General features: G+C 36.9%; 1 long non-coding RNA gene across 1 annotated transcript; it reads left to right on the top strand.

Annotated features, from left to right (window-relative positions):
* The first annotated feature begins 38,155 nt into the window (after nt 1-38,155).
* Nucleotides 38,156-90,911, top strand: LOC133245312 (uncharacterized). The gene is made up of 2 exons (XR_009735633.1): nt 38,156-38,323; nt 90,654-90,911. It is a non-coding gene; the product is annotated as an uncharacterized LOC133245312 (long non-coding RNA).
* Nucleotides 90,912-144,179: the final 53,268 nt, after the last annotated feature.

The raw sequence follows: 144,179 nt of genomic DNA, 5'->3' as shown, positions 1-144,179 counted from the left end.
TGTACCACAGGCAAATCTTAAGAATGCATTAGACTGCATGATAGAAGACCTTCATTCAACCATCAGTTCTGCTGGTTCTGCTACCAATTTGGGCAATGACTAATAGCAAGCAAGTATAAAAGGCATTTGTTTATAATGCAAGTCAAATCCCATCTCATACATACAAGGTGTTTTGCAGTCATCTGTCATTTCAACCAGAATTTATTGCAGTCTTTTCTTTCTCTACCTCAAGCATATAGTTTTTTTTTCCCCCTGATTTATATGGTCCTCATTAAACCCCTCTAAATCTTCCCTGAGTGTATTATATCACCACCATCTTTTCTTTTTTCAACCTGTCTTTCTTCTTTTAAGGAGACATAAAAATGTATTACAAAAGTAAGCTGGAATTAGCTTCATTTCCTGAAATTGCAACTTGACTCTCATGAAGGCCACTGAGAGTAACTCAATGTTTCTCTGTAGTTTGTGAAGAAAAATAGTGAAAGATAGGGAAAATTTTTTTTTCTCCTTACCTGAATACTTTAGAAGAAAATACTAAGGGATTATATGTAGACAGAAAAACAACGCTGTTTGAATATCACATTGTGAAAGTCGCTTAGTCCTGTCTGACTCTTTGTGACCCCATGGACTATACAGTCCATGGAATTCTCAAGGCCAGGATACTGGAATGGGTAGCCATTCCCTTCTCCAAGGGATCTTCCCAACCCAGGGACCGAACCCAGTCTCCCGCATTGCAGGCGGCTTATTTACCATCTGAGTCACCATTCTATTTGGGGAAATATGAGTTAAAGAGGGCAAACAATTAAAAACCATGAAACCTCACACATAGTTGACGAGTCAACAAGTATTTATAGAGTGGCTAATAAGTAGCTAACCAACCGCTCAACTGTGTGGTCCAGAGGAGGATTGTAGGAGTTAAGAGCGAAGAGTACCTACACGATCCACTACACTTCCAAAATGTTTGTTTTCAATATTATGAGCTCCTATGAAGAGTGTTTGGTATGTTGGCCAGGAACCAAACCAGTTAGCTGCTTTGAAGACAGCTAGTTTTTCTAAATTAATTCTGTAATAAAGGCAGAGAACCCAGGATGGAGCAAAAACAGAGATAATGAGTCCAGTAAATGAGACCACACTCATTGTCTGAATGAGTACTTGCACTTGCATCTGAAGAAGTTTCCAAAGGATGCAAGCTTGCTTAATTTGGAAAAGCCTCAGAGAAAGAGTAGCATTTGGGCCCAAATTCAATAATCTCATGCTCTTCTGAGCTACAAATTACTACATTAATTTAATAGGTTTGTCACATTCTTTTTATACTTTCCCAAATGTTTTTAAGTCATATTCTCTTAACATGAATTCAAATAAATTTTGTTATGATTCCTTTTTGGATGCTGACAGCTCTAAATTTTTCTATGAAACGTAAGGAGTTGATCAAGGCATTGCTTTTTGCTCAGCTCTTGGCACTTTGTGAGCACTAAAAAAACTAAGCTAGGGTTGGGTGATATAGAATGACATTAAACTTGGTGTGTTTTAGAATCTATGTTAGCAATAGTTGATTTGCTGAGTTTTGTTGAGTAATCACTGATGTTCATTTTCAGTAATTGAGTTGAGAACTGCTCCTATAGTTCCTCTCTCGTATTCTTCAAGGTGAAACATGCTATGTGAAAAGTAGAAGTAGCCACATATTAATAGTCCAAGAAATTCTTTAGGCACTATTTGGCTCAGTCCCCTCTGCCCTCTTCCTACCTGATTTTCTTGTTTCTATCCTGTGTCCTTATACATAATTTTTTCTCTTTCTTTGCCCTGAAATTGATAAACAACTTGAATATGTTACTCAGATGTTAGTTTTGATTTTGGTTTTGCTTGTGAATATTGCCCCTTGAATCACCCATTTCAGCAAAACCCAAGCAAAATCATCAGCATCTCCTCAGTTCCATTCCACCCATAACTCAGGGAAAAACAGCTCGGGTGTCCAGATTGCCTGGAATTAAAGAAACTGTTCCAGGATTGTAATCCCCCTGAGAGTGCCCCATAGTGCCTGCAGGGACAAAAAAAAATTGCTTTCTCCTTTTCCTAAGATCTAACAGTTACATGATAGTCCTTAAAATATTCCTAAATCAGCATGTCCTGATGAGGTTTTATACATGTAACAATAATTTCTATAAAAGACTTGTAAATGGTTCTTCCCTTGATATCTATTAATTTAACAAATTCATTCAGAATAGTTAAAATACATTTTCTGGGATCTTGAGAACTAATACTGATTAACCATGGTTTTGTTTTAATCTCTGTGTTATCTCACAAGAAAATATTGGTTGGTAGGTTGTTGGCTGTGTTGTTTATGAATGACAGCTTTGCTTATCTCTTGGTTTCTGACAATACAACTGAGTAAAGCAGAAAAATCTATTAAAAACTACTCCTGATTTATTTTCTGTAATAAAAATAATATAGATAGCATTAATCTGAATTTTTATGTTAGAAATTTTGTTCTAGTTCTAAAATTAATCAAGTAAATGTTTTTCATTCTTTTCATGATAAAAATTTCTTAAATTTTAAGAAATTTAAAAATTAGTAATGATTTTATTTATTGACTGCTTTCTCAAACTCATATTCTTGTATGTTGAAAACATTTGTCTTCTTTTTTTGATATCCTTTTATTACACTTTTATAGTAGTATTGGGGAAAGAAGAAAAGATCTAATCAATATTATTGATCTGTTAGAAAAGATACATGGACTGACAGTTGAAAATCACTGGCCTGTATCCTCTTTCCTGAGTTTCACAAAATATATTTCCAATATTTAATTGAAAGGTCAAACTTCATCTCACACTTAATTTATCCTTCACCAACAAGTATCCTCTTCCTCAGGTTAGTCCTCATCCCATAATCCTTATTCTTGTTAAATAGTATATGCTGTCAATTAGAAGTAGTGAATCATCTTCAACTCCCATCACATATCACGTTTTTTTTTTAATTCTCCAACATCACATCAATTACTAAAAACTGTAATTAAATCTCAAAATTGTTTCTTAAATCTGGTTTTCCTTATCATTCTGTATTAGTGCCACCTAACTCAAAACATAATCATGCTTTTCTCAGTCATGTTTTAGTCACCAGAAGCTTTCTTCTTTCTACGTGGCTACTAGATTTATCTTCTTATATAAAGCCAATCTCCAGTCAATCATTCAGTCATTTGGTCATCTTTTATTCTCTCATTCAAGAAATACTCAAGCAATACCATTTCTGAGCCCAAATTTGGTTTTGCTTTCCTTTTTAGGTTCCCCATTATAAAGTTTGAATCATCTTTATAGCTCACTCACCACAGATGTGTAAGTTCATTAGCAAATACATTGGCACACCAGCTTCATTGCTTACTCCATTTAATGTAATTCTCTCTTATTTACATTTTCTATTTCATCATTGTCTTGAGTTATGTGTCACTTCAAAATCAATTAAGTTGTGTCACAAATGAAGCATATATATAGTCAACCATGCACATTTTCCAAGTCTAATTTTACTGACTACAAAAACTATTCTTGAGTCCTTAATACTCATTAAGTAAAGTACAAAAATGGAGAAGGCAATGGCACCCCACTCCAGTACTCTTGCCTGGAAAATCCCATGGATGGAGGGGCCTGGTAGGCTGCAGTCCATGGGGTCACTAAGAGTTGGACACGTCTGAGCGACTTCATTTTCACTTTTCACTTTCATGCATTGGAGAAGGAAACGGCAACCCACTCCAGTGTTCTTGCTTGGAGAATCCCAGGGACGGGGGAACCTGGTGGGCTGCCGTCTATGGGGTTGCACAGAGTCGGACACGACTGAAACAACTTAGCAGCAGCAGCAGCAAAGTACAAAAAAACCTTATCATGGCTGCATTGTCTGATTGCTACAATTTTTCAGCATCACATTCCGGAGTCAAGTGTTCAAGACCACAGATCTTCTAAGGAGTCACTAAATAAATCCTAGCTTTTCAACTTTCCACATCTTTGTATTTTGATGATATCTTCAAAGATACTCTGAGAAGCAAAATTATTTCACATATAACTCATATGAAAGTTATAGTATCAAGTAAGTTTGGAAAGTGGCATATACCACACTCTTCTTATGAAGACCTGACTGCACATTTGCTTAAATTGGAAGTATTAATAGTATTTTTCAAATCTAAAGGTTATGAGAATCACCTGAGAGATCTTTTTTTTTTTTTTTTAAAGTCTGGATTCTTGTGCATGTGTGCTAAGTCGCTTCATGTCCGACTCTTTGCGACCCTATTCCCATAGCTCTCCAGGCTATTCTGTCCATAGAATTCTCCAGGCAAGAATACTGAAACAGTTGCTATGCCCTCCTCCAAGGGATCTTTCCAACCCAGGGATAGAACCAGCGTCTGTTACATCTCCTTCATTAGGCAGGTGGGTTCTTAACCACTAGTGCCAGCCTATTTAAAGCAAGATTCTGAATCACATATCTGAGGTGAGCACTGTGGTCTGAATGTCTGTTGCTCCCCCAACCCCTAATTCACATGCTGAAATCTTAATGCCTAGTGTGATGGTGGCTTCTCTGTTGGCTTAGTCCGTAAAGAGTCTGCCTGCAATGTGGGAGACCTCAGTTGGATCCCTGGGTCAGGAAAATCCTCTGGAGTAGGTAATGGCAACCCACTCCAGTATTCTCACCTGGAAAACTCCGTGGACAGACGAGGCTGGTGGGCTACAGTACATGGGGTCACAAAGAGTCAGACATGAGTGAGTGACCACCTTTCTTTTTCTTTTTGGAGTGTGATGATATTAGGAAGTGTGGCCTTTGGAAGGGTCTTGGGTCAGGTGGGGGGCGGTTCTTTGGAAGGAATGATGCTAAAGCTTAAACTCCAGTACTTTGGCCGCCTCAGAGTTGACTTGTTGGAAAAGACTCTGATGTTGGGAAGGATTGGGGGCAGGAGGAAAAGGGGACGACAGAAGATAAGATGGCTGGATGGCATCACTGACTCAATGGACATGAGTCTGAGTGAACTCCGGGAGTTGGTGATGGACAGGGAGGCCTGGCATGCTGCAATTCATGGGGTCACAAAGAGTCGGACATGACTGAGCGATTGAACTGAACTGAACTGAACTGGGTCATGAAGGCAAAACTTTCATGAATGAAATTAATATTTTTATAAAAGAGGATTGAGATCCTAAGCCCCCTCCACCGTGAAGACAGGATGAAAAATCTGCAACCCGAAAGATCGCTTTCACGAGAATTCAGCTATGGTGTTCCCCTGATCTCATACTTGCAACCACCAGAACTGTAGGGAATAGATTTCTGTATATAAACTACCTAGCCTGTGGTATTTGTTACAACAGCCTGAATGGACTAAAACAGTGAATTTGTAAAATCTGTATTTTTATTAAGTGACCAAAGGTATATTTATAATCCAAAATTTTAAGAAACACTTGCTAAAGTTTCTCAGAATGCTGCAATAAAGACACCTTTATTACCTTTGTTTGCCCAGTATTTGCCAAGCATATTTAGGTATGGGCATCCCTTTTTTAAATATGACATCTAATTCTCAGAAATGCTGGCTTATGTTATTCTCACTACATAAAATTTTCATACTAGCCAGGAAAATTCTTGGACATCCTTCAAAATGCAGTTCAAAGCAACTTTTTCCGCTAAGACTTTCCTGAGCTCCGCTATGCAGCCCTACTCAGCATTGTAATATGTATCTCATCACTTTATATTATTTTAACAGTATAATTTATTTCCTTCCTCTATTTCCTTTATCTAGTTTCTGAGTAACTTGAGGGAACTGAACACACACATATTTTATGTGTTGAATGCATGTGAATCAAAAGGTTCATAAATGAATCCATGGATGAATGGTAAGATAGCATCAAGTCTTCTAGAGTAATTATGGATCAATCAGCACAAAACAATCAGAATTAATGGTGTAATCAAATTCCAATTTTATTCTTTCTGAAAATTTAACTCATTACTAGAGCATATGTTAATGTAAGGTAATCTTCACACGTAATATTAGAAAAATCTATTCCCAAGTTTATGACTATCACCATTCACTAGGTTCACATTTCTCTTCTAGACTTTTCTTCTTTGATCAAATCTTTTCTGGACTTTAAGACAGCAGAAGAATCAATGCTTTCTCACATGGCCATCTTATGCATTTACCACATTCTTCCTGAGCTAATTACTTAAGTATATTTTTAGAATTTATAAGAGAAGAAGAACAATTCTCTGAAGTATTTGTGTGGGCAGATGTTTTATATAAGATACAGAAAAGCTGACTTCAATATAAATTTACTGTAATACTTTCTTAAGGATCTCATTGTGGACTAAAAATACGAGCCCAGTATTTTTTCAATTTAAAATTTTTGTTTGATTGTTTTCATTTTCTTATATAAATATTTACAGAATGCTTCAGTACAAATGAAGAGAAAATCTAAAAATGTACATTAACTGAAAGTTTGTGAAGATTCTTAGCAAAAGAAATACCTACAACATGCATTGAAATGTTTATTCTTGTGGGGTCTATTTTGGCATTATTATTTCCACATAGTTACCCAAAACAATATGCAATATGTTTTTCTTTTTCTATTCTGCAGACATGCACTTTAATATCCTATTGTTAATGTCTCAGTTTGAAAAATATTTTTAGAATAGAATGCATTCAATTAGTGGCTGTAGCCAACTGTGCTAGTGTTCATAAAACTAATTCTGTTCAAGTTTAGACTTAAAAAAATAAAATCCAGAATTTGTTTTGAGAAATTAATGATTAACTCTATTGCATGTGTTCTTAAAAATGTGACTTTATCCTTTAAGTCAATATGTGCCTATGTTGTTACCAATAATACATAGATTAATGACTTCATAAAGCATACTACCATTTCTTTGAATTACGTATCATCTGTCTTTGAGTGAAAAAAAAAAAGTTTATCTGTTTTAAAGCTGAAGAATTCCCACAATAAGGCTTTGTATATAAAAGGCAATAAACATCTATTAAATTTTTTATCTGTGATCTTCATTTGAGTACTCACTGAGTCAACTCTAAAATACATACAGAAATCAACAGAAGAATGATCCTGATCTGTGATGAAGAAAATAAATAGTAAAAAAAAAAGGTTTCAAAGGTTAAAAAAAAAAAGTAAAAGGGTTTTTACCTTCTAAATGTAGAAAGGCCTGCATAAATAGCAGAGGCCTCTGGATTATTTTTAAATAGCCAAAAAGATTCTTTTGACTGGAAATTTATTACATTGGTTCAGACAAAAATGTGACTTATTTGTATATTATTAACGGTTTTGCATTTCCCATAAGCCACTTATGAGCAGTGGTAGCCAACACATACACAAAGAAGCCACAGACAAGGAGAGAGAAAAGCCACATTCCATTACACAAATGCATGTCCCCTGGGCTTGCTTCCTAGAGAAATGTGGGTGCCCACAGACAGAGGCTTGCCAGCCCTAATTTTCACTGGTACAGGAAACCACCTGCAGATGGTTGCAAGGTTATGGGAAGTCACTGGTGGTATTTCCATCAGCATGCTTTAGGTAGTTCAATCTCTGTTTTCAGCTCCCATTCCTCCATTAACCAAGACAGGTGTGGCCAGTTTCCTTTAGTCTTGATTCATTGGTTCTTGTTCATGGAAAACTCCCTGGTATTTACTCCAAGAAATAATAGCAATTCATATCAAATTAGCCATTTAATTTGTTATTAAATTCACTGGCATGCTGTATGACAGAGAATTATATTAATGGATTACTGAACTTCCTATTTCTGTTTTTAATTCAGATTATTTTACTTTTACCTTGCACTCTGTAGAATACAATAATTATGGCTTCTACAGTAATGCCTGTACCTACTCACACAAATACAGTTTATATGCTCCATTAGGCACTTTGTAAATTGGCTCCTTAGAAGTCCTAAGAAAAGCTTGTTGATATTTACCATTTCAGAATATGTCTCATAAATTAAATGTTACTTTGAGTTTAAACTTACTTTTATCATAAATGGATGTTGAATTTTGTCAAAGGCTTTCTCTGCATCTATGAAAGCAGGAATAGAAGGAACATACCTCAACATAATAAAAAAGCTATATATGACAAACCCACAGCAAACATTATCCTCAATGGTGAAATTTTGAAAGCATTTTCCCTAAAGTCAGGAACAAGACAAGGGTGCCCACTTTCACCACTACTATTCAACACAGTTTTGGAAGTTTTGGCCACAGCAATCAGAGCAGAAAAAGAAATAAAAGGAATCCAAATTGGAAAAGAAGAAGTAAAACGCTCACTGTTTGCAGATGACATGATCCTCTACATAGAAAACCCTAAAGACTCCACCAGAAAATTACTAGAGCTAATCAATGAATATAGTAAAGTTGCAGGATATAAGATCAACACAGAGAAATCCCTTGCATTCCTATACACTAATAATGAGAAAATAGAAAGAGAAATTAAGGAAACAATTCCATTCACCATTGCAATGAAAAGAATAAAATAGGAATATATCTACCTAGAAAACTAAAGACCTATGTATAGAAAACTATAAAACACTGGTGAAAGAAATCAAAGAGGACACTTAATGGATGGAGAAATATACCATGTTCATGGATTGGAAGAATCAATATAATGAAAATGAGTATACTACCCAAAGCAATCTATAGATTCAGTGCAATCCCTATCAAGCTACCAATGGTATTCTTCATAGAGCTAGAACAAATAATTTCACAATTTGTATGGAAATACAAAAAACCTCAAATAGCCAAAGCAATCTTGAGAAAGAAGAATGGAACTGGAAGAATCAACCTGCCTGATTTTAGGCTCTACTACAAAGCCACAGTCATCAAGACAGTATGGTACTGGCACAAAGACAGAAATATAGATCAACAGAACAAGATAGAAAGCCCAGAGATAAATCCACGCACCTATGGACACCTTATCTTTGACAAGGGAGGCAAGAATATACAATGGATTAAAGACAATCTCTTTAACAAGTGGTGCTGGGAAAACTGGTTAACCACTTGTAAAAGAATGAAACTAGAACACTTTCTAACACCATACACAAAAATAAACTCAAAATGGATTAAAGATCTAAACATAAGACCAGAAACTATAAAACTCCTACAGAAGAATATAGGCAAAACACTCTCTGACATACATCACAGCAGGATCCTCTATGACCCACCTCCCAGAATATTGGAAATAAAAGCAAAAATAAGTGAATGGGATACAATTAAAATTAAAAGCTTCTGCACAACAAAAGAAACTATAAGCAAGGTGAAAAGACAGCCTTCAGAATGGGAGAAAATAATAGCAGATGAAGCAACTGACAAACAACTAATCTCAAAAATATACAAGCAACTCCTGCCACTCAATTCCAGAAAAAGAAACAACCCAATCAAAAAATGGGCCAAAGAACTAAACAGACATTTCTCCAAAGAAGACATACAGATGGCTAACAAACACATGAAAAGATGCTCAACATCACTCATTATCAGAGAAATGCAAATCAAAACCACAATGAGGTACCATTTCACGCAGTTTGGATTGCAGGTACCATTTCACACATTTCACACATTTGGATTGCAGTCAGAATGGCTGCAATCCAAAAGTCTACAAGCAATAAAAGCTGGAGAGGGTGTGTAGAAAAGGGAACCCTCTTGCACTGTTGGTGGGAATGCAAACTAGTACAGCCACTATGGAGAACAGTGTGGAGATTCCTTAAAAAACTGGAAATAGAACTGCCTTATAACCCAGCAATCCCACTACTGGGCATGCACACTGAGGAAACCAGAATTGAAAGAGACACGTGTACCCCAATGTTCATTGCAATACTGTTTATAATAGCCAGGCCACGGAAGCAACCTAAATGTCCATCAGCAGATGAATGAATAAGAAAGCTGTGGTACATATACACAACGGAGTATTACTCAGCCATTAAAAAGAATACATTTGAATCAGTTCTAATGAGGTGGATGAAACTGGAGCCTATTATACAGAGTGAAGTAAGCCAGAAGGACAAACACCAATACAGTATACTAACGCATATATATGGAATTTAGAAAGATGGTAATGAAAACCCTGTTTGCGAGACAGCAAAAGAGACACAGATGTATAGAACGGTCTTTTGGACTCTGTGGGAGAGGGAGGTGGGGAATGATTTGGGAGAATGGGATTGAAACATGTATAATATCATATAAGAAACGAATCACCAGTCCAGGTTCGATGCAGGATACAGGAAGCTTGGGGCTGGTGCACTGGGATGACCCAGAGGGATGGTATGGGGAGGGAGGTAGGAGGGGGGTTCAGGATTGGGAACATGTGTACACCCGTGGCGGATTTATGTTGATGTATGGCAAAACCAATACAATATTGTAATTAGCCTCTAATTAAAATAAATAAATTTAAATTAAAAAAAAAAAAGAAAGAGAATCCAGGGCAGGAAAAAAAAAAAAACAACGTACTTTTAAAAAGCCCCTGAAGATTTACTAATTTTTGAAAAATTGATATTTATGGTAGTTGGATATTTACAGTATTTTTCTTTTTACTGATTCTGATTTTGTATTTCTGAGTCTTTATACTCTGCTTATGCATTTTTCTCTGGTCTTTGTTAATACCCGAAGTGGGTCATCTAATCCAAAACAGACTTGCTGCTATTTTCAACTATATTCAGTTTGTAGGTTAAATATATGAGATAGAAATAACTGTAGAAAATGTGAATTTCTGAGGCTAGACATTCCAGCTAGGTCTTTGTAGCCAGGAATGTGGATTAGTCTGGGCAAGGAATGGTAAACCTGAGTTATTTTAAAGTAATAGGCAATGGATGTGAGTCCTGAATTTATGTTTATCTATTTAATTTATATGAAAGGTTGTGTTAGAAGAAGACTGAACTTGGAAGGTCTTATAGAAAATGTACCCAAGTACAAACAAGTTTGGTGTATGATGTAAGACCAAGCACACCAAAAGTAAGTGATGCAGAAGGAAATGTAGTTCAGCTTCCTCTGTCCTTGTCCAGCTATCAGTCTCTGGTATCAGCCCTTTCAGTTTAGTTGGGAAGGAAATAGGAAATTAGAGTGAATGAACACACACATTTGTTCAAATAAGGAGACTGAAACAGGATGTACATGCTGTGGTTAATAACAGCAAAGCACCCTTGCATTTACAATTCCTGCCCAGACTAACTCACATTCCTATGTGAACAGCCTAGTTGGAATGTCTCCTACCAGTAACCCTGCAGGCAGAAGTGATGGGCACTGACAGAAGAATGGCTTCCACATGCTTCCAATATGGTGAAAGTTTCAGGTTACAGACTGATTTGATTGGCCACCCTCATGATTTGGGAGGGGCACCAAAAAGAGATACTTTTCACAGATCCACGTCTGTTTTTTAGGGGGAAGAAAAAGGTCAAATAACAAAACTGAAAAGCTGTGGCAATAATAAATCAATGAAGCATATTCAGTAGCGTATGTGAAAATTCCAAACAGTAGTCAATGCAAGAATAAATGACTGAAACAAACAAATGAGCTACAGTGAAAAAAAAAAGTCTTCATCCAAAGTAATTTCTTCCACTTACAAAGAACAACTAACTCTTAGGAAGCATAAAATAATAAGTGACATTTCTATAGTTACATGCTCTTTACCATAAGGAGTATATGCTCCAGTGATGTTTCTCAAATCAAATATATACCAGATAGTAACATAGTGTAATATGCAGCAAACCTGGGGCACTGAGGTCTGTTATTCCATGTCAGATAAACAAGATGGTTTAAGGTATTTAGCCTAACAAAATAGTCTGCATTTCAAATTATGCGTTGCCTCATTTGCTTAGCCACCGAGGACAGCCTGACTAAAATTAGGTTCCTGTTGTAAGGAAAAGCAGACTGTCCTACCTTGGATTGTCTCTGTTCTTGGGGCTCAGGGAGATTAAACAACATACCCTGGATTACATAGTCAGAAATTTGAAGATCTAACATGAAAATCTAGGATTGTTACTCCAAACCCTACATCCTTTCTCCATCTCGCGTATCTCTAAAATTACGATTTAACCGTAATTCAAGCCACTGACCATACTAAAATAAATCATATAGGCTTTAGGACTCTATCACTAATCTCCCAGTTCTCACTAGGGCAGTACAGAGACAGACAATAAAATGGACAATTATAATTAACTACACTAATACAGAAACCGTTTTTTAAAGAAAAGACAAAGATAAAACTCTAAAGAAAACTAATATTTAATGGCTGGCAGAAGAAGAGTAGCTAGTGGAAGCCACTACAGAGAAGCACACAAGAAAGTGCAGAGATGAAGGCATGGCCAGTAAGCACCCTTCTGTGTCCCATTATCTATCTGTACAAGTGGAGAGTATGAAAGCTCAGTGGGTATGTCACATCGATGTGTTAATATAGATCCAGTTCCTTACAAAGTGATCCATAATGTATTTTCAATTAAATTATTATTATTCTATGAATTAATGTCCACATGATTTGCACAATTGGAAAATTTGGAGTAATGTTTAGATATTTGTAGCATTTTCATTGAATTATATGTTAGCATATTAACTATCAATGTATTATTCTAAAAGTATATTTGCATATTAATATGTAGCCAAGACTATCCCTCAAATCTATCTGTATTTGTTCTTAAATAGATCACTGTCCCTGGTGGCTCAGATGGTAAAGAATTGGCCTACAATGCAAGAGACCCAGGTTCGATTCCTGGGATGGGAAAATCCGATGGAGAAGGGAATGGCAACTCCTTGCAGTATTCTTATCTGGAGAATCCCATGGACAGAGGAGGCTGCTGGGCTATAGTCCATGGGGTCACAAAGACTCTGGCACGACTGAGTGACTCACACATTTTAGACCACTGTTAAGGATTCTAAAAATGAAATTTTCAAGGATTTTTGTTCCATATTTTTAAATTTTCCTTAGTATGATAGAAACCTGAATATTGTGCTTAGTACCAGGATGTTTATCCTATAATAACATTACTGGCATTTTACTCATTTGTCTTTCCAGTACTTCTAGTTTTATACATTTGAGCAGATATACCAGCTTGAGAGTGTGGGCCAGAGGTTCTCTGCCATGAAAGAAGGAGATAGTGGAGACTTGGACTCTAGTCTCATCTATGTTTATAATGCCTAAAATCTTGGGTAATCCTTGGATTGAGGCCCAACATTTACTTAATAAATGAGAGCTAGAAGTAAGGTGCTATGATAGGCATTATAAGAGTTTGAGGGCTGATGAGCCATGGTATTGTCATTTAAGAATCTGACAACATAGCAGGGGAGAGTGAAGTAAGCCAGAAAGAAAAACACCGATACAGTATACTAACGCATATATATGAAATTTAGAAAGATGGTAACAATAACCCTGTATATGAGACAGCAAAAGAGACACAGATGTATAGAACAGTCTTTTGGACTCTGTGGGAGAGGGAGAGGGTGGGATGATTTGGGAGAATGGCATTGAAATATGTATAATATCATATATGAAACGAGTCGCCGGTCCAGGTTTGATGCATGATACTGGATGCTTGGGGCTGGTGCACTGGGACGGCCCAGAGGGATGGTATGGGGAGGGAGGAGGGAGGAGGGTTCGGGATGGGGAACACATGTATACCTGTGGCAGATTCATTTTGATATATGGCAAAACCAATACAATATTGTAGAGTTAAATAAAATTTAAAAAAAGATTAGCATAAAATAACAAAAATATATATTAAATGTAATAAAAGCCATAGAAGTAAAATGCCAGGAGGGCTATCGAGGGAACTTGGGCTTCCCTGGTGGCTCAGATGCTAGGGAATCTGCCTGCAATGCAGGATATCTGGGTTCTATCCCTGGGTTGGGAAGATCCCCTGGAGGAGGGCATGGCAACCCACTCCAATATTCTTGCCTGAGAATCCCCATGTTCAGAGGAGCTTGGCTGGCTGTAGTCCATGGGGTCGCAAAGAGTCAGACACGACTGAGTGACTAAGCACACATGGCTGCCAGCAGTGGTTACCAGAAAAGGCATGTTACAGTACAAATGGGAACCCTTCTCTTCATTGCTGAAACACAATACCGAAATATTTTTAGTAATTGAATTTTAGACAGTGCTACAGAAAGTAGAATATAATTGTTATTTTTAACTACTAAAACTATGAAATTGTAAGGGTCACCATAAAACGTATTTTTTTTCTTTGAACACTGAATAATGAATGTCAGAAATCATTAGATAGTGTAGATTTTACATGCATTCAAATATATACTCTGCAATATACCTTAGTATTTCACATTTACCAGCCTATAATTTTTGACCGAAGTATATATATTTTCAAATTACAGCTTGTAAAATAACCCTTTACTTATTTAAGACAAAATTATGATACTCCAACTAGCTATATCCTAGATCAAATTTTCTGCCATTTTTGCCACTTGAAAATAAAGCAGCTACCTTTTCAGTACTGAAAGAATACTTTCTTTTAAAGCCATAAAGCTGTATTAATAGAATCCCAAACATTCCATAGTGATGTCTCAACACGCTAAAATGTAAGTTCAGAAAGCCCAATTTAATTCAAACTGTTTACTGTGATTTTCAGCAAGGGACACTGAACAAGGGTCCACAGTTCAGTTCTTGAAGCTGTGGTCTAGGTAAGGAACCACAGGGAGGTGGACTGGCAACTCTCAGAATGCCAGCGAGACAGGGCAAAGGGTTGTTCCTGACATTTTTCAAATGACTTTCTAAACAGAACTCTTCTATTAAAGTTTTTGAAAGGGGGTTTCAGTAGTAACAGAGCAAGATTCAGAAATGGGGAAGTTGCTATTAACATGGTGAAAAACTGCATTTTGGTGGATAGAATCAAGTGAGAAGGAAAAAAAGGAAAAGGAGACAGAAAGAAAAGAAAAGCATGGGCTAACTGACAAAAAATGGCAATGGTATTTTTTCTCAAAGTATCTTATTTGATGTTTATACAAAAATGCAAACGGCACCCCATGAATATAGTGGGTTTTCTAAGACAGAGAAAGAAAACTATGTCAATAACCCAAACATTGAATTTCACCTGTGTAACCAGAACAGGGCAGCCACATTTAACAAGACAGAACAGGCAAACATTAGGTTAGCACAACAGTCCCTGGAAAAGATGTTCCTTTAATATTCGCTCAATCATACTTCCTTTGCATAGATTGGCAAAAAGTCTTGATTGCAAATTTGGTAAGACTTTAATTCTGTTTTCAGTGGAAGTTTGGATTTAAATAACTTTCTTGCAGATATGACTGGTTCTTTGGTAAACTACGGGCACTCATTCAGAACTAAGTTCTGCCTCTCTATCAGAAATGATTTATCTATCTCACTCACCACAAGGGAAGTTCCTTTAGAGAAGACCCTTCCTTACTTTATCTACTTCTGATACCGTGATGCTTACCACAATATCTAATACATAGTAAGAGCTCATTAAGTTGGCTGAATGGAATTGAAATGTCCATAGTGGAGCAGAACCACCTCCATTTAACAGCCACCAGTCACAAGCATGGGAACCAACTCCCTGTCTGAAATGCTGAAGGATTGTAGCTTCAACACAGCCCTTTTGGGGCACTTTCTGAATAATGTCTTTCTTCACCATCCTATCACAAGTTATGAAGTTCAGCTGGAGAAAAATTACAAATGAAGCACCTTTCCTGATAATTCAACCATGGGAATTCAAACATGGCAATTGAGTTTTGAAAAGCAAAGGCTATTTCATCCACCTGACTAACACAGCATTATCAGTTGACAGACTCATTACCACACAGTTATCAACTTACTCAAGCAAATGAAAATTTCATGAATACCTAGCAGTCGTGGCAGATGTTAGCAGAGGCTGGCAGAGAGTTTTAAAACATATTATGTACAAGTTTCTCATTTCTTATTACAAATTGTTTTCACTTTACTGATACGAACTGCAGAAATTCTCATGCTTTTATCCCGTTGTTTAGATCAGTACTCACTGCAAAACAATTCATTGCATTCAGTCCTTGCCAATTTTGATAAGGTGCAAATATTTTTTGGATAGGTATAATGAAGCAGAATGAAAATTTTTATACAATTTTTGTCTATAAATGCAATTACTAAAACAGGTCAAAAGTGAATTTAGAATAATATCATAAAGGCTATCATAATAATATCATAAAGGATATCATTATCCTATACTAAATCACTATATTTTTAATTTTAGTTTCTTTGCCAAATTTTAATTTCTTTGCCACCTAAGCTACAAGGGAAGTTCGAAATTTTTAATAGTAAACCTGATTATTGAGATCTCCACTGTAAGGAAGAGTGGATATTATTTTTGTCATTTTAAAATAAACATATAAAAAATGTTTAGTCAAATCTAATCGACAAAGAAGTGTGTTGTTTTCTATATTATTTTGCTTTTCCATTCTTTTGATTTAAGTATTTGCACTATCTTTGAGACAGACAGGGTTGAAGGGTTGAGGATGAAGCAAAGGAACCAGGGTTTGAGTACATTTCAACAGTCATGTAATAAACACTCTGAGCACCTAAAGTGGGTCAAGCACAGTGGACATAACTTTAATTGAACTCATCGTTTCCAGTTTAAAATGAGTAAGACAAGCATCTGTCAAAAGTTTTACATCCAGACTTTCATATTGCCTCTCATAGACCAGTGCAATTAAGATCAAGAGGATGCTATGTCTTCGTATGGGATAGAACATTTCTACAGTTGATAGCTTTTAGTGACCAGCAATCCTATACAAAGGTTTCCCAGGTGGTGCTAGTGGTTAAGAATCCTCTTGCCAATGCAAGAGACACAGGAGTCATGGGTTCCATCCCTGGTTCAGGAAGATCCCCTGAAGGAGGGCATGGCAACTCACTCCAGTATTCTTGCATGAAGAATCCCATGGACAGAGGAGCTTGGCAGGCTACAGTCCATAGGGTCACAAAGAATCAGACACAACTGAAGTGATTTAGCACACAGGCACTCAATCCTATACAAAGAAGGGCCTCATAAACTAAAACTAAGGTTGTCATATTGGGTCCTTAAATCTAATAGTGATTCTATTAAAGAAAGAAAACACTGCCTTTTAAAAAAAGATTTAAGTTTCTAAAAGTATATGTTTCTATTCATTGAACAGAAACTAAACCACTGACGTACTAATAATGTGCATTTTGTCTTCAAAAACATTGATAATCAAGTAGTCCTGAACTTAGCTCTGCTATAATTGGTATTTATGGCATTTTTACATGTTCACTTCTAATTTTATAGCAATTTATTACATAATTAGAGGCAAGCCATAATGATCATTTTTATATTTCCTAGATTAATGAGCTCTTTATTTTTCTCCCCCACTGTGGCAATTAGAGTAGATAATAAATGTTTCCCCCTCCTGCACTCCATGGTCTGGTGTTCACGCCTCTGTGTGATTCTGTTTCCTTTAATGTGGGCAGAACCTGAGACTGCTTCTAACCAATTGAACCAGCAAAGCCTATGGAATGTCACTCCTATAATTACATTACAATATATAAGACTGCCTTGATAGCAGACACTGGGGACTCTCCTTGCTTCCTTAATGAAGTATGGGACCATGATTCCAATGCTCACAGTGCAAGAAACTGTGGGCGGTCTCTTGAAACTGCAGGAGACCACGAGTTGCTAAGGAAGCCTTCCCAGCTGACAGCCAGGAAAAGTTGGGTCAGATACACAGCCATGGGAAATGAATTATAAAAGCTACCCGAATGAGTTTGGAAGTGGTTTCTTCCCATGAATCTTCCAAATGAAACTGTGTGAAATTCCTAAGAAGAGGACCCAGTGAAGCTGTGCCTGGGCTACTGACCCACAGAAGTTTTAGTTAATAAATGTGTGTGGTTTTAAGCAGCTAAGTGTGTGGCAATTCGATATTCAGTGATAGATAAAGAATACACAACTGTTCTGCAATTCTTGAGGTCTAAGTAAGTACAGCAATTTCTATAGCTAAGGAATTCATTTTTGTGTTTGATAAATATTACTTTGTGCCAGATGTTCTTCTAGTTACTAGGGACATGGTGATAAACAGAAGAGCACAATTCATATGCTTTAATGGAGGACATTTTTGATACTTAAAAATTATGGAATAATGTAATTATAATTGTGTTAAGTGAATAACAAATGATCAAATGTGTTCATGGGAATTGAGCAAAACCTCTTCCATGGTGTGCTAGTAGACAGTTAACAACAGGCTCTTGGCAAGGGGAAAGGAGACAGTCCTGAAGTGCAGCATTTGATTATTTCTATGCTATAACTATTCTATGCTATAACTATCACAACTGTTGTCAATTTTAAGATACTAATGTGATATCATTGAACATGAAGTTGAGAATAAATGGACATAATCAATTTTTGCAAACTGGTATCGGCAACCCCCCATGAACCATAGAGTGCGTGTGTGCTAGTCACTTCAGTTGTGTCCGACTCTGTGACCCCATGGACTGTAGCCAACCAGGCTTCTCTGTCTTGGGTTTTCCAGACAAGAGTACTGGAAAGGGTTTCCATGCACTCCTCCAGGGGATCTTTCTGACCCAAGGATCAAACCTGTGGCTCCTGCATTGCAGGCAGATTTTCTACCACTGAGCCACTGAAGCCTTGCACACAACATTAGGATTCCCTAAAACAGTAACAGTTAAACTGAGTGGTGAAGAATAAGCCTGACTTAATAAACAATGACGGGAATAAAGAATGATCTAGAAGAGCTTGTCAGTGGTACTGAACCGGGATGAGTTTCTTTGAAGAATTTAAAGAAGAATGTGACTGGAGCTTAGAGGTTAAAGAACCAGAAATTGAAAAGGGGAGAAGAAACAATCAAGAAGGGGTCAGACTGTTCAGACTGCCAGACATTATTCTAGTTTCTGGGGATATGAGAATAAACCAGAGACACGAAGTCTATCTTATAGCACTCACAGGGACCTTTATGTTAAGAATTTTAGAGTTTGGCTTAAAGCAAAAGGAAGCCATTGAATTATTATTGGCAGAAAATAACAATTTGTATTCTTAAAAGATAACTGCTTTTTGGATGAATTCATTTTAAAAAGCACATGAATGTGTGTGGAGAAACCAATTCAAACAATATTACTCACCCATGTGTCAATTCTTTATTCTATAAAATAAAAATAATAGTACTTTTCTCATGGTTGTTTTGAGATTAATGCATATAAATTGTCTACAAAGGTGGTCAGATCACAGTTAGAACTCAGAACATTTTAAGAACTTTTTTTCGCTTTCTGCTTTTCTTCTTTTATTTATTTTTTCTTATTGCTGTATAAAATACAGGGAGAGCTCTGTGACAAAGATGCAAATTTGAAAGTGGTCATCAAATGTTTGAAGTCATGGAAGACAATATTGCAGATAGGTGAGTGAGAAGAGAAAGAGGGCCCAGTTCAAAGCCAAGAAGAGCTCCAAAATTTAAAGACAAACTAGAAGCAAAAGTTGGCAGAAAACTTTCATCATAAATTATGGAAATGACAGATTCTGTCTGCAGAATTATGTTGAACTCACATTTGCATTAGGAGTCTCATTTCTAAGGTCATCTTTATTAGAAGTGTAGAAAAACTGGATAGAGTTCAAAGAAAAGTAATAAAAATGATTAACAACTTAAGGTTGAGGGATTTATAAAGAAAGATTAAAAATCAGAATGGCTTCTAACAAAGGCTGTGGGGGAATGGCTATAGTTAATCTCTTAGAATTTTAAGAGTAGTAAACATGGAGGAAAGAAAATAATTGCTTTCTTTAGATTAAGAAAAAAAGGGGAAAAAAAAAAAAAGTCTATTTGTCCAAATATTAGAAGAGGAAACTGTGACATTAAGAACACTAATTTTGTAGAAAAGAATGTCAAGGAAACTGAAATATTACATTTTGAGACATTAAAAAACAAAATTGGAAAAATAGAATTTAAATTGAATTCTGTAGAATTTTTCTATGTGAGTAAAAAAGTCCCATATATAATGAAAAAAAATCTTTGTTGTCTTTACTTCCAGATAAAACAGAACCTCCATGACGGTAGAGAAATAAGTCTTTTCCATCATTATGACCAGTATCTGGAACAGTGCTTAACCTAAAGAAGGTGCTTAATGTCTGCTGCTGCTGCTGCTGCTAAGTCGCTTCAGTCGTGTCCGACTCTGTGCGACCCCATAGATGGCAGCCCACCAGGCTCCCCCGTCCCTGGGATGTATATGTGCACTAAAAAAGAAGTATCTTCAAGATTAAAATTTAAGATTGTTTAATAGAGTTGAGGATGAATTAATGATTGATCTATGGGTAGTAAACAGAACCAAACTGAGTCAAATTCAGTTCTGGGTGATAATACTCCCAAACTTCAACTCATTATTTTAGGAAGCTTGCTGTAGAAAACAAATTAGATTACATTTTAAACTATTTTAAATTCATGTCCTAATATAAATGTACTAATGTTCTCAAATATTAATTTCCCACATGCTAATAAAATGTTATCAAAATATCTTACAGAAATTTAGTCATAGTAAAGAGAAAAATGCAATTAAATATTACAAAATAATTTCTTATTTTAAAATATGACCTATATAAAAGTCTGATATACTATTTTTATATTATACTGTTGTATTGTAACATCTATATTATCCTCAGATATGATTATAGAGCATTATCTGGAAGACAAAAATGTACTATAAAATATTTTCTGTTTATTTTTATTGTTCTTCAATGCATAAACGCTATTTGCCAAAATTAACCTAGATTCAGACTTTCAAATCTTTCATGATTTTATATAACTGATCAACTGTATCTCCAATTCAACTATACCATGTCAACACTTTTACTGTTTGGTTATCTTTGATGGTAGAAAGAAAGTGAAGTCACTCAGTCATGTCCAATTCTTTGTGATCCCATGGACTGTAGCCTGCCAGTCTCGCCCATCCATGGTATTTTCCAGGCAAGAATAATGGAGTGAGTTGCCATTTCCTTCTCCAGGGGATTTTCCTGACCCAGGGATCGAACTCTGGTCTCCTGTATTTCAGGCAGACTCTTTACTGTCTGAGCTACCAGGGAAGCCCAATGGTAGAAATTAATAAATAACAAAAATTGGCTTTAGTCTCAACAAATTAGCTATTTTTCTAATTGCTAATTTTCAATGTTGTCATTGCAATGAAATAAGATGTCTAAAATTAAACTTTTCAAAGTTTTTGTAAGATCAATATGCTTAAAATCATTTGTAGGGAATGGATTTCATTAGATTGCAGCTTTTTATAATATCAAAAATTATATAGAAAGCAAAAATCTTGTGGTTATTTTAGTAGCAATGTAGTAATTAAAAGACTAAAACCATACTCATAACAATGATATTAATGAAGATTCTGTAGAAGGAATAGTAGGTTAACCTGTGCCAAGTTTTTTCTTGATAACCAGAAATAATTATGATAGCATCTTTTATGAATTCATTACTAAAAATATCTTATAAATTTGGAAGTATGAATCATTTTCTATTTATACACTGAATTATGTACTAATCTCACAGATGCCAGAAGCAGAATTAGTAAGACAATGATAAAGTAGAAGAACTATTAACCCTGATTTTAGGAAAGTTCTGTCACTAACTAGATGTGTCACTAATTTGCAAAGCAGAGTAACAGAGAAAAAGCAAGTCAATGAAACAATGGCCCCAAAAGTGTACAATGGGATTCACCATGGATGTGTGATCCAGGACAGGATTGCCTACGCACAGGGTGAAGACATGTACTTCGCAGAGACCTGATATGGGGCTACAAATTAGGAGATAATATTAAGAGATCATGAAGTGCTGGGAGATGTTGCAATATTGTCCTGACAGCCTGAAGACATGTTGTTAAGTACATGGGCATTCAGTCAATATATTTTCAGTTTCCTTTATTTTCTGTGAACGTTGTTGAAGTTCAGTCTCTTCTCAGTGGAGCAGCCAGAGTGATTCTTTCACAAGTCAGCCAAATTATATCACTTCTCTATATCCTTCTAATTAATGTGAAAATCAAAGTCTATACAATGGCTATGTTACACTAGTTTATCTGACTTGTGTTACATCTCTTACTTTGTCTGCTCCTGTTACCTTCCCCAACTCTGCTTCAGCCAAAATTGACCAACATGCTAGCCAACACACTAGAAATGGTCCAGCCATAGCATGTGTGTTGTTGTTCCCTCCTGGAATAGTTTGTCCATATACCTACAGCTTGCACCCTCATCTACTTCAGGTCCTAGATCATATATTACCTTTTGGTTGATTCTTTCCTTAACAACCACAGTTGTTATTTCAAATTTTCAAAATTTCCCCTCTGTCACCCTTTTCTCCATAGCACTGTATATTTTAAACTTGTTTTTTGTTTCTTTTTTCTTAGAAAAAAGGTTCTATGAGGGCAGATATTTCAATTTGTTTTGCTTACTGATGTATTTTTAGTACCTATAATAGTGCCTGTCACATTGTAGGAACTGAATAAACATCTGTTGAATGAATGAGTATTTGTATGGGAACAACTGATATTTAAAGTAAAAATTGTAGTAGCAGTTATAGATTGGCTCCTAAATGGGACCCCTTTCTATTTTAAAGTGCCATTAAATACAGAAATAACTATTTTCAATAATTTCATCTTTGGATTATTGTTTATTACCTAAATTATCTTGTTTAATATATGAATATTAATATTGATTGTAAAGAATTTGGAAAATATCAGGAAAGGTGAAGGCAAATTGTGTTACCTATAGTATGTATCATTCACCTTTTGGTTTATTTTATTCTAATATTGTACAACAACTTTACATATAGTTATGTGTCCTGCTTTTTACATTGATATTTAAGTTATGGGTGATACCCACATTTAAAAAATGAATAATTGATTTTTGAAAATATTTAATAAATATTTGAATTTTATAAGCATATTTTAATGGCTTCAAATTATCCAGTAATAAATGAGCATACTTTAAATTATTTCTTAAGGATCCCACCTTTTTCCATTTTTCATTTTGATAATAATGCCATTTATTGAAATTAAAGTTATATTAAGAAACCTTGTAATTCTGTTGTCATGGAATAAAAGAATGGAATGATTGTATGTCACTTCAAAATAACAGTGCATAGAAAATTTGTTTTTCTAAACTGAAATGGACCACCACACACACACACACACACAAGAAATGACCCTTTGTTTTGCTAAACACAAGGTGTGGTTGCTATATTTTTATAACCAAGAAACCATCTAGAAAAGATTCAGACAGGTCAGTCCAATAGTAGTTAGAAAAATGGAGACTGACCTTAAAAGAATTGAACTTTAAAGGGAACTAAACTCCTAGGATGTTAAAAATATAAGAAACACTAAAACAAAATTTCAGCTGATTTGTAAGGAAACAATCAAGCCGCAGACAACTTTAGTGGTCTATAACTTACTACATTGAGAAATTAAGTTAGTTATGAAAAAGATGGTACACAAAAAAAGCATTCTACTATGTAGTATTTTATTTTCTCTTTGCAAATATTTTTTCTTCAGAGGAGTGAAATATTCATCCATGGCTATACCCTGAGTACCTAGAAGAGTCCTGGCATATTGGGGGTGATCAGTAAATAATTTTGGACTGACTGATTCTATGCATGTGATAAATATATCAATATAGGTCTATACATAATGTATACTAATGAATTATTCAGCTCCCAGATAAAGCATCTGCAAGTCTTTCCAGAAAGATAATATGAGATATTACAGAAACTAAAATGATTTTATTTTCTTGGTAACAAACTCTGTAAATAATGGCAAATTTCTATATAAAAACAGGCAAGGAAAGTCTGAGAATCAAAATATTGATCTATACAGTTTAAAGAGAGATTTACCCCGCTTTCATCTATTTGCTTCTTTCAGTATAGTTACAGATAGCTACTAAAATAATTTCAGATTGTTTTGGAAAGAGTCAGGAAATTTGATTTAGATTTGTTATCTGCTTTGCTATCAATAATTACAAAAAGTGAAGGTGTTAGTCACTCAGCCATGTCCAGCTTTTTGTGATCGCGTGGACGTAGCCCAGGAGGCTACAGGCTCCTCTATTCATGGAATTCTCCAGGTAAAAATACTAGAGTGGTTAGACATTCCCTTCTCCAGGGGATCTTCCCAACCCAAAGATCAAACCCAGGTCTCCTACCTTGTGGATTTTTTTACCATCTGAGTCACCAGGGAAGCCCATAAATAAGTTACTTAGTGTTAATGAGGCTTGCACTGAGGTCAATTGCAAAGCACAACGTAAGGCACTCAATTGCTCTGTAAGCTTCAACTACATAAATGGCATTTGAGTGCAATACAAACCTCATTAACACTAAGTAACTTATTGATGGGCTTCCTTGGTGGCTCAGATAGTAAAGAATTCACCTGCAATACCTGAGACCTGGGTTCAAACCTTAGGTCATGAAAATCCCTGGAGAAGGGAATGACTACATCAGATATGCAGGTAACACCACCCTTATGGCAGAAATCAAAGAGGAACTGAAGACCCTCTTCATAAAGATGAAAGAGGAGAATGAAAAAGCTGGCTGAAAAATCAACATTTCTAAGATCATGGCATCTGGTCCCATCATTTCAGTTCAGTTCAGTTCAGTCGCTCAGTCGTGTCCAACTTTTTGCAACCCCATGGAATGTAGCACATCAGGCTTCCCTGTCCATTGCCAGCTCCCAGAGCTTATTCAAACTCATGTCCATCGAGTCTGTGATGCCATCCAACCATTTCATTCTCTGTCTTCCCCTTTTCCTCCTGCCTTCCATTTTTCCCAGCATCTTTTCTAATGAGTCAGCTCTTCCCATCAGGTGGCCAAAGTACTGAAGTTTCACCTTCAACATGAGTCCTTCCAATGAATATTCAGGATTGATTTCCTTTAGGATTGACTGGTTTGATCTCTGTTCAGTCAAAGGGACTCTCAAAAGTCTTCTCCAACACTACAGTTCAAAAGCATCAATTCTTCAGTGCTCAGCTTCCTTTATGGTCCAGCTCTCACATCCATATATGAATACTGGAAAAACCATAGCTTTGACTAGATGGACCTTTGTTGACAAAGTCATGTCTCTGCTGTTCAGGTTTGTCATAGTTTTTCTTTCAAGGAGCAAGCATCTTTTAATTTCATGGCTGCAGTCACCATCTGCAGTGATTTTGGAGCCCCTCACCGAAAAATAAATAAATAAATAAAGTCTCTCACTGCTTCCATTGTTTCCCCATTTATTTGCCATGAAGTGATAGGACTGGATACCATGATGTTAGTTTTTTGAATGTTGAGTTTTAAGCCAGCTTTTTCACTGTCCTCTTTCACTTTCATCAAGAGGCTCTTTAGTCCCTCTTCACTTTCTGCCATAAGGGTGGTTTCATCTGCATAGCTGAGGTTATTGATATTTCTCCCGGCAATCTTGATTCCAGCTTGTGCTTCATCCAGTCTAGCATTTCACATGATATACTCTGCATATCAGTTAAATAAGCAGGGTGACAATATGCAGCTTTGGCATACTCCTTTCCCAATTTGGAACCAGTCCACAGTTGCATGTCTGGTTCTAATTATTGCTTTTTGATCTGCATACATATTTATCAGGAAGCAGCTAAGGTGGTCTGGTATTCCCATCTCTTTAAAATCTTTCCACAATTTGTTGTGATCCATACAGTCAAAGGCTTTGGCATGGTCAATAAAGCAGTCCCATCACTTCCTGGCAAATATGGGGAAACAATGGAAACAGTGACTATTTTCTTGGGCTCCAAAATCACTGCAGATGGTGACTGCAGCCATGAAATTAAAGAAGCTTGTTCCTTGAAAGAAAAGCTATGACCAACCTAGACAGCATATTAAAAAGCAGAGACATTACTTTAAGGCTCCATAGAGCCAAAACTATGGTTTTCTAGTAGTCATGTATGGATGTGAGACTTGGACCACAAAGAAGTCTTAGCACTGGATGAAGAATGATGCTTTTGAACTGTAGTGTTCGAGAAGACTCTTGAGAGTCCCTTGGATTCCAAGGAGATCAAACCAGTCAATTATCAATCTTGAATATTCATTGGAAGGACTAATGCTGAAGCTGAAGCTCCAATACTTAGGCCACCCAATGCGAAGAGCCTTGTCATTAGACAAGACCTGATGCTGGGGAAGATTGAAGGCAGGAGGAGAAGGGAATGACAGAAGATGAGATAGTTGGATGGCATCATCAACTCAATGAGCATGAGTTTAACCAAACTCTAGGAGACTGTGAAGGACAGGGAAGCCTGGCATGCTGTAGTCCATGGGGTTGCAAAGTCAGACACAACTGAGTAACTGAGCAACAATGTTGTTTTTTAAAAATAACTCAATAGATTAAAATGTATTTCCCATGTTGAACAATCCTTAAAGCTTTCAAGATAATTGTAAATTCACTATAATTTGCTGTTAATTTGTTTTAGCAAGTTCCTCCTTTTTTGTCACTAGACTGTTACAGTTTAAATGTCTCTCATTTTATGTCTTTCTATAAAATGCTTTAAACATTTTGGAACAAACTGAGTATGAAAAAATCAACATTCATTTAATAAAATTTTTTTAGCACTTTCTCAGTGTAAGACCTTGGGCTAGTTTTAAAAATTTCAACAAAAATCATAAAATAAATAAATATACACCCTATAAATCAAACCAAAATGATTCCAAGCTAACAGGAATCATAAAATTAGTATCATATATTATCATCCTTCTGACATTAATTAAATTACTCTGAATGGCATTGTTTTAATTCAGACCTCAATGATTCACATAAAGAGTAGCATATGATAAAATTCACTAAAACTATTTTTAAGAGATCATTAAGAGGTTACTTTTAATAAGATCACTTTTAAAAGGAGACCTACAAAGGCCAAAATCCATAGTTATGTCATTATTATAACTGAGCAGGAGATTTGGTTTCATCTTTTACTATTTATGGGAAAAGTATAAAAGATAAATATGTGAAAGGAAATGAGTTTGGATGATTTAAGACGTGGAAAAGGATCAAAGGATAATGAAACATTTATATTTAGAACAAATTTAAAACTATTTTAATTCACATTATCCTATTTATAATTCATACCAAGTTCCGTATTGTTGTTTCTATTTTATAGGAGGACACTGAGGCTCAGAGAAGTTAAGTGACAACAACATCATTCAATTGTAAGCAGCTAAAAAAAAATTAGTTTTAAACTTCAAGCTCAGTTCTCTTTTCTCTACCAGATAGGATCCAGTATCCCTATTTCAAATAATGTTGTTTAAAACAGACAAAAATTAGTTGCTGTCTATTCAGATTTTATTTTCATAAACATTTTACCTATGTTTAGCAAAGACACAAAAAGTGACTCTCTTATCTTAGAACTATGGGATATAGACTCAAACAAGGATTAGTTATAGGGGCCCAAGGCACTAGGACAGCTGGTAAAATCTTCCTGGTCCCTCCCTGTAGTTTTCAGAAGAGACAACCACACTTTCTTCCCAACCCTGAAACACTTCAATGTCTGGAAAGACTGAATTGCTCTGGAAAGAGGACCTCATGCCTGAGATTTTGTCTTTGGGATGGGAACTTGTACTCCCCTTATTCTAAAAAAGAAAGCTGTTATAATCTCACAGAAGATAGAGGACCAAACAGTCATTTGGGACTGCTAGATAGCACTTTCTACTAAGGACTTTCTATTGATGGCCCTTAAAGATTATTTTGTTGGTCTAGGAAATGGATAAGTGGTTTGCTATACACATAGGTGGCTCAGCTGTAAAGAATACATCTGCCAAGCAGGGTTCGATCCCTAGACCAGGAAGATCCCCTGAAGGAGGAAATGGCAACCTACTCCAGTATTCTTACCTGGGAAACCCCATGGACAGAGGAGCCTAGCAGGCTACCAATCCATGGGGTATCAAAAGAGTTTGATGCAATTTAGCAACTAAAGAACAACAATAGGTGAGTGAAGAGAAGTAGAAGATACACATACATATATAGTCATATATTTAAGAATATGTGTGTGGGTTTTTTTTGTTGTTGTTTTTTAGAAAAGGGAGCATATGTCCTTTTTAGGAAGAAGAAAGCACAGATTTAGCTTCAAGATATCTGTTTGTTTATATGTATATATATATATATATATGTGTGTGTGTGTGTGTGTGTATGTATGTATGTATGTATATATAGTTGGTATTCTTGAATTTTCCTGCCTTTCCCTCTGAGAAGACAAAGCAGCATTGAAGTGCCCTCCTTATCAATGCTTTCACTGTGGTCTAGAGAAGAATCCTGAGTGCTGATGTCTCCAGGGTGTATGTCTTTAATGCTAATTGCCACTAGGGCTTCACTGGGCTGCCCACGTGGTGCTAGTGGTAAAGAACCGGCATGATATTGCAGGTGGATGTAAGAGACGCAGGTTTGATCCCTGGGTCGGGAAGATCCCTGGGGTAGGAAATGGCAACCCACTCCAGTATTCTTGCCTGGAAAAATTCCATGGACAGGGGAGCCTGGCAGGCTGTGGTCCACAGGGCCGCACAGAGTTGGACATGACTGAAGCAACTTATACACATATGGTCTCATTACAGCTGGTTTGAAAGGGAAATTATTTAAAAATAATTCCCTGAGTAAGCAAAAGCCGATTCTATTACAAGTAGCAAACTTTAGAGTTGACCTGACTCCTATTATTAGCCCGGAGAAGTGGGCCCAGCTGTGGGGCCAGCTGCAGCTACAGGGAGCTGGCTGACCACAAATACGGGAGCCTGAGCGGCACAGCCAGTTTAGGCTGAGCACATAGAGTTGAACTGAAACACGTTTTTGCTTACCTTGGCTGAGCGCTAGGTAAGCACGGTATGAAAACCCAAAAGAAAGCTTTCTGCTCTGACAAGCCTTTGTCTGTGCCTGTACTTTGGGACTGGTAGGAGACTTCTGGCGGAGAAGGTAATGGCACCCCACTCCAGTACTCTTGCCTGGAAAATCCCATGGACAGAGGAGCCTGGTAGGCTGCAGTCCATGGGTCGCTAAGAGTCAGACATAACTGAGCGACTTCACTTTCACTTTTCACTTTCAAGCATTGGAGAAGGAAATGGCAACCTGCTCCAGTGTTCTTGCCTGGAGAATCCCAGGGACGGGGAGCCTGGTGGGCTGCTGTCTATGCGGTCGCACAGAGTGGGACACGACTGAAGCGACTTAGCAGCAGCAGCAGCAGCAGGATACTTCTGGAACCACAAAACTTGATTGTCAGGCTGGAGAAAAAGTCTGCATGTAAAAGCTAAAGCAAAAATTTAACACTGTTCTCTAGACTGTTCCTAATAGGACCTTTATATTAAACTAAAATAAGTACTTTAAATACCCACTCATTAAACGTACTAAGCATCGCACTGAGTTTTGGAAGGCGATGGCACCCCACTCCAGTACTCTTGCCTGGAAAATCCCATGGATGGAGGAGACTGGTAGGCTGCAGTCCATGGGGTCGCCAAGAGTCCGAAAGGACTGAGCGACTTCCCTTTCACTTTTCACTTTCATGCATTGGAGAAGGAAATGGCAACCCACTCCAGTGTTCTTGCCTGGAGAATCCCAGGGATGGGGGAGCTTGGTGGGCTACCATCTGTGGGATCACACAGAGTCAGACACGACTGAAGTGACTTAGCAGTAAACAAATAAAATTATAAACACCAAAAAAACTTCAAAGGGTCCTTTGTAAATCAAGAGAAACTTTAATTTTCAATAGCTCGTCATTTTTTTTTTTTTATGATTACTCAGCTGCAAGCTTATATTTCTGTTTCCTAAGACACTTTGGCTAAATTTTTGGAAACAAAAACAATGGTTTTCCAAGACCATTACAGAAATCAACATAATTTTATAAAATGATTTTTATTTTCCTACTGCAAGAAAGATGAGACAATGGCAGAGATATCAAAGTGTGAATTTTCTCCAATTTAAATAATTATAGTATATAAGAAGAAATTATCTTTTCAAGTTACTAGAGGAAAATGTTAATTAATTTAGCAATTAGTACACTTTATTTAAATGTCGTTTCACAGATTATAATCTGTTGACTTTACTAATGATGTCTGAAAATTTAACTCATTCTTTTTAATGGCTGCTTTTTACATTTATGACAATTATCAGTCAATAGACACACTAGAAATAATTTATAAAATTATTTTTAAAAGCTACATGGTTCATAGTAATATTTAGTTCAAATTATATTGTATTATTTAGCAAAAGTAGTTTAAGAAAACATGATGAGTTATTTCCTCAACAATTTAAATAAACATGTCTTTTAAAAATCCCAAAGGAAAATTAATTTCATTTTGTCATACATATCCTTTGATTAATTTTTAATTAATTATTATTATTATTTGCTGTGCCTGGTCTACACTGCTGCTAGCGGGCTTTCTCTAATTGTGGTGAGCGGGGGATACTCTTCACTGAGGTGCACTGGTATCTCACTGTGGTTGGCCTTTCTTGTTGCAGAGCACAGGCTCTAGGCACACAGGCTTCAGTAGCTGCAGCATGCGGGCTCAGTAGTGGCACCACAGAGGCTTAGTTGCTCTGCAATGTGTGGAATCCTCCTGCACCAGGGATTGAAGCTGTCTCCCCTGCACCTACACGTGGATTCTTAACCACTGGACAACCAGGGAAGTCCCTTTCTCACTAATTTTTTACAAACCATAACATTTACGATTTTAACTGTATAACTTAGTGGTTTCAGTATATTCAGAAGATTGTGCAGCCATCATCAGTATTATTTTTTGAATATTTTTATCATTTTAAAAATAAACCTCATGCCCATTAGCAGTCACTCCCCATCTCCCATACCTTTAACTTCTGGCAACCATTAATCTACTTCTGTCTCTATGAATTTGCCTATCCTGGACATTTCATGCAAATCGAATCATACAATATGAGGACTTACGTGTCTGGCTTTTTTCACTTAGTATAATGCATCCTTACTTCATCTCTTTGTGTAGCTGAATAATAGTTCATTGTATGGTACACAACATTTTGTTTATCCATTATTAGTTGATGGACATTTGGGTTGTTTCCACTTTCAGGCTATTATGAGTAGTCCTCCTACGAAGAAGCATTTTTTGTTTTGACATATGTTTCGACTGTTTTGGGTATGTACTTAGAGGTAGAAGTCCTGGGTCACAGGGAAACTCTATATTTAACTTTTCAAGAAACTGCCAATTTTTTTCTAAAGGAGCTGTGCTATGTTACATTCTGAATAACAATGCATGAGGGTTCTATTTCTCCATATCTTTGTAAGCACTTGTCATTTTCCATTATTAGATTAATTTTTTACTTTCATGATCTCCACAGAAGAACTGATAAAGCTTGCATGTGGGAGGATGGGATAAGTTAAAGATGACTGTGAAGTTGTCAGTGAGTGGTTTAGGCTGAACACAGACGGTGATGAACTGAAACATGTTTTGCTTCCCTTGGCTGAGTAAATGGATGAATGGTGTTGTCATTACTGGAAACAGAGCAGCAAGGGGAGATGATTTCAAGGGAGAGACGAAATTATGAGATTGTTGAAGGCATCTCATCATTTACAATACCAGGATGAAAACCTGGAACTATAACAGAGCTTATGATGAGTGGTTTTTAAACTTGGCAGGATTAAAGGATAGATTGGAGACACATGGTTGGGGTTATAACATTTATTACCTATGGGACCCGAAATATAGTCAGTACTCAAAATACATTTGCTATTAAGTTGTTAGTGACAGCTATAATTTTGATGTCCTAAGTATAACAACTCTAAATTATCATTAACAATTTAAATACCATAGATAATGCATGGTTTTCATTAATGATGAGACAGGTAGGGGACAAAGTTCAGATTGGAAGGCTAAGGAAAGTGTACTTATTAAGATCTAGATTAGAAAGTGACATCTACATTGAATTTAACCTTACTATTATATACAAAAATTAGGTATTCTGTGGTGTGGCAGTGATTTTTATAGTATAATTACATTAGAAAGGGTGAACTTGGATGGATCACTGAGGGATAGGGGTGACTTTGGAAATCAAGAGGTCATTTAAGAGAACTGCAAGGAGATCCAACCAGTCCATTCTAAAGATCAGCCCTGGGTGTTCATTGGAAGGAATGATGCTAAAGCTGAAACTCCAGTACTTTGGCCACCTCATGTGAAGAGTTGACTCACTGGAAAAGACTCTGATGCTGGGAGGGATTGGGGGCAGGAGGAGAAGGGGACGACAGAGGATGAGATGGCTGGATGGCATCACCGATTTGATGGACGTGAGTTTGAGTGAACTCCGGGAATTGGTGATGGACAGGGAGGCCTGGCGAGCTGCAATTCATGGGGTCGCAAAGAGTTGAACATGACTGAACGACTGAACTGAACTGAACTGAATTGATATTCTTGTGGGTGGACTTGAAAGGAGGGATGAGAACAGATGGGTTCTCATAAGCAGTATCTGAGAAGGAAGAAAGTAGAAAACACTGAAAAAAACTCCCCTCACATTGCCACTTTTCCCAGAATACTGGGGAAGACCTAGAATTGATTTTGCTACATACTTAGGATGCTGAAGTTGCCACCAATGTGAACAAATCTTCTGTGCCCCACCCCAAATATTAGAGTATCAGAGAAGTCTGTAGTTCTGGCACAAATTCACTGTGAAGGCCTATTTTATATCTGATTCTTTGAAAGGAAAATGGCAAAGACATAAGGTAGAAAATAGGTGATTTATATCCATTAATTTTATTTTTGGAAGGATTAGAGTAAAATTTTCTTTCCTTTTGTGTTATTGTTGTATTAGTTACAGTAACTAGAGATAAGTTCCATAATATTTTTAGAGTTTCTAAACTCTCTGGCATACAATAGTTTTTCAACTAATAACTGACATTTGTTCTTAAAATGCTACAGCTCAAAGATGAGCTGTAGACTAAATAGAATCAGATTGGAATCATTGATTTTGCTTAGTGAATCGACCAAAGATTCTGGTCTTTGGAAAATCATACATAAGAATAACTGATAAATGGTGAATGAATGATGTTGTAATTATAATAACTATAACTATGTAACCATAATAACAAATGTCATATACTTCTGGTTCATAATGTTAGTTTGAATTGGGGAGAACATTGGATTGGCAGTTTGGAACTTTTAAAATTTCTATCCCTAGAAAAGATATAGCAAGGGCTATAGTCCCCACCCCTGCCCCAGGCTTTCCTGGTGGCTCAGATGGTAAACAACCTGCCTGCAATGCAGGAGATCTGGATTCGATCCCTGGTTTGGGAAAATCCCCTGGAGAAGGGATTGGCTAGCCATTCTAGTATTCTTGCCTGGAGAATTCCATGGACAGAGAAGACTGACCAGCTATAGTCCATGGGGTCACAAAGAGTTGGACACAACTGAGAGACTATGCAGGCACGCACATTATATACAATAATAGACACACAAATAAAGGGATTTTGCTCACTTATTTGCTTTTACTGAAATACAATCACAATGCCCATTTCATTTAGCAATCTGATCAAATTGCCAACATGCGTTGGATCAGAGATTCCAATGATCTGCAACAAACCAAGTTCATTCCAGGAAAAAAACATTTACTTCTACGTCATTGACTACATTAAAGCCTTTGACTGTGTGGATCACAACAAACGGTTCAGTCAGTCAATTCAGTTGCTCAGTTGTGTCCAACTCTTTGCAAACCCATTTACTACAGCACAGCAGGCTTCTCTGTCCATCACAAACTCCCAGAGCTTATTCAAAATCATGTCCATTGAGTCAGTGATGCCATCCAACCATTTCATTCTCTGTTGTCCCCTTCTCCTCCCACCTTCACTCTTTCTGAGTATCAGGGTATTTTCCAAGGAGTTGGTTTTTCACATTGATTGGCCAAAGTATTGGAGTTTTGGCTTCAGCATCAGTCCTTTCAATGAATATTCAGGACTGATTTCCTTTAGGATGGACTGGTTGGATCTCTTTGCAGTCCAAGGGACTCTCAAGGGTCTTTTCCAACACCACAGTTCAAAAGCATCAATTCTTCAGTGTTCAGCTTTATTTATAGTCCGACTCTCACATCCATACATGACTAGTGGAAAAACCATAGCTTTGACTAGATGGACCTTAGTTGGCAACGTACTGTCCCTGTTTTTTATTATGCTATCTAGGTTGGTCGTAATTTTTATTCTAAGGAGCAAGTGTCTTTTAATTTCATGGCTGTAATCACCATCTGCATTTATTTTGGAGCCCCCCAAAAATAAAGTCTCTCACTGTTTCCATTGTTTCCCCATCCATTTGCCATGAAGTGATAGGACCAGATGCCATGATCTTAGTTTTCGAAATGTTGAGTTTTAAGCCAACTTTTTCACTTTCCTTTTTTACTTTCATGAAGAGGCTTTTTAGTTCCTCTTCACTTTCTGCATAAGGGTGGTGTCATCTGCATATCTGAGGTTATTGATATTTCTCCCCACAATCTTGAATCCAGCTGGTGCTTTATCCAGTCTGGCATTTTGCACAATATATTCTGCATAAAAGTTAAAAAAGCAAGGTGACAACATACAGCCTTGACATACATTTCACGTGCTAGCAAAGTAATGCTCAAATTTTCCAAGCCAGGTTTCAAGAGTATGTGAACCACGAACTTCCAGATGTTCAAGCTGGGTTTAGAAAAGGCAGAGGAACCAGAGATCAAATTGCCAACAAACTGTGGACAATTCTTAAAGAGATGGAATACCAGACCATTTTACCTGTCTTGTGAGTAACCTGTATGCAGGCCAAGAAGCAACAGAACTGGACATGAAGCAATGGATTGGTTAAAATTTGGTTCAAAATTAGGAAAGACATATGCCAAGGCTGTATATTGTCACCCTACTTATTTAACTTATATGCAGAGTACATTATGTGAACTGTTGGGCTGGTTGAATCTCAAGCTGAAATCAAAATTTGCAAAAGAAATATCAACAACCTCAGATATGCTGATGATACCACTTTAAAGGCCGATAGTGAAGAGAAACTGAAGAGCAACTTAATGAGGATGAAAGAGATGAGTGAAAAAGTCAATTTAAAACTCAATAGTCAAAAACTGAAGATCATGGTATCCAGTCCCATCACATCATGGGAAATAGAAGGGGGAAAAAATAGAAACAGTGACAGATTTTATTTTCTTGGGCTTCAAAGTCCCTTCAGACAATGACTGCAGCCATGAATTTAAAAAGACACTTGCTCCTTGGAAGAAATGCTGTGACAAATGTAGATGGCATATTAAAAAGAAGAGACATCACTTTGCTGACAAAGGTCCATATAGTCAAAGTTATGGTTTTTCCAGTAGTCATGTACAGATGTGAGAGCTGGACCCTAAAGAAGGCTGTATGCTGAAGAATTGATGCTTTCAACCTGTGGTGTGGGAGAAGACTCTTGAGAGTCCCTTGGACAGAGAGGAAATCAAACCAGTCAATCTAATGGAAATCAACCCTGAATATTCATTGGAAGGGCTGATGCTGAAGCTGAAACTCCAATACTTTGGCCACCTGATGCAAGAGCTGACTCACTGCAAAAGACCCTGATGCTGGGAGGGATTGAGGATACAAGGAGAAGGGGGCAACAGAGCATGAGATGATTGAATAGCATCTCTGACTCAATGGACGTGAATTTGAGCAAACTGTGGGAGATGGAGAAGGACAGGAGAGCCTGGTGTGCTATAGTTCATGGGGTCACCAAGAGTTAGACAAGACTTAGCAACAGAACAACGTACTCCTCACCCCCATTGAACGATTTTAGCACGAAGGTTCTTTAGGTCTCGATCCAAGCAAAATAGTGAATTCAAAGTTTTTCTTTCATGATTTCAATCTCCCCATTTCACCTTGTCTACATGAGTTCATTCCTGTGTGTATCCCTCAAGTCAAGGAGATACTGCATCTAATCAGAAAATGGCAATATTTGTCTCCTTTTCCTTCTGCAGTTTATATATTTATAATTTTTGTAAACAAAATGACCCATGAAAAATAAACTAAAGGTAATCAACTCTATCTTGTGCTCAGCTACTGTGGGAGTTCTGAATAGACATCATTAAAACATTAACTTTTTCATGTATTATCTTATTTCATTATACATATAATTAGCAATTTATTCTTCTCAAACACCAGACTCTTGAGAAAAGAATGTGTTGTTTATCAAGGTTTTAATGCAAGTTATATTGAAGTAGATTTTGTCCAAGTCTGTCCCTGTAACAGATTCAAACAAAATTATTTTAGAGATACTATGCTTTGTGTTAAACAAACACAAATACATAATACATGCTGACATTTCTCATGGTAAGGATTCTAAAAATTTTAATATACTTTCTAACAGATTTGATGAAAAGATTTTAACATCAATGAGACAGATTAATATATTCTCAGAAATTAATCTAAATCTTATAAATTAGATTTATAAATAAGCTGACCATTATCAATATTAGACTTTGGCCTTCATGTACTTAATGGTATTTGGTGTAGTTTATTGACTATAGCAATCATTTGAAAAATCATTCTCAGCTAAACCTTGGAGAAAAACATCATTTCACATGGAGAAAAAATTAAGATGGTCCTCTGGGGTTCTCAAGAAATATTAACAGCCTTTTCCCCACTCACCTTTATCAGGAAGGTGGGATTGGCAGAAGTATCCTGAGGTTGAAGGTATGAGAGCAAGAAAGTGGTGTGCCTGATAGACTCTAGGTTTCCACTATGTATACTTAGAATGACTATAATTTTATGTTTCTCTTGCACTTCATAAACCCAAGGGAAGTCCTGCTTTTTAGATATTTATTTATCATAGAAAAGTCTATGCTGCTTGTGTAAGAATTATCTTTACTAGAAGATTGAGAATTATTTAAATTAATACACCACACTGGGTATAAATGATAATGAGCTTGAATCAGTGGAGACTATTAGTATACACTGTTAAAAGAGGGCAATCTATTGCCACACCAATACTATAACCAAAAAACAAACAAAACCAAAACAGCAAAAAACCAACACACATGCTAAAACCTGTATAGCGAAATCTCCCTTAGTTGGTCCAAGCTAAATGTTTTGCCAGATACTTAGTAAAGGCATGGATGTCTCTTAGGAATTAAACTTGCTGAGCATTTCTCCCTGATGTTTTGTTCCAATTACACTATACCTGCAATGCAGTACTATCATTTTGCCCTTCCGCCATTCTTCTTATACAACACGTATTTCATACTTCTCCTAAATTCTTCCTCAGAACCTTTCATTCCTTCTCAAAGATTTTAATCTGAGCCTACATTCCTTCTTTAATCTAGCATCTACTAATTAATTTTGAAGTTGAGCTTTTCTCATTCAGGCTTTGACACTTTGAAGAAAATATTTGGCCACGTTCAACTATCTTTTCAATCCAGTTAAGTTTTATTAAATTATAATGAAATAATTTTAGAAGTTTTAAAATTAAATGTGATCATTTATTATAGGGAGTGAAAATACCAAGATATATTACACTTTAGCAGCATTACTTTCATCCATGTTTATGCAGAGGAGTGTCGGCAGAAATTAGCATTAAATGCATAATGGAATGGACTTCCTAATACATCTGTAAACATGCAATAGACCCAAACAGGGAAAAAACTTAATAAAGCAGCAATTGGTATTGCTTATCTCTTCCACCTACACTGAATACCAGAGGGTTTGGTGGTTTCCAATGTTCCTACCTATAAAAACTTCTAAAAGGATGCTTTGTTTTAAATTTCTCTAGAAAATGATTTAAAATGAATCATGAAATAACCTATATACAATCGAACAGTTAAATATGATCCTCCGTTTCTTTTACTGCAATTGAAAAACATTTAAACAAAAGTCTTTTCAGATGTATTTATAAATTCTATGATCTGTGAACCTATAACTTGTATAGAGATGTAGAAAGTGTAAATACCAGAAGAGATTCTTTTACTTCTCATTCCCACTCTTTGCTAAAAGCTGACATTACTGTTTTCTGTTCTTTCTGAACATCCTTTCTCTTTACATCTCCTCAGCATTTGTCTCTCTTCCTCTCTCTCTCTGGAGCTTTAGGGAGGAATTTAATGTTTTTGCTTATTTAGAAGGAGAAGAATTACTACCAGATTAACCATGTTATTTAATGGTTCATCCATTTGTTTAACCGTGTTATTTCAGAATGTTGAGGACACTTTGATTTTTTTCTTCTTCTATGACATCATAAGTACATTAACTTTGAGTTTATTGTGTAATTATTTCAACTGAGAACATTTGCCTTTTAGCTTTCTCTCAGGCATTTCTTACTAACCTCATTTACTGTGTGTGTGATTTCGAGAAATAATATGCCCAGTGGACCCTGACAGATTTTTAACCTTTGCTCCAGAAACTTGGTGTTCTTTGAACCTCCCACTATCACGGAGAGATGAAATCAAATAAGGTATGACATAGTCTTAAAATGTTTAACATATATTTGGGGCATGTGGAGGGAGCAAGAGAAGAGAGAGAATGACATTTGAGCTGGATTTCAAAAATTGCTGGATTTCCATAGGCAGGGATGGGAAGACAATTTTAAATGACATCCACAACATGATTATTTGTGACAGTACTAACTGGAAATAATCTAAATGAAAACAAAAGAAAGTATTGATTATTGTATGTGCATGCACGCTCAGTTGCTAAGTCGTGTCTGACTCTGTGGACCCATGGGCTGTAGCACACTAGGCTTCTTTGTCCATGGGATTTTCTAGACAAGAATATTGGAGTGGGTTGCCATTTCCTTCTGCAGGGGATCTTCCCAGCCCAGGGATTGAACCTGCATCTCCTGTGTCTTCTGCATTGGCAGGCAGATTCTTTACCACTGAGCCACCTGGGAAGCCCCTACATTATCATATATGCTGTTGAAATTAAACACTAAGTTAATGACCCAAGAAATCACTCAAAGATATAGTATGTTTACTAAAGTTTGTAGGCAACCATAACTATAATATATGTATATATACATGAATATATATATATATGTACAACATACATATAATTCCTTTAAAAAGACTTGATTAAAATATATCCAAAGGTAGGATTGTTCAGAACTTTATTTCTTTTTAATACATCAGCGCATTTTTATGTTGTACCTTGTAATTTTTTCTAAAGAAAAAAATATGTCTATAAAGAGATGTGTAGACTGTCTATGTCTGTGAAACTCTAAGTATAGTCCTGGAACTGGTGTGAACCAGACTTGGGAGGGGAAAATAGAAAGAGACTATTTTATTTGTCCAAGTGAAACGAAATGAGGGTAGCAGTATCTGGAATGAAAACAAAGGAACAAACATAAAATATTGGGAGACAAAAAAAAAAAAAAATTGGGAGACAATGGAAGAAAAATCAACAAAAATGCTTAATTGAAACACAATGAACAGTAAAGAATCGAAAGTGCTTGCAAAGTTTTTAATCTAAATAGCAGTATGGAGATTCTAGATATGTGGGCTCTAGAAAGAGAACAAAATTAGTGAGGGTAGATGAAGGATTCTCTTATTTGAGATTGTTGGTAGCATAATCAGGGAAAGTCTGGCAGTATGTTGAAAATATGATTGTGGGTTTAGGAAAAGATGGAATTCCAGATACGTATCTGAGTTTCAACATCACTGGTGCAAGTCTGCTGAGTAGAAAGGATGTGCTCAGTCGCTTTAGTCATGTCCAACTCTTTGCGACCCTATGAACTGTAGCCCAACAGGCTCCTCTGTCCATGGGACTCTCCGGGCAAGAGTACTGGAGTGGGTTGCCCTGCCCTTCTCCAAGGGATTTTCCCAACCCAGGGATCAAACCTGCATCTCTTGTGTCTGCTGCATTGCAGGTGCATTCTTTACCCACTGAGCCACCTGCAAAACCCAGGTAGAAAGGATAGAGAAGATACAAGCTTAGAGAGGGTTGGAGCAGAGGTTTCCAAGTTATTTTGTGCCTTAGAGCACTTTGGCTTTTTTATGAGCCCCTTCTAGGATAATGGCTTTACATACAGAAAATAAAATATATGGATCAGTATGGACATAAATTAGCTTAAAATAGAGCTATCAAAATAATTTTTAAAAATAATTTTAAGTGTTATATATTAATATAAATTATTCTTATTAATATATTAGATAATACATTAATATATTAGGTTTAGTAGGGGGTCTAATAGCTGCCATAAGTCAAATACAGTGATGAATCTAAACAATATTTAAGGGGATCTCAAAAACTTTAAGGTAATATATAAACTGTCTATGTTTTCCAGTGGTGCCAAAGTCATAGTATTACTAATACCAATATTATTTGTAACTACATTAATATTTTATGGAAATACTAAACTTATGCTTGAAGTTAGTTACATGCCCTTTCTTTTCATGCAAATTCATGGATTTTGCATGAATTATATATAGTGACTCTTTGGTGGTCCACGATTAAGAGTTTTAGAGCAAGTTCACGTACAGAATATGTGAGAAGACACAGATTCCAAGATCTGGTCGGGACATAGTAGAATATACTTCATTGGGGAAACTTCCCAGAACGGTCGTGTTTGTGCTATCGTGTAGCAATGCCAAAGTGAAAGTGAAAGTGAAAGCGTTTGTCTCTCGGTTGTGTCCGATTCTTTGAGTCCCCATACACTGTGACCAGCCAGGCTCCTCTGTCCACGGAGTTCTCCAGGGAAGAATAGTAGAGTGGGTTTGCTATTTCCTTTTTAAGGAGATTTTCCTGACCCAGGGATTGAACCCAGGTCTTCTGCTTGGCAGGTGGGTTCTCTACTGTCTGAGCCACAATGGACCTGCAGCAATGCCAAATGCAGCATTATTTTTAAGATCACAGACTCCAGGCCAGAATGCTAGACAAAACACTATCTGTAGGACTTTGAACAAATCACTTAAATCCTTTGAATCTCAGTCTGTCTCTTTTCAATCCTCATAAGGTTATCGTGAGGATTAAATGTATTAGTGTTTGAAGTGTGGCATAGTGCTTGTTAAGCACTATGTAAAATGTATGTATTAAGTAAATACATATAAAGAAATAAATACAGGTTAACCACCAAGCAGACTGAACAATGAATTAGTTACAGGTTGCCTGTATCTTAAAAATCCTCTGAGCCAGTGAAATAAATGAATATTGAGTAGAGACAGATAGGGGGAAGAAATACCTAGGAGTGTGCAAGTCAGGAGGAAATAAGTTTTCAAGGGAGATAACTTACAGGAACAGGTGGCACTTGGAGGTCAAGAATTAACACTAAGAACAGATACGTGGATGGGGATTGGTAATCAGCAAGTAGATCATTGGTAGTCTTCTGAAGAGAATCTAATATATGGACAGAAGTGATGCCAGGCATCAAGCCATTTACTGAATAGGTTGATAGTGAACAAACAAAGGCAATGAATTGGATTGCTTTTTTCAAAAATCAGTCCAAGAAAGAAAAGAGATTGAAAGTTTATCAGATTTTTGACCTAAGTACTGGAGATAGTACAGAGGAAGGAGTCAATGAAGGGAAAGAGTGTAATTGATGAAGAAAGAGAAGGACTACACAATTGCTAGAAAGAGGTCCTGATTAACATAGGGAAGAATGACACATATGTAAAGTTTCACGTGGGAATGAAAAAGAAGAGGTCAAATCCTTTTGATGCTGGGCTCAATAAGGAGAAACAGGTGAAGACAGCCGTGTGTTGGAATCAAATTAAAAAGAAGACCTAGGAGGATTATACTTGGAGGATCTCCTTCACTCACAACTGTTTTTGAAGAGATTTTCACAAGAATAGAGGATGAGGAGAAAGATGGAAACCTTAGGGTGAGTGAGAAGCATTTTTGATTGATTGCTGTAGGAATTGCAGCAAGTATCTAATTAGAGATTAATATAAATTTAATATAATTATACTATATAGTAAATATATAATATAAATTACTGTCAAGTAGCTGTGGGAACCTATTTGGAGGATGAGAATGGTGTTAGATTTCATTCCAAAGATCACTTCCCTAGGTAAATCCTCACTGATTAAACTCCCAGAATATGTTTAATCATCCCTACTGTGTGCTTTCACTGTGCCTTGCCTTTATATAATTATTTTTTGTTGTATGCACAACTTCTTGGTGAAAGTGTAAACTTTTTAAGGGCTCCTTTTTTGCTCATCCATATACACATATTCCAAATACGGGACATAACAGATGTTGAATAATTTTTTTGTTTTTAACAAATGTCTTTTATTTTCTGGATATGCTGTATATTTGAGAAGAGCCTATGTTAACTTAGTAGCTTTAATGCAATTTGAGGCATCCATTTCAACTCTAGCCAAACCAATTTTGTTATAAACAAATTAATGAAACTTCTCCCTCATTCAGTCTTACATTTCCTCACATGGTCCGCCAGCATCTCTCCTGCTCTTTAGATCTCATTTGTTTCTTGTTTGTGGCTTACAATGATCTCTTCAGCTTGACCATCATAGCACATCTTCTTTACTGATCCTTTGCAATTACCCTTGAGTGCAATTCTAGTCTTTAACAGGCATCTTGTTCAGTTTCCTTTCCTGCCCTATGTGATTCTAAGTGTCCTCAGAAGCTCAGCCCAGGGTAAGGCAATCTGCTTAGTTAGCTCGTCTAATGAATGAATAGTTTCTGGAAACAAAGATAAAAATGAAAAGGGAATTAAAAATAAGTCATGTGGCTTATTAAGGGTCAGTAATTACCTGATTCAATGCAGGAGAACATGTAGAAGGTGAAGGAGTCAAAGTGGTATGTGAAGTTGGACAGGAAGTTGAGGATGTCACAAGATAAGTGGTTTTTTATAAGAATATATATAAGTGGAGGATCTAATTGTTTGAGCAACCTCTATAATACATAGCTGCCATGAAAAAAATAGATTTAATAAGGAAGTAAAATTACAGATCAAAGCAGAATCTTCTAATCTAGACTTCTTCAGGTCTGGTTTTGAATCTTTTAAAACTAATTTTTAAGGATTAGTTCAGTATGATATCATTTATATGTGGAGTCTAAAAAAGAAAACAAACTAATGAATACAACAAAAAAGAATCAGACTCAGATACAGAAAATAAATTAGTGATTACCAGTGGGGAAAAGGAAGAACAAGTAATGGTAGAGGATAAAGAGGCATGAACTACTATATATCAAATAAATAAACTACAATAATATATTGTATAATATAGGGAATATAACCAATATTTTAAAATGACTATAAATGAAGTATAACCTTTAAAAATTGTGAATCACTATGTTGTACACCTGAAATTTCCACTGCAGGGGCTATGGTTTTGATTTCTTATATTGGAACTAAGATCTAACATGCCTCATGGTGTGGTGAGAAAAAAAAATTGCAAAGTTAGTTCAGTTCAACATACATTTAATGAACATAATGTAAAATTATGTTTCTTATTTTTACATGATGGGGAATCTACTCTGTGTCTTGTGTTTGTGCCTTTCTTTGATCACTCTTGATTATGTGCACAGGACTATATACAGATTATTTTTTGAGCACAGAGATTGCTCAGTGTTTGCAGATTGCCTGCTATGTGTCAGGCAATTTTTTAAGTGCTTTACCAAGATTAACTTATGAAATTTTATGACTTGGCATTTAAATTTGTTTTTCAAGGTAAAATAAATGAGGTATATGAGGATCCTAAACAGTGACTCTCCTTGAACATTTCTGTTAATAATTTTATTTAAACCAAACATACTAAGAATAAATACATTTAAATAGTAGTCAAATGCTATCATGGTGACATATTGATATCCATATTTGCAGTCTATTTGAATCTCCATTAACGCAAAAAGGACACATGTGAGTAGATTCACCTATTCATTTATTCATACATATATGCATATTTTCTTTTATTCAGTAAACTTTTACTGAGTGCTTGATATGTGAAAGCAACACATTCAGTGATTTTTTAAAAAGATATATGAATAGGATCACTTCATTCAAGAAGTTTATATACTAGGGGAGGTTTGTTGGGGCAAAGAATTCAGATAAGACATGAAAGCAAATATTTACACATACTAAATAAAGCTTGGGAAAAAAAAGTTCTATAATAAACAAAAACAATGCCCACAATGGATTGTGTAAGACTACAGAGATGGGAGCATTTAAGCTGAATATGTGCCATTTTGGTGATGGAAGTCCTTGCTGTAACAGAGGCCAAGAGGGTGTAGAAATATGGATGGTCTTCAGCTGGATCAGGATTTTCCTTGGCTATAGTCATGTGTTAACAATTGTTAGGGGAAAATCATTTGCTAAACTATCGAGAAAATGCAGCGTCTCTGTAAAAGGAAACTTTGTCTACTAGTTTCCAGTGGTAAAATAGTCTACCAGTCTACATTTTTTTGTTTGCTTTACTGTTTCTGAACTTTGATTGCTTTAAGAACTAGAAATATGGTTCATCTCCAGCTGGCAATAAAGTTGTATTCCATTTTCCAAGTTGGATTGCTATAATATTCCTTAATGAGTCTACCATAGCTCACTCTCCAGAGCCTCCAACTGGTTCAAAAAAATAACTCTTAGCCAAAGGAGCAGCAGAACACCATGGTTTCTCCATCCTGATGCAATGCTTTTTAAATAGTTACTACTTGATTTCTGTTCCAACTCAGAGGTGTTTTGACAGATTAAATAAAAGATGAGCCTTGAAAACCCATGACATTTGTTTTCTTCTCTCTATAGCAACCTGTTCTTAGAGGGGGGAGAATTGGAAGGTTACCCAGTTTTTATCTGATATAATCAGATAACAGCAATCAGATTTTCACAGATGGTATTACATAATATCTTTTCAGACTACAGCAATATATGTTGGTCTAAGATATTAAAACTACTAAAAATAAATTATTGAATGAGAAAGTAATAAGTGATCAGTGTCTCATGAAAAGCTAGTTAAGATGTGTAATGATAGGCTTGTTTAAAGATAAACATAAGACAGTGTTTGAATTTGCCTGTTTACCAAACTGAATATTTTCCATGTAGTTATTGACAGTAGAAGAAATTAATTCACATACTCATTGCGTATAATTTTACTTATTTTCCTTATTCAACATAAAAAGTTGTTGCCAAATTATGTCATTTGTAGCACCTATGGCAGCAAACCTGATACAGAGACAGGTCAGAAATATCAGACAAAACCTAGCTGTTGTTATGGACATGGCATTAAGAGAATCAATTCCTGCTGCTGCTGCTGCTGCTGCTGCTAAGTTGCTTCAGTCATGTCCGACTCTGTGCAACCCCATGGACTGCAGCCCACCAGGCTCCCCCGTCCCTGGGATTCTCCAGGCAAGAACACCGGAGTGGGTTGCCATTTCTTTCTCTAATGCATGAAAGTGAAAAGTGAAAGTGAAGTCGCTCAGTCATGTGCAACTCTTAGCGACCCCATGGACTGCAGCCCACCAGGCTCCTCCGTCCATGGGATTTCCCAGGCAAGAGTACTGGAGTGGGGTGCCATTTCCTTCTCCAATCAATTCCTAGGCAGATTGATAAGAAGTCCAGGGTCCCCAAGGAGGAGAAGGGGGTCTGGGGGTCTCAAAGTGGAGATAGGGGTCTGGAATTCTCAAGAAGGAGGAAGGGACAAACTTTTTTGTCTACATTCCTTTGTCTTAGTCAATTACACAACTCAGTTTAAACTCTGTACTAGGGATTATACAACAATGTATCTTGCTTGAGGACAGTTTCTCCTTCCTGAAACCTTCTGACTAATCCTGATATTTTAGAATGTATATTATGGGAGTGGGTCTGGTGGGATCTTTCTATTGTTAAATTCTAATCTTGTTATCCTAACAGGTAAATTGTGGAAGTGGGTCTGGTAAAATTTTCACAAACTTGAGACATTCTTCTGATTCATTGTAATAACTAATTAAAAGGTATATAACTCCATTGCTAACACTAGCAAGGGGATACTCTTTCTGCCCTTTTCTGATGTCTATGTCAGAAGCTTTCTCTATCTCCTTTATACTTTAACAAAACTTTATTACACAAAAGCTCTGAGTTATCAAGCCTCATCTCTGGACCCAGATTGAATTCTTCTCCTCCAGAGGCCAAGAATCCAGGTGTCTTTCATGGTTCAGCAACAACCTTTCAGCACCTCATTTTGGATCAGTGAACATTCTGGCGTTCAAGGACTTTCTTTGCATTTTTCTTCCATATGAACACAGAGATTATGTAGAAATTGTGATTGTCATACTTTGAAACAATAAAGAAGCAGATTATAAAGGGCATGATTTTACATTTTTGACACATTGGACCAAATGTATAAGATAAAATGTGCCAAAGGTCACCTCAACAATACATCTAATTCTTTAAAGCAAGTCTAGCAAATTGCAAGCTATTGACTAGAAAACTAAATGAAACTAAAAATAAGCAAAAACTCCAAATCAGCCTAAATTTCACAGGAAATTTGTAGGGCTAAAGTAACAGGAAGTTGAAATCATCCATGAATGGTCACCTGAGAAGGACACTTGCTTTGGACACATTTTTCAGTTTTAGATCACACCCATCATAGCTTTTGAAATTTCACACTTACTCATACAGATACAGCACATTAGCTGTAGCCAAACTGAATAAACACATTCTGACTGTTCTAAATCAATACTTGATTTCCAATTTTTTTTGTTATAGGAATGAAAATTTTCCTATGCACATAGCTTAAAATTTTTTCCTGATTGGTTTCATTTTGTGTGTGTGTGTGTTTGATTTAGCCAGCTCATTTTCTTCAGATTTATTTTCACCAGTTACATAGCAAGTTTTAAAAGTTATATAGCTACTAATCAATAGAATAAAATATTGTGGATCATTCTTATACCACTGTGTAAATGGTGGGTAAAAGAAGATTTTTTAACAAAGAAAAACAGAGAAATCAAAACAGAGAGAAACAAGAGTGTGCCACAGTTCCAAAGTCTTTATGCTGTACTTAGAGGCTCAGTTGTGTCCAACTTGTGCTACCCTGTGGACAGGAGAGCCTGGCAGCCTACAGTCCATTCTACAGGCAAGAATACTGGCCTGGGTTGCCATGCCCTCCTCCAGGGCATCTTCCCGACCCAGGGATTGAACCCAGGTCTCCCACATTGCAGGTGGATTCTTTACCATCTGAACTACCAGGGAAGCCCAAGGTCTTTATGGACAAGTATTAAATTAATTCATGTATTGCAAAGAGGCTTGGGAATAATTTGTTAGGCACCTTATATGTGGTAAAGCAGTAAACCAAAGGCAGAACTGAGATTTAGGAGGGATATCATATTTTTATTAGACATTTGCAATATTTTGGTAATTATTTAACTTAATAAGTCTTTGTGGGAGTCAAGATCATCTCTCTCCAGAAAAGCTGAATATTCTGGCTTTCTCAGCTTCACTAATCGCCCTATATAGACTTGAGTTTGGTCTCTCTCTTTCTCTCACTCTCTGTCTCTCTTTCTCATGGCTGTGACAACAATTTCTACAAGGCCAAGTTCCCTGTGCAGAAGGTTTTGTGATTTATTTTTTAGTTGGGAGCTCACATTCCTTGAATCTTTGTGGGAATAATTCGAGGCCCGGGCAAAGGATGTGTTCCTTTGAGAGGTTACAAGGCAGACTGTTTTCACAGGCATAACCTTGGTCATAACACTCTGGGAACTGTGGAGAAATCAATTTGACTAGTCCATTAAATAGCACCTTAAATAGGCTTGTATTTAAAGAGTCATTAGCATGTCTTTTTGGCACGTGTGGTGCTAGCTGGTGAACACTATTAAAGGCCTAGAATTAGGCTTGTTTCATAGTGTTCAGAGGTAAGAATGAAAAATATTGGGCAAAGGGGAGCTATGGTTGCCAACATGCACTTTCTGATTTTTAATCACATTTAATGTCTAGTTGAAGTCTTCTGCTACTCTTAAGAGTAATTTTTTCCTTCAGTGTAACTTTTCAAATTGAAGCAAAATGTAATCTCTAACTGAAGGTATTTGGACATCGATTGTGATTCAGAAACCATAAATTCAAATTTCCTCCTTTTTTTGAGAAATACTTTTTTGGTAAACATATGTGAGACTGTATTGTGGATATTTGCTTATGAATGGAGTTGATGGGTCATGTGGTGTCCTAAGGAAGACGCTTTCCAAAATGGTTGCATCAATTTACATCCCAAGCAATCTATGATATCCCAGTACACTGTATCTCTAGGAACATTTAAACTTGCAATCTTTATCATTTTAGCCATTCTGATGAGTAGTAGTGTCTCGATGTGATTATAATTTGCATTTTCCTGATGAGTTTGAGCAGCCTTAATATGTCTATTAACCTTTTGGATAACTTCAGTTATAAAGTGTTTAATTATTTTTTTGCCTATTTTTCATTGGTTATCAGTATTTTTATTGATTTGGTAGGAGTTCTTTATATATACTGAATACACATTTTCTCTTGATTAAATATGTATTATGTAAAATTGCCAATTTCTTGCAACTCGATTTTGATCAACAAAATTTTAAATTTTATTTTAGTAAATTTTTTCATATAGCTTTTAAGCTAAAACTTTTTTAGGTTAGTAGTTAAGAAATCTTTGTCTATCTCAAATCTTGAATATATTTTCTCACAATCTACCAATTGATTTTGTGTAGGTCATAATGGAGAAATTAAGATTCATTTTATTCCATATATAAATCCAGTTGACTCAGAATTAGGACCAGTTTTTTTAATAAAACCAACATTCTATATTACTCTTCAGTGCTATTGTTATGTTAAATAAAATTTTAATGCCCTGTTTGTGTTGTTCTATTACATGGAACAACAGACTGGTTCCAAATTGGGAAAGGAACACATCAAGGCTGTATATTGTCACCCTGCTTATTTAACTTATATGCAGAGTACATCATGCGAAATTCTGGACTGGATGAAGCACAATCTGGAATCAAGATTGCAGGGAGAAATATCAATAACCTCAGATATGCAGATAACACCACCTTTATGGCAGAAAGCGAAGACGAATTAAAGAGCTTCTTGGTGAAAGTGAAAGAGGAGAGTGAAAAAGCTGGCTTAAAACTAAACATTCAAAAACTGAAGATCATGGCATCTGGTCCCATCATTCATGGCAAATAGATGGGGAAACAATGGCAACAATGAAAAACTTTATTTACTTGGGCTTCAAAATCACTGCAGATGGTGACTGCAGCCATGAAATCAAAAGACGCTTGCTCCTTGGAAGAAAAGCTATGACCAACCTAGACAGCATATTAAAAAGCAGAGATATTACTTTGCCGACAAAGGTCCATCTAGTCAAAGTTATGGTTTTTCCAGTGGTCATGTATGGATGTGAGAGTTGGACTATAAATAAAGCTAAACACTGAAGAAGTGATGCTTTTGAACTGTGGTGTTGAAGAAGACTCTTGAGAGTCCCTTGGACTGTCAGGAGATCGAACCAGTCAGTCTTGGAGGAATCAGTCCTGGCTGTTCATTGGAATGACTGATGCAAAGCTGAAACTCCAATACTTTGGCCACCTAATGCAAAGAGCTGACTCATTTGAAAAGACCCTGATGCTGGGAAATATTGAAGACAGGAGGAGAAGGGGACAACAGAGGATGAGATGGTTGGATGGCATCATCAATTGGATGGACATGAGTTTGAGCAAGCTCCAGCAGTTGGTGATGGACAGGGAAGCCTAGCATGCTGCAGTCCATGGGGTCAGAAACAGTTGGACATGTCTGGGTGGCTGAACTGCACTGAACTGATTACAAATATAATTTGTATCAATACCACAATGTCCTAATTTTTGGAATGTAATAAACCTTTTCTCTCTCACTATAAGTATTCCATTTTTTTCTATAAGTTATCTTTGCACTTGCATATATATTTTAGAGGATTTCCCTGGTGGCTTAGACAGTAAAGAATTTGCCTGCAATCCAGGAGACCTGGATTTGATCTCTGCATTAGGAAGATCCCCTGGAGAAGGAAATGGCTATCCACTCCAGTATTCTTGCCTAGATAATTCTAAGGACAGAGGAGCCTGGAACACGACAGTCCATGGGGTCCCAAAGAATCGGACATGACTGAGAAACTCACACATGTGCGCACACACACACACACACACACACACATCTTAGATCACCTTTTCAATTATTGATAAAAACTACCTGTAGGAATTTTACTGGGGATTATTTTGAATCTTTAGATCAATTTTGTTAGAATAGACATCTTTATAATAATGAGTCTTCCAATAATCAACATGTTAAATTTTTATTGACGTGAGTCTTTTTAAATTTATCTCAATAGTATATACTTTTCTATATAAAAATCTCACATCAGGACTTCCCTGGTGGTCCAGTGGCGAAGAATCTGCCTTGCGATGCAGGGGATGTGGACTGAGCCTTGTTTGGGGAACTAAGATTCTACATGCCATAGAGCAACTAAACCACAAGCCACATGCCACACGCCACACACCACACGCCACACACCACATACAACTACTGAACCTGCACACTGTGACTAGAGTCTGCACCCTGCAACAAAAGATCCAGCATGATGAACCAAAAATCCTGTGTGCTGCCACTAAAGCACTGAGGCAACCCCAAAAATGTCTAACATCTTTTGTTAAGTTATTACTATGTATTTGTTATTTTCTGAGGCCATTATTGCAAAAATCAGACAAATTGAAGAAAGTAGGGGAAACCATTGGACCATTCAGGTATGACCTAAATCAAATCCTTATGATTATACAGTGGAAGTGACAAATAGATTTAAGGGATTAGATCTGATAGAGAGAGTGTCTGAAGAACTATGGATGGAGGTTCATAACATTGTATAGGAGGGTGTGAGCAAAACCATCCCCAAGTAAAAGAAATGCTAAAAGGAAAAATGGTTGTCTGAGGAGGGCTTACAAATATCTGAGGAAAGAAGAAAAGAGAGATGCAAAGGAGAATAAAAAAAAGATATATCCATCTGAATGCAGAGTTCCAAAGAGTAACAAGGAGACAAGAAAGCCTTCCTCAGTGATCAATGTAAAGAAATAAAGGAAAACAATAGAATGGGAAAGACTAGAGATCTCTTCAAGAAAATTAGAGATGCCAAGGGAACATTTCATGCAAAGATGTGCATGATAAGAACAGAAATGATATAGACCTAACAGAGGCAGAAGATATGAAGAGGTGGCAAGAATACACAGAACTACACAAAAAAGATTTTAAATGACCCAGATAACCACAATGGCGTGATCACTCACCTAGAGGCAGATATCCTGGAACTCAAAGTCAAGTGCACCTTAGGAAGCAACACTATGAAGAAAAGCTAGTGGAGGTGATGGAATTCCAGTTGAGCTATTTCATATCCTAAAAGATGATGCTGTGAAAGTGCTGCATGCAATATACCAGCAAATTTGGAAAATTCAGCAGTGGCCACAGGACTGGAAAAGTCAGTTTTCATTCCAGTCACAAATAAAGGCAATGCCAAAGAATGTTCAAACTACCGCACACTTGCACTCACCTCATACACTACCAAAGTAATGCTCAAAATTCTCCAAGCTAGACTTCAACAGTACATGAACCAAGAACTTCCAGATGCTCAAGCTGGATTTAGAAAAGGTAGAGGAACCAGAGATCAAATTGCCAACCTCTGTTGAATCATAAAAAAGCAAGAGAATTCCAGAAAAGCTTCTACTTCTGCTTCACTGACTACACTATAACCTTGACTGTTCTGATCAAAACAAACTGTGGAAAAATCTTAGAGATGGGAATACCAGGCTACCTTACCTGCCTCCCTATAAATTTGTATAGAGGTCAAGAAGCAACAGTTAGAATCGGACATGAAACAACAGACTGGTTCCAAATTGGGAAAGGAGTACATCAAGGCTGTATATTGTCACCTTGCTTATTTAACTTAGTTCATTTCAGTTACTCAGTCATGTCTGAATTTTTGCAATCCCATGGACTGCAGCATGACAGGCTTCCTTTTCCATCACCAACTGCTGGAGCTTGCTCAAACTCATGTCCATCGAGTCGGTAATGCCATCCAACCATCTCATCCTCTGTCAGTCCCTTCTCCTTCTGCCATCAGTCTTTCCCAGCATCAGGGTCTTTCCTAGTGAGTCAGTTCTTCACATCGGGTGGCCAGTGTATTGGAGCTTCAGCTTCAGTATCAGTCCTTCCAGTGAATATTTAGGATTGGTTTTCCTTAGGATGGACTGGTTTGATTTCCTTGAAGTCCAAGGGACTCTCAAGAGTCTTCTCCAACACCAGAGTTCAAAAGCATTGACTCTTCAACACTCAGCTTTCTGTATAGTCCAATTCTCACATCCATACACGAATACTGGAAAAACCATAGCTTTGACTAGATGTACCTTTGTCAGCAACATAATGTCTCTGCTTTTTAATATGCTGTCTAGGTTGGTCATAGCTTTTCTTCCAAGGAGAAACTGCCTTTTAACTTCATAGCTGAAGTTACCATCTGCAGTGATTTTGGAGCGCCCCCAAAATAAAGTTTCTCCCTGTTTCTATTATTTCCCCATCTATTTAACTTATGCAGAGTGAAAAACTAAAAGTGAAAGTCACTCAGTCATGTCCAATTCTTGCAACCCCATGGACTATATAGTCCATGGAATTCTCTAGGCTAGAATACTGGAGTGGGTAGTCTTTCCCTTCTCCAGGGTATCTCCCAACCCAGGGACCAAACCCAGGTCTCCCACATTGCAGGCAGCTTCTTTTCCAGCTGAGACTCAAGGGAAGCCCAAGAATATTGGAGTGGGGACCCCATCCCTTCTCCAGTGGATCTTCTTAACCCAGGAATCGAATCAGGATCTCCTGCATGGTAGGCAGATTCTTTACCAACTGAGCTATCAGGGAAACCCAGTATGGAGCCCTATATGTGAAATGCCAGACTAGATGAAGCACAAGCTGGAATCAAGGTTGCCAGGAGAAATATCAGTAACCTCTGATATGCAGATGACACCACACTTATGGCAGAAAATCAAGAGGAACTAAAAAACCTCTTGATGAAAGTGAAAGAGGAGAATTGAAAAGCTAGCTTAAAACTCAACATTCAAGAAACAAAGATCATGGCATCTGGTCCCATCATTTAATGGCAAAAAAAATAGAGAAACAATGGAAACAGTCACAGACTTTATTTTCTTGGGCTCCAAAATCACTGTAGTTGGTGACTGAAGCCATGAAATTAAAATATGCTTGCTCTTTGGAAGAAAAACTATGATCAACATAGACAACATATTAACAAGCAGAGACACTACTTTGCAGATAAAAGTCCTAATCAAAGCTATGGTTTTTCTAGTATTCATATATGAATGTGAGAGTTGGACCTTAAAGAAAGCTAAGCACTGAAGAATTGACGTTTTTGAACTCTAGTGTTGGAGAAGGCTCTTGAGTCCTTTGGACCGCAAAGAGATCCAACCAGTCAATCCTAAAGGAAATCAGTCCTGAATATTTATTGGAAGGACTGATGCTGAAAATGAAGTTCCAATTCTATGGCCACCTGATGGGGAAAATTGACTCATTGGAAACGACCCTAATCCTGGGCAAGACGGAAAGCAGGAGGAGAAGGGGACAACAGGGGATGAAGTTGCTGGATGGCATCAGCAACTCAATGGGCATGAGTTTGAGCAAGATCTGGGAGTTTTTGATGGACACAGAAGCCTAGCAAGCTGCAATCCATGCTGTCACAAAGAGTTGGACATGACTGAATGACTAAACTGAACTGAAACTCGGGCACTGTGAATAAAACATATTTTTTAAATGTTGTTTTCGAAACGAAAGAGAGCTATCATGATAGGTAACAGTAGTAGGAACTATGAACTGGGTGTGTAGACAGAGAGGCACCTAGCAAAGTTTGTTTGTTAAAATACCTCTCTATCTTATTGTCTCTGAAGGACTCAGAGTTAGGAGTCCTGAGTTTATTTAGGAGTTTATTTACCAAACATTTGCTTTTCCATCTCCATGTCAATTGTCTTCCTCCACTTGAACTCACAAAAAACTATTTCCACCATACTCTTTTGTCTTTAGTTGAAGACTACATATCTGGTTAGGGCTTTGGCCATTTTGACAAGTTACTTGGTCTTTTGGGGTTCATCCAGTATGCTAAGTCGCTTCAGTCGTGTCCGACTCTGTGTGACCCCATAGACAGCAGCCCACCAGGCTTCCCCGTCCCTGGGGTTCTCCAGGCAAGAACACTGGAGTGGGTTGCCATTTCCTTCTCCAATGCATGAAAGTGAAAAGTGAAAGTGAAGTCGCTCAGTTGCGTCCGACCTTCAGCGACCCCATGGACTGCAGCCTTCCAGGCTCCTCCATCCATGGGATTTTCTAGGCACGAATACTGGAGTGGGTTGCCATTGCCTTCTCCGTTTTTCAGGTATACTTGCTACTAAATTGACTTTTCTCTTTTTAATCTGCCTTATATTTGTGAGAACCTAGAAAGGTAGAGGAAAATTCCTTTCTCTTTGACTGCCTTTTTTCAGACAAAGAACATTTCCTTCCAATACCTATATTGCTAAAAACTTATTTTTAAATAGTATTGAATTACTTGAAATTATTTTTCTGCTTCTGTTAGTGTAGTTGTGTATTTTTGCTTATTCATTAATGTGGTAAATTGCTTTTTCACAATGTTAAACCAACACTTCTTTATTAGCAAAAATTGTACATTTTTTTAATGTATCACCCCTTAATATAGTACTGGATTTAGTTTGCTAACATTTTGCTTAGAATTTTTATATTTATGTTAATGAGATAGATAAATTATACATATTTATAATATTTCAAATATTGATGCCAAGATAATCTGATTTAGTAAAATAGGTTAGGGGTATTTATTTTTCTTCATCTTACTTTCTAGAATATTTTGAGTAAATTGTATTTATATGTTATTCAGTGTTTGCAATATTTCACCAGTGTCATGGAGTTTTGGTTAGGAAGTTTTTAAATTAAGGATTTGAGTGCTTAAATGGATATGACACTCTATTTTTCTCATCAGTTATAGCAAACCTTCTATTTTCTAGATATTTGTCAAATTCACATAAAGTTTCAAAATCTTTGGCTTAAAGACATTTATTACATTCTATTATTACCTATGCAGTGCCAACAAAGTTTGAAATTATACTACTTTTTTATTCATTGTATTGGTTATGTAGGCCTTTGTCTTGTTGTTTCTGTTAAGTCACTAAGAGGTGTCCAACTCTTTGCAACCCCATGTACTGAAGCACCATAGGCTTCCCTGTCCTTCACTATCTCCTAGAGTTTGACCTTACTCATGTCCATTGAGTTGGTGATGTCATCCAACCATTTCATACTCCATCGCCCCCTACTTTTCCTGCCCTCAATCTTTCCCAGCAGCAGTCCTTTCCAATGAGTCAGCTCTTCGAATCAGGTGGCCAAAGTATTGGAACTTCAGTTTCAGCATCAGCCCTTCTAATGAATATTCAGGGTTGATATCCTTTAGGATGTCCTTGCAGTCCAAGGGACTCTCAAGAGTCTTCTCCAACACCACAGTTCAAAAGCACCAATTCTTCAGCACTCAGCTTTCTTTATGGTCCAACTCTCACATCCATGTATGAATACTGGAAAAACAATAGCTTTGACTATTCAGAACTTTGTTGGCAATGTGATATCTCTGTTTTTTAATATGCTGTCTAGATTGGTCATAGTTTTTCTTCCAGGGAGCAAGTGTCTTTTAATATCATAGCTACAGTCACCATCTACAGTAATTTTGAAACCCAAGAAAATAAAATCTGTCACTGTTTTCACTTTTCCCTCTTCTTTTTGCATGAAGTGATGGGACCAGATTGTCTTGTTAGGGGTTTACAAAATGCATTTATCTGAGCTTAACTGATAAAAATATACTCTTTGTGATTTTAAAGCTTTGATATTTATTGCTACTTATTTTATGGAATGTGCATGTATGCTCAGTCACTCAGTTGTGTCTGACTCTTTGTGACCACATGGCCATGGGATTTTCCAGGTAAGAATGCTGGAATGGGTTTCCATTTTCTTCTCCAGGGGATCTTCCAGACCCAGGGATTGAACCAGCATCTCCTGTAACTTCTATATTGGCAGGCAGATTGTTCACCACTGAACCACATAAGAAACCAAATATCATTAAATTTAATATATGTGTAAGGCAATGGCACCCCACTCCAGTACTCTTGCCTGCAAAATCCCATGGATGGAGGAGCCTGGTAGGCTGTAGTCCATGGGGTCGCTAGGAGTCGGACACGAATGAGCGACTTCATTTTCACTTTTCACTTTCATGCATTGGAGAAGGAAATGGCAACCCACTCTGGTGTTCTTGCCTGGAGAATCCCAGGGACGGGGGAGCCTGGTGTGCTGCCATCTATGGGGTCACACAGAGTCGGACACGACTGAAGCGACTTAGCAACAGCAGCATACCTCATTTAGGACTTTCCTGGTGGCTCAGACAATAGCGTGTCTGCCTTCAATGTGGGAGACCCAGGTTCAATCGCTGGGTCAGAAAGATCTCCTGGAGAAGGAAATGGCAACCCATTCCAGTATTCTTGTCTTAAAAATCCCATGGATGGAGGAGCCTGGCAGGTGACAGTCCATGGGGTTGCAAAGAGTTGGACACGACTGAACGATTTCACTTTCACTTTTCATACCTCATTTAAACTCATAAAGAATATGCAATCTTCAGTGTACAGAAACAATGTTCATATTCAATATCTTTATTGATTTTCTGCCTACTTGACTCATAGAAAGATGTTTTACAATTTCTAACCTTAATCATAGATTTCTCTATTTCTCCTTTTAGTTCTTTTTTTTATATATAGTGCAGCTATAATTGGGTATACATACATCTAGATTGTTACATTAGAAAACAGATATTTTCATCTTTTGAATTGTCATAAGGATGCATGGGAAACATAGAAGAGAATTTGAGGAAAAATTAAAGCAATATAAGAAGAGGTGCAATTTATATTGAAATATATGGCAAAAGATTTTGAGCAATTTCTTAGATGGGAAATGGAAAATGGCAAGACTATATCAGAATCAAAACTTTACGATATATAAGACATTCATAATTATATAACTGTTTTCTGCATAGCAGGATACATATAGATTCTATTCCATAGTGTTAGTGTGAAAGTGAAAGTGAAGTCGCTCAGTTGTGCGCGACTCTTTGCGACCCCGTGGACTGTAGCCTACCAGGCTCCTCTGTCCATGGGATTCTCCAGGCAAGAATACTGGAGTGGGTTGCCATTTCCTTCTCCAGGGGATCTTCCTGATCCAGGGATCGAACCCAGATCTCCCACATTGCAGGCATACGCTTTAACCTCTGAGCCACCAGGGAAGCTCAGTGTTAGTGTAGTCATTCACAAATAATCACTTCACTACGTTCTTAAGTTAAAAATTAATGAACCAAACTAGACAAATGGGGTTAGGGCAGAAAGGACACACAATGTTTGAAAAATACTACTTTGAGTGACTGCTATATACTAAAAACAAAAAGAACTATACACAAATTCAATAACATCAATGTGATATACACTAACATTTGTCATCACATTTTTTTTTTACAGATGGTAAAACATAGCTTAATTTTGAGTTATGAGAAGCAAATCATAACTCTTGCAAGAGGAGAAATTATTTAGAAAACCTCAGTTAGAAACTGAGTGATGAGGCCAAAAAAGGTATCCACTGGATTTGACAAAGGCAAGAATTGTTTCAGTGGTGGAGTGGGGGAAAGTACACATACAGTTGAAGAGTGAATAACAGATGCAGAAATGGAAACATTGAGATGAGTCAAGAGGCTCAAGAAACTTGAAAAGAAAATGAAGGGAAAGGTAGTGTAAAAACTAGAGGGTGACACAGAATTAAGGGAAAATTTTGTTTTCTTTCTAATTGGGGGACTCAGTTGTATATGTACATATATATTGTTGTTTAGTCTCTAAGTCCTGTCCGACTCTTTTGTGACCCCATGTACTGTAGCCTGCCAGGTTCCTCCATCCATGGGATTTTCCAGGCAAGAATACTGGAGTGGGTTACCATTTCCTTTGTCTAGGGGACCTTCCCAACCAAGGGATTGAACATGTGTCTCCTGCATTGGCAGGCAGATTCTTTCCCACTGAGCCACCAGGGAAGCCCCTTATTTTGGAATATAAGAGAGCAATTTTATTAATAGTTTATTTCTAGAGTACAGGGTTTTTTTCCCCTAAACTTGTGAAATGAGAGGATGTACACTTAGATTTTTATCCTATGTTTCAGAAAGCTGATCCAAAATATAGCAGTGTCAGAATTCAAACCTAGGTTTCTCTTAACCTAAAACTGATTTCACATTACCACATCCCCTTACAATGATGATCAGATTCTCAACTCCGACATTTAAATTCTGATATTTAAAAGGGATCTTAGAACTTGAGCTGCTTAAAATGCTTTTTTTTTTCCTTTTGCTATTAAACTAATACTTTGCTATTAATTCACTGTCATCAGTCACTGTCTGAACATGCTGACTTTCTTCTATAACATATTCAATCCCTACTAGAATATTTAAACAAGTAAGGTTCTGTTTTAAATTTTCATTCAATGTGATCATTGTGATGCAGTTAACCAAAACTATGAGACCTAGTCATTGATGGCTTGGTACTCTGATGACAGTGCAAATTCTGCCACAAAATTGCAATTGGGGCAATAGAATACAGGATATGATGCATATACACATGAAATGCCTTCAACCAGACTATAAAAAATTCATGAAAATTAATCATAGAAAGACTATTCCATAAATTTTTTTATAAGTTTCTGTTATCATCAAGTTAGTAATTGAATCTGTATTCCAGTTAGAATTGTAAATCTCACTAACCGATTTCTCACTCACTTGGGTTTATAAGGAAAAATGTCTATATTTTGAAAAGTTTTCATTGTATTTAATACAAATCAGAGAAATGTACTTCCTTTTTAGAAGAGTATTCTATTTAGGGTAAAAGACTAAAATAAGGAAAAATTATCCTAATGTACTGAATGCTTTGAGATACTTTAAATGTTCCCATAAAACAAGGTGATTGACCAGAATTGATTTGAAAAAAGTGGCCTAAAAAAAAGTTTACTTGTATTACATGATTCAGGGGTTATTTTTTTTATCATTTGTTAATAGATTAAGTCCTATATATTTAATTTTTTTTCTCTAAACTGTCATATATTTCTTTATCCACATATAATTTAACAACATCCATGTTGTGTGTGGATCACAACAAACTGTGGAAAATTTTTCAAGAGATGGAAATACCAGACAATCTTTCCTGCCTTCTGAGAAACCTGTATGCAAGTCAAGAAGCAACAGTTAGAACCAGACATGGAATAACGAAGTTTCCAAATTGGGAAAGGAGTACTTCAAGACTATAAACCCTGCTTATTATATGCAGAGCACCTCATGCAAAATGCTGGACTGGATGAAGCACAAGCTGAAATTAAGATTGCCAGGAGAAATATCAATAACCTCAGATATGCAGATGACACCACCCCTATGGCAGAAAGAGAAGAGGAACTAAAGAGCCTCTTGATGAAGGTGAAAGAGGAGAGTGAAAAAGCTGGCTTAAAACTCAACATTCAGAAAACTAAGATATTGGTATCTGGTCTCATCATTTCATGGCAAATAGATGGGGAAACAATGAAAACAGTGACAAACTTTATTTTCTTGGGCTCCAAAATCACTATAGTTGGTGACTGCAGCCATGAAATTAAAAGATGCTTGGTTCTTGAAAGAAAAGCAATGGAAAAACCTAGAGAGCATATTCAAAAGCAGAGATAACACTTTGCCAACAAAGGTCTGGCTAGCCAAAGCAATGGTTTTTCCAGTATTCATGTATGGATGTGAGAGTTGGACCGTAAAGAAGATTGAATGCCAAAGAATTATACCTTTGAGCTGTGGTGTTGGAGAAGACTCTTGAGAATCCCTTGGATTGCAAAGAGATCAAACCCGTCAATCCTAAAGGAAATCGACCCTGAATATTTATTGGAAGGACTGATGCTGTAGCTCCAATACTTTGGCCACCTGATGCAAAGAGCTGACTCATATGAAAAGAACCTGATTCTAGGAAAGATTGAAGGCAGGAGGCGAAGGGGGTGACAGAGGAAAGATGGTTGGATGGCATAACTGACTCAATGGACATGAATTTGAGCAAGCTCCAAGAGATGCTGATAGACAGGGATGCCTGGCATGCTACAGTCTATGGGGTCAAAAAGAGTTGGACACAGCTGAGCAACTGAACAACAAATTTGTCAGTGCAAAATTGCTAATATTTTATTCAGTTAATAACAGAGTATATTCTTGTATTACAAAATATATTGTCAAACCATAGTATCTCCCTTTTCATTTAAGCTTTAATTTACCTATAGTGTTCCACAATGTAGCAGTGTACAGCTTTGGATCATTGACGTGTTAATGGACTAATTCATCACTGCTTTTTTAGTAACACAGTATTTTACTTTCTGAATCTGTTTTCAGAATTTTGCTAAGTATCAGGCTGGGACTGTAAATTATGCATACATAATTGCTGAACAAACCCAGATCTTGATTTTTGATAAAAAATAATAATTGGTCAGACATATGTCTGAGTCAACTTTAGATAATCATGCTAACTTCCTGAGGGGAAATAAATTAGCAAATAATCCATTTTATTGGAACTGAGAAGCTGTCTCAAGAATCTGAGACAGGAAGAATATGAAGATCTACTGCTGAACCAAATTAGAAACCTGTATTTAGAAATCCCAGGTAGCATAGTCTATAAAAGTAAACTTAAGAGAAAAGCAAAAAATAAACCAAAGGATAATCAATGAAAAAAATAAAGATCACATATTCAACTAAAATAACCAAAACTTACTAGGAAGTCAGCCTCTGGAATAATAGGAATGGAATTTTTTGATGAAAGGATTTCTTAAGACACTCTATAGGATTAAGCTTTGAGATAAAGTCCCTCTCTCACACTTGGTAAACCAATGAGAGAAGCCTTCTTGGTGGAATTCAGAGGCATACACCTCAGACAGGAAACAGGTACACTGTTCATATCTGGTAAAACAAAAAGAATTAAACTAAAAAGAGGAAATAGACATGCACAACTTGCTCTTTGTGTAAGGCTTTGTATAAGGCTCTAAGACACCATTCCAGCCAAGGTGTCCCAACCAAGGGCTGTGCACATCCTCATAAATCAGCTAGTACAGAATTGCTTCTGGTTCATTAGGGTCCTGGCTTCTTTCAAATAGCACCTCTTCTGCCTAATGCCAATTACAGTCACAAGTTTGGATTGCTTTCTACAGGAAACCAAAGTTATGGTATAACAAGACTGGGAATAAAGGTAGTTTCTTTCCCATTGCCAACAGATGGATAAGAAAGAGATTAGTAAAAGTATGAAAGTCTGAAAATGATTTCAAGTATGAAGGTATCTGTTTTTCTTTTCTTAATTTAATGCAAGACTTCAGTTCAACAAATACTTGTTGAGTGTATAACTTGTGCTATAATTTTTAGATATGAGTATTCAACAGTAAACAAAAAAGACACTAATCCCTGCATTCATAGTGCTTACATTCTGTTGAACTTGTCTTATTTTAGATCTGTTTTATTCAAGGCTAAAGTTTTTTGAGTTTGTGAGGTTTTTTTTTTAAGCTTTATTTTGATATATTTCACATCCCATACAATTCACCTACATAAAATGGGCAATTCAATAGTTTTCAGAACATTTACAGACTTGTGCAAGCATCAGAACAATCTAATTTTAGAACATTTCCATCACTCACCCCTTGAAAGAAACATAATACCCGTTAGAAAACACTCCCTTCCCTCCCCATCCCCTTAGCTTAAGGCAACTGGTAATACAGTTTATGCCTCGATAGATTTGCCAATTCTGGATATTTCTTATAAATGAAATCATAAAATATGTGGCTTATTTGACTTAATGTTTTCAAGTTTTATACATATTGTAGCATGTATCAGTACTTAATTCTCATTTGAAGCTATCTGCTTTCACAGTTATTAATTTAAAGTAAGACTTGTCTTAGTTTATGCCCTTTTCAGACTTTCCCAAATTCCATAGAACATTTTCATCTTCAATTGAAAATGAAACTTAAACTTGGATGGTTTATTTTAGAACTGAAAAATATTTGAAGATCATCCAGTCAATTTTTAGAGAAATACAAAATCGAAGTGGTTTGCTGGAAACTATCTCTTCCCCCTCCTCTTAACTTTTTATCATAGGGCTTACTTGGTATGGATTTTGAGAGCTTTTTATTTATCTGTAGGATTTTGTAACCTCTTTATTGAAGAAAGAAATTTTGATACTTTTCAGTTTATAGACTATTGGTTTTTCCTATAAAAATCAATTTTTTTGTTTTTGTTCTATAATGCAAATAAAGAAAATATATAAATCAAGCAAATACAATTTTCCTTGATTACAACCTAGAGACCCATTTTATATTAGTCTTACAACAAAGTATTGCAAAATTACTCATCAAATTGTGCTGCCTATAATTTGCACTAGCACTTTCTCTAACTCTCATTTTAGTTGGGCTCCCACTGCATACATTTTTAAAAGGACCACAGCCTGCAAAATAATACTTCTCCATCATCTATATCTGCCTTTTCACCTGTTTTTCTGAACTACATGAAATCATTCAGAATGCTTCTTTTAAAAACTCATAATGAACGGTACTTGATATTATGTCAGCAAATGATTAAATATGTCAGTCTTTTCAGAATCCACACTTTAGCTCATTAGCTTCCAGATGAAATGAATATAGCAGAGTACTAACCAGCACCTACGGAGAAGGCAATAGCACCCCACTCCAGAACTCTTGCCTGGAGAATCCCAGGTATGGGGGAGCCTGGTGGGCTGCCATCTATGGAGTCACACAGAGTCGGACATGACTGAAGTGATGTAGCAGCAGCAGCAACCAGCACCTACCACAGTCAGCCTTTTAAAAGGATTCAGCCTCTACTTACACCTGCATTCCAAAGTAAAAGATCTATTTGAACAATTACTATATCAAATTTCTCAGAAGTTTCTACAGAAATACCTTCAACATTTTCTGAACTTCATTTATCTTATCCTGAAGTTTTCATATGGTTCTTATATTTACATTTATTTCCTATATGGCTTCTGGCATTGCAGCATTTTACTACCATTTGATTTTTTCCAACTGAAACCCTCCCTCTTTTCCCAACAACAACCATTAGAATCCTTAGAGTATTATGCCTTTTGTTTAGAATTCTCTTCTTCTGATTACTGCAGGTATCATGCTCAGAATTTGTATTTCAAAATTATACCTACCTCTACAGAGCACTAATAGGTGCCTACATCAGAATTATTTTGCTCAGAATTATTTTGTAGTGTTCATTTTAACTGACTTCCTATTTTACTGTTGAAGGTAGAACTTGCAAAGTCATATGAATTCCATCTAAATATTCAGGTTCTATTTGATAAATGTAAAATTGTGCGGTAATTTCTTACCTACATAGGAAATCAACTATAGCTATTATCCAAGTTGGTTATTTTTCTATATTTAATATACTCTTAAATTCTAATATATATCCTAAATACTATTTTTATTAATACTTAAGTTATATATTAAGAACAAGAAAATCTGATGCAAATTGAGAGAAGTAACAGTAAAATAGTATCTCAAAGAGAGACCTGAGAAAAATGTGTCAGAGGGACACTTGACTGCACATTTTGAAAGAGGTATTTCTTCGATGTAGCAAGATTTCTCTGTATCCAGAGACCTCAACTCCACTTTTTCTGCACCCTTTCTATCAAGGACTCATTTTTGCACAAATCTCACCCCTAAGGCATAATGGAGAAGGAACTGAGGTGCCTAGGCCAGCTGACCTGTCTAGTACTGAAAGCTTGTAGGCTAGACTCATAGAAAACATTTATTTTACAACACAAGCCTTTTCATTTTGAGTCCAGCAAAAAGCAGCACATAACAATAAAAATCTATTTTGGTTGGCAAGCTGAACATGAATCGAGGATTGTTTGCCTGGCTTCTAACTCATCTTTTCTGCTTTTCTGGAAGGTCCCCTGCCTGTAGTCTCTAGGTGTGCAAAGTGAATACTTGGGCACTTCATGGGGTTGCAAAGAGTCGGAGCAACTTAGTGACTAAACAACAACAGCTTTTGTTTCTCAGGTCAGCAATGTTCTAGTTATTCTCTCTCCTTTGTTCCAAAACCTGAGTCCTTCAGCAGACCCTTTAGAAGTTCCCACAAAGATCCTCTAAGTTCTTCAACCTTAAAAAAACTAGAGGTTATAATTTTATAAATAAATGAATTGAATTTTCATGGCTCTTTTGTATTCTTTTTTCAGTCACAGCACAACAATTACACATTTTATTTAAGTTTCTTTAAGGAAATTTTGTATTAATAGTCTACATACTTTAAATTTTATAGTGTATATATAGGAACATATTTATAAAAATATATAGAAATAGAAAATATGTTAGTTGGAAGGACAGTTCTGAAACACCAGATCCTAAATGCTACAAGGCCCCTTATGGACAAAAGTCCCACCTGCTATTTTTCTGGTTACCAATTTTTATGTATTGTGGAAGGGAAAGGGATTTCCCTATCAGTTCAGTTCAGTTCAGTTCAGTCGCTCAGTCATGTCCAACTCTTTGCGACCCCATGAATCGCAGCACGCCAGGCCTCCCTGTCCATCACCAACTCCTGGAGTTTACCCAAACTCATGTCCATCGAGTCAGTGATGCCAAGCAGCCATCTCATTCTCTGTCGTCCTCTTCTCCTCCTACCCCCAATCCCTCCCAGCATCAGAGTCTTTTCCAATGAGTCAACTCTTCACACGAGGTGGCAAAAGTATTGGAATTTCAGCTTCAACATCAGTTCTTCCAATGAACACCCAGACCGATCTCCTTTAGTATGGAATGGTTGGATCTCTTTGCAGTCCAAGGGATTTCCCTATACCACCAGGCAATTCTTGAACATCAGCTATCCTACAATGCAACTCAGTTCTGACAATATCCACCCAGAGATAGCATTAGATTGCATAAAGTTAAGGACTCAGTCATTTAAGACTCCTTCAGAGGATAGCAAGTCCAGATTTGTCATCTGTGCTTCCAACCAATAGCCTACAAATGGGAGGTTCCAATGACTCCCCTCCAGAGATTCAATTAATTTGCTAGAGAGATTCACAGAACCCTCAGAAACATTTTGCTTACTAGATTATTGGTTTATTATAATAGGGCATATTAGTAATTCAGGAACAGCCAGATACAAGAGATGCATAAGGACAAAATATGGGGAAAGGGTGAAGAGTCTCCACACTCTGCCTAAAACCCTACTGTTCCCAAAACTCCACATGGTCACCAACTCAGAAACTCTCCAAACCCCATTATTTTGGGGTTTTATGGAGATGTCGGGGGACTGTGTAATTTCCTTGATTCTGTCTTGCTGCAGCAAAAATTTGAAGTGACGGATGATGGACCAGTGATACAGCTCAGTTTTATTTAGAAGGCAAAGAAAAATACATTCTACAGGCATGAGGGCAGGTAGACCCAGAAGAAGCAAAGAGAAGAGAAGACCCTGGCTCAATTTTGGCTCCTCTTTTTATATGGTTTTTCTTCTTCCCTTGAGGCTTCCCTATGTAAATTGGGCTAGCCAGGAGGGCTGTTTGTTTTACCTGAGGTCTTCTCTCTGGTCCTTGGACCTTCCTTTGCTCTATGTTTGTGGGTTTTCCCCTTCATTGTCTTTTAGCCACCACCATTTTGGACTCCTTTTTCCCATTCTAGCTACCTAACATTGGCTTTGTTATATAGGCATGGTTGATTAAATCACTGGCCATTAGCTATTGATTTAAGCTCCAGGCCCACCCCTCTCCCTGTAAATCAGGGGTTGGAACTGAAAATTAAAACATTTTATTCATGGTTGATTCTGCTTGCAACCAGCCCCCATCCTTATGTGCAGTACAAAAGTCATCTCATAAATATTGAAAAACAAAATTCAACCCAGTAAATTCAGAGATCTATTAGGTGATTCATGAATCAGGCAGCATCCCCTCTAGTAAATAGAAGGGCTTTCTGAGAAGGTGTACAAAATAGAAGGCTTTTATAGGCAAAAGGAGGGTAGGGATGAAGATGCTGGCCAACAACAACAACAAAAGGAAAAAAAGAAAAAAAGGATTGGTTTAATCCAGGCCATCTTCTTGGAGGTGGGGGGAGGAAAAGGAAACAGAACGGGTCCCTATCATGCAGACTACCTACTAGTGTAGATCAGGAAATTTCAGATTAAATGCTTGAAAGGTCAGTTACTGGGATAGGTTGAAACTGAAATCAAATCTTGGTTTGGGGCTTCACTGGTGGCTGATAAAGAATCTGCCTGCAATGCAGGAGACCTAGGTTTGATTTCTGGCTAGGGAAGATCTCCTGGAGAAGGAAATGGCAACCCACTTGAGTATTCTTGCCTGGAGAATTCCATGGACAGAGGAGCTTGGTGGGCTATAGTCCACAGGGTCACAAAGAATCGGACACTGAGCAACTAACACTTTTGCTGCATTGGAGGCAAATGACTCCATTTGGGTCTTATTATTTCTTTTTTAACATGGCAAAAGATACCTTTGTTATTCTCTCAAGCCAGGAACTTCCAAGGGTTTTAGGAGCCCTGTGCCAGAAATGGGGCAAAAATCAAATATGTATTAGTTTTTATAAATACCAATATCATACCTGAAAATTATTGATACCATTAACTTATATTTGAAACGAGTTAGATCAAGTAAATCCTCTCATAAAAAACACAGCAGCTTCCTATCTCCCCTTGGTTTAAAATCTAAAATTCTTACTGTTGCCTATAAAACTCTATATTAAGAGTTGGAAAACTTTTTTGTGAAGGCCTAGACATCAAATATTTTCTGTAGAAGCTACCAAACTTGGCTGTTGTAGCATGAAAACAGTCATAAATAAGGCAGAAACTGAAAAGAGTGTGGCTGCATTACAACAAAACTTTATGGACACTAAAATTTGAATTTCATATGATTTCCAAGCATCATAAAATATAGTTTAATTTTGATATTTTATTCCAAACATTCACAATTGTAATAACCACTTATAATGGTCCACAAGTCATATAGAAATAGTTGGTGGGTCAAACTTGGGCTGCAATTCCTGCTCTGCATGAGCTACACTCTCACAGATTTCATTCACTTGACTACATTTCCTCTCCTGATGGACTCTCTGCACCTGACATCCTTGCTGTTCCTTGCACACAATAAGTGCATTCTTACTTCAGTGCTTTTACACAATCTGTGTCCTTTGCCAAGAACACACTTTCTCCTAATCTTTGAATAGCTCATTTCTTTCACTTTTGAAGACTAATTATTCTCTTATCATCCAATGCCAAACATCTTTTTCTACACTATTACTCTTTATCCTCATGCAAGTACCTCAGTTTTCATTTAATACTTATTACTCCAGTATTCTTGCCTGGAGAATCCCATGGACAGAGGAGCATGGCGGACTGAGGTCCATGGGGTCAGAAAGAGTCAGACACGACTGAAGCTACTAGCACAGCACAGCTCAGCACCCACTGAATCATATGTTTTGTTTATTTTCTGTTTATTTTTTTTTCTCACTAGAATGTAAGCTTTGAGAGGGAAGAGACTTGGCTTTCTCCACTGTTTCATCCAGAATAATGCTTGGCACAAAATATGCACACCAATGAATACTTCTCCGTGAATGGATTGTTGTTATTTATATTACCAAAATTCTTCTTTATTCTCTTCATCTCAACTATCATTTTGAAGTTCCGTGTGACTGGAGCTAATACCAATCTGTGAATTCTCAACATTTGAGAGTTTCTTTGAAAAATGTTGCTCAGTGGTGTCCAACTCTTTGTGACCTTATGGACTGTAGCCTGTCAGGCTCCTCTGTCCATGGAATTCTTCAGGCAAGAACACTGGAGTGGATTGCCATGTCCTTCTCCAGGGGATCTTCCCAGTCCAGGGCCTGAACCTGGGTCTCCCTCATTGCAGGTGGATTCTTTATCATCAGAGCCACCAGGAAAGCCCCTACCTTCAATATTTTGTATTGTTCTGCCACATGATTGCTGCACAAATCTCCTCTCTGGTAATGCTGGTCTTTAATCTGCCTGATCTGTGTTTAATACAATTCTCATTATCAATACAATGTTATTATTCTGAAGCTAGGTAATCCTTATGTAATCTTTCTGTCTCTCATGGCTTGTAGAGGGTACTGCAGTGCCCTGGTTAGCTGTCCTATAGTGCCCTAACACAAGTGATTCAGCAAGGAGTTCACAGGTGCCCTATATCTTCAGAAAATTGCCCTGAACTGATGGGAACCACTTCAGTAGGTCATAATTCAGGAAATGGCCTACAGTTTATGACTAATAAGGAATAAGCACCAAAGGTTATTCTTTAGGCTCAAGAGGAAATTATTTTAAGGTATAGTTTATGTTCCAGAAACATTACCCTGTGGTTCAGACCAGGGTAAACAGCCTAAGACTTTTCCTAAGACTACATCCTTGCTCATCCCTGTTTCCTTTCAACCCTGCTTCACTCCCTTCCTTTACATTTTTCTGCTATGAATACTTCCTCAGCAAATCACATGCGTCTGCATCTCTACCTCTGGTTCTGCTTCTAGAATAAAGTTCCTACTGTAGTAAACCCATGAACTCTTACCCAATTCCCACTAAGCAGGTGCACCAAAATCAATCCTTAACAAACTCAAAACCATAGCATTATGTAACAGTGATCTTTAGATATCTTACTTTTAGAGTACTAAGTAGGACACCTTCCAGCTACGGATAAGCCTCGGCTAGAATGTAGCAGCATCAAAGATTGATTAAATTATCATATGCAATTTATTAAATACCTCGTGTTTAGCAGTGTGCCAACCAATCTCTCATTAATTGATTTTGCTAAATGAATAACACACTTAAAGTCATATTTAGTAATCTAGACACAGATATACATAAAAAATATCTTTGGGTATGTATACATTCTCAGGTTAGTATACACACATATATTTCCTTGTTCTGTTAGCTAAGTGATCACAGAATCAGTGACACCTCAGTAGCAACAAGCACACCTGGTCCCCAGATCTTGGTTTCTAATGCCATCATCAAATAAAGAAAGTCTGGACTTCATGAGGAAATGGCTAATTCCATGACTGATAACAGGTGGCCTGGAACATTTTGTAGTGTGAAAGTAAAACAACAATAATGAGGTATGTCAAAGCAGCATATGAGACAAATACCAAATGGCCAAAGCTGGAATAATCTGGACGATGGAATAAAAGAATTTTTTATTTTAGCCAAAGTATAAAATAAATATCTATGAATCCGTACTGACATAATGAAATAAATAAATAAGAGAGAACAGACAAATCTCTCCTGCAGAAGAATTTCAAATATTTTATGTAGAATAAAATACTTCAAGGAGACAAAGAATAGCTCTCACCTTTTAGTGGGAGCTACTCATACTGTCTCTTGAGAAGGAAATGGGAACCCACTCCAGCACTCTTGCTTGGAGAATCCCATGGAGGGAGGAGCCTCGTGGGCTACAGTCCATGGGGTCGCTAAAAGTCGGATATGACTGAGCGACTTCACTTCACTTCACTTCACTCATACTGTCATTTTACCAAAGAGCACTGTATGGAAAAAGAGCATAAAATAATTTTATAGTTAAGAAACTTGGCAAACACTGTCTCAGCCAGATGACAAGATTAACATTAGCAGTGCTATGAGTTGACAGTCAGCTTGATATGATATGAAGAGAATAACACTTAATTTCTGTAGTCTCCCTCCTGCCCCCCCCCAAAAAAATCCATAATTCCAGTCTCAAGGGAAAAAAGTCAAATAAATCCAAATTAAGAGTCTACAAAATATCTGACTCCTCAAAACTGCCAAAGGAAATAGGAGACAAGTCTGAGAAATTTCACAATCAAGAGGAGCTTAAGACATAATAAGTATAATGTGCTATCATGATGGGATTCTGGAACAGAAAAAGGACATTAGGTAAAACTTAGGGAAATATCGGAAGTACGGACTTCAGTTAATAATAATGTATAAATATTGATTAATTAACTGTGATATGTAGCCTACATGTAAGATGTAGAGGAAACTATGTATGGAATATATGGAAATTCTCAAAACTACCTTCACCAACTTTATAAAAATCTAAAATATTAAAGTTTATTTATTTTAAAATATTAAATTTATAACTGCAACTTTAGAATTACACTGTTTAAGAAATTTTAAATTCAAGAAAATGCCTAATCTACAATAGACTGTCTTGAATACATTTTTGATTATTTTTGGAGGAAACCCACTTTGAAGCTTCTAATAGCCTCTTAATAGTATGTGCCTATGCATAGTTGCTCAATCATGTCCAACACTTTGAGACTCTTTAGGCTGTAGTGCACCAGCCTCCTCTGTCCCTGGGATTTTTCAGGCAATAATACTGGAGTAGATTGCTATTTCCCTCCTCCAGGGGATCTTCCAACCCAGAGATCAAGCCTGAGTCTCCTGTGTCTCCTGCATCGCAGGCAGCTTCTTTACCTGCTGAGCCACCACCGGAAAAGCCTATAATATGGTATATGCCTAAAGAATTTAAAATATTTTTGGTATTAAGATCAATTTTTTTTTCATGATAGTGAAATTCTTAATCTTTTCAACAATACTTTGGTATTATTTTTCATATTATCTACAACAAAGTCTTGAAATATTTACTATGATGCAACAAAATTGGGAAAGGAGTACATCAATTCTGGTTCAAAATTGGGAAAGGAGTACATCAAGACTATATTGTCACCCAGCTTAATTAACTTATATTCTGGGTACGTCATGAGAAATGCCAGGCTGGATGAAGCGCAAGCTGTAACCAAGATTGCAGGGAGAAACATCAGTAACCTCAGATATGCAGATGACATTACCCTATGGGAGAAAGTGAGGAGGAACTAAAAAGCCTCTTGATGAAGGTGAAAGAGGAGAGTGAGAAAACTGGCTTAAAATGCAACATTCAGAAAATTAAGATCATGGCAACCAGTCTCATCACTTCAAGGCAAATATATGGGTAAACAATGGAAACAGTTAGAGACTTTATTTTCTTAGGCTCCAAAATTACTGCAGATGGTGACTGCAGCCATGAAATTAAAAGACACTTGCTCCTTGAAAGAAAAACTATGACAAATATAGACAGAATATTAAAAAGTAGAGACATTACTTTTCTGACAAAGGTCCACATAGTCAAAGCTATGGTTTTTCCAGTAGTCATGTAAGGATGTGAGAGTTGGACCATAAAGAAAGCTGAGCACCAAAGAATTGATGCTTTTGAACTGTGGTGTTGTAGAAGACTCTTGAGAGTCCCTTGAACTGCAAGGAGATCAAGCTAGGCATTCCTAAAGGAAATCAGTCCTGAATATTCATTGGAAGGACTGATGCTGAAAATGAGGCTCCAATATTTGGCCACCTGATATGAAGAGCTGACTCATTAGAAAAGACCCTGATGCTGGGAGAGACTGAAGGCAGGAGGAGAAGGGTATGATGGAGAATGAGATGGTTGGATGACATCACCGACTCAATGGACATGAGTTTGAGCAAGCTCTGGGAGATGGTGAAGGACAGGGAAACCTGGCATGCTGCAGTCCATGGGGTTACAAATAGTTGGATGCAAATGAGTGACTGAACGACCAACAATATGATGCAACAAATTCACAACATTCTATGACTATAAAACCTTTCATTGATGTTTAACTTACCTAATCTAAATATTTTCTGAGTTCTTTAGGAATAGAACTTGGTGGGAGAAAAACTACCACTTCTTGAGCATTTATATTCCATTATGTATTTACTACTCAAGCCTCATATCTGTTATCCAGTTCACTCCTCATACACTATAAGAGATCCATAGTTTAACATATTCAGAGAAGGGGAAATAGACCCATTGACTGTCAGGCAGTCCTACTGAAATGTAAGTTACCAAGTAAAGGCACATTCTTCAACTTCTGTGCTCACTACTCTATTCTTTGAACCTAGAACAGTGACAGGAAGATAGAAAACCATTATTAAATATGTACTGAATAAATGAATGAGATTAAGAGACCTTTCCAAAGCAACATAATTACTCATGATAGAAACAGGATGAAATCTATAGTTGCTATTTGTTTCCTACAAGGCCCTATCATGAACCCATGACATGGCAGTTGGACCCTAAGCTACTGAAGGAGAAGCCCTAAAGGAAAAACAGATGCCAAGGAGTTCATGGCCATCAGGACAGTACCCTGAACCTTTGTTGTTGTTCACTCACTAAGTCATATCTGACTCTTTGCAACCCCATGGACTACAGCACTCCAGGCTTCCCTGTCCTTCTTAATCTCCAAAAGTTTGCCCAAGCTCATATCCATTGAATCGGTGATGCCATCCAACCATCTCATCCTCTGTTGCCATAGTACATATCAAATCATAGATCTCCACTGAGCTCATTAATGGGCCACAAAATAAAAGAGAGATTTAGATAAATTGGGAAAAGAGGTATAGACTTTCTTAGATTTGACTCATGAACATATTATTCTATTCCTTCATTGCATGAAAGCTCTGATTTTATAATATTTTCAAACTCCTATTTTTCAGAAATTCATTAGATTCATTCATTGCATACTTTTCTCTTTTGCCAGATTGTAAAGTTTTTAAGCTGTATACCACAGAAAAAGAAAGAAAGAAAACACTACACTATCTAGTGACTTCATCTATAAACAACTTAAAGGGAAATATAAAAATAAATATATTTTTTAAATGCAGATATATTTTGAAGCAATATTGTATAAGTACCAATGAAGGCAAAGAGAAGAAAGCTTCTTTGATATACAAGCAGTAAAAAATTAAGTTCTGTCTGAAAACTTCATTCTATTACACACTATATTTGGGGTGGGGTGGGAAGAATCAATTGTAAATACAGAGCCAAAGTACCATAAGTGGAATTTTCATTACTGTGAAATCACTGCTTTAGCACTTCCCTACTTTAAAAATATTAATAAATCATAGAAAATATTTTTTTGTATTAAAAGCTAGAAAATTTTAATCCCCCCAATTGTCCTTTAAGTACATGTTCTAAAGTCATTCTAAATAAGGAAAAATATAAAATTAATTTATTTGAAAATCCTAAGCTACCTTATCGTCTATCAGATCAGATCAGATCAGTTGCTCAGTTGTGTCCGACTCTTTGCGACCTCATGAATCGCAGCATGCCAGGCCTTCCTGTCCATCACCAATTCCTGGAGTTCACTCAGACTCATGTCCATCGAATCAGTAATGCCATCCAGCCCTCTCTTCCTCTGTCATCCCCTTTTCCTCCTGCCCCCAATCCCTCCCAGCATCAGAGTCTTTTCTAATGAGTCAACTCTTCGCATGAGGCGGCCAAAGTACTGGAGTTTCAGCTTTAGCCTCATTCCTTTCAAAGAAATCCCAGGGCTGATCTCCTTCAGAATGGACTGGTTGGATCTCCTTGCAGTCCAAGGGACTCTCAAGAGTCTTCTCCAACACCACAGTTCAAAAGCATCAATTCTTCGGCTCTCAGCCTTCCTCACAGTCCAACTCTCACATCCATACATGACCACAGGAAAAACCATAGCCTTGACTAGACGAAACTTTGTTGGCAAAGTAATGTCTCTGCTTTTGAATATGCTATCTAGGTTGGTCATAACTTTCCTTCCAAGGAGTAAGCGTCTTTTAATTTCATGGCTGCAGCCACCATCTGCAGTGATTTTGGAGCTCAAAAAAATAAAGTCTGACACTGTTTCCACTGTTTCCTTATCTATTTCCCATGAAGTGATGGGACCGGATGCCATAATCTTCGTTTTCTGAATGTTGAGCTTTAAGCCAACTTTTTCACTCTCCTCTTTCACTTTCATCAAGAGGCTTTTTAGTTCCTCTTCACTTTCTGCCATAAGGGTGGTGTCATCTGCATATCTGAGGTTATTGATATTTCTCCTGGCAATCTAGATTCCAGCTTGTGTTTCTTCCAGTCCAGCGTTTCATTGTGTACTCTGCATATAAGTTAAATAAATGGGGTGACAATATACAGCCTTTACATACTCCCTTTCCTATTTGGAACCAGTCTGTTGTTCCATGTCCAGTTCTAACTGTTGCTTCCTGACCTGCATATAGGTTTCTCAAGAAGCAGGTCAGGTGGTCTGGTATTCCCATCTCTTCCAGAATTTTCCACAGTTTATTGTGATCCACACAGTCAAAGGCTTTGGCATAGTCAATAAAGCAGAAATAGATGTTTTTCTGGAACTCTCTTGCTTTTTCCGTGATCTAGTGGATGTTGGCAATTTGATCTCTGGTTCCTCTGCCTTTTCTAAAACCAGCTTGAACATGAGGAAGTTCACTGTTCACATATTGCTGAAGCCTGGCTTGGAGAATTTTGAGCATTACTTTACTAGTGTGTGAGATGAGTGCAATTGTGCGGTAGTTTGAGCATTCTTTGGCATTGTCTTTCTTACGGATTGGAATGAAAACTGACCTTTTCCAGTCCTGTGGCCACTGCTGAGTTTTCCACATTTGCTGGCATATTGAGTGTAGCATTTTCACAGCATCATCTTTCAGGATTTGGAATAGCTCAACTGGAATTCTATCACCTCCACTAGCTTTGTTCGTAGTGATGCTTCGTCTATAGCAGTGTTCTTATTTATTTATTTAATGTCTTACCGAATAGCTATTACGTATCAGGCCCACATTAAGGTGGAGAAACCTTAGATTTCACACTCTCATAGAGTTCATATTGTAGTGGTAAAATGTAGGAGACTAACAACAATTAGTAAGAATCACTTGAGAATAACAGCATGAAAAACAATAATTTCAGAAATAATAATAGTAGTTACCATTTTGAGTGTCTACCCTGTCTAATATAGTACCATAATTTTAATCTTATTCATCTCAAATAAAACACTGGAGATATATATTTACAAATGAAACAGTTAGGTCAATAAAGATTCAATAATTTACCAAATATGTGAAAAGTAGTAAATGGTAGAGTAGGATTTCAATCTTTGTCTACTAGTAAAAAACCCAGGCCTTTTAGCTTTCTTACACTGCCTTTCAAAACTAGCTAACAGTTTGCAGTGAGAATCAAACCCTTTCATAAAAAAGAAAAACATTATGTTTCATTATAGAAATACAATATAAAAGACAGCTCTCCTGAAAGCTTCTCCCAAGAAAGCCCTTGCTGCTAAGGGGGCAGCTGCAGTAGCTGCTGCTGCCGCCAAGATTCCAGCAAAAAAGATCACCACTGAGGGTAAGAAGGCTCCAGCCCAGAAGGCTCCTGCCCAGAAAGCTGCAGGCCAGAAGGCAGCACCTCCTCCTAAAACTCAGAAGTGTCAGAAAGCTCCATCCCAGAAAGCACCTGCTCCAAAGGCATCTGGCAAGAAAGTATGAGTGCATAAGAGGCTATTCGAATCAGAATAAAAGTTCTTTTTGACATGCTGGCAAATTAAAAAAAAAAAAAAGAAATACAATATTTAGAATGAGGATGACTGTTATAACCTAGAATTCCTAATAGCATAGTGGTTAATGAATCAAAATACTGAAGTCAGATGTTTGAAGTTAAACTCTAGATTTGTTACTAACTAACTATGAAACTCTGGACCAGTTAAACTTTGACCATATACTGTTTTAAAAACTTAATTCAATACTTAATCATTATCTATCTTAGTTTACTCATCCATAAAGTTTGTATAAACACTGAATGAGTTAGTATATGTAAAGTACTTAGAACAATACTTAAGTACCTAGTTCAGTTCAGTTCAGTTCAATTCAGTCACTCAGTGTTGTCTGACTCTTTGCGACCCCATGAATCGCAGCACACCAGGCCTCCCTGTCCATTACCAACTCCCGGAGTTCACTCAAACTCACGTCCATTGAGTCGGTGATGCCATCCAGCCATCTCATCCTCTGTCGTCCCCTTCTCCTCCTGCCCCCAATCCCTCCCAGCATCAGAGTCTTTTCCAGTGAGTCAACTCTTCACATGAGGTGGCCAAAGGATTGGAGTTTCAGCTTTAGCATCAGTCCTTCCAATAAACACCCAGGACTGATCTCCTTTAGGATGGACTGGTTGGATCTCCTTGCAGTCCAAGGGACTCTCAAGAGTCTTCTCCAACACCACGGTTCAAAAGCATCAGTTCTTCGGCACTCAGCTTTCTTCACAGTCCAACTCTCCCATCCATACATGACTACAGGAAAAACCATAGCCTTGACTAGACGGACCTTTGTTGGCAAAGTACTGTCTCTGCTTTTGAATATGCTATCTAGGTTGGTCATAACTTTCTTTCCAAGGAGTAAGCATCTTTTAATTTCATGGCTGCAGTCACCATCTGCAGTGATTTTGGACCCTACAAAAATAAAATCTGACACTGTTTCCACTGTTTCCCCATCTATTTCCCATGAAGTGATGTGACCAGATGCCATGATGTTAGTTTTCTGAATGTTGAGCTTTAAGTCAACTTTTTGACTCTCCTCTTTCACTTTCATCAAGAGGCTTTTTAGTTCCCCTTCACTTTCTGCCATAAGGGTGGTGCCATTTGCATATCTGAGGTTATTGATATTTTTCCTGGCAATCTTGATTCCAGCTTGCGCTTCCTCCACCCCAGCATTTCTCTTGATGTACTTTGCATATAAGTTAAATAAGCAGGGTGACAATATACAGCCTTGACGTACTCCCTTTCCTATTTGGAACCAGTCTGTTGTTCCATGTCCAGTTCTAATTGTTGTTTCCTGACCTGCATATAGGTTTCTCAAGAGGCAGGTCAGGTGGTCTGGTTTTCCCATCTCTTTCAGAATTTTCCACACTTTATTGTGATCCACACAGTCAAAGGCTTTGGCATAGTCAATAGAGCAGAAATAGATGTTTTTCTGGAACTCTCTTCCTTTTTCAATTATCCAGCAGACGTTGGCAATTTGATCTCTGGTTCCTCTGCCTTTTCTAAAACCAGCTTGAACATCTGAAAGTTCATGGTTCACATATCACTGAAGCCTGGCTTGGAGAATTTTGAGTGTTACTTGACTAGCGTGTGAGATGAGTGCCATTGTGCGGTAGTTTGAGCATTCTTTGGCATTGCCTTTCTTTGGGATTGGAATGAAAACTGACCTTTTCCAGTCCTGTGGCCACTGCTGAGTTTTCCAAATGTGCTGGCATATTGAATGCAGCACTTTCACAGCATCATCTTTCAGGATTTGAAATAGCTCAACTGGAATTCTATCACCTGCACTCGCTTTGTTCTGAGTGATGCTTTCTAAGGCCCACTGGACTTCACATTCCAGAATTTCTAGCTCTAGGTGCATGATCACACCATCGTGATCATCTTGGTCGTGAAGATCTTTTTTGTACAGTTCTTCTGTGTATTCTTGCCACCTCCTAATACTGTCTGCTTCTCTTAGGTCTATACCATTTCTGTTCTTTATTGTGCCCATCTTTGCATGAAATGTGTCCTTGGTATCTCTAATTTCTTGAAAAGATCTCTTGTCTTTCCCATTCTGTTATATAAACAATAAAGACATATTATCTACTTTTTTGTTGTTGTTGTTATCGAATCCTTATTCTCTGGAATAAGGGAATAGACCTGAAATGGGCACCTAATTTTAAGGACTCTTAACAATCCTTCTACCTCTCCCTATGAGTTTCATGTTGGTCTATCCATGTTTCTTTCAATGCTAGTAAATATTGGTCATTTATCTATGTAACTCTCCATCTCTGTGGCTTCTCTACACTCTTTAATCTTCCATTCTTATCCTTCTCTTGTTATGTTTTTTAATCTCTATATTTTTATTCTTTCTTCTTTCTCCATTTCAAACTTTCAAAAATTGATTTATAATTTACAATTTTTACATAATTTTCCTTTCATTGATTCTACCCTACAACTCCTGCAACTCAATTAGTATTTTATAATGTTCTACAAATCAGACCTTTATTTCCTGTTTTGAGGTATCAGTGCAGCATTAACAGTGTTGAACAGACAAGCAAGCATTGACCATTTCTACATTGGGTGAATGAGCCTTATTGATTACTATTTTGTAACTTCACATCCGATATTCAGAAGAGGAATTAGAAAGATGAGGAAAAACAAACTTCTTTGCTACCATCTTTATTTTATTATTTTATATTTTGGATTCAGATTATTTTTTCTTCAAGAGCTTTATTATATTGTATTATATTAAGATGAAGAGTCAACTCTTTGGAAAAGACACTGATGTTGGGAAAGACTGAGGGCAGGAGGAGAAGGGGGTGACCGAGGATGAGATGGTTGGATAGCATCACTGACTCAATGGACATGAGTTTAAGCAAACTCTGGGAGATAGTGAAGGACAGGCCAGCCTGCAGTGCTGCAGTCTGTGGGGTCACAAAGAGTCAGACATGACTGAATAAAAAATATTAAGTCATATCATATCATCATATCAGATTACATTTTATTTTAGGAAACATTCACTTTGATTTGTATGAACTCTTTCCAACTTTAAATCTCTCTCTTTCACTGTCCTTTGGATACATTGCAAACGAACATGAATATCTTCTGAACTGTAATCTAGTGCCAAGGTGGAGTGGGTTCTTCTGACCACTGCATTGTTATAAACAAAACTCACACCGTAATTTTCCCTCAAATGACATCACAGGATTTTCTGTCCGAAGCACAAATATCTTTGGAAGAGGGAGGCAACCAGAAGTGAAAATAGATGTAGGAAAATTATATATTATACTTTGTAAGGTTTGTATTCAGCATAATTTGAGCCAACATCTGTCCCTTAGATGTAGCCTTTCAATCTCTTTGAATCTTTAATGATTGGTATCCAAGCATAAAATACTTTGAAACAATTGATTTTCCATTAAAATCTTTTGCAATTGCATGGAAATGAACAATTTCTACTTCAGATATGAATAGTCAATTATTTTATTTTCAAAATGGAATGAAAATATAATCAATGTATATCTAGGTGATTTACACTAATTTTGAAAACATTTTTTTTTCCAAAGGTAACATGAAAATCTTCTCTAAAAGTAAGTTCTCTTATAAGTTTTAGCTTTTGGCACTCTTTCGGAAGAAAGCTATAAGCATTAACCACCAACTCAGTACTACCCCAGGAAAAACATTGATGGGGGAAAAAAACACACCAGGGCCTCCCTAGGCTGTCTACTTGTTTGCTACTTAAAGCATGGTCCTCAGACCAGAAGCAACAGTACCACCTTTTGAGCCACCGTGCTTCTCAAATTTGAATGTGTTATGATTCGACCTTGGCCTGGGGTGGACTAAGATTCTGCTTAAGGTGATATTAAGGCTGATGGCCCATGGTCCACATTTTGAGTAGCTAAGATTCTAGAAAGTCAAGGGTAACTACTGTGAATGATGTATTTTAACAGCTTCTTTGTAATGATGTTTTATGATGGTATAATCTTCAATATATATATATATATATAGATGAAGTAATTTGGAAATAGCAAATAATTGTTAAGTATACATTTATGACATAAGATTTAGAGGTAAAGACATATGATAGGAAGAATTAAAGGATAGATCAAGTTTTCTAAGGCATGAAAATTACTGTGGTAAAAGGTCATAAGCATTTTATCAGACTAGTCTTGAAAAGAGAAATGCATCTTCTTACTGAAAAATGGCCCATAGTATGTTGCAGTCATGATTTTATTTAACCTTCCACTTGATAGCCACGTCCTGCTAATGAGTAAAAAAATGTTACGATTTCTTGAAGAAATTGCAAAGAAGCACTTACTGTTAGTGGTGTATGAACAGCCTATTCTTTTCATAAGGGAAAAATAGTAAAATCAGTATGTTTTGTATTATAAGTTGTCAAAATTTCTGAAATCTGTATTTTAATACTTTAAGAATGTGTGTTTATTTTTGACATTTCTTTATTCTGAATGAAATGGTTGTTTTTACTAATTGATTGATTTAATTCCTAGTATACAGGGCATATCATGATTGTGCAGCCTTTTGGGAATATTGCTATGTATATAAAATATTTGTAACAAATACATGTGTGAGAAACTTTAGAGCTATGAGAGCTGCAAAAGTATTTGGGAATCATCCAGTACAATTCTTTTACTTTAAAAAGGAAAAATGAGCGTTCCAATGAAATGAAACTACATGATATATCCAAGATCCCACCCAGCTAGCTAGTGGCAGAAGTAGCCCAAAGCTCTTGATGCCTAAGAGATTTTGTTTTTTCATAATAGTTTGAATATTTGTTTTGTTTATCTGAGTTCAGCTTTCCAAAAGCTCAGAAAATAATAATAATGATAATGATAAATGTGTGTAAGACAAAAAGTGCCCACCCTATAATTATTTGTTTGGCCAATGTTTTTGCTGCTTCTGTTCAAATTAGATTAAAATATTTACTAACATATACATTGACTATAAAAATCAACAGTTTTATGGCAAATTATCAAATAAGAACTGATATATTTGTTGGAAGAAACATCTTCAAAATTCAAGGAACTGAAGGTTTAAGTTGAAAAACAAAATTAGAAATCCAATACACACATTTGAAATATGGATACTACTTTACCTGTTTTGAGTGCAAAATAATATCATAATTAAAATATTTTTCACATTATGACAACTCTGAATTCTCATCTCCCTTTCATATCAGGAACTCAGCTTTTCCCCAATATCCTAAACTATTTCTAAAGACCCCACACTTGCTTGCCCTGGTTCATTAAATTCTTCCTCTTTTCTGCTGGTCTGGCTAAACTGACAAGAAACTGAGAACTCAGGTGTACCTCATTAAGTCAAATTTATGTAAGAGTTGGTCTTCACAACAGCCTCTCTTTGCGGTTAAAAAGTTCTCCAGTACCAAACTGCTCTCTTGGCTAGAGTTCAGAGCAGTTCAGCAATCTGGTGCAAGGCCATAAGCAATAGAAATTTGCCACAGAGCAGAGGCTGTGTTAGGCAGAAATGAAAGAAGTCCAAAAGTCAATCTGGCTCTGAGGTAAGGGATTTTTCAGTGTGACTGCTCATCCTTGGGGGAAGGATTCCTCCCAGTGTTAGGTTTTTTGAGGAGGTCCTACAATAAAAAGAATTACCTTGAGCCTTAACTATGACAGCTTATTTATTTTTTAGGATTTCTTTTTTAGAACAATTTAAGATTTGCAATGAAATTAAGTGGCAATTGCAGAGATTTACTATCTATCCCCTGTCCACCAGCCAATAATCATAATGATTATCAACATCCCCTGCCACAGTAGTACAGTTGGTACATTTGATGAGTCTACACTGACACATCTTTATCATCCAAAGACCATAGTTTACCTTATGGTTCATCCTTGCTGTTGCACAGTCTTTGGGTCTGGATAAATGTATAATGTCATGGATCCATCATTATGGTATTATACAGAGTGTTTTCGCTGTGCTACAAATCCTCTGTGCTCTTGCCACTCTTTTCCCTGACCCCAACATCAGGTAATCAGTGATCTTTTTTTTTTAACTGTCTTCACAATTTTTCTCTTTACAATAGTGTCAAATAGTTGGAGTCATATAAGATGTGGACTTTTCAAATTGGCCTCTTTTCTTTACATGACTTGATAGCTCATTTCTTTTTAATGCTGAATAATATTCCGTTGTCTGGATGCATCATACTTTATTTATCCATTCACCTACTGAAGGACATCTTGGTTTCCTCCAGGTTTTGGTAACTGTGAGTAAAGCTGCTATAAACATTCATGTGCAAGTTTCTGTGTGGACAAAACTTTTCAGCTTCTCAGAGAAAATACTGAGGAGCAAGATTGTTGGCTCATATGGTAAGAGAGTGTTTAGTTTTTTAAGAAACTGCCAAGTTGTCTTCCAAAGGGGCTGTTCCATTTCTAGTTCTATCAGCAATAAATGAGTCCCAGTTGCTTCATAGCCTCACCAACATTTAGTGTTATCACTGTTCTGGGGTTTGACCATTCTAATAGATATGTAGTGGTAGCTCATTGTGGTTTTAATTTGCATTTCTCTGAAGACACACAATATGGAACACTTTTGATACATTTATTTGCCATCTGTACCTCTTTTCTGGCAAAGTATCTTTTAAGGTTTTGGCCCATTTTTTAATGGGGATGTTTGTTTTCCTATTATTGATTTCTAAGTATTCTTTGTATATTTTGGAAAACAATCCTTTATCAGATGTGTCTTTTGTGAATATTTTTCTCCCAGCATGTGGCTTGTTTTCTCACACTCTTAATTTTTTTTTCTTTGCAGAAAAAATAATTTACACCAAAACTTCAGAGTTTGGCTCACAGAAAGATTTATTGTAATGTCATGAAAGGAAAATATGTGTCTGTTGCCCCACCCCCCCCAATACTCCAAACTCCCTGAAGAGTTTCAGCAAAGCATTTTTAAATGAAAGATGAGGGAGGGGCAGTCACAGGGTATGTGAACAGCTCCTGTACAATTCTTCAATTGGTTGATGGTGAGGTAATAGGGAGGTCAACATTATTAATCCTTAGGGACTAGAAGTTCAGGGGCTACATGCTCATGATCATCAAGCAGTTAATTTCTTTCATTTGGTGGTGGTTTTAGCATTTGAACTACTCAGGAAATATGTATGAGATACTATTGTCTGACTACTTCAGAGAGAAGATATAGCAGAAGGTATGGGGGAAAGGTCTGTATTGGAAAGATCTCATAAGATCCTGCTCAGCTACAGGTGTATGATCTATTTGGACTTAATTTTGTAAAGGCTGTAAGGTCTAAGTCAAGATTCACTATTTTGTACGTGAGTGTCCATTTGTTCCAGCACCATTTGTGGAAGAGATTATCTTCGTTCTATTGTATTGCCTTTTATTCTTTTTTTTTTTTTTTCAGAGATCAGTTTACTATGACATCTCTTAAGAACAGATTTTGCAGCTTGCTTGTCATTTTTTTTTTCAAGTACATACACAGCTGTAGGTCTGAGTGAAAAGTGAAAGTGTTAGTCCCTCAGTCGTGTCTGACTCTTTGTGAGTCCCATGGACTTAGTCTGTCAATGGAATTTTCCAGGCAAAAGTACTGAAGTGGGTATCCATTTCCTTCTCCAAGGAATCTTCCTGACCCAGGGATCAAAGCAGCAGCTCCTGCATCTTCTTGCATTGCAGGTAGAATCTTTACAATGTGAGCCACAAGGGACACTGAGTAAGTTCCAGCATAAACTGTTCACTGTGCTCAAATCCAATCTTCCCCAAGTCAATGTCAAGAAAAAGAGTACAATTCTGCTTCTCTTATAATCCGAAGTCTCTTTGGCTCTTAGATAAAATTCTGGCTTCAAATACTGTTTACAGAAGTGTACTGCCAAAAATGAGCATAGCATTAGAAGGGCTTTTGACATGCTGAAGTATGAAGAATATACTTCTTTCAGAAAAGTATATATATATATATATATATATACACACACACACACACACACACACACAGTTGCTTCATATCTTTCTACATAACTAAAGAGGAAGGGCGAAGTTGTTTCAAAGGTGATATGTGTGTGTGTGTGTGGGTGTGTGTGTGTGGGTGGGTGGGTGTGTGTGTGTGTGTTTGTGCTCAGTCACATCCAACTCTTTGCCAACCATGGACTGTGGCTCACCTCTGTTCATGGAATTTTCCAGGCAAGAATATTGGAGTTGGGATACCATTTCCTACTCCAGGGGATATTCCCCACCCAGGGATCAAATCACATCTCTTGCATTTCCTGCATTGGTGATAGCATGTAATTTGAACTAAGCATATTATTACTAACTTTTACACATCAGCCCAAAATCTGAAAAAAAAATGTAATACTCCATGTTTTACATAGTAATAGCTGTGTATCCATAGTAGATATCTAGTAGATATCCATGTATCTACTTGAGGTAGATACAATGATAGAGCTATAAATTGTTCTTCAGAACACTGAAAATAACTAAATTTGAACAATGGAAAACACATTTTCTATATAATAGAGAACACATTTTCTTCTTTGTTTCAACTTGTGCATGCATGCTCCTATGTGTATACATATAACTATTTATAACTGTGTCTTTAAGGTATCCTATATATTTAAAACTATCATGATTATCTTTATGCAATTTAGGAATGCAACATTTATTGACTCTGTGTAATAAACTAGAGAATGCAATGTGTAACCTTGAAAGAAAAAATTCTGTTAAAACCTCAGAATATTTCTGTATTTTTGAGTTATATATATATGTAAAAAATAAATTTTATATCTGGCTAATAATACTTTTCACTAAATATTTTACATCTTACATAACTGGCCCATCATTAATGATCTCATCCTTCAGTATAAACTATGGTCATGTACTGACCTAAGTGCCAGGATACAATATTGAATAAAACATAGGCAGGCATTTAAACTGAGATTCAGAGACTACTCTAGCCCTCATTGATCTCAGTGTCTTAAAGGACTTAGTCTACCATGCAATTTAAAATGAATCATAATCAGTCAACAATTTTGTATAGGTTTTATTTTTCTTCTCCAACAATACCATCCTAATACAATCTAGTAAGAGCAGAATAATTAAGTGTACAAATAATGAGAGACAATTTAAAAGATATTTTGAACCTGATTTAGGACCTAAATCAACAATTTACTAAGTTTAGCCTTTATCCTATCCTCTACTAAATAATGAAACGTATTCTTCAGTTAAGTTAAACAAATAGCCTTATTACGTCCACAGTGACTAAGAAGAGGCTGCAACTAGAGTCAGAGAAAATTGTTAGAAGTTTATAACATACATGATGAATGATAATTAGGGACTGATCTGGGTAATAGTGGAAGAGATAAACTGAAAATAATGGCTATGAAATATCTACTCTGTTCCATCCTATTCCTTTTGATTCCCCTGCTCAGCTCTATGAAGCAGGGGACTGACCCTTGGAGAATCCATTTCCCATGCTCCATTCTTACTGGACTTCTAACAGGGTTAAGCCAACAGAAAACAGAAAATCTTCACTATTTTACTGGTATCACTAACAGGAACTTTTCATCTTCTGTGGTTCCAGCATCCTTGGATTGTTCAGATGCCAGCTTCTGCCTGGGACTTAGTCCTGGCTCACAACTCTACCTTCTCCTTTTGTCCCCATAGACTATAGGTAAAAGCAACTTCCTGCTGCTCCTAATCTCTAGGTTCTCATATTTTTCCCTGGTTGGCTTCTCAGTCTCTTCCATTAGCCATGTAAACAACACCTTGCATTCTGTTCGGTTCCGCTCAGTCACTCAGTCATGTCCGACTTTTTGTGACTCCGTGAATCGCAGCATGCCAGGCCTCCATGTCCATCACCAACTCCCGGAATTTACTCAAACTCATGTCCATCGCGTCGGTGATGCCATCCAGCCATCTCTTCCTCTGTCGTCCCCTTCTCCTCCTGCCTCCAATCCCTGCCAGCATCAGAGTCTTTTCCAATGAGTCAACTCTTCAATGATGTGGCCAAAGTATTGGAGTTTCAGCTTCAGCATCAGTCCTTCCAACGAACACCCAGGACTGATCTCCTTTAGGATGGACTGGTTGGATCTCCTTGTAGTCCAAGGGACTCTCAAGAGTCTTCTCCAACACCACAGTTCAAAAGCATCAATTCTTAGGCACTCAGTTTTCTACACAGTCCAACTCTCCCACACATACATGACCACAGAAAAAACCATAGCCTTGACTAGACAAACCTTTGTTGGCGAAGAAATGTCTCTGCTTTTGAATATGCTATCTAAGTTGGTCATAACTTTCCTTCCAAGGAGTAAGCATCTCTTAATTTCATGGCTGCAATCGCCATCTGCAGTGATTTTGGACCCCCAAAAAATAAACTCTGACACTGTTTCCACTGTTTCCCCATCTATTTCCCATGAAGTGATGGGACCTGATGCCATGATTTTCATTTTCTGAATGTTGAGCTTTAAGCCAACTTTTTCACTCTCCTCTTTCAATTTCATCAAGAGGCTTTTTAGTTCCTCTTCACTTTCTGCCTTAAGGGTGGTGTTGTCTGCATATCTGAGACATATCAATAATGCATAATATCTGCATTATTGATATTTCTCCCTGCAATCTTGATTCCAGCTTCTGTTTCTTCCAGTCCAGCGTTTCTCATGAGATACTCTGCATATAAGTCAAATAAGCAGGGTGACAATATACAGCCTTGACATACTCCTTTTCCTATTTGGAACCAGTCTGTTGTTCCATGTCCAGTTCTAATTGTTGCTTCCTGACCTGCATATAGGTTTCTCAAGAGCAGGTCAGGTGGTCTGGTATTCCCATCTCTTTCAGAATTTTCCACAGTTTATTGTAATCCACACAGTCAAAGCCTTTGGCATAGTCAATAGATGTTTTTCTGGAACTCTCTTGCTTTTTCCATGATCCAGCAGATGTTGGCAACTTGATCTCTGGTTCCTCTGCCTTTTCTAAAACCAGCTTGAACATCTGAAAGTTCACGTTTCACGTACTGCTGACGCCTGGCTTGGAGAATTTTGAGCATTACTTTACTATGTGTGAGATGAGTGCAATTTTCTGGTAGTTTGAGCATTCTTTGGCATTGCTTTTCTTTGGGATTGGAATGAAAACTGACCTTTTCCAGTCCTGTGGCCACTGCTGAGTTTTCCAAATTTGCTGACATATTGAGTACAGCACTTTCACAGCATCATCTTTCAGGATTTGAAATAGCTCAACTGGAATTCTATCACCTCCACTAGCTTTGTTCGTAGTGAATGTTTCTAAGGCCCACTTGACTTCACATTCCAGGATGTCTGGCTCTAGATGAGTGATCACACCATTGTGAATATCTGGGTCATGAAGTTCTTTTTTTGTACAATTCTTCTGTGTTTTCTTGCCACCGCTTATTAATATCTTCTGCTTCTGTTAAGTCCATACCATTTCTGTCCTTTATTGAGCCCATTTTTGCATGAAATGTTCCCTTGGTATCTCTAATTTTCATGAAGAGATCTCTAGTCTTTCCCATTCTGTTGTTTTCCTCTATTTCTTTGCATTGATTGCTGAGGAAGGCTTTCTTATCTCTCCTTGCTATTCTTTGGAACTCTGCATTCAGATGCTTATATCTTTCCTTTTCTCCTTTACTTTTCACAGCTACTTATAAGGCCTCCTCAGATTGCCATTTTGCTTTTTTTCATTTCTTTTTCTTGGGTATGATCTTGATCCCTGTCTTCTGTACAATGTCATGAACCTCCATCCATAGTTTATCAGGCACTCTGTCTATCAGATCTAGTCTCTTAAATCTATTTCTCACTTCCACTCTATGATCATAAGGGATTTGATTTAGGTCTTATCTGAATGGTCTAGTGGCTTTCCCTACTTTCTTCAATTTAAGTCTGAATTTTGCAATAAGGAGTTCATGATCTGAGTCACAGTCAGCTCCTGGTCATGTTTTTGCTGACTGTATAGAGCTTCTCCATCTTTGGCTGCAAAGAATATAATGACTCTGATTTTGGTGTTGACCATCTGGTGATGTCCATGAGTAGAATCTTCTCTTGTGTTGTTGGAAGAGGGTGTTTGCTATGACCAGTGCATTCTCTTGGCAAAACTCTATTAGCCTTTGCCCTGCTTCAGTCTGTACTCCAAGGCCAAATTTGCCTGTTACTTCAGGTGTTTCTTGACTTCCTACTTTTTCATTCCAGTCCCCTATAATGAAAAGGACATCTTTTGGGAGTGTTAGTTCTAAAATGTCTTGTAGGTCTTTATAGAACCATTCAAATTCAGCTTCTTCAGCATTACTGGTTGGGGCATAGTCTTGGATTACCGTGATATTGAATGGTTTGCCTTGGAAATGAACAGACATCATTCTGTCGTTTTTGAGATTGCATCCAAGTACTGCATTTCAGACTCTTTTGTTGACTATGATGGCTACTCCATTTCTTCTAAGGGATTCCTGCCCACAGTAGTAGATATAATGGTCATCTGAGTTAAATTCACCCATTCCAGTCCATTTTAGTTCGCTGATTCCTGGAATGTTGATGTTTACTCTTGCCATCTCCAGTTTGACCACTTCTAAATTGCCTTGATTCATGGACCTAACCGGAGAAGGCAATGGCACCCCACTTCAGTACTCTTGCCTGGAAAATCCCATGGATGGAGGAGCCTGGTAGGCTGCAATCCATGGGGTTGCTAAGAGTCGGGCACGACTGAGCGACTTCACTTTCACTTTTCACTTTCACGCATTGGAGAAGGAAATGGCAACCCACTCCAGTGTTCTTGCCTGGAGAATCCCAGGGACTGGGGAGCCTGTTGGCTGCCGTCTATGGGGTCGCACAGAGTCGGACACGACTGAAGGGACTTAGCAGCAGCAGCAGCAGCATGGACCTAACATTCCAGGTTCTTATGCAATATTGCTCTTTACAGCATCGGACCTTGCTTCTATCACCAGTCACATCCACAACTGGGTACTACTTTTGCTTAGGCTCCATCCCTTCATTCTTTCTGTAGTTATTTCTCCACTGATCTCCATTACCTTGCATTAAATTCCCTCTATTTTTCAAACTTTGAATGATGTCTTGGTTTCTGTATTTTCTGAATGGACCCTCACTGATACACACGTGCAATATGTTCAGTGTTTCTGGATTAGTATGTTCATGAACTAGTGAGGTATCCGTTTAACTTAAGGCCACAGTTATATTCTGTCAAAAGCAGCTGCAAATGGATTTTTCTAGTTTGTACATCAGCTTTCCTTGTTTAAAGTTCTTTAGGCCAAGCAACAGAAACCCACTATTATTACCTTAATTCACAAAGTTTGTGGGTGAGAGTTAAATTTAAAACCAAAATGCAGGAAATAAAGCTAATAACTTGAAACTGTAACACTGTGCGTTCATTTCCTAGGAGTATGGGAACACAGAACCACAAACTGGAGGGCTTGAAACACTAGAAATGTGTTTTCTCATAGCTGGGGAAGCTGGATATCTGAAACTAACTTTAAAGGCTTTGAGGAAGAATCCGTTCCATTCCTCTCTTTGCTTCTGATGTTTGCTGGCATTCTATGGTGTTTCTTGCCTTTAGTTGGCTTGTAGACTTATCACTCAAACATCTGTTTCCCATCTTCACCTGGTATTCTCTTCTCTGTGTATCTTAGTGTCTAAGTTTCCTTCTCCTTAAAAAGATATCAGTCATTGGATTAGGGTACACTTTGTTATGGTGTGCCGTAATTTTAACCTGAGAACATCTGCAAATACACATTCTGGACTCCAAGTGGACATGAATCTGCAGGATACATTATTCAACATAGTACTGAAGACCAAAGTTACATGTGTATTGCAGTAAATGTCAGTCACTGAAGGTAATCTGGGATGGTCTTTTCCACAGAACTTTAGCACATGTAACTCTGAAGATGTATACTTTGTCAATCAGCTGGCATTTATTGAACATTCCAATAGTTAAGCACCTACTAGGTATTTAAATATACAGGCACAATATTTTATAGCAGATCTCTAGAACACGTTTGTCTTTTACAACTGAAACTTTATACCTGCTAAACAGCAATTTCTCATTGACTCCTTCCTATTATGTGAGGTATCTAAACTAGTCAAGCTCATGGAAATGGGGAGTAGAATGGTAGACCTTATATTTTAAAGGGAGAAAAAAAACAACAACTTACAGAAAGCAAGATAGGATAAAACTTTGAGAGAAAAAAGTTTAGTTATAAGATTTAGCTTAAATAAAGATATTTATCTTACACTTATCTACTGTGAAGCTTGGAGTTTAAAATAGTGAGTGGGAATTTTAAAATTCCCACTTTAAAATTCTTAATTAACCAAATATCAAATTCCTTATACAAAATAATCTATACATACAGCAAATAGAATAAAATTCTCTCAGTACTTTTTTCTGAACTGTATTCACTATTTCTTGAAAGTGGTACCATTTTCTTTTCAATATTGATTTCAGTTTTCAAAAATAGTTTAAATAACTCTATTGAATATCACCAGTTTATTTATACTCCTAATCCCTGAATAATATTTCATTGTTGATTTTGTTTCAAAAAGGATGAAAAAATATTTTTATATATTTTAAAGAAATTTAGTTAAATTTTCTTATATTAATATTCTAAAGTATCTTAAAGCTGTTGGAAGTGTACAGTTCTGTTATTTTTCTATTCACGTTTTCTTTTTAAAAAATGTAAGTATGCTAATTTACAAATAACTACAAAAATAAATAACTACAAGTATTCATGACATTATTAATCTTTTCTGTCATAAGAGTTGTAAAAACTACAATAGTGAATCTATACTGATTGATCCTCACCTTGGTTATTTTATCACTTTTTATAAGTATTCAATAACTACTTTGAAAAAACACATTACACTAACATATATATATATGTATATATATATACACACACACACACACATGAATATATATGTATATATATACACATATATGTATGTGTGTGTGTGTGTATATATATATGTATATAAATGTATGTTGTTTTGTTATTTAGTTGTTAAGTCCTGTCTAACTCTTTTTGCAACCCCACGGACTATAACCTGCCAGGTTATTTATCACTGACCCATATATATATATATATATGGGTTTCCCTGGAGATATATGTTTATATCTCCAGAAAGAAAATTGATTTTCCTCAGCATTTGTATTTTAGACACCTTAGAGCTACTATTAATATCCCCTTTCAGGAATTTTGTATTGGTAAGTGTACCTTCTTCTGATTGGCTTTGTAATAGGGAATAACAAATCTGACTTCATATCAGATCTGTTTCTTTTACTTTAAACTTTGTATTCTAATACTTTTGCTACAGGTTAATCACTAAAGTGATGTTGTCTATAGCTTAAAGCACGTATAATGGTCCATCTCCAGGAAACCTACCTACCATGCCTAATCCTGAGCTAAAATACCTTTGTTTGGCTCACAGGAAACTTCCTGATCAGGCGCACCTGTGAACAGCTGCAGGAAAGAAGAAATTAACACATCCCCTCTGGAGTTTGACCAGAACCAGGATGTATTTGCAACAATTTACCACCTTTTCTACTTTACCTCCTTACCTCACCTTCTTTATTCTATAAAACAAACTAGCATCCAAACTCAGCAAGATGGTTCTTTGAGACAGTAGTCCACTATCTCCTTAATCTTCTGCCTTTCCAAATAAAGTGGCCTCTCCGTTTCCCAACAACTCGTCTCCCCATTTACTTGTCTGTCATGCAGCAAGCAGTACAAGCTTGAACTTGGTAATAAGTTTTATTATCAAAATAAGTTTTTTGATTTTGTGCATATGCCCCCATGAATATCTGGAGGAGGAAATAGCAGCCCACCCCAGTATTCTTGCATAGAAAATCCTGTGGACAGAGGAGCCTGGCGGGGTATAGTCCATGGGGTCACAATGAGTCTGACATGACTGATCATTCAGGCATACATGCCCTATGAATATAAAAGTTGCCAACATAATAAAAGTTTCCTCAGTTCTTACTGGCATATACCTTGGTTCACATTACTAGGCAGCATTTACTAAGATAGATACACGAATGCAGAAACACCTAAAAATGCTGAAATACCTGTGCTGGCTAGACTTGATGCACTCTAGTGGTATTTGGAATGAACAACCATAATTTTTAAAAATGTTAGCATACTTAGGGACTGAATACCTGCCCATAGGTATATTCTCAGTATCATCACTATACTGTTATAAGCAGGCCAGGATAATGCATTTATGCAATTGTCATGTACTCATTCATTAAACAAACATTAAGTGATGCTTACTGTGTGTAGTAAATTGTGTCAGATGCTCAAGATAAAAGCATAAAAGTCTTGACCATGTCCTTAGTGTTAGTAGCTCAGTCGTGTCTGACCCTGCAACTTCATGGACTGTAGCCCACCAGCCTCCTCTGTCTGTGGGATTTTTCCAGGCAAGAACACCTGAGGGTGTTGCCATGACCTCCTACAGAGCATCTTCCCAGCCCAGGGATCAAACCCTTGTCTCGTGTTTCCTGCATTACAAGCAGATTATTTACCCACTGAGCTACCTGGGAAACCCAGCTAACATCAGGCTTAGTGATAAAAGACAAAAAAATTTCCCCTAAGATCAGTAACAAATCAGGGATGTCTCCTGTCAAACTTTCATTTGACATCACACTTGAGGTTCCAAACCAGTGCAATAAGGCAGGAGAAAAGGTATGTGTGTGTTGGGGATGGGATAGGCGGGAAGAGTAAGACATAGAAATTGTAAAGGAAGAAGTAAAACTGTTCATGTTTATAAACTACTTTTTCTATGTAGAAAATTCTGTTGGAGATTTTAAAAAATCTACTAAACCTAACGAATGAGTTTATGTTGAATAATAATGGATCAATATAAGTTAATCAATTGTTTTTCAATATACTAGCAACAATCCACTCAAAATAGATTAAAAACAATGCCATATAAAATAGCATCAAAAATATGAAATAGGGATATATCTGATGAAATATATGCATTATCTATATACCAAAAACTGTAAAATCAATCCTGAGAAATTAAACACACAAATAAATAAAATTACTTAAAATGAAATAAATGAAACATATATACATATTTTGGAAGATTTAGTATTGTTAAGATACCAATTCTCCCCTAATCGTTCTCTGCTGCTGCTGCTAAGTCGCCTCAGTCGTGTCCAACCCTGTGTGACCCCATAGACGGCAGCCCACCAGGCCCCGCCGTCCCTGGGATTCTCCAGGCAAGAACACTGGAGTGGGTTGAAATTTCCTCCTCCAATGCATGAAAGTGAAAAGTGAAAGTGAAGTCATTCAGTCATGTCCGACTCTTAGCGACCCCATGGACTGCAGCCTACCAGGCTCCTCTGTCCATGGGATTTTCCAGGCAAGAGTACTGGAGTGGGGTGCCATTGCCTTCTCCCAATTGTTCTCTAGATTTAATTAAATCTCAGTCAAAATCCCAGAAGGTAATTTTGTAGGAATTGATAAGTAAATTCTAACAATTATATAGAGCTGGAAGGTGTTTAGAATTAACAAAACAATTTTTACAAAGAACAAAGTTAGAAGACCTACTATCTAATTTTAAGACTCATTATATAATTAGAATAATCAGGGCAGTGTGATTTTGGCATATAGAACAGTATAGACTTTAGAATTAGATATATATGGACTTGGGCTTCCCAGGTGGCTCAGAGGGCATTCAGCTGCAAAGCAGGAGACACAGGTTCCATCCCCAGGTTGGGAAGATGCCCTGTAGAGGGCCTTGGCAACCCATTCCAGTATTCTCACCTGAAAAATCCCTTGGACAGAGGAGCCTGGCAGGCTACAGCCATAGCATCCAAAAGAGTCAGACATGACTGAAGGAATTTAGCACACATATGCATGAGCTTCCCGGTGGCTCAGATGGTAAAGACTAACCCTGGAATGCAGGAGACTTGGATTTGATCCCTGGGTTAAGAAGATTTCTTGGAGAGGGAATGGCTACCCACTCCAGTATTCTTGCCTGGAGAAGTCCATGTTCAGAGGAGCCTGGCAGACTTGCAAAGAGTTGGACACGATTGAGCAACTAACACACACACACACACACATATATATAGTCAGTTTATTTTGATTATATTGCCAAGACACTTGAATAGAAAAAGCAAATATTTTCAACAAACAGCGTTAGAACAACTGAATAAGCATATACAAAACATAAAAACAAGCCTCAGCTCGAAATAGTTTGAGGACCTAAATCTGGAAAACTTCTAGAAGAAATCATTGACCAAAATTTTCAATGACAATAAGTTTGATATATATTTCTTAAACATACAAATAGAGCAACTATAAAGAAAATAAATAATTAATTTGAACTTTATCAACACTGAAACTTTTGCTTTTCAAAAGACACTCATGTGAAAATGAAAAGGCAAGCCCTTTCTAAGAGAATATACTTGCAAAATATATCTGTGTATTAAAAAGTAATCTTGTCCAAAAAAAAAAAAAAATGGCAGGCACTATCCAGAGTTGTTAGCAGTGTCCCCCTGGCAAACTGACATCCAATAAAAACCTGTAAATGTTGCCATGTTTGGAAATAGATATTTTGCATATATAATCTAGTTAGGAGATCATACTTGGTTACAAAGAAGGCAATGACAATCCACTCCAGTACTCTTGCCTGGAAAACCCCATGGACGGAGGAGCCTGGTAGTCTGCAGTCCATGGGGTCGCTAAGAGTCGGACACGACTGAGCGACTTCACTTTCACTTTTCACTTCCATGCACTGGAGAAGGAAATGGCAACCCACTCCAGTGTTCTTGCCTGGAGAATCTCAGGGACGGGGAAGCCTGGTGGGCTGCTGTCTATGGGGTCACACAGAGTCGGACACGACTGAAGTGACTTAGCAGCAGCAGCAGCAGCAGCATACTTGATTAAAGTCTACCTAAATCTAATATTACTGTCGTTCATACAAGAGGGAAGTTTGGTCCCAGAGACACAAACACACAGGACTGAAGGCCATATGAAGACACAGGCAAAGAATGGAGTATACCACATACAAGCCAAGGAATATAAAAAATGTCATGAATGCCAAGAAATGCCAGAATGTAGAAAAGGCAACGAAGGAGTTTCCTTACAGCCATTGGAAAGAGCATCACTCTGTCAGCAATTTTGAACTTTAGCCTCCAAACTAGGAGAATCAATTTCTATTATTTTAAGCCACCCAGTTTGTGGTACATACTCCTAGGTATTTACAGGAGAACTTAAAGCATAGGGCTTCCAAGGTGGTACAGTAGTAAAGAATCCACCTGCTGATGCAAGACATGCAGATTCGATCCCTGGGTTGGGAAGATACCCTAGAGAAGGAAATGGCAATGCACTCCAGTAGTCTTGCTGGTAAATTTCATGGACAGAAGAATTATAGCCTGGTGAGGTATAGTCCATGAGGTTGCAAAGAGTCAGATACTACTGGACGACTGAGCACACACAGCACACATTTACAGCATATGCTTACACAAAGCCTCGTATACAAAATGTGCATAGTAGCACTATTTGTAATAGCTCCAAACTGGAAATAACACAAATATTTATCAACGGGTGAATGAATAAACAAATCATGGTATAACCATACAATGAATACTGCTCAGAAATAAAAATGGGTGAACTGTTAATACTTGAAACATTGAGAAATCTTAAAAGTAATTATGCTGAGTGAAAAAAGCCAAAAATAAAAAAGTATATATTGTAAGATTCCATTTATATAAAATTCTAAACAATCCAAACTAATCTATCATGATGGAAAACACATCAGTGGTAGCCTGGGGATACACAGGGAGGGTAGAAAGGGATAGGAGGAAATACAAAGAGACACAAAGAAATTTTTGTGCATGATGGAAAAAGTTCATTATCTTGATTTGAAGTGATGGTTTCATGGCTGTATACATATGTCAAAGCTCATTAATTTATGCACTTTAAAATGTGCTGTGTATTGTATATCAATTAAACTTCAATAAAGCTAAAAAATGAATTCAACTAGGATGAATGCCATGAGAAAGTAAACCCTGAGACATTTGGGGGATGTACTGGGAAAGTACCTAATCCAGGCTCATGCTTAGAGGCACAAAACCACTACATAGAGAAGCCATCTTGCTTTAACAGTGAAGGCGGAATAAAACTTATCCAGAAAAGTGGAACTTGCTGGGGAGAAATTCCTAGCTTAAGGAACCAAAATGAACAAAGACAAAGAAAGAGGTGACTTTGAAGACCTGCCACAACATGAAGACAGAAACAAAACTTATCAGGAGAGAGATGGGGAAGATTAAATTAAAGAGGTAAGAAGAAAATACGAGACCTGCATTTCATTTTAAACAAGCTTGAAATGTCTCTTGAAAGTTTATGGGAATTTTGAAGGTTTTAACACAACATGCTCTACGTATGCTATTTCTTTAAGGCAATTTTGAGTAGAGAAATAAGAAAAACAAAGACCCTTTTAGTCATTGGTAATATAAGGAAGTTATTGGCAATTGTAAGGAGAGAACATTTTAAAAATTCTGTCATCAATTGTAATTTGGTCTTGTTTATTCTTACCACAGTTCTTTGAAATCATTGTACTTGTTTACAGTAGACTCCATTGCAATCTTGGAGTCATCCTTCCAGTAATATACACATTAACTGGTATCATATTACAAGGAACAAAATTTGTGTTTAGAATAATTTTCTGTAGTCTGGTTTTTAGATTAAAGACATTGCTTTATTTCATTTTAAATCTTAAAATGCCTCATCCAAAATTACAAATGTCACACTTTTAACCTCAACAAGGAAAAAAACAAAACAAACACATCAGAATAATATGGAAGAATAATGGTTCTTTTAAATAAACTATATTCATACTCCTGCTAAACTTTCCCTTCTACTAGTCTCACCCTATAAATATTAATGTTAATACCTATTGTAAATCCTTCTTCATCTTCAAATATATACAAACAAATATACACACATCTAAAGAATTTTGATACCATTTCCATTTATAAAAATTATACATATATATGCAACTTGTTCTCACTTACCAGTACATCATGGACATCTCTCCACAATGTATGTTTCTACTTTTACAAGTAAAAAAATAAAAAATATATACCTCCTGTTTTATATAAAAATAAAATATAGTTCTGACTTTAAATGGGCTTTCCAGGTGATTCAGTGATTAAAGAAGCTGCCTGAAAATGCAGGAGATGAGGGTTCAATCCCTGGGTTGAGAAGATCCACTGGAGAAGGAAATGGCAACCCACTCCAATATTCTTGCCTGGGAAATCCAAGGGACAGAGGAGCCTGCCAGGAATGAGTCAGATATGACTGAGAGACTAAACAGCAAACAATAGACTTGAAATGGCCTAAAGATTAAACTTCTACCCAGATTTGGAACTGATCAATTACCTGCAATTCCAGCCAACTGCATCTGGAAAAGTCCAAAGTAAATTTCTATCTTGGATATTGTGAGGATAACATCACTTCCATCTTGCAATACATATTGTATTGGGATGATGAGTTTGTGTAAAACTGATGAAATTATTCTTGATGTGCTCTTGAACCCCTCCAGACCATCTCTCCCAAAACTTAAGAAGTTTAATGGTGTTATATCCTACATGTAAGTCTTTAACCCATTTTGACCTTTTATTTTTCCTATGTGTGGTGTAAGCGTGTGTTCTAACTGCAGTAATTTACATATGGCTGTCCAACTTTCCCAATACCACTTGCTGAGGAGATTTTTTTTTTTTTCTCCATTGTATATCCTTGCCTCCTTCGTCAAAGATTAATTGACCATATGTGTGTGTTTCTTTCTTGGGTGTCTATTCTATTCCATTGGTCTGTACATGTGCTTTTGTACCAATAACACACTGCTTTGCTTACTGTAGCTTTGTAACACCGTCCAAAGTCGGAGAGTTATGCCTCCTATTTTGTTCTGTTTTCCTCAGTATTGCTTTGGCAATTCTGGGTCTTTTATGTTTCCATTAACTTTTAGGATTATTTGTTCTAATTCTGTGAACAATGTCATAGGTAATTTGATAATGCATGTGCACGCATGCTCAGTTGCTAAATCGTGTCCAACCCTTTCAACATCATGGATTGTAGGCCACCAGGCTCCACCGTCCATAGGATTTTCCATGCAAGAATGTTAGAGTGGTTTGCCATTTCCTCTTCCAGGGGAACTTCCCAACCCAGGAATCAAACTTGCATCTCCTGAACTGGCAGGTGGATTCTTCACCAATTTAATAGCGATTCCATTAAAATCTATACATTGGTTTGGGTAATAGGCCCACTTTAACAATATTAATTTTTCTAATCCAAGAGCATGGAATATGTTTCCATTTATTTGAATCATCTTCAATTTCCTTTATTAATGTTTTATATTTCTAAGTGTATGTCTTTCATCTCCTTGGTCAGGTTTACTCCTGAGTATTTTTTTCATGTGATTTTAAAAGGGTTTTTCTTTTATATTCTTTTTCTGATATTTCACTGTTAGTGTAAAGAAATGCAGCCAATTTCTGCATGTTAATCTTGTATCTGCTACCTTGCTGAATTTACTATCAGTTCTGGTAGTTTTTGTGTGGAGTCCTTAGGGTTGTCTATATATAGTACCATGTCATCTGCATATAATGACAATTTAACCTCTTCCCTTCCAATTTGTATACCCTTTTATTTCCTTTTTTTAAAATTGCTGTGTCCAGGACTTCCAATACCACATTATTAATAAATAGAAGTGGTGAGAGTGGGCATCCTTGTCTTGTACCAGATTTTAATGCAAAGGCTTTCAGTTTTTCATTCTTTGAGTTTTATATTGGCCATGGAGAAGAGAACATAGGCAAAACATTTTCTGACATAAATCATAACAATATTTTCTTAGGTCAGTCTCCCAAGTGAACAGAAATAAAAACAAAAATAAACAATTGGTACCTAATCAAACTTACAGGATTTGTATAGCAAAGGAAACCATAAGCAAACCAAAAGACAACTACATAGTGGGAGAAAATATTTGCAAATGATGAGACTGACATGGACTTAATTTCCAAAATATGCAAACAGCTTATTTTACTGAATAACAAACAAAATAATATTGAAAAACAGGCAGAAGACCTAAATAGACACTTCTCCAAAGAAGACATGCAGATGGCAAAGAGGCACATGAAAAGATATTCAACATTGCTACTTGTTAGAGAAATGCAAATCAAAACAATAATGAGGTACCTCTTCATACTTGTCAGAATTGAAAAGTATACAAATAACAAATGCTAGAAAGGGTGTGAAAAAAAAGGAATTCTCCTACATTGTTGATGGGAATGGAAATAAGTACAGGCAGTATGGAAAACACTATGGAGGTCCCTAAAAAAACTGAAAATAGAACTGCCGTGTGACCCAGAAATCCCATTCATGGGCATATATCCAGAAAAGATGAAAACTGTTCTTTGAAAGTACATGCACCCCTGTATTCATAGCAGCATGATTCACAATAGCCAAGACATGGAAACAATATAAATGTTCATGAAAAATGAATGGATAAAGAATATGTGGTATATATATATACATACAATGGAATACTACTTAGCCATAAAAAGAATGAAATAATGCCCACTTGCAGAAACATGGTTGGACCTAGAAAATATCATGCTAAGTGCAGTAAGTCAGAAAGAGAAAGACAAATGTCATATGATACCACTTATATGAGGATTCTAAAATACAGCACAATAAACTCATCTACAAAGCAGACTCAAGTGTACCTAGTGGCTAAGTGGTAAAGAACCTTCCTGCCAGTTCAGGAGATGTGGGTTCAAACCTAGGTAAGGAAGATCTCCTGGAAGAGGAAACAGCAGCCCACTCCAGTATTCTTGCCTGGAAAATTCCAAGACAGAGGAGGCTGGCAGGCTACAGCCCATGGGGTCGCAAAGAGTTGGACAGACTGAGCAATTGAGTGCACACACACCCACACACACACTATTATGTTAGTAAAGCAACATTTAATTACATTTACACATTTGAAAATGAGATTTTTATACATAAGCTATTGTCTAAATGCATAAATCTGCTCAAACACACACACAGCTGAATAGTGTGAATTATCTTCAAAATGTATTCAATACTTTCAGTAGTTTTACAAAAATGTCTTTCTTTTTTTTTGACATGTACACACTATTTATTTATTTATTTTTGGCTGCATTGGGCCTTCTCTAGTTTCAGAGAGTGGGGGCTACTCTTTAGTCATGGTGCACCAACTTCTCAATGCAGTGGCTTCTCTCGTTGTGGAGCATGGGCTGTAGGCACATGGGCTTTAGTGGTGATGGCACAGGGGCTCATTGGTTGTCGTGCATAGGCCCTAGAGCACTGGCTCAGTAGTTGTGGCTCACGGGCTCAGTTGCTCCATGGCTTGTGGAATCTTCCCAAACCAGGAACTGAACCCATGTCTCCTGCATTGGCAGGCTATTCTAATCCTCTGTGCCACCAGGAAAGTCCAGGAATTTTGATATGATGACAAGAAACCAATAGGGAATGGCTATTGAGCACTGGAGGAAAATAATCTGTACATTATTGAATGGAAATTCCAGGAGACTTTTAATGAGAATAAAGCAGTTATTAACAATGACATAATCTCAGAAGAGATTTAGATGCACTGGCAAGATAGAGGATTCTAGTTTGAACTTGAGGAACATTTGGTTTTAAGTACTATTTTCAACCAACATGAAAAGCAGGTAGATCAGTGACAGAGAGGGTATTTATTAAATAGACATTTATGAATCTTAGAAAATAACTATCTATAGCCCATTTGTTTATCATGTGATGTTCTTTAGGAAGTTTATAAAGCCATTTTAAGAAAAGCATTTTTGTGTACTTAATCAATATAATTATACCAAATAAAAATAAAATTTCCTATTGATGTAAAACTAGAGTTTTTGAGCTCATTCATTTGATTTTCATGTAAATACTGAAAGGAAAGCAAAGTAGAGTAAGGAGTTTCTGTTTTTAACTTTATTATTATTATTTTTTTTTTTATGCTCCCCTGTTTTTGACTTTAAATCCACTGCTCTTGGCAGTAATAAAGTGCTCAATAAATGTTTGGTATACTGATGATATAAGTAAAGGAAGCTGGGAGAAAAAGAACTCAACAAAATTACATGAGAGGTGAAGCTAAAAATGAAGCTTATCTTTTCAAAGGTGTGTTTCTATGTTATCATTTTTCTCCTATTTTGAAGATTAATAATAATCTATAATTATAATTCATAAAGGATTTTAAAAAGTGAAATATTAGGGGAACATTTAAGCAAGTTTTATATTGTAGTACTAGAAAATCAAAGTTGTTCTGCATAGATCTCTTTATGAATAAAATATCTAAATTTACCTAAATGACATATTTCAATTGAAACTCCCTCTAAGTAATAAAGTAACACATGGAGATAAAATGACTACATTTTTTATTAATGTAGCTACATTAACTAGCTACATTTTTTAATATACCCCAAAAATGTCATTCCATTTCATATGACCCTCTAATCCTGACAGTAGTTCTACAATGGAGAAAACAAACAAACAAACAAAAAAAGGATTCATTATAGGAAGGCCTCAGGGTAAAAAAGCAGTGTAGGTTCAAAAAACTAACCTTTTCTAAGTAAAGAGTATTAAAAATCTTATAATGCAATGTTTCTAAAAAGGTAAAATTTATTTTCAATAAAAAAATGCATTTTCAATAGTATTAGCGATTCAGTCATATCTGATTCTGTGATCCCATGAACTGTAGCCTCTGTCCATGAAATTCTCCAGGCAAGAATAGTGGAGTGGGTAGCCATTCCCTCCACCAGGGCATTTTAATATGTGTTTAAACTTTTGCATTTTTAGGTCTCATACTTCTGTTATTTTCTAAAAAGAGAATGTTATATTGCTCCAGGGTTAAAAGTTGTGAAAAGTTCATGAGAAGTCTAGGTGGCTTAGGGCCAAATCTCAAGGCAGTGTTTCTTAAAGTGTGGCCCAGGTGTCTCCTATATCAGAATCACTGAAAGCCCTTGCTAGTAATATAATGACTATCACTGGCCCCAGCCACAAACCTATCAGTTTAGAATCTCTGAAAATGGGATACAGAGATCTCTATTTCTAACACAGTTGATCCAGGTTATTCTTGTAGACTCTAAATTTGTGACTTACTGACCTTAGAAATTCCTGCTTTATCTGCCCCACATGCTTATTTGAAAATACTTCCTGTGCCAGGGCAGGCTATCTGAAAGAGAACATCAAAGAGACTAAGTGAGATTCTTATAATGTCACTTGAACACTGTACTTACATGTTACCACAGAGACTACTACTGTTAATAATTGTCCAGACTGATGTGTTTTAAGTATACAGCAAAAGTAAGCCAGAAGGAAAAACACCAATACAGTATACTAACGCATATATATGGAATTTAGAAAGATGATAACAATAACCCTGTGTACGAGACAGCAAAAGTGACGCTGATGTATGGAACAGTCTTATGGACTCTGTGGGAGAGGGAGAGGGTGGGAAGATTTAGGAGAATGGCATTGAAACATGTAAAATATCATGTATGAAACGAGATGCCAGTCCAGGTTCAATGCACGATACTGGATGCTTGGAGCTAGTGCACTGGGACGACCCAGAGAGATGGTATGGGGAGGGAGGGGGAGGAGGGTTCAGGATGGGGAGCACATGTATACCTGTGATGGATTCATTTTGATATTTGCAAAACTAATACAATTATGTAAAGTTTAAAAATAAAATAAAATTAAAAAAAAATAAAAGTGCTGAGCTTTGAAAAAAAAAAGTATACAGCAATGATTCCATTGCAAATGGAAATTTCTTAGCATTTAATAGCTATTTTTGGAGAAACTATTTTTAGAAAAGCCATCTTCTTTTCTTTTTAGTTTTATTTATTTATGTATTTTTGACTGCACTGGGTCTTCCTCCCTGTTCGTGGGATTTCTCTGGTTGCGGCGAGCAGTGGGTACTCTCTAGTTGTGGGGTGCAGGCTTTCCATTCTGGTGGCTTCTCTTGTTGTGGAGCACAGGTTCTAGGATGAGCAGGCTTGTGACTCACAAGCTCCAGAGCACAGGCTCAGGAGTTGGGGTGCTTGGACTCAGTTGCCCGGCGACACATAAATTCTTCTGAGACCAGAGATTGAACCAGTGTCCCCTGCATTGGCAGGCGGATTCTTAACCACTGGACCACCATGGCAATCCTCTTTTTTTGAAGACTATCTAAAACATATTTTGTACATATTATTAATGTTTTAAAATGTATCTCACTGAATTTGTTTATTACTTGTAAACCTATATCAGAAAAAGTATGCTTATCAGTATTGTTGATTCTAAAACAAACTAAATCATATTTATATGTATTATAAATAATTTTAAACACAATAATATAAATATTAAAAAAGCAATTAGGAAGACAATATGTAATTTTACAAATTATATAAAAATAAAGTAGTCGATGGAATTTCTGGAATTTCACAGAAACTTTTATGACTTGTGATGTAATTAGGGATAAATATAAGCATTATATTTAGATTTATTACATTTTCCACAATGAACAGTTATAGCTTTTAAAATAAAATAAAATGATATTTTTAAAAGATCATTTACAGTTCATTTGTATGCCTTAGTAATAGAAGTCCATTTCCTTGATTAATTATTTATCATGTATCTAAGAAATCAATATTTACTGAGAAGTGCTGAACTCTGGGATTTATGCTTGGTTCATGGACGGAGTAATGACTAAGACAGTTACAGTTTCGTCCAAAAGATGACATAAACTAAGATGTCTAGAAACATAAAGAAGACTCCACTAAAACAGAGGAATTAGGGAATATTTCTAGGAAGTAGAAAGCCACGTAATTAGAAATCTAACAATTAGTAGATGATAGCCAAGTGAAAATGGAAATGAAGATACCAGTATGATGCTTTAGGAATCTAAAATCAGTTTAATATGGCTGGTCCATGAACAGAAGACCCTGGCAAGATGCAGTCGATGGAATCACAAAGAGTTGGACATGACTGAGTGACTAACACACACAAACAAAAACATAAACACACACACACACACTACTGAATGTACACGTTTGTTTATTTGTAAAAGGCTCTGAAATATCAATAACCTCAGATATGCAGATGAAACCACCCTTATGGAAGAAAGTGAAGAGGAACTAAAAAGCCTCTTGATGAAAGTGAAAGTGGAGAGTGAAAAAGTTGGCTGAAAGCTCAACATTCAGAAAACGAAGATCATGGCATCTGGTCCCATCACTTCATGGGAAATAGATGGGGAAACAGTGGAAACAGTGTCAGACTTTATTTTTGGGGGCTCCAAAATCACTGCAGATGGTGATTGCAGCCATGAAATTAAAAGAGGCTTACTCCTTGGAAGGAAAGTTCTGACCAACCTAGATAGCATATTCAAAAGCAGAGACATTACTTTGCCAACAAAGATCCGTCTAGTCAAGGCTATGGTTTTTCCAGTGGTCATGTTTGGATGTGAGAGTTGGACTGTGAAGAAAGCTGAGTGCAGACGAATTGATGCTTTTGAACTGTGGTGTTGGAGAAGACTCTTGAGAGTCCCTTGGACTGCAAGGAGATCCAACCAGTCCATTCTAAAGATCAGTCCTGGGTGTTCTTTGGAAGGAATGATGTTCAAGCTGAAACTCCAGTACTTTGGCCACCTCATGTGAAGAGTTGACTCATTGGAAAAGACTCTGATGCTGGGAGGGATTGGGGGCAGGAGGAGAAGGGGACGACAGAGGATGAGATGGCTGGATGGCATCACTGACTCGATGGACATGAGTTTAAGTGAACTCCGGGAGTTGGTGATGGACAGGGAGGCCTGGCATGCTGCAACTCATGGGGTCGCAAAGAGTCAGACGCGACTGAGAGACCGAACTGAACTGAACTGAACTGAGCGACTAACACACACACACACACATACACACACACACACACACTACTGAATGTACATGTTTGTTTATTTGTAAAAAGCCCTGACCGTATACATGTAAATAGGAAGAGCAGAATATGAGGCCAGTAATATAGTCAAGGTCCACATAATGAAGGACCTTGGAAACCATGCTTGGATTTGGTTATAAGTACAATAAGAATTTTCCGCAGTTTATTGTGATCCACACAGTCAAAGACTTTGGCATAGTCAATAAAGCAGAAATAGATGCTTTTCTGGAACTCTCTTGCTTTTTCTATGATCCAGTGGATGTTGGCAATTTGATCTCTGTTCCTCTGCTTTTTCTAAAACAAGCTTGAACATCTGGAAGTTCATGGTTCACGTATTGCTGAAGCCTGGTTTGGAGAATTTTGAGCATTACTTTACTAGCGTGTGAGATGCGTGCAATTATGCGGTAATTTGAGCATTCTTTGGCATTGCCTTTCTTTGGGATTGGAATGAAAACTTACCTTTTCCAGTTCTGTGGCTACTGCTGAGTTTTCCAAATTTGCTGGCATATGGAGTGCAGCACTTTCACAGCTTCATCTTTCAGGATTTGAAATAGCTCAACTGGAATTCCATCACCTCCACTAGCTTTGTTCGTAGTGATGCTTTCTAAGGCCCACTTGACTTCACATTCCAGGATGTCTGGCTCTAGGTCAGTGATCACACCATCGTGATTATCTGGGTCGTGAAGCTCTTTTCTGTACAGTTTTTCTGTGTATTTCTGCCACCTCTTCTTAATATCTTCTGCTTCTGTTAGGTCCATACCATTTCTGTCCTCTATCGAGCCCATCTTTGCATGAAATGTTCCTTTGGTATCTCTAATTTTCTTGAAGAGATCCCTAGTCTTTCCCATCCTGCTGTTTTCCTCTATTTCTTTGCACTGATAACTGAGGAAGGCTTTCTTATCTCTCCTTGCTATTCTTTGGAACTCTGCATTCAGATGTTTATATCTTTCCTTTTCTCCTTTGCTTTTCGCTTCTCTTCTTTTCACAGCTATTTGTAAGCACCCACCCCCACTCCAGACAGCCATTTTGCTTTTTTGCATTTCTTTTCTATGGGGATGGTCTTGATCCCTGTCTCCTGTACAATGTCATGAACCTCTGTCCATAGTTCATCAGGCACTCTATCAAATCTAGTCCATTAAAACTATTTCTCACTTCCACTGTATAATCATAAGGGGTTTGATTTAGGTCATATCTGAAAGACTCTGATGCTGGGAGGGCTTGGGGGGCAGGAGGAAAAGGGGACGACAGAGGATGAGATGGCTGGATTGCATCACCAACTTGATGGACATGAGTTTGAGTGAACTCTGGGAATTGGTGATGGACAGGAAGGCCTGGTGTGCTGCAGTTCATGGGGTCACAAGGAGTTGGACATGACTGAGCGACTGAACTGAACTGAACTGAATGGTCTAGTGGTTTTCCGTACTTTCATCAATTTAAGTCTGAATTTGGCAATAAGGAGTTCATGATCTGAGCCATAGTCAGCTACTATGGCTGTTTTTGTTTTATAGTCAGTTTTGTTTTTCCTGACTGTATAGAGCTTCTCCATCTTTGGCTGCAAAGAATATAATCAATCTGATTTTGGTGTTGACCATCTGGTGATGTCCATGTGTAGAGTCTTCTTTTGTGTTGTTGGAAGAGGGTGTTTGCTATGACCAGTGCATTCTCTTGGCAAAACCCTATTTGCATTTGCCCTGCTTCATTCCGTATTCCAAGGCCAAAATTGCCTGTTACTGAAGATCCCCTGGAGAAGGAAATGGCAATCCACTCCAGCACTCTTGCCTGGAAAATCCCATGGACAGAGGAGCCTGATAGGCTACAGTTCATGGGGTCACAAAGAGTCGGACATGACTGAGCGACTTCACTTTCACTTTCCAGGTGTTTCTTGACTTCCTACTTTTGCATTCCAGTCCCCTATAATGAAAAGGATATCTTTTTTGGGTGTTAGTTCTAAAAGGTCTTGTAGGTCTTCATAGAACCATTCAACTTCAGCTTCTTCAGTGTTACTGGTTGGGGCATAGACTTGGATTACTGTGATATTGAATGGTTTGCCTTGGAAATGAACAGAGATCATTTTGTCGTTTCTGAGATTGCATCCAAGTACTGCTTTATTGACTATGCCAAAGCCTTTGACTGTGTGGATCACAATAAGCTGTGGAAAATTCTTCAAGAGATGGGAATACCACCTGACCTACCTCTTGAGAAACCTTTATGCAGGTCAGGAAGCAACAGTTAGAACTGGACATGGAACAATAGACTGGTTCCATATAGGGAAAAGAGTACGTCAAGGCTGTATATTGTCACCCTGCTTATTTAACTTATATGCAGAGTACATAATAAGAAATGCTGGGCTGGAAGAAGCACAAGCTGGAATCAAGATTGCCAGGAGAAATATCAATAAATTCAGATATGCAGAAGAACCACCCTTATGGCAGAAAGTGAAGAAGAACTAAAGAGCCTATTGATGAAAGTGAAAGAGGAGAGTGAAAAAGTTGGCTTAAAGCTCAACATTCAGAAAACGAAGATCATGGCATGTGGTCCCATCACTCATGGGAAATAGATGGGGAAACTGTGAAAACAGTGTCAGATTTTATTTTTGAGGGGTCCAAAATCACCGCAGATGGTGACTGCAGCCATGAAATTAAAAGACGCTTACTCCTTGGAAGTAAAGTTATGACCAACCTAGATAGCATATTCAAAAGCAGAGACATTACTTCACCAACAAAGGTCCATCTAGTCAAGGCTATGGTTTTTCCTGTGGTCATGTATGGATGTGAGAGTTGGACTGTGAAGAAAGGTGAGCACTGAAGAATTGATGCTTTTGAACTGTGGTGTTGGAGAAGACTCTTGAGAGTCCCTTGGACTGCAAGGAGATCCAACCAGTCCATTCCGAAGGAGATCAGCCCTGGGATTTCTTTGGAAGGAATGATGCTAAAGCTGAAACTCCAGTACTTTGGCCACCTCATGTGAAGAGTTGACTCATTGGAAAAGACTCTGATGCTGGGAGGCATTGGGGGCAGGAGGAGAAGGGGATGACAGAGGAGGAGATGGCTGGATGGCATCACTGACTTCGATGGACATGAGGTTGGGTAAACTCCAGGAGCTGGTGATGGACAGGCTGGCATGCTGCAATTCACAGGGTTGCAAAGAGTTGGACACGACTGAGCGACTGAACTGACTGACTGAAAATAAGAATTGATGAACAGGTTTTAATTTTTTTTAGAAAAAATACATAATCAGATCTTTGTTTTTAATAAATGTTGCAACTGTGCTGTAAAAATTAACTGTTGAAGACAAGACAAGAATTAATGAGACTAGTTATGGGTTTCCCATGTTGGTGCTAGTGGTAAAGAACCCACCTGCCAATGCTGGAGATAAAAGGCTTGGTTTGGGAAGATCCCCTGGTGAAGGAAATGGTAATCCACTCCAGTATCCTGGCCTGGAAAGTCCAATGGACGGAGGAGCCTACAGTCCATGAGGTCACAAGATCGGACATGACTAAAACAACTTAGCAATGAGACTAGTTAGGAAATCATTTGAATATCCAGGGGAGAGACTATGGTGGTTGGGACTAATACAGAGGCAATGAAAATGAAGAATGAAAATGCCAAGATTTGTTAATTATTTGGATTTGAGAATGAAAACATATGAGCAATCAAAATTATATCTTTATTTCTGGCTTTGGGAATGCCAGATGTTAATGTTATTTGTAGAGATAAATAGAAGAATCATTTGGTGGGTGGAAAACTGAGGAGAAGGTGAAAAGTTCAGTTTGGAATGTTAAGCTGAAATGCCTATAAAAAACTTAAGCAGAAATGTCAAGAAGGTATTTCAATATATACACCTGGGCTAGGGCATGGATAAGGAAGCACCATGAGATCAGATGGGTTTTTATATTGTGTAAATTGATATAACCTTCCAAGGAACTATGCAGAGGAGATAGAGAAGGAAGCTAAAAATACAATCCAAGTTGCCCAAAACAAACTCAAAGGAAATTTAAAGGAAACTGAGACAGCAACCATAGAGGTAGGGAATACTGTAGACAAGCTTGCTGAATCAGAAAAAAAAAATTGGTTTAAGAAAGAAATGATTACATTATTAAATATTGCTAAAAAGTGAATAAGAATAAGGAGTAAGAGATCCATTGGTTTCAGCAGCAAATCATGTCCTTAACAAGATCAATTTTAATCACATGATAGAAAGGTAATCCAATCATCCTGGGTCAAAGAAAAAGTGAAAACTAAGGATATGGAAAGAGAGTGTACATTACACTTTAGAAGTATGACTGTGAAGAAGAGAACTATAAGACATTAAAATGGATATGTGTGTATGGGCATGTGTGTCTGATATTTTTTATAATAGAATCTTCTTTACCTATTTGAATGCCTAGAGAATAAGCCTAGGCATAAAATAATTTAAAATATAGAAATGAGAAAGACTAGTGAAACTGGCCATTATTTGCCCGAAATGTTGAAACATAATGATTGAAATTAAGCATAGAAAAAATAAATTCTTTTTACCAAATATATAAGATGAGGCTAAATTCAGAGTGACAGTTTTTATACATTCCAAGAGAGAAAAAATCCTTGCTATCAGAATTAATATGTATGAAATACTATTTGTATCTATCATAGCAGCCCTGAAAAGACAGGAGAAGGTTAGTACATGACTAATTCAAGGAATCAAAATCAAAATAAATCCTTCTCCTGAAAAAGCTCATCCATCCATTCACAGGTAATACACTTTTATTTCTAGATCAATGATTTATTAGGTAAAGTGAAGATTGTATAATAATTTCTATGTTTTAAGATCCCCTTTCTCCAATTTTTTTGCTACTCATTGTAAGTGCATGTAATCTTAAAGCAAAATACATATCCTTAATCACACTTCATTGCTCTTCTCCTGATAAAACTTTGGCTAAAGTCCCAAAGGACTTTTAATGCTTTCCTTTAGGCTTATTTATATGGCAGTTTTGCTAATAAGTAGTGTATTCATGAACCTGCAACACAACAGCCAATTCAAAATAATTTGGATTTCTTCTTAATGTGAAAAATATGCAAATGGAACTTTTAATATGAGGTGAGAAATAAAAGTAACTTGGCAAGTCAGTTATTTCTAAAAGTGTGATTGTAAATATGGAAAACAAACTTCAATCAAGTGTAATCCTTGGAAGTTTTATTTGGTTTGTTAATTAGCATGCGGGTGTGTGTGCTTAGTTGTGTCCGAGACTCTTTGATACCCCCTGGGCTGTAGCTTGACAGGCTCCTCTGTCCATGAGATTTTTCAGGCAAGAATATTGGAATGGGTTGCCATTTCTTCCTGCAGGGGATCTTCCTGACCCAGGAATCAAACCTGCGTCACCTTTCTTGCATTGTAGGCGGATTCTTTACCACTGAGCCACCTATTAGTATTCATACTTGAATAATTACATCCACTGTCAAGATATGTTCACTTGATTGCAAGAAAATAACAACTGTAAATGTTTTATTAATCATATCAATGAACAAAAAGAAGTAAAGTATGAGTAATTATATACTTTTTTCTATAGATGGGGAAACAGTGGAAACAGTGTCAGACTTTATTTTTCTGGGCTCCAAAATCACTGCAGATGGTGACTGCAGCCATGAAATAAAAAGACGCTTACTCCTTGGAAGGAAAGTTATGACCAACCTAGATAGCATATTCAAAAGCAGAGACATTACTTTGCCAACAAAGGTTCGTCTAGTCAAGGTTATGGTTTTTCCTGTGGTCATGTATGGATGTGAGAGTTGGACTGTGAAGAAGGCTGAGCACTGAAGAATTGATGCTTTTGAACTGTGGTGTTGGAGAAGACTCTTGAGAGTCCCTTGGACTGCAAGGAGGTCCAACCAGTCCATTCCGAAGGAGATCAGCCCTGGGATTTCTTTGGAAGGAATGATGCTAAAGCTGAAACTCCAGTATTTTGACCACCTCATGCGAAGAGTTGACTCATTGGAAAAGACTCTGATGCTGGGAGGCATTGGGGGCAGGAGGAGAAGGGGATGACAGAGGAGGAGATGGCTGGATGGCATCACTGACTCGATGGACATGAGTCTGAGTGAACTCTGGGAGTTGGTGATGGACAGGGAGGCCTGGTGTGCTGCAATTCATGGGGTCGCAAAGAGTCGGACATGACTGAGCGACTGATCTGACTGATCTGATCTGATAGTAATCTCAGACTCTGTAACCAGACTTTGAGAAAAATAAGGAAACACTGTCTTAAACAAACTTCCCCAACATGCTGCAAAACACTAAAATTAATAAAACAATGAATCCTTTTGGGACTTGGAGTCATATTTTCCAGAAGTAATCTCTTTTAAAAGCAGTGGATACACCAAAATTAGTGCCAATGAGTTAAATTTCTTCTATGTCTTTTTTCTTAGCTATATAATTTATTTTATCTCTTTCCATAGCTTCTTTTTTTTAATTTGATTTTATTTTTAAACTTTACAATATTGTATTAGTTTTGCCGAATATCGAAATGAATCCTCCACAGGTATCTTTAAAAAATCTTTAAAAAAATGTGTCAACCTATTTTTTAGCTAAAGATACAATACTTGGAACTAGAAAGGGGATCCCTTTGGTGATTTGTTCCCTTCTCTTTAGTAGTACTCAGATAGTAGAATAGAAGGGCTATAATTTTACCTTTGGATAAAACTGATTTTCATTTGTGTTAAATTACTCTGTGTGTAAAATTTTGGTAAAACTGCTAGACTCAGTTTAATGTGGACAGGTGTGTTTTGGGTCAACTGTTTTATCTCAAATAAATATCATTTCAATAAATGAATTAACTTCATAATTTAATCCTCATAAAAATACCTACAACTTTAGCATTAATTTTATGAAGAAAAAATATTAGAGGTATTAAAATTCAGGGTCAATAAGCTTGAAAAGGCTCAAAATTGGAAAGTGCCTTAGTTGACACTCAAACCTGGGTCTTCTGAAACTTACTTGTGACCTTTAATACTATAGAATAGGCACTTTAGCTACTATTGCATAATGTACATACATTATCTCATTTAATTCAGATAATACTCTCTGAGGTAAGTTTTATAATTACATTTTTTAATGAGAAAATTAATACATGGAAATGACACAGCTCAGTAAGTGATCAACTTGGGAATCATACCAGCTCTTTCAAACTCAAAAAACTAATACAATTTGGGATTATCTAAATTATTTGATCATTTGCTTGTAAGGTTAAAAGAAATCTCATTATATAGGAGTCAACTATCCTATTTAGCTTATATTTTGCTACTACATTGATTAATCATATTCAGTCAGTTCAGTTCAGTTCAGTTGCTCAGTCGTGTCTGACTCTTTGAGACAGCACACCAGGCCTCCCTGTCCGTCACCAACTCCCGGAGTTCACTCAGACTCATGCCCATCGAAGTCAGTGATGCCATCCAACCATCTCCTCCTCTGTCATCCCCTTCTCCTCCTGCCCCCAATGCCTCCCAGCATCAGAGACTTTTCCAATGAGTCAACTCTTCGCATGAGGTGGCCAAAGTACTGGAGTTTCAGCTTTAGCATCATTCCTTCCAAAGAAATCCCAGGGCTGATCTCCTTCGGAATGGACTGGCTGGATCTCCTTGCAGTCCAAGGGACTCTCAAGAGTCTTCTCCAACACCACAGTTCAACAGCATGTATACCTGTGGTGGATTCATTTTGATATTTGGCAAAACTAATACAATTATGTAAAGTTTAAAAATAAAAAAAATAAAAAAATAAAAAGCATCAATTCTTCGGCGCTCAGCCTTCTTCACAGTCCAACTCTCACATCCATACATGACCACAGGAAAAACCATAGCCTTGACTAGATGGACCTTTGTTGGCAAAGTAATTAATCATATTACCCAATGTTTATTGCTAATCTATCCGGTTTAACTTATGACTGATTTGAATTTAGGTTTGAGGGCTCTTAAATTCTGGAAATGTGATAAAGATAAGTATGTTAATTTTTATGACCTTTAATTCTCTTTGGTATTTGTAATCGTTTTTTTTTTCTTTTCAACTATGAAAATAGTATCAAACTAATAAAATAAATCAGGAAACAGACATTTTGTTGCTCATTGCTATAAGAATTGTGTGGCTGGCTTAACAGCTGTTGCTCCTGACCTCTTAAGTTTTCATGTTTTTTCAGCTTTATTTTCTCCCCAGGGGGAAGAAAAATGAGGCAGAAAAGGCTTTTAAAAGAAAGCCTCCCTTAGAACATACTGACTAAACAATACCTACATTTGAGCAGAAGCTCCAAAATTATGTAAATGCCACATTTTTTATCTCCCACCTTCAAGGGCCAGGATCTGTATAGCCCAGCTGCAGGAGAGTGAATCAATGTGGGAGTGGACCTGAAAAGTGGCACATTTTCTACTGTCCCTAGTATGCGGGTATTTCTTTGTCCATGGCAATTACTGGAATTTAAAGAGTACTGGCACCATTTCTACCATGCTTATTACCTTGACTTCCTCAAAGACTACCACAGTACAACAGAATGAGGAAAGCTTTACAAAAAAATTTAAAAAAGAGAGAGAGAGAAGAAAACAAGCAACCTGAATAATTGAGCCCACTGAACTTATTGTTGAATTAAGTTTATGGGATTAGTTAGATCATTAAAGCAAGAAAAACAACATATTTCAACTTGGAGTGGATAAGACAAAATGCATTTTTCCCTCTCCTTTCTAGCCATAATGGCTCACATATTTGATTTATGCTTGCAGGCAAGTTTCCTAAGCTTTGTGGGTAGGGCCTATGAAGGATTTCAGGAGGTCTTTGTGCCTCTGAAACGTGTGTCGGGTTTTTGGATTCTGAGGGAGAGGCCAAGCTGTGAAGATGTTTACGAGTTTGAGTACTGTTTGCTTTCATTCTTCTGGCTTAATTTTTCCTTTTTAATTTGTTTGTTTGTTTATAGAAGCCGCAATTCCTTTTTAAAGCTTAACTTGAATTTTTCTTACTGCCTGTGTCTTGTTAACATAAGTAGAATTTGGAAATCTAATACAGGAAGTAGAGAAACCTCAATAATTCTATTAATTCTGAAATACTTTCTGAGTATCCATAAGAGAGAGCTGCCTTGATGGCTCAGTGGTAAAGAAGATGCTTGCCAATGCAGGAGACACGAGAGACATGGGTTTGATCCCTGGGTCAGGAAGATCTCCTGAAGAAGGGCATAGCAACCCACTTCATTATTCTTGTCTGGGAAATCCCATGGACAGAGGAGATTGGCAGGCTACAGTCCAGAGCATCGCAAAAGAATCAGACATGACTTAAGACTAAACAAGGGCAGTACATAGGAGAAATTATGTGAAAACATAAGCTCTTGAAAGTTTCCTAATTGAAATATTATTTGAAGACCTAGATGGTAGACTGGGCATACCTCTTTTCCCCTCACCATCAAAGCTCTTTAAAACGCTAAGAAAATGATATTGAAACAATTATCATTGAACTGTTCATCTTATTTAATTATTATTTCTCAAAGCATTGCCAGAAGGCTACATGGGAGCATCTCCTTCAAGGAGACTCAGAAAGCCTTGCACAAAGCTAGCTGGTATGGATAAAAGTAAGGTGTTTTGGATCACATATTTATGATAATTAACTGAAGGACCATTTGTAAAACAAATGGGACCAAATCCTTTCCCTATTCATGTGTGTCAGAAAGCTGGTCATAGCATGTGCTCCCAGCATAGCCTTGAAATTGATTTCTAAACAAACAAAAAAAAGAGTTTTTCCTAACTTGTACTAGTGTTTGTGTACTCAGTTGCTCAGTCATATCCAACTCGGTGACCCCATGGACTGAATTCTGCCAGGAACTTCTGTCCATGGAATTTTCCAGGCAAGAATACTGGAGTGGCTTGCCATTTCCTCATCCAGGGAATCTTCCTGACCCAGGAATTGAACCTGCATCTCTTACATCTCTTGCAATAGGTTCTTTACCACTGCACCATTTGTGAAGCCCTGACTTGTAGTAGAAGGGCAGATTTAAGAGGAATAGGGATTTGAAGTATTTCTGTACTACCACAAAGGGAGCAGAAAGGAAGAAATGGATAGTGGAGCTCTAACCATGCCCTCCTTACTCTCCCAATAAATGAGAGTCTGGGCTAGTCTGTCCTGTCCCCAACCAAGGTTCAGAAAGAAAACTTGCTTTTCTTTCTAGCCCCAGATAATTATACAGCCCAGGGTTCAGTTTTCTCATTCTGTGTGTGTGTGTGTGTTGGGGGGCAAAGAAGAGGAAACAGCAGCATATATTTGTAATTTATTCAATAAATAAATATTTGTGTGTGTGTGCTCAGTCATGTCCAACCCTTTGCGACTCCCCAGACTGTACCCCACCAGGCTCCTTTGTCCACAGAATTTTCCATGCAAGAATACTGTAATGGCTTGTCATTTCCTGTTCCAGGAGATCTTCCCAACACAGGGATCGAAACTGCATCTCATGTGTCTCCTGCATTGGCAGGTGGATTCTTTACCACTGTGCCACCTGGGAAGCTCTAAATTAATATTTACCAAATGTCTTATTAGACTGCAAGGAGATCAAACCAGTCAAACATAAAGGAACTCAACCTTGAATGTTCACTTCGAGGACTGATGCTGAAGCTCCAATACTTTGGCCACCTGAAGTGAAGAGCTGACTCACTGGAAAAGACCCTGATGCTGGGAAAGACTGAAGGCAAAAGGAGAAAGGGGCAGCAGAGAATGAGATGGTTAGATAGCATCACTGACTCAATGGGCATTTGAGTCCATTTGAGCAAACTCTGGGAGATAGTGAAGGACAGGAAAGCTTGGTTTTCTGCAGTCCATGGGGTTGCAAAGAGTTGGACAGGACTTAGCAACAAGACAACAGCAATAAATGCCTAAAGGGCATCAGAGAGTGTTCTAAACATGGGAATATGACAGTGAATAATAAAGTTCTTGGCCCAGGGACCTTGTGTTTTACATTCTTACTAGGGAAATGCATGAAACTCGATTGAAACACTCTAATTACATACTATTCAATATGAAGTGAGAGAAAGAAAATTAAAGCAGGAGAGGGAGCCTACCAATTAACTGGTGCTGTAATGATAAGGAGTCTGGCCAGGAAGGGCCTCCTGAGAAGGTGATTTTGAACAGAAACCTAAAAAAATAGAAGAGGAAAGCCATGCAGAGGAAGAACATTCTAGTAAAAGGAAAACTATTAGTGCAAAAGCTCTGAAGCAAGAGCAGCATCAGTGTGTACATAATCAGCAATAAGGCCAGAGTGCAAGCAGTGAGTGACTTACACAGCTGAACTAGAAACTCACAAAAACTTTCTGTTCTGATCAGCATTGTTCCTTATATAAAAACTTGAATAATCAGCTAAGGACCAAGATAGTCTTTACAAAACCAAAATCATGAAATAAAAAGTCCAGGATGAATGAACACCTAAAGTCTGATGGATAAAGGGGTTGTATAGGGAATAAAGGTGAAAATGAGCTCTTAAATTTTAAATTTAAATTGAGATGCTAAGATAGCCATAAAACACTAATAGGCAACTATAGAAAAAATAGGATCAATATGGAAGTCTTAGAAATAAAAGTGTTAAAATACTGCTTTTAACTTTTATACCTATAACTCTAGCTATAAAACTATAAATATTCTTTATAATGAAGTAGAACTAGCAAAAGATCCCCAGAAGCCAATCAAAATATAACTGATCTGAGCCGAGAACATAGGGAATGGGTTTCAAAGGAAGAAGATTAGGGCATCAAGCACTATTTTTTCATCTTGTTGAACTTATAGGTTTTCAGGCATACATCAATAACACTTTTGACTGTGATTAGAATTGAGTTTTCCACTTTTAAAAGCCAAGTTCTTAATTTTATTCTTATGAATCAAATATTTGCATTTGGGAACAAACGCAACAATTTTAAAACTTAAGTGTTCAGACTCTGAGCATGAGTAGATTTTTAAAGTTATCATAAACAAATATTTTCTTTTGTATCTAAAAATTAATTATTACTGGGGGCTGGGGGTGGAGACACAAGGAAAGCAATTAGGGCAAATAGAAGATACTGTTAAAATTGATATTTCTTATTAAAATTATCTTTAAAGACTATCCCCAGACTTGTCTTGATTATCCATCCTTTGGTGTCTTTACCTTTCTTTTACTTTTTCTTTGACTATTTCACCTTCAAACTAGGACAAACTTTTCTTGCTCTCCTAGACCACTTGGATTTTTGTCCTAAACATGTCAAGGTTGTGATTAAGGTGATGAATTTGTCCATTTATATTATCCCTTTGAATAGCACTTACCATTATGAGATGTAGGAGGGGTTACTTACTGGCCACAAATGATTGGGCAAAATGATGAAATTTTGCCAATATTAATATTCATTGTTGGAATAAATGTTATTTCCTTCTGCCAGCTCAAATAAAATGCAAAACCTAGAAAGTTCAGTTTTTCAGAACCTTATGTAACTGTTAAATCAGATCACTTTCCTCAACAGCAGTAAGAACAATAAAGGAACCACACAGATTTGTTAGCCTGGGAATATTTAGCTACAAAGAATAGAGATTAAAAACTGTGAATCATGGATAAAAATACAGAAATGGATTTCTGTATACCTATGGCAGACTACCTACATCAAAATTTTCCAAATCTTAATTTTAGTTTTACACTGGTCTGTAATTTCAACTTCTTTATGTCTTTTGTGCCTAACAAAGCTGCAATTTTCTTTAAGGAACAATCTACTGTAAGCAAAATATTGCTTCTATAGTAGTATGCAGGCATATAGGAATTCAAAATATGCTTAATATTTTTAAAACTCTTTTGCTTATTTTCAGTTTTCTACAATATGACTAATAAAATATTATAAGTAATATGACACAATAGCATAATCAGTAATGCTATAAGAATTGTATTAAAGATTATCATTAGTATGTGTCTGGGTCTACTGGGTGCCAACAGAACTTTATTTTTCACAGTTCTGGAGATTAGAAATCTCAGATCATGGTCCTTGACCAATCCAGTTCCTGATGTAAATTCTTTTTTTCTTGCTTGCAGACACTTGCCTTCTTGTTGCTTCCTCACTTCCCCTCTTCTATGTGTACATACATGTGTATGTGTGCTTGTGTATGCATGTGTGAGACACACACACACACACAGATAAGCTCCTCTTGGGTATATGGTGTACACTTAAAAGCATAGTAATCTTTTTTCTTAAAAGGCAATAATCCTACTGGACTGGGGCCCCATCCATATGACCTCATTTAACCTTGAGTTTGTCCTCAGATAGCCTTCCAGTCTCCTCTGTCCATGGAATTTTCCAGGCAAGAACATTGGAGTGGGTTTCCATTTTCTTCTCCAGGGGATCTTTCTGACTCAGGGATGGAATCTGTCTCCTGTACTGGTAGTCATATTCTTTACCACTGTGCCATCTGGGAAGCTCTGTTTAACTTTATGCAATAGTGCTCAGTTGCTTTACTCATGTCCAGCTCTTTGTGACCCCATGGATCATAGCCTGCTAGGTTCTTCTGTCTGTGGGATTTTCCCAGCAAGAATACTGGAGTTAGTTGCCATTCCCTTCTCCAAGGGATCTTCCTGAATGAGGGACCGAACCAACGTCTCCAGGGTCTTCTGCATTGCAGGAAGATTCTTTACCACTGAGTCACTTGGGAAGCCCTCACTTAACCTTAGTTACTTCCATTTAGCATTAGTTACTCCATTTCCATAAAGGCTCTATATCCAAATGTTGTCACAAGCAGCAGGTTAGGATTTCAAAATATGAATATTGGAGGGATAAAAGCATTCAGTTCATAACACTATATAAATGTTGGACAAGACTCAGGGATATCTAATGTTAACTGAATAATAAATATTGAACCTTGCATCCTATTGTTCAATAAATAAATATTGCTAGTATTAATATTTTTATTAAACTTGTTAATATTTAACAGGTTGTTTAATGTTGCCAAAGCTCTTAGTATCTCTTATAGTTATGCAGAAAGATGACAAAGAGATATTTTATTGTTACGTCTCTCAGAATTATTGCTAGGAGAAATACCAGTAATCTCAGATATGCAGATGACACCACCCTTATGGCAGAAAATGAAGAGGAACAAAAGATCCTCTTGATGAAAATGAAAGAGAAGAGTGAAAGAGCTGGCTTAAAACTCAACATTCAGAAAACTAAGATCATGGTATCTGGTCCTATCACTTCATGGCAAATAGATGGGGAAACTAAGGAAACAGTGGCAGACTTTATTTTCTTGGGCACCAAATTCATTGCAGATGGTGACTGTAGCCTTGAAATTAAAATGCACTTGCTCCTAGGGAGAAAAGTTATGACAAACCTAGACAGCATATTAAAAAGCAGAGACATTACTTTGCCAACAGAAGTCCTTATAGTCAAATATATGTTTTGTTCAATAGTCATGGATGTGAGAGTTGGACTATAAAGAAGGCTGAGAACCAAATAAATGATGCTTTTGAACTGTGGTGTTGGAGAAGACTCGAGAGTCCTTTGGACTGCAAAGAGATCAAACCAGTCAATCCTAAAAGAAGTCAGTCCTGAATATTCATTGGAAGGACTGATGCTAAAAATGAAGTTCCAATACTTGAGCTACCTGATGTGAAGAACTGACTCACTGAAAAAGACCCTGATGCTGGGAAAGATTGAAGACATGAGGAGAAGGGGATGACAGAGGATGAGGTGTTTGGATGGTATCACCGAATCAATGGACATAAGTTTGAGCACCCTCTGAGAGCTGATGATAAACAGGGAAGCTTGGTGTGCTGCAGTCCATAGGGTCTCAAAGAGTTGGACATGACTGAGTGACGAAACAACAACAACATCTCTCAGAATTATTAGTGTTTTAAGTAATATTTGGGTTTTCCAGGTGGTGCTAGTGGTATTAACTCATTTAATTATCACAAGAACTCTAGAGAGTAATTACCATCCTTTTCTAAATCAAGATGAGGAAGGAGAAGTTCAGAGAGGATAACTTGGCCATAATTACATAGAAAATAAGTGTTAAGAGATTATAGATTATTAAAAAATAATAACACATGTGTTTATTTCATTTCCATCTTTGCTCTACCTTTCAGGTGAGACTCAATATATATCAGTCTCTAGCTTATGACAGTTTGGTCTTAATTCAATTTAAAAATTAAGACCCTGTTTAATTATTCTTGAAGAAGTCAAAAAGCATTTTTAGAGGCAGTATTTTCAAGGTAATCCTTAAGGAATGCATATTTAAGACATACACGGAAAGAAAAACATTCAAGAAAGCAGGGTGAGTTTGAATTATGATTTAATTAGAAATTAATTTTAAAATTTTCCTTAGTATGATGATTACATAACAGTATTACAGATAAAATCTTAGAAAAACAATTTAAATGTACTTCACATTTTCAAAGTTGTCTCTCTTTTTATGTTATTTAAACAAAAAGAGGATGTGTTTTTTTGTAATAGATCATTTATCCAGTATTACTTATATTCTTTTAATTTTTAAATTAACTTTATCCACTAGTGATGCTATCAACATATCTTGGTAAAATCATTTTGATTGAATTCCTCTTATATGAAGGGTAACATGGGCTTCCCAGGTGGTGCTAGTCGTAAAAACCTACCTGACAATGCAGGAACCTAAGAGACCTAAGAGATGAGATTGAACCTAAGAGATGGGTTCAATCCCTGGGTCAGAAAGATCCCCTGAGTTGGAAATGGAAACCCTTTCCAGTATTCTTGCCTGAGAAATCCCATGGACAGAGAAGCCTGGCAGGTTCCAGTCCATAGGGTTGCAATGAAGCAACTTAGCACACACGCACTCAGGGTAATACAAATTCATCAGTTTCATAGACTCCTTGCTGAAATCTCAGAGGGATTTTAAAATTTAAATAAGCTATTTTGTTTTATTGCTGAAGAAAATATAATTAAGTTGTTCTTCTTGAATTTTATTCAATGATTACTGAGTTACTGATTTTCTCAAATGATAAATAAATCTTAATGCTTCCACTTACTATTAATGCTTTAATTAAGCATTACCAACTGCTGTGGCATTTACACATGCCCCACTAAATTAGCATCTTAAACAGCTCAATGTTCTTGTGCGTGCTCATACAGTCGTTTTTTGCTGCATGTGCTTTCTATATGGTTCAGACTTGTAGAACTTCAGGTCAAGTCAGGAAGATGAGTTGTCAGAAATGTTTAGAGTAAAGCAACAGGCCAAACAAAGCCCCTTAAAGATAAGCTCTTATGGCTACAGAAAGGTCTTTGAGAAACTGAAAAAGATTTGTTTGAAATCAAGGAAGGAAAGTAGAACTCTGAGAACAATAACCATATTCACATTTTCCAAGTATTAAGTAATGTAATTAGATATATATTTAAAGATGAGTAGGGAATGTGGGCTAACTAATGATGGTAAATGGAAATGTCTGATCATGTTTGGATACAAATTAAGAAATTTGGGTTAAAAAATGGCAAAACCAAAAAGTAAAGCTAAGCAGAATAAAATAAGAAACAATCCTTTACAAGTATTATCAACTTCAAAAATAAAAGAAATATAATTTCTTTTCCTATTTCAAAATTAAAGTAAAGTAAAGGGTTAGCCAGTGGCATAAGCCCTCTTGGAGGAGGTCACCATTAACCCCACCATAGAGCCACAGAGCAGATGGCCCACAAACAGCAGAACAATTATACCAAAGAAATTCTTGTACTGTTAAGAAAATTCTAGGACCCACACCAGATTTCCCAACAAAGGGATCTGGCAAGTGGACTGAGAACCTCCAGGGAATTTGACTTTGGAAGCCAGTGGGATTTGATTACAGAACTTACACAGGAATAGGGAAACAGACTCTTGGAGTGCACAAACAAAGCCTTGTGTGCACCAGGACCTACGAGAAAGGAGCAGTGAACTGACAAGAGACTAACCCAGACTTGCCTGTGAGTGTCAAGAGTCTCCGGTGGAGGTGTGGGTCAGTGGTGGCCTGCTGCAGAGTTGAGGTATTGGGTGTGGCAATATGTGCATGCGACATTTCGAAGGAGGTTGCCATTAGCTTTATTACCTCCACCATTGTTTGGTATCAGGTCAAACATCAGGAAGGGAACACAGTCCTGCCCATCAATGGAAAATTGGATTCAAGATTTACTGAGCATGGTCCCACCCATCAGAACAAGCCCCAGATTTCCCCAGTTTCCTCCCAACAGGAAACTTCCATAAGCCTATAATCCTTATCCATCAGAGGGCAGAAGAATGAAAACCACAATCACAGAAAACTAATCAAACTTGTCTACTCAATGAAACTATGAGCTGGGTCATGGTGGAGAGTTCTGAAAAAATGTGGTCCACTGGAGAAGGGACTGGCAAACCACTTCAGTATTATTGCCTTGAGAACCCCATGAACAGTATGAAAAGGTAGGACACTGAGAGATGAACTCCCCAGGTTGGTAGGTATCCCATATGCTACTGGAGAAAATTGGAGAAATAACTCCAGAAAGAATGAAAGACAGAGCCAAAGTGAAAACAACATCCAGTTGTGGATGTGACTGGTGATGGAAGTAAAGTTCAATGCTATAAAGAACAATATTGCATAGGAACCTGAAATGTTAGGTCTATGAATCAAGATAAATTAGAAGTGGTCAAACCGGAGATGGCAAGAGTGAACATCGACATTTTAGGAATCAGTGAACTGAAATGGAATGGGATAGGCAAAATTAACTCAGATGACAATTATATCTACTACTGTGGGCAAGAATCCCTTAGAAGTAATGGAGTAGCCCTCATGGTCAACAAACCCATGAAATGCTGTACATGGGTTCAATCTCAAAAATGACAGAATGATCTCTGTTCTTTTCCAAGGAAAACCATTCAGTATCACAGTAATCTAAGTCTATGCCCCAACCAGTAATGCTGAAGAAGCTGAAGTTGAATGGTTCTGTGAAGACCTACAAGACATTCTAGAACACGCAAAAAAAAGATGTCGTTTTCATCATAGGGAACTGGAATGCAAAAGTAGGTAGTCAACAGATACTTGGAGTAACAGGCATATTTGGCCTAGGAGTATAAAATGAAGCCAGGAAAAGTCTAACAGAGCTTTGCCTAGAGAATGCACTGGTCATAGCAAACACCCTCTTTCAACAACACAAGAGAACTCTACACATGGACATCACCAGATGGTCAATATCAAAATCATATTGATTATATTCTTTGCAGCCAAAGATGGAGAAGCTCTATACAGTCAGCAAAAACAAAACCAGGAGCTGACTGTGGCTCAGATCATGAACTCCTTATTACCAAATTTAGACTCAAATTGAAGTAAGTAGGGAAAACCACTAGACCATTCAAGTATGACCTAAGTCAAATCCCTTATGATTATACAGTAGAAGTAACAAATAGATTCAAGGGATTAGATCTGATAGAGTGTGTGAAGAACTATGGACAGAGGTTCATGACATTGTACAGGAGGTGGTGATCAAGAACATCCCCAAGAAAAAGAAATGCAAAAAGGCAAAATGGTTGTCTGAGGAGTCCTTACAAATAGCTGAGAAAAGAAGAGAAACTAAAGGCAAAGGAGAAAAGCGAAGATCTACCCATCTGAATGCAGAGTTACAGAGAACAGCAAGGACAGATAAGAAAGCCTTCCTCACTGATCATTGCAAAGAAATAGAGGACAACAATAGAATGGGAAAGACAATTAGAGATAACACAGGAACATTTCATGCAAAGATGTGTACAATAAAGGACAGAAATGATATGAACCTAACAGAAGCAGAAGATATTAAGAGCTGGCAAGAATACACAGAAGAGCTATACAAAAAAGATCTTCATGACCCATGTAACCATGATGTTGTGATCACCAAGCTAGAGCCAGACATCCTGGAATGTGAAGTCAAGTGGGCCTTAGGAAGCATCACTGCAATCAAAGCTATTGGAGATGATGGCATTCCAGCTGAGCTATTTCAAATCCTAAAAGATGATGCTATGAAAGTGCTGCACTCAATATGCCAGCAAATTTGGAAAACTAATCAGTGGCCAGAGGACTGGAAAAGGTCAGTTTTCATTCCAATCCCAAAGAAAGGCAATGACAAAGAATATTCAAATTACCACACAATTGCACTCATCTCACATGCTAGTAAGGTAATGCTCAAAATTCTCCAAGCCAGGCTTCTAAGAGCACCTTGAACTTTCAGATGTTCAAACTGAATTTAGAAAAGGGAGAGGAACCAGAAATCAAATTGCCAACATCTACTGGATCATCAAAAAAACAAGAGAGTTCCAGAAAAACATCTACTTCTCCTGTATTGATTATGACAAAGCCTTTGATGTGTAGATTACAACAAACTGTGGAAAATTCTTAAAGAAATGGGAATACCAGACCACCTGACCTGCCTCCTGAGAAAAATGTATCCAGGTCAAGATGCAACAGTTAGAATGGGACATGGAAAAACAGACTGGTTCCAAATTGGGAACGGAGTACGTAAAGGCTGTATATTGTCACCCTGCTTATTTAATTTCTATGCAGAGTACATCATGCAAAATGCTGGGCTGGATGAAACACAAGCTGGAATCAAGATTGATGGGAGAAATATCAATAACCTCAGATACGCAGATGATATCACTCGTATGGAAGAAAGCAAAGAGGAACTAAATAGCCTCTTGATAAAAGTGAAAGAGGAGAGTGAAAAAGCTGGCTTAAAACTCAATGTTTAAAAAATGAAGATCATGGCATCCCCTCACTCATGGCAAATAGATGGGGAAACAATGGAACTAGTGACAGACTTTATTTTTTTGGACTCCAAAATCACTGCAGATGGTGACTTCAGCCATGAAATTTAAAGACACTTGCTCAATGGAAGAAAACCTATGACCAACCTAGACAGCATATTAAAAAGCAGAGACATTACTTTGCCAACAAAAGTCTGTCTAGTCAAAGCTATAGTTTTTCCAGTAGTCATGTATGGATGTGAGAATTGGACTATAAAGAAAGCTGATAGCCAAAGAACTATTTTTGCTTTTGATGCTTTTGAACTGTGGTGTTAGAAAAGACTCTTGAGAGTCCCTTGGACTGAAAGGAGATCCAACCAGTCAATCCTAAAGGAAAAAAGTCCTGAATATTCATTGCAAGGGCTGATATTGAAACTCCAATATTTTGGCCACCTGATGTGAAGAACTGACTCATTGGAAAAGACCCTGATGGTGGGAACGATTGAAGGCAGGAGGAGAAGGATTTGACAGAGGATGAGATGGTTGGATGGCATCACCAACTTGATGAACGTGAGTCTGAGCAAGCTCAAGGTGTTGTTGATGGACATGGAAGCCTGGTTTGCTGCAGTCCATGGAGTCATAAAGAGTCAGACAAGACAGCAACTGAACAGAACTGAAGGAGTTAGCAAAGGTTAACTGGTAGCATGACTTCTGCTATTTCAGATTAATTGTTGACCTGTCTTAACCAATTACCATTATATAAACATGAGATATTAAAGTTGAAATGTACTTTTAAACACATTATCAAATTTAATTCTAGATTAGTTAATATATCAATACATATTCAAAACATCAAGTTTTAGACTTGTAGATTAAATGTTCTTATTCTTCAACACCCTAGCAGATTTTTTTTTGAGGAACCTATGTTCTAATTAGAGCAATAGACACTAATTATGAAAAAATGACATAAATATTTTGATAAAGATGCTTTTTAGCCCATGGAGTTTCCAAAGATATGTCACTTTGTTGAGTCTTAAAGAAAAGAAGATACTTGTCAGTCTTGAAAATGTGGGTAAGAGTACAGCATTAATAAAAATATAGAAATATGAGAAATATAGCATCTTCAGAGAATTACTGGAGTATAAGATGCATTGGGGAAGACCATTTTAACTTCAGGAAGCAACAGTTAGACCTGGACATGGAAAAACAGACTGGTTCCAAATAGGAAAAGGAGTACTTGAAGGCTGTATATTGTCACCCTGCTTATTTAACTTATATGCAGAGTACATCGTGAGAAACGCTGGGCTGGAAGAAGCACAAGCTGGAATCAAAACTGCCAGAAGAAATATCAGTTAACCTCAGATATGCAGAAGATACCACCCTTATGGCAGAAAGTGAAGAAGAACTAAAGGGCTTCTTGATGAAAGTAAAAGAGGAGAATAAAAAAGTTGGCTTAAAGCTCAACATTCAGCAAACAAAGATCATAGCATCCGGTCCCATCACTTCATGGCAAATAGATAGGGAAACAGTGGAACCAGTGTCAGACTTTATTTTTGGGGCTCCAAAATCATTGCAGATGGTGACTGCAGCCATGAAATTAAAAGACGCTTACTCCTTGGAAGGAAAGTTATGACCAAGCTTAGACAGCATATTAAAAAGCAGAGACATCACTTTGTCAACAAAGGTCCGTCTAGTCAAGGCTATGGGTTTTCCAGTGGTCATGTATGGATGTGATAGTTGGACCTTAAAAAAATCTAAGTGCCAAATAATTGATGCTTTTGAACTGTGGTGTTGACGAAGACTCTTGAGAGTCCCTTGGACTGCAAGGAGATCCAACCAGTCCATCCTAAAGGAGATCAGTCCTGGGTGTTCATTGTTGGGCTGATATTGAAAGGACTGATGTTGAAACTGAAACTCCATTACTTTGGCCACCTGATGTGAAGAACTGACTCATTTGAAAAGACCCTGATGCTGGGAAAGAGTGAGGGCAGGAGAAGAAGGGGACGATGGAGGATGAGATGGTTGGATGGCATCACCAACTCAATGGACATGGTTTTGCATGGAGTCTGGGAGTTGTTGATGGACAGGGAGGCCTGGCATGCTGTGGTTCATGGGGTTGCAAAGAGTCAGACATGACTGAGAGACTCAGCTGAACTGTTGATACCCTGGATAGTAAAAATGGAGGGTTCTGATATAGTAGAGCTGACAGAATTTGCAAGCATCTTTTTAATAGCACCATTGGTACATATCCACTAAGTAAGCTAGTATTTCAATTTAATGGATTTGTGTGACAAGAATAAGATATTTTCACCCCATCATAAGGATGGAATAATAATATGTAAAATATGTCCTTGTAAATGTTCAGTTTTGAAGTGAACCAAACCCAAGCATCAAGAGATAAGATTCAAAGCTTCAAGTCTCCAATAAACCTAGACCCTAAGGTACTCTTTTAACTACATTACAGAATTCTATAAGCTACCCTCAGAATTAATTTTCAGGTAAATATTCTATTTACCTACATTTCTTTTAACTGATAATCTAATTTTAACCTAAATTCTTATCAGGATTTGTAGTCCTTTTAACAGCAGCAAAAAAGGCACTAAGGAAAGAAAAGGACAGCTTCTTGGAAAAGCTAGCAGCTTTCCAAGTGAGCAGGCACAACATCATTCATCTGGATGCTCTGCTACTCCAGAGAAATTTGAAAAGACCCATGCATACCACTCCACATAATTTCTTAAGTTTGGGGTGATGAAGGAAGAAAATAATCTACTTAAATGACATATTTACTTATTTTATGTTTCTTTACTTTTATAAGGCCCTAAATTTACAACATTGTTATATTTAGTCCATTACAGCATATATGCCCTATGCTGCTGCTGCTGCTGAGTCGCTTCAGTCGTGTCTGACTCTGTGCAACCCCAGAGACGGCAGCCCACCAGGCTCCCCCATCCCTGGGATTCTCCAGGCAAGAACACTGGAGTGGGTTGCCATTTCTGTCTCCAATGCATGAAAATGAAAAGTGAAAGTGAAGCCGCTCAGTCGTGTCCAACTCCCAGCGACCCCATGGACTGCAGCCCACCAGAGTCCTCCGTCCATGGGATTTTCCAGGCAAGAGTACTGGAGTGGGTTACCATTGCCTTCTCCAAGGCAATACTAAGAGTGATATGTCAAAAGCCCAGAGATTGAAAGTGTGGAATGGCTTATATGTACTGCTTTTTTCCATTGTTGTTAAGTTGCTGAGTCATGGCTAACTCTGTGACTTCACATGAACTGCAACACACTAGGCTTCTCTGTCCTCCACGATCTTCCAGAGTTTGCTCAAATTCATGCCTACTGAGTCGGTGATCCTATCTATCCACCTCATCTGCTGCTGCTCTCTTCTCCTTTTGCCTTCAATCTTTCCCAGCAACAGGGTCTTTTCCAATGAGCTGGCTCTTCACATCAAGTGGCCAAACTACTGGTGCTTCGGCTTCAGCAACAGTCCTTCCAGTGAATATTCAGGGTTGATTTCCTTTAGGATTGACTGATTTGATTTTATACGTAGTCAACATATATTAAGCAGCTTTGTGAAGGAATTTTTCAAGGTTCTGTACAGACATTCTTGCTCTCATGAAATTTATATTTTAAGAGAAGATGTTAAAATTAGGAAAATTCCCCAAAGTAGACAGTCGAATGGGCTTCCCTGGTGGCTCAGCTGGTAAAGAATCTGTCTGCAATTCTAACAGGATCATCAATGGAATCCAGAGCTATGGAGCAAGTGTGTAGCAGTTCAACTTCACTTCTCCAACATTGCTTTTTTTTTTTTTTTTGTAACAATCTTCTCAAAAGATGTGACTGAATATTGCCCAGTGGGGTAAATTTCCAAGAATACTAGAGCTTCTTTTTTTTTTTTATACCCAGCTTATGTTCATATCAAGAAAAAGTAGGGTTTGACAGAAGGGTAAATTTTGGCCTGTAACAAGTGAATTCCAAGATGTGGCTCTCAGCCCTGGCAAGCTTCTCTGTAAAGGTAGATCTTTTTGTGCAGGAGTCTGATCTTTCTGGCATCATTAATGCCTTAGTCCACTATCATACCAGTCTTTCAACATCTTACATGCATTTTGTTTTTTGACTATTATTATAAAACATCATCAATAATACTTATGATGGTGAAAGATTATAATCATTCTAAATGTTCACTAAGCAGACTATTATAGAGTTGTTATAAAGAGGTGTGTATATATATATATAAATAAATATAAAATATTCAATATTTTCAGATAATTTTTACTGAAATACCATGATACAAATTACACAAAAGAGTATTACACCAAACATTTTAATTTTGAAAGACTATTCATAATGTTAAAGGTTGGAAAAATTTATATCATTACTGGTTATCTTTAGGTAGTAAGATGATAGAAGATACTATTTTACTTTTTCATTATCTCATCTTGCAATTTGCACTTTTTAAAATATCTATGACTTTTATAAAATGAAAATATAAGAAATAATTTCAAAACTTTTAAAAATCTTTGTTCTTTTTTTAAATGCCAAGTTGCACCCCACAAGCTTTTATTCATTTATTTTGCAGCTTGGTGTCACTGATAGATTAATGACAATTTAACATTACAGTAATAGGTTAAAACAATATAAATATGAGGGGAAGGAGAAAAAGAGAAGTGGTAGGAAAGGCAATTACAGTTACATATTACAGTTCCTAATATAAGTACAAATGCCTCACTTATAGCAAAGTAAATTTTCAGCTAAATGGAAAATCTGAATAGCATTCTCAGAAACCAAAAAATGTAGAAAACATATACTTTGTGTTATGTTTTAAAGCTTCCTTGGTATCTCAGACAGTAAAGAATCTGCCTGCAATGTGGGAGGCACAGGTTCTATCCCTGTGTCAGGAAGATCACTGGAGAAGGGAATGGCAACCTATTCCAGTATTCTTGCCTGGAGAATTCCATGGACAGAGGAGCCTATTACTCCCTTACACTCAAAACACTCAAAATGTTTTCACTTTCTTTCACTGCTTTTGTAAATTTGGTATTATGCCAAGAGGAACATCTTCCAGCTGAACAAATAGAATTTCTCCTAGTTCACTGAAACATTGAAATGTATTAATACACTGAAAATAATTTGAAAATAATTTACAGTTTTGGCCAAACATTAAATAAGATATTTTTTGAACACTTGCCAGTTCCTCTCTACCTGGTTAATTGCTTTTTGAAAGATCCACAACTTCATTATTGGTTTCTCATTGCTTTCAGAGCACATAAATCAGGGGGTGATTAATTCGATTTTTTAATTTTTTGGCATGTATGTAAAGAAACTAAGCTATGGGTGGGATCATTATTATTCTTGCACTCCATATCATTTGGGAACCAAAGATCATTTAAATATGTAATCAACTAGGATCTTCTGTTTCAACCTTCAGCCTCAAAATGGTCCTGTTCTGTGATATACAATCATTCACATGGTTTGAGATACAAGTTTAGCTAAATTAAAAAATGAAAAGTTTGCCAAAAGTACATCTGGAAATCATGTTAATAGCATGGGTTTCTATGTACAGAATCTTATAGGAGAGGTGTATTTTGAAATAAAAAAGCAGACCTTCAATCTACTGCTCCTCCATTTAAGAGTTAATTCTAAATTTTCTGTATTCAGTAACAGTTTAGCATCAGTTGTAACTTTGAGGAAGGCAAATGCTACCATTGTACACTCAAGTTAATTACAGTGATGGCTCTTAGATTTCATTTCTTGGTACCATCCAGTTAAGAAAGAGCTAAACACAGAATGTCAGTTTATGGAAATTGTGTACATAACAGACTGAGGTTTCTTGGTATGTTCCTACTGTAGCCAGCTGAAATGCTTCCATTCCTCCCTTGAGTGTAATGAGAGAATGCTTTTTGGGCTTTGAGGCTGTAAATGCAAACCTCTTCAGTTGTATCTTTAAAAACAACTATCAAATGACTCTTTGGTATGCTACATTTTTTCTCTTCTACTCAGAACTTGTCCTTTTCTTATATCTTTTTATTTAGTTTGGCTTTCAGTTTAATATATGTCTCCTCAGCTGGTACCAATTTGACTTCTGGGTTCTCCAGAACAGTTTGTGCTTCAATAAGCCAGCTGGTCATAAGAAATCTGACTTGACAATTTACTGACACTACCAGCTGCTGCCTTTCTTATTCCAAACACACAGGCTCTCCCTCATGTGGGCATTTACATATTGACACACTTTTTTTTTTTTCTTTTTCTGGAAAGCATTCTATTCCAATAAAGGAAAGAGAAAATCTACCTAGTGGTCTCCATCAGTGATGATCCAGAACTTTAAACTCTATTCTGGTTGTTGAAAAAAACAAACAAACAAACATTAAACCAAGAGTTGTGAGGGAAATGGAATAAAATCAATGATGTTTCTCTGCCATTTAAACTTTATGTTCATCCTCCCATGCCACTTTGACTGTTATCAGAAAGAAATGTCTTATCCCTTCAAAGGCTCTTCTAACTCGAACACCTCTATTCGTTGTACTCTCTTGCCTTAAATTTCTCTGTCAGTTGTAACTTCCCTGGTAATGTTAGCATCTAGATATTCTTAAGTCTCTCCCATTAAAAAGAACACTTTTCCTTGATACTACACCTCTATCTAAATAATACATCTCTCCCCTCTTAATCACCATTCAGCTTTTTAAAGAGTTGCCTATACTGACTCCACTGAATAACCTTCAAATCACTTCTTAATCTTCAGTCAGATTAGAAATCTCTCAGGTGCAAATAACAGAAAAAGAAAAGTTGCCCAAGCAGTGTTTGTATTTTCTCATATAAAATAAATCCAAAGTTGGATGATTCCAGAATTTGTAAATTTAGTAGTTTAGGAATATCAGGGCTCTGGTTCTACTTAGTGATTTTACTTGCTTTTGCCTAATGGTCAAAAGAATCTATCTGCAGTTCCAAGCATAAGGTTCCTATAAATCTATGTTCAGACAGAAAAGAAGATGCAAGCCTTATCCATAGGAATTTATTTTTATTAAAGAAGGGAATCTTTCCCAGGAGGTCTCAGCAAATTTAGTATTACATATAATTGATAAGAACTTGGTACATATTCTACCCTAAATCAATCATCTTAAAGGAGAATAAGATAATCTGAATCTTTCCAGTAAAACTAGTGGCTTACCTGTTATTTTCACTTAAATAGTGAAAAAGTTCTTTATAGCTTAACATAGGTAAAAATAAAGCTCATCTTATGCTTTGATCTCTCTATTTCCTGTCTCAATGAATGGCACCTGCATATCTTTAATTCCAGAGATTAAAAATTTGTATTTCATCACCAACATTCAATTGGACACAGAATTGTGAAGATTCTATGTTCTTAATATTCCATTTCATCTACTTCTTTCCATACTAATGTCATTAATTTTGCTTGGCTAAATATCATACTTTGTTAAATTATTACCCCTTGCTTAATTGATATCTTGATTATCATCTTGCCCCTTCTTAGACATTCTCCTCAACCTTAGAGAAGTTCTTTTAAAGGCCAAAGTATATCATGTATAACCATCTGCAAGAGTCATTCAATGGATACTGGCTGCCTTATAATTAAGTGCAAAACTTAGCAGGTATATGAAGCTCTTTAGAATTTGGACCCTTCCAGATCTCCCACTTCATCATTCTAATGTGACTCCAGTCATGCTAAATTATTTGAAATCCTCCAATGCTCATACTTTTTCTCAACTTTGAAACTTCACAAATTGCAGCTTCTTTTTAGAGAATGATTTCCCAGATCTCAATGCCAACCCCAGCCCCATGAGACCTACTTAACTCCTTCAAGATGCCTCTTAGAAGACTCTCTAAGCCCTTCCAAATTTCCACCTTAGTTTAGGTGCCTATTCAATGTGTCTTCACCATAATAACACTTCACATTTTGTATTGTCATTATCTACTTATTATTTCTGCTTATTGTCTAGAAGCTTGTTGAGGCAAGGGCTTTGAATCCTACCAAGACAGTGTCCAGAATGCAAAGGGTACTCAATAAAAGTTTTGAATATACTATGTGTATATGCCAATTCTTTAACACAAAATTTAAATATAGTTCAATAAAGAAATTTTTCTATGTATATTGAGTTTTACAAGACAGCTCATAAAAAAAGAAAAATTAAATTGCATCTTTGTATGCACGCTTAGTCACTAAGTTATGTCCAGCTCTGTGGGCCCATGGACTGTAGTCTGCCAGGTTCCTCTGTCCATGGGCTTTTCCATCAAAAATACTGGAGTGGGTTGCCATTTCCTTCTCCAGGGAATCTTCCTAACCAGGGATTGAATCTGAGTCTCCTGCATTGGCAGGCATATTCTTTACCACTGAGCCACCGGAGAATACCATTTTTTTATACTATATTGAAAATAATCAAATTGGTTCTTTCAGGAAAATATGGAATATGTTAACAGAGCTATACTATAATAACTTATATTGCACTATTTTCTACATATTCCTAACTTTTTCATTCTGAAATTAAATTCAATTACTAAATTTAACATTTCTGGCTTTATTTCACTTTAATTCTGTATTCCTTTTATAATTACTTCCATTTTTTGGTTCTATGATTCAGCCCTGCTCTTGTTTATCAAGTATCTTCAAGAAAATTTTCTAATTCTACTTAGCAGTTAGTTAGGCCTGGGCCCAAGGCTGGGGACTCTATAAATAATTCAGTAGACTGGAGAAGTAGTACAAGGAGAGTCAGTGTAAAAAGAGCCCTACAAAGACAAACAGCTAACACTCCACATCATGGTAAATTTTTTCCCAGCAAAAATCAGAAATTTAAGGCCATATTTTATACACAAATTTATTATTTTAAGTGGGTATTGAACAAAAATATTTTGATTAGACTCATGATCTAAATATGATTCTGTTTTGATGGTTGCAGGATGAGATTTTCGTTAATGCATACATAGATAAAATCAACAAACATAAATTAGTAGTCTACTGTCATCCAAGCAGTGTGTTAAACAAAAATGATGCAAAGTGTCTCAATGGCAAAGAATCCACTTGCAATGTGGAGATGCAGGAGACATGGGTTTGATACCTGGGTTAGGAAAATCCCCTGGAGGCATGGCATGGCAACCCACTCCAGTGTTTTTGCCTAGAGAATCTTATGGTCTGAGGATCCTGGCAGGTTACACCCCATAGAGTCTCAAAGAGTCAGATATGACTGAGGCAACTGAGTACACAATGATGCAAAGCTTGGAAACAAATAAATATAAACAAATATTTGCAGTAGAATAAAGTAGTGATACTAGCTCAGATTATATGTTCCTATCAATGAATATAAAAAATTTAGCTTCAATAATTATATAATTATGGATCTATTATTTTTTAACTGTATTTACCATCAGAACTATCTCTTGAAATAATCAATATATTAATAATTAACAATTATTATTAATCATACATTATTCTTATTAATAACACATTAATAATAAGTCTACAAGTTTAATATTCACTATGCAAATTTTTATACTTTAATTTTCTAACGTTCTTATCTGGAGCTTTGAACTATCTATATTGATAATATTTGTTGTCATATTGAGTTTCAACTATGTATCAGGCACTGTGCTTGATACTTCAACTTATATGGTCTAAGTTAATCCTTAAAGTTATTCTGGAAGAAAATTGTCATTCTTATTTTACATATAAGAAATCAAGGATCTATATATGTCCTTAACAGCCAAGGACACTTCAAATTTCAGGTATCAGAAGACTCAAATGAAAATGACTAATACTAAAAGCTTCCTCAGACCACCTCTGTCTCTGACTTTATTGAGAAGCATGGTGCTGCCTTAGCTCTGGAATTTAGATTTTTTGTTTTGTAGCTCAATGGGTAATTTGAAAGCCTGGTAGACAAAACTCCAATAATCTTCTCTTTTCTGCCTCAGCTCTGCAGAAGCAATTGTCCCTTTGTGATGCAGGAAGTACAAAACATGAGGTTCTTGATTATTACCTGCCACCTTGCCTCTGATTTTTAGTTTGGGCAGGATTTCCATCATGCAAGTCTTCAGATTCCTAGTTTCTCAGCACGTAGATAGCAAAATTGGCAAAGTTAGCTTTTGTCAAAAAATTCTATTTTCTTCTTTCTCTGGTTCCAGATAGGCTAATTTTAGCTGTCTTTTCAGTTTCCTACAGGTCCTTACCAAGTGCAAAATGTAACCAGCATACTCTAGCATACTAAATTTTCCTACCAAGTCTTTTATTCTGCAGCCTTAATAGGCTCATTGTCTAAATTTTATGATCCAACAGGCAACATTCTAATTAATTGTTTCACTCAGTTCAGTTCAGTTTAGTCACTCAGTCATGTCCAACTCTTTGTGACCCCATGGACCACAGCATGCCAAGCCTCCCTGTCCATCACCAACTCCTGGAACTTGCTCAAACTCAAGTCCATCAAGCAAATGATGCCGTCAAAACATGTCATCCTCTGCCGGCCCCTTCTCCCACCTTCAATCTTTCCCAGCATCAGGGTCTTTTTCAATGAGCCAGTTCTTCACATCAGGTGGCCAAAGTATTGGAGCTTCAGCTTCAGCATCAGTCTTTCCAATGAATATTCAGGACTGATTTCCTTTCGGATGGACTAGTTGGATCTCCTTGCAGTCCAAAGGAGTCTCAAGAGTTTTCTCCAACACCACGATTCAAAAGCATCAATTTTTTGGCACTCAGCTTTCCTTATAGTCCAACTCTCACATCCATACGTCACTAATGGAAAAACCATAGCTTTGACTAGGCAGACCTTTATCAGCAAAGTAATGTTTCTGCTTTTTAATACACTCTCTAGGTTGGAGAAGGCAATGGCATCCCACTCCAGTACTCTTGCCTGGAAAATCCCATGGACGGAGGAGCCTGGTAGGCTGTTGTCCATAGGGTCACGGAGAGTTGGACACGACTGAGTGACTTCACTTTCACTTTTCACTTTCATGCATTGGAGAAGGAAATGGCAACCCACTCCAGTGTTCTTGCCTGGAGAATCCCAGGGATTGGGGAGCCTGGTGGGCTGCCGTTTCTGGGGTCACACAGAGTCGGACACTACTGAAGCGACTTAGCAGCAGTAGCAGCAGGTTGGTAATAGCTTTTCTTGCAAGGAGCAAGCGTCTTTTAATTTCATGGCTGCAGTCACCATCTGCAGTGATTTTGGAGTCCAAAAAAATAGTCTCACACTGTTTCCATTGTTTCCCCATCTGTTTGCCATGAAGTGATGGGACCAGATGCCATGATCTGCATTTTCTGAATGTTGAGTTTTAAGCCAACTTTTTTTTTCCCTCTCCTCTTTCACTTTCATCAAGAGGCTTTTTAGTTCTTTTTCACTTTCTGTTATAAGGGTGGTGTCATGTGAGTATCTGAGGTTATTGATATTTCTCCCAGCAAATTTGATTCCAGCTTGTGCTTCATCCAGCCTGGCATTTCTCATGATGTACTCAGCATATAAGTTAAATAAACAGGGTGACAATATACAGGCTTGATGTATTCCCTTCCTAATTTGGAACCAGTCTGTTGTTCCATGTCCAGTTCTAACTGTTGCTTCTTGACCTACAGACTTCTCAGGTCATTAAGAATTTTTCACAGTTTGTTGTGATCTACACAGTCAAAGGCTTTGGCATCATCAATAAAGCAGAAGTAGATGTTTTTCTGGAACTTTCTTGCTTTTTCAACAATCCAATGGATGTTGGCACCAAGGATAAGAATTGCTGGGCTCCTAGCCTAGGATACAGAGTACCTCACCACTGTACACACTATTTCTATTTATCCAGTTTCAAGCTTTGAGAAACTGTTACTTCTAATATTATCACATTCTGATATCAAAATCTGAGTCAGTGAAAATTATCTAATACAAGTACAAAATGTAAGCATAAACACCAGTCCCAAATGGCTTAAGCAGAAACAGGAATCCATTTGTTTATATAACTGAGAATTCTAGAAATAGTCCTACCACTGGCACAACAGTGTCATCAGGACTGATTTCATACCTTTTCTCAGCAGTGCTTTCTCTGAGTTGACTTTAGTTTCAGACCATCAGTGATAAGGAGGTAGCAGCAGCACCAAGCCCAGTATCTCTCAAGTAAAGCCTGGTGATAGGACACTACCTCTCCTCTAGCAATTCCCAGAGAAGCCTCACTGCTTTTTATTTTCCCTGATCATGCCTCATACCCATGCCTGAGCCAAGCTTTGAGGTTTGCAACTATGTGATGCACCCATTAATATTGGACAAGTTCACTTTTCTAATTCTGCCTCAAGAATGGAGCCCACAGTGTTCTCCATAGTGGCTGTACTAGTTTTCATTCCCACAAACAGTGTAAGAGGGTTCCTTTCTCTCTGCACTCTCTCCAGTATTTACTGTTTGTAGACTTTTTGATAGCAGCCATTCTGACCAGCATAAGATGGTACCTCATTGTGATTTTGATTTGCATTTCTCTGATAATGAGTAATGTTGAGCATATTTTCATGTGTTTCTTAGCCATCTGTATGTCTTCTTTGGAGAAATGTCTGTTTAGTTCTTTGGCCCAATTTTTTATTGAGTCACTTATTTTTCTGGAATTGAGCTGCAGGGGTTGCTTGTATATTTTGGGGATTAATTCTTTGTCAGTTGCTTTGTTTGCTATTATTTTCTCCCATTCTGAAGGCTGCCTTTTCATCTTGTTTATAGTTTCCTTCTTTGTGCAAAAGCTTTTAAGTTTAATTAGGTCCCATATGTTAGTTTTTGCTTTTATTTCCATTAGTCTGGGAGGTGAGTCATAGGGGATCCTGCTATGATTTACATCAAAGAATGTTTTGCCTATATTTTCCTCTAGGAGTTTTATAGTTTCTGGTCTTACATTTAGATCTTTAATCCATTTTGAGTTTATTTATGTGTATAGTGTTAGAAAGTGTTCTAGTTTCTTTCTTTTACAAGTGGCTAACCAGATTTCCCAGCACCACTTGTTAAAGACATTGTCTTTTCTCCATTGTATATTCTTGCTTCCTTTGTCAAAGTTAAGGTGTCCATAGGTGCGTGGATTTATCTCTGGGCTTTCTATTTTGTTCTACTGATCTATGTTTTTGTCTTTGTGCCAGTACCTTATTGTTTTGATGACTGTAGCTTTGTAGTATAGCCTGAAGTTAAGCAGGTGATTCCTCCAGTTCCATTCTTCTTTCTCAAGATTGCTTTGGCTATTCGAGGGTTTTTTTATATTTCCATATACATTGTGAAATTATTTGTTCTAGTTCTCTGAAAAATACCATTGGTAGCTTGATAGGGATTGCATTGAATCTATAGATCGCTTTGGGTAGCATACTCATTTTCGCTATATTGATTCTTCCAATCCATGAATATGGTATATTTCTCCATCTATTTGTGTCATCTTTGATTTCTTTCTATAAAATGTTATATAGTTTTCTATATATAGATCTTTTGTTTCTTTAGGTAGATTTATTCCCAAGTATTTTATTCTTTTCATTGCAATGGTGAATGGAATTGTTTCCTTAATTTCACTTTCTGTTTTCTCATTGTTAGTGTATAGGAATGAAAGAGATTTCTCTGTGTTAATTTTATATCCTGCAACTTTACTATACTCATTGATTAGCTCTAGTAATTTTCTGGTGGAGTCTTTAGGGTTTTCTATGTAGAGGATCATGTCATCTGCAAACAGTGAGAGTTCTACTTCTTCTTTTCCAATTTGGATTCCTTTTATTTCTTTTTCTGCTCTGATTGCTGTGGCTAAAAATTCCAAAACTATGTTGAATAGTAGTGGTGAAAGTGGGCACCCTTGTCTTGTTCCTTACTTTAGGGGAAATGCTTTCAATTTTTCACCATTAAGGATAATGTTTGCTGTGGATTTATTATATATGGCTTTTATTATGTTGAGGTATGTGCCTTCTATGCCTTCTTTCTGGAGGGTTTTTATCATAAATGGATGTCGAATTTTGTCAAAGGCTTTCTCTGCATCTATTGAGATAATCATATGGTTTTAGTCTTTCAATTTGTTAATGTGGTGTATCACATTAATTGATTTGTGAATATTAAAGAATCCTTGCATCCCTGGGATAAAGCCCACTTGGTCATGATGCATGATCTTTTAATATGTTGGTAGATTCTGTTTGCTAGAATTTTGTTGAGGATTTTTGCATCTATGTTCATCAGTGATATTGGCTGGTAGTTTTCTTTGTTTATGGCATCTTTGTCTGGTTTTGGTATTAGGGTGGTGGTGGCCTCATAGAATGAGTTTGTAATTTTACCTTCCTCTGCAATTTTCTGAAAGAGTTTGAGTAGGAAAGTGGTAGCTCTTCTCTAAATTTTTGGTAGAATTCAGCTGTGAAGCCATCTGGTCCTGGGCTTGTGTTTGTTGGAAGATTTCTGATTACAGTTTCGATTTCTGTGCCTGTGATGGGTATGTTAAGATTTTCTATTTCTTCCTGGTTCAATTTTGGAAAGTTATACTTTTCTAATAATCTGTCCATTTCTTCCAAGTTGTCCATTTTACTGGCATATAGTTGCTGATAGTAGTCTCTTATGATCCTTTGTATTTCTGTATTGTCTACTGTGATTTCTCCATATGACCCAGCAATCCCACTGCTGGGCATACACACCAAGAAAACCAGAATTGAAAGAGACACATGTACCCCAATGTTCATTGCAGCACTGTTTACAATAGCCAGTACACGGAAGCAGCCTAGATGACCATTGGCAGACGAATGGATAAGAAATCTGTGGTGCATATGCACAATGGAATATTACTCAGCTATTAAAAAGAATGCATTTGAATCAGTTCTAATGAGGTGGATGAAACTGGAGCCTATTATACAGAGCAAAGTAAGTCAGAAAGAAAAACATCAATACAGTGTATTAACGCATATATATGGAATTTAGAAAGATGGTAACGATGACCCTATATGCGAGACAGCAAGAGACACAGATGTAAAGAACAGAATTTTGGACTCTGTGGGAGAAGGCAGGAGTGGAATGATTTGAGAGAATAGCATTGAAACATGTATATTATCATATGTGAAATAGATCACCAGTCCAGGTTCGATGTACGAGACAGGGTGCTTAGGGCTGGTGTACTGGGATGACCCTGAGGGATCAGATGGAGAGGGAGGTGGGAAGGAGGTTCAGGATGGGGAACACATGTACACCCATGGCTGATTCATGTGAATGTATAACAAAATTCACCACAATATTGTAAAGTAATTAGCCTTCAATAAACAAATAAACAAATAAAATAATTAGCCTAAAATAAACAAATAAAAAAGAACAACAAAAAAAAGAACAAAGCCCAATCCAAACATGTGGGAAGAGAGTGGAGGAGAGATAAAAGGCCAAAATAAAGTTATGGGCTTTGACAGAAAAATGGAGGAGATGAACAATTAACAATTCAATTAACAAAGGGCCACCACACTAGACTAAATAGCTAGCATATGACAGGAATATTTGAACCTGCCTGAATTTCTAAATATACACCATCCTATACCCTAAATCCAATATTGAGAGCTTTTATAACTAAATAAATTATCTAGTTTTTATATTTTTAATATTTTATAGGCTTTTTCTTCTCTGTAAAAAATGTTTTAAAACCTGCTTAAAATGCATTATGGTATTTTTTTAATTGAAGGATAATTGCTTTATAATGTTGTGTTGTTTCTGCAATGTGAATCAGCCATAAATGTACATATATTCTCTCTCTCTTAAGCCTCCCTCCCACCACCACCCCCATTCCACCCATGTAGGTTGTCACAGAGCATCTGCTTGAGCTCTTTGTACTATACATCCATTTCCCACTAGGTATCTATTTTACACATGGTAATGTATACATTTCAATGCAATTCATCTTACCCTCTCTTTCCCCTGCTGTGCCCACAAGTCTGCTCTCTATCTCTGTGTCTCTATTCCTGCCCTGCAAATAGGTTCATCAGTACATTTTTCTTGATTCCATATATATGTGTTAATAGATGATGTTTATTGTTCTCTTTATGACTTACTTCACTCTGTATAACAGATTATATGCTATCTAAAAGAGTGGGTACTCAGTGGGTACTCAGACCTAGGAACACATGCAGACTGAAAGTGAGGGAATGGAAAAAGATATTCAATGCAAATGGAAATCAAAAGAAAACTGGAGTAACAATACTCATATCAGACAAAATAGACTTTAAAATAATAACTGTTGTAAGAGATAAGGAAGGATACTACATAATGATCAAAGGATCAATCCAAGAAGAAGATAAAACAATTATAAATATTTATGCATTGAACATAGGAGCACCTCAATACATAAGGCATTATGTTATTTTGTATGTAATTTTTATAACTGGCATTTTGTATGATAAATAGTAGCAATAAAACAAAGTATATTTTCAGCTCCTGTGATTGTCAAATTTAAGAAAGAGGACCCTCTTATCTGTTATCATGTCTTCCTATAAAGGGGAGAGTTGAGAGAGAGTGAATGTCAAGTGAATGTCATGCTCTCAAAATTTTAAAGTAATAACTTGTATCAAAGTAGAAAAATATCTTGAACTTGACATAAAGTGCACTTGGTTGGACCAAAGAGATGGATAATAAAAAGGAAGCAGTAAACTAATGGTAATAGTCAGAAAAAAATGGAAGCAATAGGACTCATATCACAGAATCATCACAGACAGGAAAACTGTCCAAATATGCACTTGCATACATGCTGGAAAACCTGAGCCTAAGGCCTATACTGAAATTTAGTGGTATAATAATAATGAGGATTTTTTTTTCCAAGTAGGAATAGAAAGGAGGTAGACAAAGTGAAAATTTAATGAGTGCTTAAGTTCAATTACTTCAGTGATTATCAAATGTAGGGCTGGAGGCATTTAAGAAGCTTGGGGTAGGGTGCTGGGCATTATTTTGATTTAAAAAGTATTTGCAGTATGCCTAGCTTCATCAACATGCCCAGCAATCCCTTTGGGACAAAAAGGCCTTTAATTGGCATTGTTTCTCTATTAGGAAGACACACCATTTTAAACTAAGCTTGAAGTGATTTTTGACACCTTTGCTACTAACATGGAGAGTCTGAGAACAAAGTTCAAAGTTCTAAAAGTTGGTAAAGCACTCTGAAATCTGTTTCAGCTCTGTCAAAATCTCATTATTCATGGGACACAAGAATTAACTAAATATATTATATTTCTACCCAGAGGGACATTCTCTAACTCCCTAAGCAAAATAATTAATATTTGTATAATGTACAGTTTTCATGGTATCTTCAAGATTATCAAAATGGCAAATAATATATTTTATTGTGTTGAAATTTTCAGATTTTTTATATTATTTCTACTTTAATCAAAGCATTTTGTATTTATATTCTAAGTATATTAGCATTAATGAAAGAAATAGAATTTTCTAAGATAAATTTTAGAACTGACTTTATAATTTGCTCCTTGCATCTGAGAAACAAGATATTTCTCCTTAATGTAGTTAAATAATTTAAAATTATCTTTAGTAAACAACACTTTATAAGGACAATGATAAATTGCTTTAAAACAGGTTGCCTTGTTCTCTGGCTTTGTATCAATCACTAGATTGTCCATCCAACACTGAGAACAGAGCTGTAGACATAGTGAGTGTTAATTTTTGTTAGATGATTTAGTGACCTACACAAATGGAAAAACAGTGCATTAGTAATACATGCCTCCAGATTTTGCCTTTATTGGTTGAATTAAACCTAGGACATATATGTAATATTGATAATATAGTTACATTGTATTGCTACATATAATATAATAATATGTGCACCAAAGTAATATATTTATAAGTTGAATTTATTCAACAAATACCCATTGAGTTTCTGTCATATGCAGATAATATGCAGAGAGCTGAGAATATGTTAGTAAGCAAAGCAAAGATTGTGCACTAAAGATGTGATGGGATAAGAGATAAGCAATCTGTTAATACAATGTGTTAGATGTTTGACTTTAAAAATTGTTTGTATAATTTCCTGTTAAATTTGGGCTTTTTAAGAAGAGACACCCACTATATATTTCTATCATTTTCCTCAATGGCTCAACTTAAAGTAGACTTCTATTTGTCTGAATTAGTAATCTTATGCATAGAATATTTTTCCTAGCTTAAAACATTTCCATATATTCATTATAATAATAATATTGTGGTATTGTTTTATCAGAAGAATAGTTTGCATGACTATAATAATCACTATTTCATGTAAGTAATGAATATTAGTATTCTTGTATGCATTAAAGTTACTTTTACTGTACATATTTTAGTACTGCTATTGGTACTTCAAGATACATTTATGACTTTTTTGATACTGGATAAAATTCTGCAATCTATATTTTATAATTTCTTACAAATTAATATGGAAACTAGCATAGAGCAGAATATTGATTTATATGTTGCTACAACTAAGCCAAGAAACTTGAAGTAAATACAATTGTAGCTTACTGAAAAGAAACTGGAATTGAAGTTCAAAATTCTATGTTTGACTTACCAGACTGGTTTCTTTAACCTTGCACAATCATTTCTTTGCAGGTTTACATTCACTTTCTGTGTTTACTTGCTTATCACCTTTATTTACTCTTAAAGGAAAACACAGGCAGAACACTCTTTGAAATAAATGGCAGCAAGATCTTTCTCAATCCATCTCCTCAAGTAATGAAAATAAAAGCAAAAATAAGCAAATGGCACCTAATTAAACATAAAAGGTTGCACAGCAAAGGAAACGATAAACAAAATGAAGAGTCAACCCTCAGAATGGGAGAAAATATTTGCAGAACTAAGCAACTGACATGGGATTAATCCCTAAAATATACAAAAAGCTCATGCAGCTTGATATAAAAAAATTAAATTAAAAAAATGAGCAGAAGATCTAAATAGACATTTCTTCAAAGAAGACAGATGGCTAAAAAGCACATGAGAAGATTGCTCAACATTGCTAATTATTAGAGAAATAATAATGCAAATCAAAACTACAATAATGTATCACCTCACACCAATCAGAATGACAATTAAAGAATCTACAAACAATAAATGCTGACCAGGGTGTGGAGAAAAAGGAACCATCATACACTGTTGGTGGGAACGTAATCTGGTACAGCTACTATGGAGAACAGCATAGAGATTCCTTGAAAAACTAAAAATAGAGCTACTACCAATTCCATTTCTGGTCATGTATCTGAAGAAAACCCTAAGTTTAAAAGATAAATGTGCCACAATGTTCATTGCAACACTATTCACAATAACCATGACAGGTAAGCAACCTAAACGTCTGCTGACAAAAAGGACATGTGGTACAAATATACAAAGGAATACTATTCAGAAAAAAGAATGAAGTAATGCCATTAAATCAACATAGATGGACCTAGTGATTATCATACTGAAGTGAAGTAAGTCAGACAGAGGAAGAAAAATATCATATGATATCACTTATATGTGGAATCTTAAAAAAAAAAAAGGATACAAATAAACTTATCTACAAAACAGAAATAGAGTTACAGATGTAGAAAACAAATTTATGGTTACCAGGGAATGGATAAAAGAGAAGATTGGGATCGACATATACACACTACTATCTATCAAATATATGACCAATAAGGACATACTGCATAGCACAAGAAACTCTACTCAATAGTCTAATGGCTTATATGAGAAAAGAATCTAAAAAAGGGTGAATATATGTATATGTGTAACAGATTCACTTTGCTGTGTACCTGAAACTAATACAACATTGTAAATCAACTATATATTCCGATAAATTTTTTTAAAAAGCATCAAAAAAGAAACTAACCTTTTAAAACATGAAATATAAGTAAAAGCAATGATTTTTAATTACCAAGAAGTTCTGAAAAAGAATAAAAATGGAGTTGGTCACATCTTGAAAAGTTACTGTTCCACATCTTTTATTTGGACACAGTCTGTGCCACAGACAGAAAAAGAAGGGGAAAAAGCCACACTCTTTTTTTCTCCCTCTAAGATATATTGCTATATCCCCAGGGAGGAGACAAGTCCAACACTGAGAAGTTGATGTCTTAGAACCCACTGTCCTGACCCAACTTTCTTTTCTCCTGGGAGTGTCATTGGTTGTGGGGGAAAAGACTAGCTATTTGGGACTTTCTACACATAAGCTGTTTATTCGTTCATTCTACAAATATTTGTTGAGTATCTTTTACATGCCCACATTCTAGCCAGAAATACAAAGATGAATAAGTCACAGTTCCTGCCATCAAGTAGCTCACAGTCTAACAGAAAAAAGTTATATAACTATTATTTTTGAGTTGTTTCTTTGACTACTATCTACAATACTCTGAAGTAGAGCACTGCTCCAGGAACTGTCAAGACAGAAGGCACATCTATTAGAACCAGGGGCATGG

Source organism: Bos javanicus, chromosome 3 (genome assembly GCF_032452875.1).
Source record: "Bos javanicus breed banteng chromosome 3, ARS-OSU_banteng_1.0, whole genome shotgun sequence".
Taxonomy (NCBI): Eukaryota; Metazoa; Chordata; class Mammalia; order Artiodactyla; family Bovidae; genus Bos; species Bos javanicus.
This window is presented reverse-complemented; position numbering and strand designations above follow the sequence as displayed.